Source organism: Aquarana catesbeiana, linkage group LG02 (assembly GCF_042186555.1).
Source record: "Aquarana catesbeiana isolate 2022-GZ linkage group LG02, ASM4218655v1, whole genome shotgun sequence".
Taxonomy (NCBI): Eukaryota; Metazoa; Chordata; class Amphibia; order Anura; family Ranidae; genus Aquarana; species Aquarana catesbeiana.
In genome coordinates this window covers 405,614,163-405,732,477 of record NC_133325.1, presented here as the reverse complement: position 1 = coordinate 405,732,477, position 118,315 = coordinate 405,614,163, and the positions used below count along the sequence as shown (strand labels likewise).

Below are 118,315 nucleotides of genomic sequence, written 5' to 3'. Positions count from 1 at the left end.
GCCCCTATCCTTACAGTAAACCATTGCGCCCAGGGCAGCTGTCCCTCTTGCCCTTCCCTTGTTCTGGCCCTGCCTGCATTATTGTAGGGGGGTATTTTTCCTACTGGTTTCCAATGTATGCATATTTTCCCCACTGATCCCCAATAAATTGGTTTTGCAGGGGTTTCCCGAAACCTCAAAATTATTTCTAGGGTTCCTCTGGGGTAAAAAGGTAGGAAAGGGCAGAAACACTGACCCTTTATGATCCCCGAATTGCAATTCTTTGGTGTGTCTATTATACAGTAAAGATATTTATTTGTCCTGATGAATTTCTCACAAGGTGAGAGATACAATTTATCAGGCCAGACAAACAAGGATGAACACTGTAGTGTATAGTGGGAGTATAGATGTTGTCAGGGTCCTGGACCCCTGAGTTTGGACAGAGTCCAATTTGTCATGTCATCCTTACTGCACTTTAACAGAAAATCAGGAGCTGATACATACAAACAAAATAAAGAATAAATCAGGATCTGTTGTTCATACTAAGCAAAACCTCATCTTTTATTCTATGGAAGTCAGAAATAACAAATAGCATTGGTTGCACTAGTTAGCAAATCTGTTTTCCTTTAGATTTTTCTTGTTTTAGTTTCTATCAAGTAGCCATGTGTTTGTCAAGGTCTCTGATGACTTTTATCACTGATGAGGAAATTGTGGGCATAACCCGATAAAGGCTGACCATCAAATCAATGTTTGATTTCCACCACAGTGATGAGAAAATTTGAAGAAACAGGATAGAAATTGTTTCTCCACTATCTAATCAGTGAATCAGTGAATGCGGTTTTTGTTCAGGAAAGACTATTCACTCCAAATTCTGACGTTAAAAACAAAAATACATTTTTTTTTAATGAATGTTCATATGAGCGTTCATTGAAAAACTTTTAGCCCGGGTTCACACCTATGCGAATTAGATGCGGCTTACACCGCATCTAATTCGCAGGACATTTTAAAATACATTCATATGAATGTATCTGGTTCACATATGTGCGTTGCATTCGCACTGCGCATTGCACAAAAAACGTGTGCGTTTTTTGGGCATTGCGGTGCGAACTACAAGCCTATTATCTCCTATGGGAACGCATCTGATTCGCAGATGCATTGCATTCTGAACAAGGATTTTCTCTTTCTCCTCACTACACCTCCCCCTCCCCCTCTCCCTGCACTCTAATCCTGAGCCAAAACGCAATGAATCCGTTGAACAGGAGATTGTTATCTCCCCAGTGAAACCTGAGCTTCAATTCGCACCGCACATGTGTGAAACCAGGCTTAGTGTATGGTCAGCTAGACTGGCTACAGTGGTAAGGGAGGGGGAGCAGTAGAAGACATTTGGCCTAGGGAGGCAGGATGTTTAAATCTGGTACTGATAGTACCCCATTTATACTAATAAAGTGTGTGTATTCATTTAACAGGTTCTGAGATTGGCTGGCTAAATACATGTGAAATAATTTTGTTAGACTTAAAGGAGAAGTACAGCCAAAGCTTGTTTGGCTGTACTTCTCCTGTGGATCACAGGAGTGCAGTTTGTTCTGCACTTCTGTCACCCGTTTTCAGCAGACAGCAGGCTGAAGCCCGCTGTCGCCTGACGTCACAGAGCCAGTCTAGGCTCAGGCAAGATCGTGACAATGAAGTCGGGAATCCACCCACATGCCTGGACCGGCACCAGGCACAGCCTCTCAGGGAGTCACTAAGGGGGCTGAGCTGGCAGCTCCCACCCCCTCCACAGCCCAGCATTCCAGTGAGCGGGGGGGGGGGGGAGACAGTCACCGCTCTCTGCTCAGGAATCCTAGAGAACCTAGCGATCGGTGTTATTTGATCACTCGGTTTTCAGTTTTAGAGCCGGCAGGGGACAGATGCAGCAATGGACCAATGCTGCATCCACCTAGGTAAGTTTGCATCTGAAAAAAAAAAATTCCCATACATCTCTTTTAAGTTGACCATGGATGGCTCGACATTTGATTGATTCTGGCTGATCAGCCAAAATTTAAGCTGTAGGTGGCCCTGCAAGCACCAGCAGGTTTGACAAAAGACAGTTTAAGATTCAACTGAGCTGGGTGGAAAATTAATCGGCCAAACAGTGACAGCATTCTATTATTTATGGGTACTATGGCTGCTGAATAGCCAGCAGTGGAGATTCTTCCATACACGCTGTTCAGAGTGCATAGGGTAATCAAGGGGAGAAAACGAGCCGCCCAAGGTTAGCATAACATTAAAATCAAAGTAACCAAACTTGCAGTAAGGTAAATAAGATAAAAACAAAGTCTGATAGTATCACTAGTCAGGATGGGAATCCACAAACCCTCTACTTGCAAGCTCACATCAAAGCAAAGGACTAGGAGCTCAACCATACAGCAGGGGGTGCTTTATAATGACTTCTAGTCTACATCCTTAGCACAGTGACAGATAGCAGATTTCACTGTTGCATTTACCTCATTGAGAACTCTGCAGTTTAAGCAGCTGTCTACTCAAATGTTAAAGCCCAAGATTAGACACAGCAATTTTTTAAGCTTGGATAAAGTGAGGAAGCGTTAGAATATCTGACATGTATGTGATATCTGCGCATGCTCTGCAATGCAACAGTTAATGAATGCCTACCCTTGCAGCTGCTTCTTGCCCTGCTCCTCTTCTGATCTGTTGGGCCACATGAGTGAGTAGAAGGCGCCCTGTGTAAGCTGCAAGTTGAATTTACTGACACCTATTGCCTAAGGGGCCAATATCCATGTACCAGCGTGGTCACCTGGGAGGAGATAGAGTAAAGCCGGCCATACATGGATCGAATCTCAACCTGTTCAGCAGGGACCAGCCAATATTTGATCCATGTATGGGCAGGCTGGTTGTAATGAAGTAAAACCATCCCATGGATGCAGGAAAGAAAATCAAATCATCTATGGCTTGCCTAAGGCTGACCATACACAGGGCAAAATTTATTTCCTGCATCCACAAGCTGCAGGAAAGGAATACGCTTGATTCCCCCATCAACACAGACAGTGTTGATGCAGGAATCCCTTCTTCTGGGCAATTGTCTTCTCCAATTGATCAATTGGGTACAACCAGCATGCCAGGTTTTACCTGCGATTATTGCTATCGCTGGCTTCTCCCAGCAGGGATGGCTCCACCCCCACCCCCCACCCGACAATTCAGCAAAATAACCTTCAACCATTTTTGGCCTGATGTTTAGACCTTATACACATGGGGCTTTTTAATACATGCCCCATGAAGTGCCCTATTTGCCAGCACAGGGATGCACAGGTTTTGTGTATACCCCTACGTTAGCAGTCCCATTGATGTCAATTGTTACACAGCGGCTGCTGTGGTCCACATGTAGCACTACCCCCGCAGATGACAGGGATCCCCACTCCCGAACATCCAGGCAACAAGCATTTTTCACACTTTCTCCAGACACAAGGAATAGTCTTTGGGCTTGGTTTTTCTTGTTTTATTAGGGGTAATAAGTTGGATGGGGAATAGGAATTATGGGATGCCCAGGTTGGTTGCAAAAAAACAGGGACAACATACTCCCTATGTACACGCTCCAGAACTGTTCTCCTCCCAAACACTGACAGTCTTTAATAAACTATGCAAAAGCCCCTTAAGGACTAGGAACGCTCAATAATTAGAAAGTAGCACAAAGTGTTGTAGCTGCCATTGCTGTATCTCTCTCATCCATGGATTTACATTATGCAGTAAAGGTGTTATTTCAGAGTGCGGCCATCCAGCAAATCTTTTCTTGATTGTCAGCACAAAGTGTTGTAGGCTGCATTCCGGAGTATTTCCAACTCCCCTGTAGACACTGATCCCAGCTCTACTGACTGTAGGAACTACCAGCCCACCTGGCTGCTTCTTCACCAGCCCATCCGGCTGCTCCGAAGATATCCCAGGGCAAGGGAAAGGATAGATTAAGCACAACGCTGTCTTCCAGAAAGGCTTGCTACATGTGGCAGTCTCTCCCCTTGTAAGTCCCTGAACAAGCTGATCTACTCACACTGTTCTCCCTGCTCCCGAAGCTTCTTAGGTAAGTTTTTTTCAAACCGCACTGCTGTCAGGATCCTCCCAAGCCAGCCTGAGGCAGAGCCCCCCTCCTCAGCACTCCATCTTCCACCTGACTCCCCTGCCAGCATGACTCATCCATATTTAAGGGCTGTCTCAGCCACCATGATGGGCCCATGGCCCGGGGATTGGCTAAGCTCCCCTAAGTATGCAGATCAACCCTCCTGGCCTCTGCCCTCCAGCTTCTAGAAGTTTCTAAAAACTTCCAGAACCAGGGGGAGGTCAAAAGCTGAAATACTTAGTTCCCCACCAAGTTCATTCTCCTCTTGTGATTGGCAGGAGGCAGTGGGTGGATTCTATAGCCAATAGAAGGCTATCAATTGGCTATGGATCTACCCACTGCCTGCAGTCAAGTACAAGGGGAGTAGACCTGATGGGGAAGTAGTGTCTCTGAATCCTCTTAAAGCTCCACCTACCAGCTACAAAGCTTCCTGGCTGCCACATAGCCTGCATGACAGCTGCAGCTGTGGGGAGGGAACTAAGCTGCATAGACAGCCATGTAGACTCTCCTGTCTCAGTGGTCTCCACAGGTGGTGCTTACCCCAAATTCATGCACCTGTTTTTCAACAGGTACATGGACCTGTCGCCCACAGCAACATGAATTCTCCTAATAGTTCTGTAAGTGTGCATGCATGCACTTTTTTAACTTGCAGTTTCAGAGTGTTTGCATTAAAAAAAAAAAACTATTTTATTTTTGCTTTTAGAAAAATGCCACAAACAACCTGTTTAGAACCGCCTTTGAATAGGAGGTACTGTGCCACATTTGCCCACGTTTCTGGATGCTTATGTGAGGTATATATAATGGTGTAGTCTGCACTGTCGGATATCCCCTTGACAAGTCGTGACGAAACATGTTGGGGGTGAAGCAAGACAGTGCAGGTGGATCTTTGCTAAACAGTGTGCAAGACCAGGAGCACTGCTTCACTGACTGGCTGGTACTTTTCTCTGTTCAGGAATGAGCGCCCAGCTAGCTGCAGGATTTAGCTGAGGCTGTTGCTCTCTTTGTTTAATATGTACCATAACATTGTATCATTGCGAGTACAGTACATAGATGTGTTTACAATAAATGTATTTTTAAACAATATTACACTATGTAAAGTTTATTTTTGTGGTATTGCTACATGCAGATAGTGGAGGATCACTTCCTTGGATTTAACACAAGCTGAGTTAGCCCATCTTAAGTAGAGATAGACAACATTTTTTCACTTGGACTTTTTCTTTATTATTCCTGGGCGTGTAACATGGACACTAATTATCACTAAGCTGTTTGTATGTGGATTTGTAACTATTTTTGTGTGTATTATACATGTTTTTTTCACATTAGTATATTATTTTGTACTCTATGATATGGCTTTAGAATGATGAAAGCACTGTATTATATGAGGAAATCATTTACTTCATATTTTGTTTTATGGTGGGTGACAGAGACACACACACTAAGGTATACTATATACTGTATATACACTATATTGTCAAAATTATTGTGACACCTGCCTTTATACACACATGAACTTTAATGGCATCCCAGTCTTAGTCCATAGGGTCCAATATTGAGTTGGCCCATCCCTTGCAGCTATAACAGCTTCTGGGAAGGCTCTCCACAAGATTTAGGAGTGTGTCTATGGGAATGTTTGACCTTCCAGAAGCGCATTTGTGAGGTCAGACACTGATGTTGGACGAGAAGGCCTGGCTCGCAGTCTCTTCTCTAACGCTGCAACTCAGTGAGTACAGTGAGTACTGTATACAAGTAACTGAAAGATGGCAAGCAGTTCAGATGTGAAGTTTGCAATTGAAAAGCTGAACAATGTCAATTACCAGCTATGGAAGTTTAAACTGGAAATGTTTCTCAGCAAGGATGACTTGTGGCAAGTGCTAAATACAGAGAGACCCACAGACAGAGAGATGGAGGAGTGGGATAGGAAGGATAGACAAGCAAAAGCAACCTTAAGCCTACTAGTTGAAGATGACCAGCTTATCCACATAGGAACAGAGAAAACGACCAAAGGTATGTGGACTACATTACAAAAGCTGCATGAGCGTTCAGTTCTCAATAGTAAACCGTTTTTGCTTAGAAAATTGTACACAATGAGCCTAGCAGAAGGCCAGCAAATGTGTGTCCACGTGAAATCTATGCTAGAGATAATAGAGCAACTAAGCAACATTGGAGAGGACATCAAAGATAACCATATTGTTGCCCTGCTCCTCTGCAGCCTTCCAGAGACATATACTGCTTTTATAAATGCTTTAGAAACCAGACCTGAGCAGGAACTGGCACTGGAATATGTCAAAGGCAAATTAATTGATGAATATGACAGAAGGGGTGTTGAAAGAACAACAGCATGTAATGTAAAGTTGTTAATAAACTAACAATACTGTATGCTTTACACCTATCTATGCAGCAGGTGGCGCTGTGGTATTATAGTGTATAGTTCTTATAATCTATTATATAACAGGATGTATTGCCTATCTATGCTCAATGCACTCGTTTATGTTCTCTTCCTGTTCCATGATGAAAAAGACATGTTTTGATATTTCTCCATGACGGTAGAGTATTCTCTGCATCCAAGAAGCTTCCAATATTCAACTAATAATTCATCCCAAAGGTGTTCTATCGGGTTGAGGTCAGGACTCTGTCTGGGGCTATCACGTTGCAGGTCAGTCAAGTTCCTCCACCCCAAACTCGCTCATCCACGTCTTTACGGACCTTGCTTTGTGCACTGGTCCAAATCATTTGGTGGAGGGGGGATTATGGTGTGGGGTTGTTTTTCAGGGGTTGGGCTTGTTAGTTCCAGTGAAGGGAGCTCTTACGGCGTCTGCATCCCAAGACGTTTTGGACAATGGATTTCATGCTCCCAACTTTGTGGGAACAGTTTGGGGATGGTCCCTTCCCATTCCAACATGACTGTGCACCAATGCTCAAAGCAAGGTTTATAAAAACATGGATGAGCCAATTTGGGGTGGAGGAACTTGTCTGGCCTGCACTTGCCTGACCTCAACCTGATAGAACTTCACTTTTATTCCTTTGGGATGAATTAGAGCGGAGACTGTGAGCCAGGCCTTCTCGTCCACATCAGTGCCTGACCTCACAAATGTGCTTCTGGAAGAATGGTCAAACATTCCTATAGACCAGAGGTCTCAAACTGGCAGCCCTCCAGCTGTTACAGAACTACAATTCCCATCAGGCATTGCAAGGTTGACAGTTACAAGCATGACTCCCACAGGCAGAGGAATGATGGGAATTGTAGTTCCGCAGCAGCTGGAGAGCCGCCAGTTTGAGACCCCTGCCATAGACACACTCCTAAACCTTGTGGACAGCCTTCCCAGAAGAGTTAAAGCTGTTATAGCTGCAAGGGGTGGGTTTTATACATATCCCATATGCATACTGTACGTACAAAAATGCATCGATATATGCGCAATGATGATTTCATGCACTTTTTTTTTATGCAATTTCCAGTAAAGAAATAAATAGTTTTGCTCTGGAGCAATTTTTGTGTTTCCCTTTTGCTAATTGATGTCATTTTTAACAATAGCAGTGTGCTAAAACTGTAGACAAAAAAAAAAAAAAAAAAAAAAATGGGAAGTGCTAGGTCCATCTCATACTTTTAAAATGCATAGAAATAGAAGAGTTCTAAGTCTTCTACTAAGCATACTATATTATATGGAAACAGAAACAAAACATAGAAAAAAAACCCCTAAAGATCAGTCATTATTTATTATTCAGCTGGACACATACAGGTTTTAACCTAAGTTCCAGAATGTCTATTTTTAAACTCAATTCCTTGGTGTGGAAAGCTTGTGACATTATGGTAAATGCTATGTTTCATTTTCTGTAACTAGTTACTTCTACATAAGTTAAAGCGGAACTTCACTCAAAAGGGGAAGTTCCGTTAGTTAGCATCCCCCCACTCCTCTTTAGGATTTGGCACTTTTTTTATGGAGGAGGGGGGAGCAGGTACCTGGTTTTGACATGCACCTGCTCCCACTTTTGGTTGGATTGTAAGTTGCCCCCCCCCCGCAGCCTTCTGAGACACATCCGGTCCCAGAAGACTGCTGGACCATTCACCAATCGAAATGCGCAGTGGGAATGTGGCTGTGAAGCCACAAGGCTTCACTGCCTGTTTCTTTTAGTTTACATGCTGGTGTTGTGTCGAGAAATGCCCTACATCGAAAAAAGCCCAGGCTGAAGGGAGCATGCGCCGTTCGTAACATCACAACAGCTGATTTTACCATTGTGCGCCTCTGCGAGACGGCGCAGGCGCACAATAGCCAACAGAATTTCCCCCGTGGCGAGTTCATGTTCATGATGGGCATAAATGGCTGCATATGATGGGCACAAGTGGCTGCATTTGATTGGCACAAGTGGCTGCATTTAATGGGCACAAATGGCGCCCACAAGAAATGTAGAAATCCGCCCATCACAAAGTTTTTTTTTATTTTGCAGCACTGGCCATCTAATTCCACCCCAAAGTGCCCATAAATCCGCCCACAAGAAATGTAAAAATTCGCCCATCACAAAGTTTTGTTTTGCAGCACTGGACATGTAATTCTGCCCCCAAGTGCCCATAAATCCGCCCACAACATGTAGAAATCCGCCCATCATGGACATGAACTCGCCACGGGAGCACGGGGGAGCGCGGGGCACAATCTGACAGAAAAAATAAATTCTGTCGGCTATTGTGTGCCTGCGCCGTCTCGCCGTCACAACAGCTGATGGTAAAATCAGCTGTTGTGATGTTATGTACGGCGCATGCGTTGAGCATGCGCCCTTCAGCCCGGGCACTTTTCAATGGGGGGCATTTCTCAACAGAACACCGTCACATGAACCTGAAGCCGACTGAAGAATGGCCTTGAGTGAGGACAGCACTGTTACCCTGGACAGGTAAGTGTCCTCATATTAAAATTCAGCAGCTACAGTATTTGTAGCTGCTGACTTTTAATTTTTTGGGGGGAGTCTGGAGTGTCTCTTTAAGTGTTGATGATGCTGTGGTCGTCTACTGGATAATGAACTGGCTTTAGAGAAACGGTTATGTTTTGTGGTCCATTTTAACCTAAAGTGATTTTAAAGGTTCGCATTTTTTTTTTGAAATAACAAACATATCATACTTACCTCCACTGTGCAGTTTGTTTTGCACAGAGTGGCCCCGAACACCGACTTCTGGGGTCCCTTGGCGGCTCCTCCTCTTATCAGATAACCCCTAGGAGAAGTGCGCTCCCTGGGGGTTACCTTGCGGGCTTGCTCCCGAGTCCAGTGTTTGCGTCCATAGACACGAATGCCGGACTTGGCCCGCCCCCCGACACCCGCGTCATTGGATTTTATTGACAGTAGCGGGAGCCAATAGCTGCGTTGCTATCAATCTATACAATCGAGCCGAGAACCCCGAGCAAAAGAAGAGTGCGTCTCTGCCAGGTGAAATTTCAGGGGTCAGGTAAGTAAAGCGGGGGGGGCTGGGGGGGGCTGGGGGGGCGATGACTGCCAGGTATTTTTTTACCTTAATGCTTACGATGCATTAAGGTGAAAAAACACTTACCTTTACAACCCCTTTAACAGTTTACTAGGTTATTCCTTTGTTATCTTTGTTTAGATATTTGTATACAATTTTCACTTTACACTGGTTTATGAATTTTGCCCAACTGTAAATTCACAGGGCTTTATATGTACAAACAACAATTTAAAGTGTAACTCCACTTTCATGGAAAAATATAATATATAAAACAAATATATAAAGTAATAAATCATATACAAACGGCAAGCCATGTCATCATTTAACATTACTGTATTTAAAATGACCTTTCCTTTTCAATCTGCAGTTGTTGTAATTTTCTGTAACCTGGAGGCATTCTGTACACTGTTGCTATACAGAACACCCCTCAGAAATGTAGTTTTCTACTTGAGTACTGATTTTTCCAGAAGTCTGCACCAAGATACAAGTCAAATTTTAGGCACCGCTTGCTACAGGAAATTCAGTTTTGGTGAGGTACCACCCTAGTGTTAAATACTTCTAAAGGGATGCAGACACCAACTTTTCTCATTAGAACACTGACAGCGATCCAGCTTACTATAATGAACCAGACCCTCCCAATCAGATGCAGCCACTGCTGTGAAAAACAAAGCTTCTGAACAGTAATTGTAACATTGCAGTATTGAGTGTACAATGTAACAGTATTGCCACATTGTATTTGCTTTACTCCATTCATCTTTGAAGAGGTGACCTTTAATCTGCATAGTCAACCCTACCAGTTAAAAACAACACTAAAACTGGTCAAAGTAAAAAAAACACTTTTTTATTTTTGTTATGTCCTTTTGTCTACAGATTCTGTAGAAGATAAAATTATTTTGCAAGATAATAAAACCAAAGGAAGCAATGTATTTATTACCTCGTTATCTTAAAGTGGAACTAAAGTTCACAATACTCACCACCCCCCTAGTAATGTGAATCCTCAAGCTTCCTCATCAGCGCTCACAACTTTGCTCGGTCTTCTTCCAGGTTCGGCATCTTCAGTCATCTTGACTGGCTAGCCATGAATGTTGTGATTCCTATACATACACACATGAGTTAATTCATCCCAGCACCAAGGAATGTCGAGAATGTACACTAAACTGCACAGTATATCTTTTCTACAATCCAAAGCCTTCTTGTCTGAATTTTTTAGGTGACGTTCCCAGTAATGACAAAGTTATTTCTGAATCAAGAGGCCAATAGCAGAAATGTAAAAAATGCTTTGGTTCATAAGGGTTATACAGGTATGAGAGCTGAACTGAAATACAGCAAAGAGGGACTTCAATTACTGTTAAAGCTGGGCCCAAGGATGGCAGAATGCCCATTTTTGGGAAACTTGCTGTCTAACGGTACATGCTATATGCATCATTCAGATGGGCACAGAGAATACAATCACAGTTACCAGGAATGGATAAAATATAAAGTTGTCTTTGACATATAAGCTCCAAAAGAGGAAATATAACAGTTGTTTTTGAGTTTTCCAAGGGAAACGTTTCCCAGTAGTATGAACTCCTGTAAATAGTTATATGATTATTCTCACTTTGAGTAAAGTTTTCTTTTTTTAGTTATTTATTTGGATATTTTGTTACATTGTTTGCATTATCTTTTTAATTGTATAGTTCCATACTGGTTGCCTGTATTTTATTAATGTATTAATTTAAAGTAAACTAGAAATTAGACCAATGTTTTTGAGGTATACTGTTCCTAAATCTAATTTTGGGACCTTTTCAACTGGAGTGAGTCTAAAATCCTTTACTGTTTCTAAGGAGGGCTAAAACATGCATTGAACAAACACAGGGGCGTCGCTAGGGGGTGGCTATTGGGGCTATAGCCCCGAATCTGGGGCCCATAGCCCAGAGTCTCTTGCCGCAGGGTCCCTGCCTAACCAGCGGGTCGCGGTTGTGGCTGCTGTGGCGGGCAGGCTGGCTGCATGAGACAGGCGGAGGAGAGGAGATAAGTGAGCGGGTGGGCAACCAGAGATGACATCTCTCTCCGCCCGCTCCACATCAGCGCTCTTCACAGCCGGGCCCCTTCAATGTGGGAGCAAGGTGAGGCGGGGAGCAGAGAGATGATATCATCTCTCACTGCCCGCCACATATCAGCGCTCTTCCTCCCTCACAGCGCGGTGGAGTGGAGGTCACTTGCTTCCTGTCATCGGTGGAGCTCCACTTTGCAGCCAGACCCCCTTGCTTCAATGTCGGAGGTGCGGCGGGAAGCAGCGAGATGACATCATCTCTCACTGCCTGCCCCGCATCACCACTCTCCTGCCCTCACTAATTGGACCAGTGCTACCAGCCTGCTACCAATGCAACGTCAATGCACATTTGGTGGCACTGGCTGGCATGGCAAATGACAATCCACATCAGTTGGCAAGTGACAACCCACACCCCGGCGTAAAGGTTGGTGACTGCTGCTATTGGCTCTAGCCCCAGATCTTTTGCAGACCTAGCAACACCCCTGCACAAACATATAGTTTACTCACCTCCGGTGTGGGTCACATTACTTTAGATGTTACCATGCATCTGTAAATCTTCAGCTTTGGAGATGTCTTTGTATTTACACTTTATAAGCAAGCTAGTTTGCCATAGGAACTGGTACTATAACAGCATTCCACATAGATGTTTGACTAATCCACATACACTAGTCTAAATAGTTATTGCTTCGTAGCAGAAAGTACTAGTCCACCCTTATCTCTATAGGGGAAGCAGATCTATGCACCTAATTACTTATGGAAGACCGGAAACAAATCTGCAAGACAACTTTGGAGAGATCTTTAAATGGTAATGCTATAGAATCCAGTTATAGTCAGAAAAGTTCTCTTTGCACATTCATCAAAGACATATCAGACATGTGAGAAAAGTGCCTCTGCAGGACGTGGAAGGATGACATGTGGTGATAGCCAGGTAACAGAACATTTACAAGTGGTGGTGGCAGAGCTGGTAGTAGCAACAAGTATGGAAAATCTAGCCTGTTCCTCAGGAGCTAATCGTGGTGTTGATGTTGCAAATGATGATGCCAGCGATTATGATGATGGTGATGCATGTATTCTATTGCACCAGGGATGGGGAGCAGAAAATCTTGGCTACCCAGGCCTTGTTTATCTTGATGGATGTCAACATTTTGATATTTGTGTCCTTTAGACCACCTTTCACTATTTTATAATCAGGCTGAGCAAATTTAAGATTCACCCGATAAACAATGATGTCCACATTAAAGTTAGAACCTTTAAATTGTCCAACAACTGCGGATTGCCAGGAAACTGGCCTACTGCAAGTAAAAGAAAATGTCAGGGATACATAAACCTTGGGGAATACCAAACTTGTAAGGCCAAATTCCTGGAGTCAGAGACTTTCTGTGTCAGACCCTGAGGGCCTAATGTGAAACACGCCTACACTTACATCTTCTCCGTCTGGACCATTTCTTACACCACTGCAAGCTTCCAGGCCATACAGTTGGTCAGTGCACCAAGGCTACCCCCTGCAGCACTCCAGGTGGGATTGTCTGGGGCTCAAATTCTTCTCTCTGCAGACATACACTGGTTTTCGCCCACAGGTCTCAGTGCTTATCTTGAGAGGTGTCATGTATCCTCTGAGAGTTCCATCCAATTTGACTTCTCACATGAAGCACCAGTTCTGAAAGGCATGCTTGGGGTAATTAACAAAGACTGACCCACGTAAAAAAGGTGCTACAGTTTCTACAATGAGGGTATTCTATGCATTCTTCAAAGGGTGCCACCATAATAAACCTAGTGTAAGTAAGTTTAATTTATTTTGGTGCATAAGGAAATACCAGCCCAGAATAGAGATTTAGAAGAAGAAATGTGGCATGAAAAAAGCTTTTGGATACAAAGTAGTGGGCCCAGATGTGATTTTGATAGATGAAAAGTGATGCAAAAATGGCATTTTGTTGTGAAAGATGACATCTATTATAGTTGGTACTAATTTATTATTATTATACATGATTTATATAGCGCCAACAGTTTACACAGCTCTTTACAATGTAGAGGGGGGACGGCACAATTACAGTACAGTTCAATACAGAAGGGACAGGAGGGCCCTGCTCGTAGAGCTTGCATTCTAAAGGGAGGGGGTGGTGGTACAAAAGATAATAGATGCGGGGAACTACATGTACATACTTGTCATGTTGCAAGTTTACAATATTGACCAAATGAAGGTTAGAAATATAAAGGCACTCAATAATATGGGCATTTGTGACCACCTTGGTCCTCTTCAGCTGGCTGCCTTATCTGGTGGCAAGCAGCCAGCTATTGATGGTGCACTGGGCCCCCCTGTTCTCCAAGGATAATTGTGTAGCTGGTGTTCTCCTTGAAGTGGAAGTAAACCCTCCTATCCTTTACAGTCAAGGAAGCTGCCATCTTGGCCTCTGTTTGATCTTCAGAGGCCATGGTGCTGTACATGTGATCAGTTATGACTTTAGCCATTTGATGACTTGACAAATTTGTTTAGAGCACAAGCAACTGTGACACCTACCTTTCACAGCATGCCTTAAATGTAACAGTGTAGCATATAACATGGTGCAAATGCCTCCCCTCCACCCTCACTAAATGACACCCCCCCCCATGACAGCGGGCAGGGGTCCTTCTCACCTGCTGTCACATTTAAGATTGGCGTGGCTGAACAGGGCACACCAGCATCATTCATTTACAGGGATCTGTGAATGAATAAACCATAAGTCACGTCTGCCAATGCAGCAGACGGACTTGTAGTTCTCAATAGGCTACAAGTGCAGTAATCAGCGCACTCATAGTCCATTGAGTAATACTCTAGCTTTCCAGCTGATAGCCTGTACGGGCAGAGAGCTAGAGGAAGAGTTTGCAGGAGCCTGACATTGCGCCCATGATTCAATTACCACAGATGCAATTCTTAGCAGGCTCCTGTTAAAAAAATATATATATAAATGCATGTTCTTCAGCAAAAACTTGCATTTATTATGTTTTTATACAGATGAACCTAGCCTTGAAGCCAGATGATCTGTTCTTAAGACTACACATGTGCCATCTAGTGGATTCATTTGGAATTACAACACAGGCAAATTCAAGCATGCCTGTGTTATCACCATAAGCAGATCTCAATTACGCTTAGTGCAGTGGAACAGTGTTTCCTGACTAACACTATAGCAGCATACAACTGAGTGTATTTAGCCTTGCTCCTACCTTATAGGATTCCACTCCCATAAATTAGAGACTGATACAGACTGTGTGGGGTTGATTTACTAAAGGCAAACCCACTCTGCACTACAAGTGCACTCAGGGCCGTCTTTAATATTGATTGGACCCTGGGCAAACTTTTTATTTTCTTCACACCTGTCTCCTCTCTCCCTGCAGACCATCACATCTGTCTCCTCTCTCCCTGCAGACCATCACATCTGTCTCCTCTCTCCCTGCAGACCATAACACATGTCTCCTCTCTCCCCACCCTGCAGAACATCATACACGTCTCCTCTCTCCCCGCCCAACATCACATACGTCTTCTCTCTCCACGCAGAACATCACACATGTCTCCTCTCTCCCCGCCCAACATCACATACGTCTTCTCTCTCCACGCAGAACATCACACATGTCTCCTCTCTCCCCACCCTGCAGAACATCACACACGTCTCCTCTCTCCCCGCCCAACATCACGTACGTCTTCTCTCTCCATGCAGAACATCACACACGTCTCCTCTCTCCCCACCCTGCAAAACATCACACATATCTCCTCTCTCTCCGCAGAACATCACACACGTCTCCTCTCTCCCAGCAGAACATCACACACATCTCCTCTCTCCACACCCTGCAAAACATCACACACATCTCCTCTCTCTCCGCAGAACATCACACACATCTCCTCTCTCTCCGCAGAACATCACACATGTCTCCTCTCTCCCAGCAGAACATCACACACATCTCCTCTCTCCACACTCTGCAGAACATCACAAAATAAGGAATTTCAACAAATACGAAAGAAATAGTAGCGGATATAACGAATGAATTCGACATGATTCGGTAATTCGTTAAAGATCTAAGGAAACAAAAGGTCAACTCAAAGTAAATTTTACAGTCCAATCAGCTGATTCTTTTTGCGCTGGAGGTTGGATTACTGGCAAAGTGCATTCCTGAGAACTAAGTGAGAAGGGTGTTGTATTGTATTTGAGCAGAGGAGAAGAGATATTGTCACTGTGTGCGTTAAAAGATTCAATAAACAAACGACTTTCCAAACTACGAATCATTATCACGAATATATATATACATACATAAATATCAAATTTCAACGAATACGAATGAAATTATAGCACATAACGAATGAATTTGACATGATTCGAGATTCAGTATAATGAATATCGACACTACGAATAATAATGAATTATCCGAAAATGTATTAACGGAACATAACGAATATAACAGAACGAAATTATGTATTTTACGAATGACAATGAACCGAAACTAAACTAAATTTTCTGTTGTGCACAAGTCTAGTGCTTAGGGTATTTTGATCTGTGTACTCTGTAAATAAGTTTAATCTTCTCCTTTACCCTATCTTTTTTTTTTTAGTTAGCTTTCTGCACTAGCTTCTTAAGCTTTGTCCCTCATCTGCTTGTGGCCAGCATTTATGTTATTTTGGGTATATAGGAGCTGACTAATGGGTTCTTTGTCATTTAGCCCCACCAAATCTGAATGTCAGCATTACTCCAGAGAAAAAAAGAGATTTTGTCAGGTCTTCATGAAGATCTAGACAGCATAATAGGAGACATTCTAAATCTTCTTCTAGAGATCACTATCTCCACCAACTTGCTTACTCTAGACCTGATGTTTTGGTAGGCCTGTGGTGCTTGTAAATTTGCAGGCAAACTTTTGTATGAATCATGCTTTGTCCAAGCAGCCATGAATCTGTATCTGAATTCATCCTGTTTGGTTGACTCAGCCCTCATGAGATTGGCCAGATACATAACATTACCACTGCAAAACGCTGTTTCCTTTCCTGGATTGCCGTATTGATCTTGACCTTAAGAAGGCCTATCTGTTTGCAGTTTTACTATGGCAGTGGATGTCTGGACAAAGAATACTGATTCTGTGCTAAGCAAAAATCCCAAGTCAGAGATGATGTCTGCATTACAAGAGCTGAAACAATGCTGTTTTTTTTCCCAAGGGAAGGTGCACTAAACATAATCTGTTCTTTTTCTTGTGATATGAATTGGTCAGTGACCGCCATGTGTTCTTTGTGGGTGTGACCATGGCTGGTGGATTCGGGCTCTAAATGAGTGGCAAGCTGGATAATGCCATAACCAAGGCCATGGATAGTAAGTCTGGCTTTCTGCCCTCGAACAAGCAACTGACAAGACAAAAGGAAGTCTGGAGGAATCTAGATCATTACAGAAAGTGGTTCTATGACAGTCCTAGAAGAGATTTCAGGAAGAACAAACAAGGGATCCAGTCTTCATCTCAGAAGTCAGCAAAGAGTTCTGTTTCAGGATTCTTTAATATGTTGTATATTTTGAGCAGTGTCTGCATGGATCATGCTAGCTATCCAATGGGCTTATATGGCAGGCTTGGCTCCTCCAGGAAGATAGATGACATATTCATCTAGGAATGTGTCAACTTTGTGGGCGACATCCTGTCACATAAAGCTGGAAGACATTTGTAAGGCAACAACGTGGTCCTCCTTAATTTCCTTCCGACTCCATACAGCATGGAGCAAGCATCTTGTTAACTTTGGCCCTAAAGTTCTATCAACAAGGAGCTTTAAATAAAACTACTTTTCTGTATCCTACCCTTGTTTGTGGCAAGTTCCCAGTTGTATGCTGCCATGGTATTAGTCAGGAAAAAGAAAATTGCCTGTCAGATATATACCATCATTTTACTTTCCTGATTAACTCCATGGCAGCATAAGATCCCTTCCAGTTTGTTGAGTGCATTAATTACATAATGCACGGTCTGGATCAGCCTCAAATTTATAAGAGCGGGGTCCTATGAGGTAGGAACAAGGGTAGAGACAGACAGTTATATACTGCCATGGAGGTATGCCAGAAATTAGGGTAAGTATTTGACAGGGAACTTTCCGTTTTCCTCCTGCCCCTGGGTTCTTTTTGGTGCTTTAGTATTATGGTCTATGATTCCTACATTCATGAACTGTCTGCTGGATTCTGCTTTTTCTTTAGCCTTGACCCTTGAATTTGTTAAGATGATGCCTGGGAACTATTAGAATTCAATGAGCTTGAGACTGGGGGTGGGGCCAATAGCGGCGCTCCCAGCAATCAAAGGGTTTAATATTGTTGCATGTCGTGCTCCACAGCAAAACATCGGTACAATACATAGTTTGATAGTGGCCGGCAGGAGAGTAAATTATAGCAATGTGGTCCTATAAGCACACAACACTGACTTGAGAATATGTAGGCAAAAATGCCAATCCTAACAATACATTAGCTACTAGGGTTGCACCGATACCACTTTTTTAAGACTGAGTACAAGTACCGATACTTTTTTTCAAGTACTCAACGATACCGATTACCAATACTTTTTTTTAATGTCATGTGACAGTGGCACTAATATGCAGCACTGATGGGCACTAATAGGTGGCACTGATGAGGCGTGGACTGTGTCAGTAGTTTTTATTTTAATTTTATTTTTTACAATTTTTTTTTACAATGCCTTTTTTTTTGGGGGGGGGGGGGTGTCAGTGTTTTTTTATTTTATTTTTTATTTTTAAAATTGAACCTTTTACTTTTTTTTATTACAATTGTTTTATTATTTTTTTTCTGGCCTGTTGGGGGCTTTGGGGATATATCAGGGGTCTAAACAGACCCCTGACATCTCCCCTTTGAGACAGGTAAAGGGACTGAGGACAGAGATTCCCCAGTCTCTTTCTCAGCAGCCTCATCTGCACTGAAGATGAATGGACAGAAGACAGCGGCTCCTCCCCATTCATAAACTGAAGGATCATAAACACAGATTACGATGCTCAGTTATGAATGGACAATCAGTGATCACTGACTCACTGACTGTGCATTCGGAAAAGGAAGGAACCGGTAAATGACATATATACCGTCTCCTTCCTCTGCTCTCCATCCTGACAGATCCGGGACAGGGGGGACCAAAAGAGCATGGAGGAGGATCAGAGCAGACTCCGGGAGCCGGCGGAGGACCTGGGGAGCCACAGAAGGACACAGTGGATAGTCGGGATGATCGGTGCGGGCAGTTACAATCACCAATCTCCCTGTATACCTTTTAATAAACCTGCGGGAGGGAGAGGAGGAGAAGTGGTTGTCAGATGCTTTATTAATAGGTATACAGGGTGATTGGTGCTTGTAACTGCCAGCACCGATCATCTGTGAGGCTGCCTGGCCCCCCTGCTATGCTGAGGACACAGGTATCAGGTCAAGTATCAGAGCATTTGCACAAATACAAGTATTCGTACGAATGCTCGGTATCGGCACCTACACCGATACTAGTATCAGTGCAACCCTATTAGCTACAAATAGGCAATCATCACAATATGCACGAGCACAGCCTGCACCTCCTCCCAACCCTCTCCTCAACCTCAGCACCAGCTTGCTATTCCAGCTGCAGACTGATAGCCATAGTGGCACTGTTATCACTACTCCTGTCAGCAAAACAAAGGCCGCACCAGAAGCAACTACCCATGGCCCAGAGACCCAGTAATCAAACTGAATATCAGGGTTTCCGAGTGAAAGCCGAAGAGTTCCAGGTTGGTTGATTCACTTAGCCTATGGACTGAACAGAGGTTGGCAGGCCTCAGAGGGCAGTCTGTGATATAAATAAACCATAGAAAAAGCATGGCCCTTCGTGAGGGCAGGAGTGAAAGAACAGCAATACCAGCCTACAGAGAAGAAAATTAACCACATAGCTGGCCTGCAGACAGGGGAGTTTTGGCTTCTTGCAGGGGTTAAGCAGAAGCCAGTGTCAGTTCCTACCTCTCACCTCTCTACTTTGCTTCATGGTAGTCTATAGGCAAGTCTGATCAGCAGAGATGAATGAAAAGTTGAGCAAAAGTTTCCAATTTGCTGGTTACCTTACAAAAACCACCACTATTCTATCAAGGTCTAAAAACATAATCAAATTATTAATACATCACATGAAGGAAGACTGTGGCATGTGCATTATTCTCCTTACAAGTGTGGTCACCTTTATAGTGCAAAGTTTTGTAACAAATGATGTTACAGAAAAAGACCTGCAGAGGGATAAATAATTAAACTCTGCATAACACTGTGCAGTATTGATAGTACTTCATAATTGAATGCTACACAAATGCACCTGGGAGGAAATGACCTAAGCATAGAAAGTTCATTGGTTATGAATCCACTAAAGTCCACTTTCATTACTATTATGTAATGACAGATTTATGATTTTAGTGTTTGGCAACACTGATAGGAAATTGTAGCTTGATCCAATATAGGCATACCTAGATTCTGTTTTTTGCAAAAAATGAACAGCTATGAAAAACTTTTTCCTGAATTTATTCTCCATCCCTTCTCTCACTTCCTGCCAAGCCTTTTGGACAGGAAGTAAAAAGGAATGAGACAGTCAATAAATTAAAATAATAGCAAGAGCTTTTTCCAATATCTTCAGCCTGGCCCAACTCTACCTTAATCTTCACTACTGGCCATTGAGGTTGCTCCATCAGTTCATTGATGGACCAAGAGTGAAGCTTAGGATGCACAAGGTTGCTGGGTCTGGTCCTTCTTACACTGGCCAAAAATGGTTTCTGTAAACAAATTATAGTAAAATGGCTCTGCTTAGAAGTAGATGTCCCATTTTTATGTTCACTTCTAATTTCAAGATTTAGCTACACCTAAACATACTATGGTAATGCTCCACTTTGTTATATAGTACTACTCCATTTTATTTTATTTTTTTTAGAGAAACCTTGATGTTGGGGTCCAGCAATAGTGTTAGAAATTCTATATACAGCTCTACAGAACAGACATACAGTGCACAGCCCACATGGGCTTTGCTGCTTAAGATGGTAAATTTTTATTATCCAAGAAGAGACTTAGAGTTTAATCATAGCAGCTAAAAATGTAAAAACACTGCCCTCTACTGGCTGATGTAGTTTTACAAAATACAAATGAACATTGTATTGCAACACGGTACTATAAATCCTGTTTCTTGTAAGCGTTTTTTTTTTAATGCTTTGATCCTCTTTTGTTTCTCATGAGTTGGAAATCTTTGCATCTCATCCCATGAATCTGGCTCTGGTTTTATTGCTACAAGATCAACATTTGCCATCTGTTTAAATGGACCATAGGGTGAGTACATGGATTGAAAACTGGCTACAAGGGTGAGTTCAGAGGGTGGTGATAAATGGGGAGTAGGGGTGGGAAGTGGGATCCCCCAGGGTTCTGTGCTGAGACCAATCCTGTTTAATTTGTTCATAAATGACCTGGAGGATGGGGTAAACAGTTCAATCTCTGTATTTGCGGACGACACTAAGCTAAGCAGGGCAATAACTTCTCTGCAGGATCTAAAACAATGAATGGGGTGGGCAACTACATGGCAAATGAGGTTTAATGTATAAAAATGTAAAATAATGCATTTGGGTGGCAAAAATATGAATGCAATCTACTCACTAGGGGGTGAGGCTCCTCGGGGGCCCCCTGAAGGGCTGTAGGCTCCAGATTTTGTGTCACATGGCTTTGCCCTCCCAGATCTAAGTTGCCCCCCCTAAAGCCCCCTGACCACCCCCTCCACCCTGCATCCTATGCCCGGCTGCTGAGCTCTTTTTCCATTACAGCACTCTATACTGTTCCTCCTACGCAGGGCTGAAATTACATTCCTTTACAACACAGCTAGTTAGCCATGATCTGCACAGGGTGTATCTGCCTACTGCAACTACACTGCCATTCTGACCAGAGAAATTCACGGGTCAGAAGGGCAACATAAAAGTCAGATACACCCTGTGAAGACTTACAGACTGTGTGTAAAGGAATGTGATTTCAGCCCTGTGAAATGTGTGTGTGGGGAGGGAGCTGTATACAGTGCTGGGATGGGAAAGGAGCTCTGCCAAGTGACCTGCCAGGGGTCCCTGTCCTCTGATTCTCAAGCGGTGATCCCTATTCTCTGATGTAAAGAGGAACTCTGGGAACTCAAAACTCTTAAGCCACTTTGAGTATCTTGGCGTATGGTGGATGTATCTGCACGCACGTTGGAAGTAGTGGGCGGGCCCCAGGTCAACTTTTGCATTGGGGCCCACAAGTTTCAAGCTACGCCTCTGTCCAGGGATAAAGCGATAATTCTCCCACTGTACAAGACTTTGGTCCGGCCTCACCTGGAGTATGCTGTCAAGTTCTGGGCACCAGTCCTCAGGAAGGATGTGCTGGAAATGGAGCGAGTACAGAGAAAGGCAACAAAGCTAATAAAGGGTCTGGAGGATATTAGTTATGAAGAAAGGTTGTGAGCACTGAACTTATTCTCTCTGGAGAAGAGACCCTTGAGAGGGGATATAATATCAATTTACAAATACCATACTGGTCACCCCACAATAGGGATAAAACTTTTTCGTGGAAGGGAGTTTAATAAGACATGTGGCCACTCATTAAAATTAGAAGAAAAGAGGTTTAACCGTAAACTACGTAGAGGGTTGTTTACTGTAAGAGTGGCAAGGATGTAGAATTCCCTTCCACAGGCGGTGGTCTCAGCTGGGAGCATCGATAATTTCCAAAAACGATTAGATAAGCACCTGAACGACCGCAATATACAGGGATATACAATGTAATACTGACATATAATCACACACATAGGTTGGACTTGATGGCCTTGTGTCTTTTTTTAACCTCACCTACTATGTAACTTTTACTGATGATTACCTTGTTAGTGTCTTGTGTACAATTCTGTGTCCCTTTTGAGATTTACTGTACCCCACAAGTACACCTTTCTTTGCGCAAGCAGGAAACCGGAAATTTAATTATACAGAGAAAAGACATAAAGTTTATCATAGAGCAGCTACAAACTTTTAAACACTGCCTTCTAGTGGCTGAAGAATATATCTGTAGTTGTACAAAATACATGAACAACGTATTCCAACAATCACACCTAGTGGGAGTGCCCCAGAATAAGAACATTTTAAAAGAAATGTTATCTGGGCTACAAATACAGCAACAACCTCAAATAGCCTTACTCAATTATGAACATTCCCCGAAGCTCACAAAGTTTGATATTTTTTTTTGGCAGCCAAGATAACCATTGCCAGAGCTTGGAAAAAGCCATCCTTATCCCTTGTTCAGGCTAAACATAAGATTTTGTGGATTATGATTCATGAGAATATTGCTGGGATAATCAATGACACCACAAAACAGTTTAAAAAAACCATGGGAAACATGGACCAAATACAATAAAAATTTGTACATGTCCAACTGTAATCTTGGGTGGATGTGGACTCTGCTCCAGGTGGAAATCTCCTTGGCACAAGCAAACACACCAGGTGGGCAGATGAGCTGCTTCCTCCATCACAGCCGTTTTTTTGGCCCTACTTGTGTACAACAAGGTTACAAGTTTTACAGAAGAGACTCCATGACCCACATGCCAGAGCCAGCTGCTGACCATGGTGTTATATAAAAAGCGCAATTTCTTATGTACCATGCGAGTTAATTTACATTACAATTTACATTTACACCTAATACTGCCTGTTAATTACTGCACTTAGTCTGGAGCCCCCTGGAGTGTTTTTTTGACTCTACGGGATATGCACCAGCCCACCTAGTGTGTTTGCTTGTACCAAGGTATCCTGCTCTGCTGAAGGTTACCACCAGAGGCCCTAACCTATTGATGAGTGAGTTCTGTTTTTTGTAGGTTGCCAATTGTCTTTCACTCCAGTTAATACATTTTAGAATACACTCAGACTGTGCCCTCCTCCTCTCTATCCTTTGAAAGCAGGTTGACTTGCATATAGGTAACCTCTGCTAGGTCTTTGCTTTCCTAGATGTGTCTTTATGTTTTTATTGTATTAATAGTTTGGAGCTATAAAATTTTGTTCAGATATCCATTTATTATACTCTCTCTTATCTATTGGCATACCATTTTGAATGAGTTATCTGGTTGAACCATTCTTCAAGATTTGTATCTTCAGGGTAACATTTCTACATCTTTCAGTAAGTATCTGTACTTTACTTTAAATTTTGATAATAAAAATAATGAACGAAAATAAAATGAAAAAAAAAAACAAACAAATGAAGCCACTACATCTAAAGACTGGAAAGCTGTAATATATTACATTTTTGTATTTGGATTTAGAAACAATTTAAGGGAAGGTTTGAAGGTTTGTCATGTGAACATTACCGGACTGGAAAACTATAGCAATCCTGTAACAGACCAATTGACCTGTCCTTGTGGAATTTCTCAAAAATTACAGAAAAATAAGGCCATAGCATAAAACAGGAAGCATGGCCAGATCTAGAGGGGTGCTGGGATGGGCTGCACTGCCTCTGCCCCAGTAGCGTCCCCCAAAGCCCACCACTCTCTCCTCCACCTCGGACCTTACCACAGGGAGGATGATCAGGTTGGGGCAATTACAGAGCCAATCCCCTGTATGGCTCTCCCTCTGCAACATCTGAAAGTTGGCAGGAGGGAGAGGAGAAGGCCGCTTTCAGCTACTGCAGAGAGAGAGAGACATACAAGGGATCGGTTCTGCAATTGCTCATCACCCCGATCATCCTCCCTGTCCACCATCCTCTTCTACCTGCCCCCCCCCCCCCCCCCCAGCACTGTCAGCTTACCTCCTCTCTTCTCCCACCAGCTGTAGCAGGGGATGTTTAAGGAGGGAGAGTGAGGGAAGCGCCTGTAAATATGTCATTTACTGTCCTCTTCCTTTTCTGAATGAACACAGTGAGTGATCAGTACTGATCACTCCTATGTCCATTCATAACTAAAGCATAGTAAACCATAGCTCCCAACTGTCCATGATTCCAAGGGACTGTCCCTTATTTGGAACAAAATATTTTTTTCAGGGATAATTGTCCTTTAAGGGGGTGTGACAGGGGCTGTGTCCTATGCCTACATACTTTTGCTAAAAGGTGTCGCTCATTCTTTTCGCAAAAGGTTGGGAGGTATGGTAAATGGTGTTTACTATGCTTTAGTTTGTGACTGAACAGGAAGCTTATCAGCACAGAGCACTTCCCATTCATTTACTGTCCAGTGCAGCTGAGGCTGAAGAGAAAGGGACTAGGGAATCTCTGGGGAAAATAAGAAAAAATGTAAAGAATAAGAAAAAATGAAGGGCTCATTCACACGGGTTCTCTGTCCCATACATGGTGAATGAGTGGTTTGTTTGTGCAGCTGCAGCCACCTGTTACTCTATGAGGACACAGCAGCTATACAAACACAGCCCCAGGTTCTATTTTGACAGGTGTACAGGTGTGGGTGAGTGGCCCTGAATGCACACTCTCTATGTTCGGGGCCATACACCTGCATGCACACATGTCAAATCAGGACCTGCTACTGTGTTCATACAGCTACTGCATCTCCATAGCGTAACATAGGCTGCCTGCACACAGCTCCAGCATTATAAAATAAAAAAATTGATTCACACTGTGCAGACCACAGCACCGTGTGAATGAACACAAATACCCCAGTCACACAAAGCTTTAGTTATTAACTCAGTAGCATTATCTTTTAGATTTAGCAGGACTTTTGTAAGTCATGTTGTGTTTGTGTCCTCTAATAATTATTTTAGTGTATTTTTTTAGCAAAAACATCTTTTTTTATATTTTGGGGGGGTCCCTGTCCCTTGCCCTACTGACCCCTATTATCAGCTCTGCTGACCCCCTGTACATTGCCCTGCTGACCTTCCATCCTCTGCCCCCCCTTACATTTTTTACTGCACCCCCATATCAGACAGGAAGTAACATTTTCAGTGTTTGGTGTCGACCAGTGTCAATCAGTGTTTTATTTCCACTATGGCATTCTAAAGCCTAGCCGGGTCCTTAGTCATAGCTTGATAAAGATTTCCTCCTTCGTGAAACTCAAACTCTTCTCTCTCTTCAGAATTCATTCAGAGGTTTCTGCCTCGAGAGCTACAGATGTGCATTGCTTGCATAACAAAAACTTTATAAAAGCGTACAAGATAATCGAGTCACTGCAAAACAAGGTTTATATGAAAATAGAGTTGGCAGAAGGGGTAGACATCTTTGACTGTAATAAGCTTAGTATACAGGATCAGAAAAATACCACTTTCTAAGCGAAAACCCCCCCTCCAAAAAAGCAGACGATCATTCGCCCGATATTCTGATTGTGTTTTCAAGGCTTTAGGCTGCATAGAACATTTCCTGAAGATCACACCCAAACACTCTTCTGTTAGCTGGCAGAAGCTGTGTCTTTTTGGGTGTATGAGACCCAAGTAGGGGTACCCACGGGACTCAATGTCGAATTCGACTTAAATTGTTTCATCTCTGATAAATAACTTGTATGGGGTATGTTTCGGATTGCTGTACCCAGCACATTGTGATGGAGAGCAATATTTGCATGGCGTATCATTATAGAATGTTAGTTGTGCATTTTTATTATAGTACTGATACTCATATTTATTATGTGGGTGTTGTGTATATATAGACTGCTAATAGATTTATACCAGATGTGCATAATTTGCTATGTGGGTGTTGTGTTTATTAAGACTGTTATATATTAGATGCACATAATTTTAATATGATTATCCATTGGGATTGTGAATTTAATGTTTAGGGTGGGCATGTTGGGGTGGCTGCAGTGATGTCGTTTGTATAGCATATGGGGATTTTTTCCATGTGCTGATTTTATGATCATTTTTACTAATATATTTTTTCTAAATCCCCTTCCCATTCTTTCCTCCAGCTGAGGGCATGGAATGTGAACAGGAATTCCGTTCCATTCATGGGCCCAGCATTGGATATTTCAGTGGTGACATTGAGGTGTCACATTCAATTGACAATAAACAGGCTGAATAAGGGCTGAAGCCCTATTGTGCTGATCGCCATAGCGGCAGCCTGGGGAGGAGGTCTGGCTACTGGGGGCGGTGCTCGATATGAGTTTGTGTTCCAGCTTCGATAGTAGGATCACATGACCGGCCGTCCCGGCGTCGGTGACGTCATGATGGCCGTTCTAATACCAATGGGAGCGCCCTGCCTCCAGAGCGCTTGTTTTTGTTTTCCAGCCTCCATTAACTAACACGTAAGTGGGATCACATGACCGGCCGTCCTGGCATCAATGACGTCACGGCAGCCGTCCTAATACATACTTATAGGGGCGTTCCGCTTACGGAGTGACGGCCTTAAAGGGAGGCTTGGAATACTGGGGGTGGAGCTCTGGTTTTGAGTGAGTTCCAGCTCCAGCTAGTAATAAAGAACATGGGGTCACATGACCGGCCATCCCGGCGTCAATGATGTCACGACGGCCTTAGGAATTCAATCCCCTTGTTAACAGGTGTCTCCTGCTTCTTAATGTCACATGACCGGGCATCACGACACATAAGCCTGGGTTACCATAGTGATTCAGTAGTTTTGGTAGGAAGCAATCCCTTTGACCCCAGGATAGCCGGAGCCGATTGGACGGTTCCCTAGGGGGGTGTTTCACCTTACAGGAAGTAGATCATTTGGGCTCTATATATATAGATGTGATGTCTTTTATCTCCATTACCGCTGACGAAGTCCCGAGGAGGACGATACACGTGCGGGAGTTTTTGGACATCACTGCAGCCACCATCTAACCCACGTTATCCTTTGATGACATTTTATCTGTATCCCAGCACTAGGGCATAGTGCTATGCTTGTGAGTACCTTAATTTTTAATAAATGAAATTTGTTTTAGCCACGCAGTGTGCACTATGTACTTTCATTTTTATTACATGTGATATGACCTGCAATTTTGAGTACCATCTCCATTACCGTGGGACCATCTTCCCAGACAAGTCTCCATCCCCCTCCACCTAGTGTGGTAAAAGCTGTTTCGACCCACCTGTTAGTTCAGGGGTCCATGTGCTGAGGTGAGCGGTTTGGTTGGCCGGTGGTGGTATCACGGATATGTAGCACTGCATGGAATATCTTGAGCACCTATATCACCACGGAGGAGAACCCCTTTTTTCCTTATTTACTATTGACTTTACTTTAAAGGGACTGTTTTTGGACTTTTGGGTTTAGCGCTGCACTGCTTTGCTTTATCACAGTGGTCTCAAACTGGCGGCCCTCCAGCTGTTGCGGAACTACAAGTCCCATCATGCCTCTGCCTATGGGAGCCATGCTTGTAACTGTCAGCCTTGCAATGCCTCATGGGAATTGTAGTTTTGCAACAGCTGGAGGGCCACCAGTTTGAGACCCCTGCTTTATCAGAAGCTGTGTCTTGTCTAAGGCATGGCACACAAAGACCTCAAATGTGAAAATGTATTGTGTTATGACACCCTAAAGCTGACTAATCTTGGTTTTGCCAAGATGTTATCTTCATTCAAAAATGAGCTAAACTATACCTTATGTGGAAGTGTACCATTTACGGAACCAGAGGTACTCTATGGAATACCCTATGATTGTTGTATTGACATCTGGAGCATGGGTGTGGTGTTCTATGTAATGCTCCGTGCACAACTCCCTTTCAATGACTATAACATCCGCAAAACGTTGAAGTACATGTAGAGAGGTATTATACTACCTTCACATATCCATGTATCTGAAGATTGCAAAGACCTGAGCAATGTGATTTTGGAGCCTGACACAGCCTTAACGACCAAAAAAAGTAACTCTCCTGCGCTCAGGCATTATGTTCAAGGGAAGAAAGTATATTTTAATCCTTATTTCCCACACCTAGTCTTGTTGCTCTCTCAGGACCATGGGTATCCAAAAGTACTAGTACTCTTGTTTTCGTTGTTTACAGCCTTACAACCACCTACTATAGAAGTAATTGTGTACCCATGGCTTAACATCTAGTGAATTACATTAAACAGTCTAATGCCCATTTGGGGTCTTGTCATTTATACCTTTATTATGGTGTATAGCAAGAATCAGTTAGAACAAGTGAAACCTGTTGCCCTATTAATATGATCATTAGTAACCAAGCATACGTAAACAGCAGCTGTGGATTAGTGGTTCTCTTAGAGCACTTTCACAATGAGGCGCTTTACAGGCGCTACAGCGCTAAAAATAGCACCTGCATAGCGCCTGTAAAGAGCCTCTCCTGTGTCTCCAGTGTGAAAGCCCGAGAGCTTTCACACTGGAGAGGCGCGCTTGCAGGACGGTAAAAAAAGTCCTGCAAGCCCCATCTTTGCAATGCCGTAGGAGCAGTGTATTCACCGCTCCTAAAGCGCCCCTTCCCATTGAAAACAATGGGGCAGCGGTGCCAAATCGCCGGCATAGCGGTTATTAGCGGGGTTAAAACCGCCCACTAGTGGCCGACTAGCGCCGCTAAAATGACAGTAAAGTGGCGCTAAAAATAGCGCCGCTTTACCGCTGACGCCCTACAATGCCCCAGTCTGAAAGTAGCCTTAAACCAGACATTCAGTATGACTAGCTCACCCTGGTACTGTTAATTTATAGCATAAAGTTGCTTGGTAAAGTAAACCTGTAGTGTGATTCCCAGAACACAAAATAATGCTAATTGGGTATATAATGATCTGTGGCAGGAAGATTAGATTGTAAGCTATTTTGAAGGATGGAGAATAATGTAAATGGACTCTGTAAAGCTATGCATAATATGTTAGTACTGTGAAAATATGAGGGAAAAAAAGATATGATTGAACGCAAAGCATAAGGAATTACATCATTCCTCCATTATGGCAGCTCCCTAGGGCTGTGGAGCCATCAAAAGATCTAAGCTTTCAGATATAGAAAGAATAGGGGCACTGCATGACCTATCACACAATGCAGTGCTCAGATCAAAACACAGCAAATCCACTTTGCACTACCAGTGCAATTTGAAATGCAGTCGCTGTAAATCTGAGGGGTAGATCTGAAATTAAGGGAAGCTCTGTTGGTTTTAACATCCAATCATGTGCAAGCCAAAATGCTGTTTTTTATTCTCCTTACATGTCCCCCCTCTGATCAACAGTGACTGCACTTGTAGTGCACTTGCAGTGCAAAGTGGATTTGCCTTTCGTAAATAACCCCCATTTTTCAACGTCAGCATTATTTTGTATCATATGAACAAACCAAAAGTGTTTTCTTTTTTTTAACAAGAAAAAACAAATCAAAAGTTTACTTTAAAAGGAACTTCTGCTTGGAGAAAGATAGGATTGGTAATTTCTGAAAATGCTAGCTGTTTGACTGTCATGTTAATTCATTAGATTCATTGCTACGGAGTCACTGACCTAAATTAAGTATCCAATTCTGGTCCAAGGTTGTTTTGCATCCGTGAGTCAGCTTGTATTTTAAGTAGATCAGAAATGGCAGTTATTATTAAAAGACGTGTCTAATTTTAATAAAAACGTCATGAGTCCACTACTTAGCCCACCTAACTTAAGCTGGCCATAAATGGATCAAAATGTAGCCAGTTCAGCAGGGATCAGCCAAATTTTGATCCATCTATGACCGTTCCCGTTCGTGAGATGTCGGTTTAATGATCGGCTTCTCACGAAAGGGCTTGTTTGAAAATTCTTGTCTGAGCAGCACTGCAGCGCTGATCAGTTTAGTGCAATACCACAGCAGGGAGGATTCCTCTATCCACCTGGCTTGTGTGCATGAGGAAATCCGTTCATTTTTTTTCGATCAGCCCTCTGGCTGATCAGAAAAGCTGATCCATGAATAGCCAGCAATAAACAAACCCAGAATCTCTCAGTGCCTACTGCCGCAGGGCACAGCTCTATTTAGGTGTATAATGGGTCAATGCACAGGCACAATTAGCATTAAAGAATCTTTTGACCTAGAGGAAGTAAGTACACAACAGGAGAAGCCACAGCTGTCATAATGAGCTAATAAGTATGCAGCTGAGAGGTGGTTACAACTTACCAGTGGCAAGTTACTCTTTTAGGTGCATTTCCTCAGCTGTTAGAAAGCCTCTGCTTCATGAATGATGGGCATTATTTAGCTGTATTGATAAACGGCACCATCATTCAGATACATTGGATGTAAGTACAGGCATGGAGTTATGCTTCTACTATGTTCGCGTCAAAACTTCTTTCTCAACGACAGCTTTTTTTCTCCATAAAGTTGAATGAAACATGTCAGTTATATAGCCATTACCTGTAGGGATTCAACTTACATGCCAAAAGGCTGCTGAACTTCCTTTATGATCATATAGGTTTCATAGCCTTCTGATAGCAAGAATAGAACCATTGGTTAAAAGCAACTAGTTACTTTATATCTATCCAGTCATTAAAAGAGAAGTATAGGGTTTGTGTATTTTTCAGAACTTACCCAGGTGAATGCAGCATCAGTCCAAATTGAATATGGTACTTTCGTAAAAAAAAGTCAAGAAATGTGATTAATAAAAAAAGCACAAGCTGTTTTTTTTAATTTTGTATAGAGTGAGGAAGGGCTATAACATCTGTCAATTTGTTCGCCATCTGTGTCCCATTGGGGAGATTTCCCTTCACTTACTGTACTTGTTCTATAGCCACAACAGGATGTAAGAGGAAATCTCTACTGCCAGGGGATATCAGAAATAGTATGCCCATCAAAAGAATTTCCCCTCTATTACTGTTTTTGGAGACAACCCAAAATTTGGGATTTTCTTTCACTTTCCCTCTTGGTAGTAATGATAAACAGGACAAATAGAGCGGACATGGATTAGAAAGCAGAATACCTGCCAGGCTCCTATGGTTGTCTGTCAATTCATTAGGGAGGTTTACACCTCTTTTTCCAAAAAAAAACCCAAAAATCTATAAACAAAAAAAAAAAACAACAATTTTGAAAAAAAACATGATATTTTGTACTTTTTGCTATAATAAATATCCCCATTTTTAAAAGCTAATTTTTTCTCAGCTTAGGCCGATATATATTCTTCTGCATATTTTTGGTAGAAAAAAAAAAAAAAAATCGCAATAAGCGTATATTGATTGGTTTGCGCAATAGTTATAGCATCTACAAAATAGGGGATAGATTTGTAGCATTTTTATATATATTTTTTTACTAGTAATGACGGCGATCTGCGTTTTTTATCGGGACTGCGACATTATTGCGGACACATCGGACACTTTTGACACATTTTTGGGACCATTAGCATTTATACAGCGATTGGTGCTATAAAAATGCACTGATAACTGTAAATATGTTACTGGCAGGGAAGGGGTTAACACTAAGGGGCGATCAAGGGATTAACTGTGTTCCCTGTGTGTGTTTCTAACTGTAGGGGGAGGGTACTGACCTAGAGGAAATGACAGATCGTGATTCCTAGCTATTAGGAACTCACGATCTATCTCTCCTCACAGAACAGGGATTTGTGTGTTTACACACACACGTCCCTGTTCTGTCTCTCGTGCCTGCGATCGCTCGTGGCCTGGCGGTGATCACGATGGTCGGCCACGAGCATCGGCACCCCCACAGTGCAGCAGGTGCCTGCGCGCACCTGCTATCCGGCTTAAAGGAGCCAAAGTATAGCTACGAAGGCTTGCGGGATAGTGCCGACCTGCCGCTGTGCGACGGCGGCTGGTCGGCAAGAGGTGAAAAAAAAATTAAAAAATTTATGGTGCACAAATACCCTTGCAACATAAAAAGTTGCAATGACCACCATTTTATACCCTAGGGTGTCTGCTAAAAAATCTATATAATATTTGGGGGTTCTGAGTAATTTTTTAGCAAAAAAATTATGATTTTTACATGGAGAGAAGTGTCAGAATTGGCCTGGGTGGCAAGGGGTTAATTACCATAAGTAAGTAATATACAAATAATTATTATATATTGGTTTTTTTTTTTTTTTTTTTTAATTAGTTTTTATTGAAAGGAAAACAAGGGAAAAGATTACAGTCTACAAAGTATTTACCAAGTATTGTATAAAGCAAGGTCGAAATCAGGCCAAAAAGCCCCAATAATATGTTATTAACTCAACAGAAGACCGGTTATCATACACTATAAATATTGCATTATATTTTGCTAATAACTGATGTCGGCCACCGTCAGGTGGTGTATATAGCAAAGACCATTCCATGGGGGGCCACCAGAGGATATCCTATTACAATATACTCCTCGGTATGAGGAAAGAAAAGAAAAAAGAAAAAAAAAAAAAGGGGTAAGAAATATGAGAGAGAAGAGGGAGAAAAGAAAAAGGATAGAGTAGTTACAGAGAGCCAGAGATGTGAGGAGGGAAAAGAGTAGGGTTAGGGGGAGGAAGGGGGGGGGGTCTGCCTCGGTCCACACTCCCTAGCATGTCAAGGCTAACAGAAGACACGTTATACCTTCATTTATTTACCTTTTGACATGATTTCTGCATAAGCAGTGGTGTATTTAAAGGCGAACCAGCAGGACCATATTTTCTTTACCCGATCTGATTTATCCCTAAGGGAGTATGTGAGGTCTTCAATGTAGTATGTGTGATCTACTTCCAATAGCCATTGGCGAAGTGATGGGATGGTTGGTTGTTTCCAAAAACGTGGAATTAATGCTTTTGCAGCATTAAGTAAATGTGGCGTTATTGATTTTTTATATGCTCCTGCTGGTGAGCCTGTACAGTGAAGCAGTACAACCAATGGGTCATTGGGTATTTCAAAACCCTGGATCTCTTTTATCCAATATAAGATAGTTAACCAGTATGGGCGAATGTATGGGCAGAACCACCATACGTGGGCGTGTGTGGCCTTCTCGCCACATCCCCGCCAGCATAAAGGAGAAGACAGTGGAAAAGTCTTATGGAGCACTGCTGGGGTATAATGCCATCTAGTAAGCAATTTGTAGTTCACCTCCGCTGTTTTGGATGCAGTTGCGGATGTATGGGCCATTAGTAGGATAGTAGATCTCTGTGCCTCTGATATTTCCTTATGGAGATCTTTTTCCCAATTGGCAAGAAAAGAAGGGTGTCCTGTGGGTGATAAAGACTGTAATGCCTGATAGAAGTGAGAGATAGGTTTCACGACAGGTTGGTCATCCAAAAAGGCTCCCTCTATAGGCGTGAGCTCTGATGTAGTCCGAAACAGTTTTGGGAGAGAGTCAACAAAAGCTTTCAATTGGCGGTATTTCCAGTGTTCCAAAGGCGTGGCCAAGGTGTTGGGTGATAATGTGGACAAAGGCACAATGCCCATCGGAGTGGTAACCTGGTGTAGAAGAGGTGTGTTACCCATGTTCCAGCTGAAGGATCTAGGTTCCATGTTACCAGGTGGAAAATAATCATGGCCAGTAAGTGGCATAAGAGGTGAGTTGTATTGCCATTTATGTAATTTACTTAGGTAGTCCCATACCATGAGGGTTGAGTATGTGAGCGGAGATGTAGTTGCAGCAAGAGACCTGTATTTCTTAGGAATCCAAACTTGGGTTGAGAGATTTGATTGGCTTAATGACATTTCAAGGTGAACCCATATCTTGGAGTCCTTGTGGTACTTCCAATCAGAAATTCTATTCAAAATTATAGCTAGGAAATATTGCTTAACATTAGGCAGTGCTAAGCCCCCTTGGCATTTGGATCTTACCAAGAGAACCCTGGCCAATCTGGGACGCCTTCTGTTCCATACATATTTGCTTATGAGTGTGCTGATCAGTGTGAAGAATCCTGCAGGGATTCCAAGGGGTATCATCTGGAGCATAAATAACAACCTGGGTAGGACATTCATTTTTATAACACTAATCCTCCCCAGCCACGAGTGCGCCAGTTGGGTCCATTTTTGTAAATCTGATCTGATTGTATTAAGAAGGGGTATGAAGTTAGTGCGAAATAGAGATGTTAATTTGGGGGTAAGATATATACCGAGGTATTTCATTTTAACCTTTTGCCAGCTAAAGGGGAAGGATTGTTTAAGTCAAGATACAATATGGGGAGGTACGGAAATATTTAGTATTTCGGATTTGGTCATATTAATTTTAAAATTGGAAATTACACTAAAGTGCGAGAAGGCTGACATGAGATTAGGAAGAGAAATGAGGGGCTGTTGTATATAAAACAAAATATCGTCAGCGTAAGCTGCATACTTGTGTTCAATGTTATCTATGGTGATTCCGTGAATGCTCGGGTTATGTCTAACCGTCGAGAGAAAGGGTTCTAAGGATAGTGCAAATAAAATCGGCGAAAGAGGGCAGCCTTGACGGGTACCATTAAAAAGTGTGAACGGTTCACTCAGAGTGCCATTTACCCCTATTTGGGCCGTAGGGAAATTGTATAAGGCAGCTATGTGGGAAAGGAGGGAGGGGCCAATACCCAGATGAGATAGTGTTGCCATGAGATACTCCCAGTCCACCCTGTCAAACGCCTTTTCCGCATCTGTTGAAAGTAGAAGGGTGGACTGGGTGGATCTTCCCGCATAGTCTATTAAAGACAGGGTGCGAAGTGCATTATCACACCTCTCTGCCGGGGATAAATCCGGTTTGGTCCGTAGAAACCCAACGTGGAATTAGAGGCATGAGTCTGTTTGCAATGACCTTGGCATATAGCTTAGCATCTAAGTTCAGCAGGGATATGGGGCGGTAGCTCCCACAGTTGCTGGGATCCTTGCCTGACTTAGGTATCACGGTGATGTGCACATGCAAAGTTTCAGGTCTTAGGGTCTCTCCAGCAGAGTTCGCATTTGCATATGAGGTCAGGCGGGGCAGTAGGATATCTGCGAACGTTCTATAGTAGGAGACTGTGAAGCCGTCTGGCCCAGGTGCTTTGCCCTTGGCCATGGCCTTCAATGCAATGCGAAACTCCGAGGCAGTAAACTCCCCCTCCAAAGCATCTAAAGTGTCTGATGGTAGTTTGGGTAAGTTGGCCTGTGAGAGATAATCGTGTATTAGGGTCTTCCGTGTTTCACGGTCTGTCACCATGTTTTGAACGTGGTATAAGTGTTGATAGAATGTTTGAAATTCTTTGGCTATAGCTGAGGTTTCGTGTACTAAATGGTCAGATGAAATTTTTTTGATTTCATCTATGAAGGAGGCGTTTTTTTTCTGTTGTAATGATCGTGCCAATAGCCGTCCAGGTTTATTACCCCACTCATGAAAACGCTGTGCCACTACGCGTGCGTGTCGTTTATGCTCCATATGGAGTAGGGCCTTGAGTTCCTCCCTCTTCAAAGTTAAAGTGTGAAGTACTGCTTGTGCTTGATTGGCTTTATGTTGCTGTTCGAGGACACTGATATCTTGTATCAGTTCCATTTGTTGATGTGTGTGTTCTCTCTTTTTCCTGGAACCAAGTTCAATAAGTTTACCGCGTATATGGGCCTTGTGGGCTTCCCAAAGTACCCCAGGGGATGTGTCCGGGTGCGTGTTTTCCTTAAAATATAAATTCAACTCTTCACCAATCATTTTTTTGTCAATATCTTCATTATTAAGAGTATCATTAAGTTTCCAATTTGTAATTCTACGGGGCATTGATGGAATTGTAAGTTTGAGTGTAATCGGGGCTTGGTCCGCTATGGGGGATGTTTCAATCTCGGCTTTAATAACAAGCGATAGGTGGTGATGATCTATGAAGAAGAGGTCTATTCTAGAATAGCTGTGATGAATTTGTGAATAATGAGTGTAATCTCTCTCCTTTGGATGTGTAATCCGCCAAACATCCATCAACTGTGAGTCAAATAGAAGTCTACGTAAGAATAACAGGCGTTATTGTGAGATGCAGGATTTACCTTGGGAAGTGTCTATGCTGGGCTCTAAAGGAGTGTTAAAGTCTCCGGCTAGGATGACACAGCCGCGTGCAAAGTTGCGTAATTTTTTGAGAGTGGAGGCAATAAAAATGGCTTGGTCACGGTTAGGTGCATATAAAATTGCTAGTGTACATAACATGCCGCCCGGGTTGCCCCTGAGGAACAGAAAGCGTCCAGTAGGGTCACTAAGCATGGATTCCATTTTAAAGGATACCCCTCCGCGGAACCCAATAGCCACTCCCTTGGCTTTGTGAATCTCTGATAAGCTATAATACCAGACAGGATATTGTGGCGAAAAAAGTTTTACAGAAGTGGTATGTGTGAGGTGGGTCTCCTGCAGAAAGACTATGTCACCACGCAGACGATCCAGCTCCCTATAAAGATTGTGTCTCTTACCTGGGGCGTGGAGACCCCTCACATTCAGGGAAAGTTCACTGTGCCACGGGGATCCGCAGAGGAGCACCGCACACAATCTAATTCCAAGGAGTGGGACCTGAGGCAGTGGGGGGCGACAGCAAGAGGGGGGCAGGAGAGGGGAGGAAGAGTGGGTAGAGAAAGAAGGAGAGCAAATGAAAAGAGAAAACATACAGTTAGCATTTTGTAGTAAGTTTTGCGCAAGCCATGTTAAATCATGGTCAACATGTGCATGCATTTGACTGCAGTGCAGAGGAGGAGTAGCCGTGCAGACCAGCATCCCCGCGCCCTCCGCCCGTAAAGGGCTCGAGGCACAAGAACGCCGAGCCGCCCGGCGCCCCTCGTGGGGGGAGCGGACCGTCGCAGCCATCGGACAACCTCTACCAAACGTGGAGAGTCAGTCATCCCATGACCCCGGCGCCGATCTGTTAAACAACAAAAGAGACAAAAAAAAAAATTTGAAAAACCTCACAGGGACTTAGTCCCATTTAAACATTTAGTATATGGTATCATAGTAAATGCGAAGGAGAAAGTGCATAAATCTGAGAACTTTTTAACGTAAAAACATAAAAAATGAAAAGTAAAAAAGAGAAAAAGGAGAAAAAGGAGAAAAATTGCAGTTCCTGATGCTTGGGGTAAGGTACCCAGATTATGTCCGAGCATCCTTGTGTGATTAATGACCCACATGTAGACAATAGCTCTAGCTATACCGCAACATGGTATACAATAGGTGTTGTTATAAAGGAGTGTTATACTTGCGGTTCGAGATGAACAGGAGCATCAGGCCAAAGAAGTTGTGGCAAAGAGAAAACATAAACTGCCAGGGGTTCCGATTAACATGGTTGGGATGGGAAGCCATTCGCCGAGGAGCGGCGTTTACGCTCAACTTTCTGCCATCTTGCTTCTGTGTTGCCAGGTAGGGGTGGGATGGTGTCCTACCATCCTGGAAGTTCTGGAGGTGAGATGTTGATATCCATGCAGAATTTATCCAGGTCTTCCGGGAACCTTATAACTGCTGTCTTCCCATCGCTGTGAGCGATTAGAGCCGCTGGAAAACCCCATCGGTAGTTGATTGAAGCTGTGCGTAGCTTTTCGGTTAAAGGCCGCAGGGCTCTGCGACGTTCCAGCGTCTCCCTGGCCAGATCGGGGAAAAAAAGAGAGTAATGCGCCATCAAAGTCCAGGGATTTAGCATCTCTAGCCTTTTGCATGATCAGTTCCTTCTCCTCAAAATAGTGAACTCTGCATATCACATCGCGCGGAGTATCTGTCGCGAGGTTGCGGGCCCGAAGTGCCCTGTGTACCCGGTCTATTTTTAAGGGGTGATCCGCAGCTAGGCCTAGCAGGCCGTTAAAAATACCTCGTACGGATGGAAGGAGGTCTTCATCCCCTGTGGCTACGGGAAGGCCCCTGATGCGGATGTTGTTCCGCCGATTACGGTTCTCCTGGTCCTCGATCTTATACAAGGCCATCCTGTGGGCTATGGCGAGTGAGCGAGTGGATGTCTACAGGTGCCTAATGGCAGATGCGTGCCTATCCAGGCGTTGCTCCGATTCCTCTACTCTGTCCAATACCTGGGAGAGGTCTGCCTGGACTGCGGATACCTCCTTCTTGATTGCTCGTTCCAGCCCCAGTAGCATAGCCGCTAACTCCGTCTTAGTAGGGAGTCCGCCCACCAAGGCCGCTACCTCGGAGCGTCGTGACAGGCTCTCCTCTCCCTCCGAGCCCGCGGAAGAAGCCGGAGAGCGGCGTCTGTGTTCGGGCCTGTGGTGGGAGGCGGAGCCAACCCCAAGGCTCGCCCCGCGTGGTGAGCGGCCTAGGTCATCTGTGTCTTGTTGGTCCTCCGGCTCGGCCAGGAAGCGTTTTATGGAGCCCACCGATGCGCCTTTTTTTCGGCAGGGATTTGCCCGATCTCTTACGCATCTCTCCCGGTGAGTTAATTTTGCTTGAAGTGCAGATTAAAGCAGTAATAGCGGGATCGACGCCGGAGCTCAAGGGAGAAGCGTCCTCAACGCTGCAAGCCAAGACCACGTCCCCTATTGTATATTGTTTTTAAGATAATTTACTATATTTTCAAAAACTGAACTCAAGCAGGTGGTTTAAGGGACAAATCATTGAAGTTATAACTTTAAACCAGTAATTTCACAGTAAATAGATACAGTATCTGACAAAAATGAGTACACCCCTCACATTTTTGTAAATATTTTATTATATCTTTTCATGAGACAACACTGAAGAAATGACACTTTTCTACAATGTACAGTAGTGAGTGTACAGCTTGTATAACAGTGTAAATTTGCTGTCCCCTCAAAATAACCCAACACACAGCCATTAATGTCTAAACCGCTGGCAACAAAAGTGAGTACACCCCTAAGTGAAAATGTCCAAATTGGGCCCAATTAGCCACTCTCCCTCCCCAGTGTCATTCGACTCGTTAGTGTTACAAGGTCTCAGGTGTGAATGGGGAGCAGGTGTGTTAAATTTGGTGTTATCGCTCTCACTCTCTCACACTGGTCACTGGTAGTTCAGCATGGCACCTCATGGCAAAGAACTCTCTAAGGATCTGAAAAAAAGAATTGTTGCTCTACATAAAGATGGCCTAGGCTATAAGAAGATTGCCAAGACCCTGAAACTGAGCTGCAGCATGGTGGACAAGACCATACAGCGGTTTAACAGGACAGGTTCCACTCAGAACAGGCCTCATCATGATCGACCAAAGAAGTTGAGTGCACGTGCTCAGCGTCATGTCCAGAGGTTGCCTTTGGGAAATAGACATATGAGTGCAGCCAGCATTGCGCAGAGGTTGAATGGGTGGGGGGACAGCCTGTCAGTGCTCAGACCATACGCCGCATACTGCATCAAATTGGTCTGCATGGCTGTCTTCCCAGAAGAAAGCCTCTTCTAAAGATGATGCAGGAGAAAGCTCACAAACAGTTTGCTGAAACAAGCATACTAAGGACATGGATTACTGGAACCATGTCTTGTGGTCTGAGACCAACATAAACTTATTTGGTTCAGATGGTGTCAAGTGTGTGTGGCGGCAACCATGTGAGGAGTACAAAGACAAGTGTGTCTTGCCTACAGTCAAGCATGGTGGTGGGAGTGTCATGGTCTGGGGCTGCATGAGTGCTGCCGTCACTGGGGGGGCTACAGTTCATTGAGGGAAACAAGAATGCCAACATGTACTTGACATACTGAAGCAGAGCATGATCCCCTCCCTTCGGAGACTGGGTGTAGTATGGGGGTCTATATTCCTATATAACTTTAGTTATTGAATTACAAGAGACTTAGTAATAGTTTTAAGGTGATTACTTATATATATATTTCTATATATGTAAAATGTATGTTTCTGAGCTCACAGATGTCACTCACAGAGGGTCATTGTCTTGAGAACATTATGGTTAGTCTATTGTTAGGACCAGATTAAACCAGCTTTTCGCGCCTTCCATCTAGCCTTTAAAAGGTCAGACAATAGACCAGGGCAGTGAACCTCGTGGAGGGACGTTAGTGGTCCCAGATCTTGAACAGACTGTCGGCTTCCAGAACTATCTGAAAACTCAGAAGTTGAGGGGTTCCCTGGATTGAATGCTGAATTTATCCTGTATTGTAACATCTGTAATACATCTTTAATTGAAGCTAAGTAAATCTTTTTATTACATTCTTTGTTTTGTGTGTTTTAATCATTGCATTTACTGACCACATATCTAAAAGGGTAAATATATAAATGAATCTATGAATAAATGTAACACAGAATTTAACCCCTTGTTACACTGGGCCAAAGGGCAGTATTCCAACATGATAACGACCCCAAACACGCCTCCAAAACGACCACTGCCTTGCTAAAGAAGCTGAGGGTAAAGGTGGGGGACTGGCCAAGCATGTTTCCAGACCTAAACCCTATTGAGCATCTGTGGGACATCCTCAAATAGAAGGAGGAGGAGCGCAAGGTCTCTAACATCCACCAGCTCCGTGATGTCATCATGGAGGGGTGGAAGAGGACTCCAGTGGCAACCTGTGAAGCTGTGGTGAACTTCATGCCCAAGAGGGTTAAGGTAGTGCTGGAAAATAATGGCGGCCACACAAAATATTGACACTTTGGGCCCAATTTTGACATTTTCACTTAGGGGTGTACTTTTGCTGCCAACAGTTTAGACATTAATGGCTGTGTGTTGAGTTATTCTGAGGGGACAGCAAATTTACACTGTTATACAAGCTGTACACTCACTACTTTACATTGTAGCAAAGTGTCATTTCTTCAGTGTTGTCACATGAAAAGTTATAATAAAATATTTACAAAAATGTGAGGGGTGTATTCACTTTTGTGAGATACTGTATATAATATATGAGTTTCACTTTTTGAATTGAATTACTGAAATAAATGAACTTTTTTATGATATCCAATTTTTTTGAGATGCGCCTGTATAAATACATATCACCAAAAAAACAATGTGCAATATATCAAAATAAAATATCACAAGTACATGTGAATAAATTCATAGAAAACAATACATAATACTACATTAAAGTGCAAGTGCCTTGGGCTGAAAAAGAAACACAAATTACAGGAAAAAAAAAAAAAGTGTCCACTATCAAAGTCCATATATTTCATGCAACAATAATAAATATCAAGTCCCACAAAGCTACTGATAGATGTGCTCTTCAATCGTGATTAAACCAAGCCTCGAGACCGATCTACACAGTGCGCAGTGATGACAAACGTTCTGGCCCCGTCCTACGCGTTTCGTCATCAACATCTTCAAGGAGCGGAAGAGGCTCTCGTGTAGGGTGGGCAAGGATGTTTGTCATCCCCACGCACCGTGAAGATCAGCCTCGTGGCTTGGTTCCTGCCCAGATCTACACATTAAGCTTTACAAACTCGTGTCGGTGGAGACACCGTGATATGTGAATGGTTCTAACTTGTGATTTTAATAAATTGGTTTTAAAGGATTTTACGCAATGGTGATTTCTTCTTTCTACCTCCTGCATATCATTATGGTCATAAGGACACCGATGGTCTAAGTACCTGTGGGAACATTAAAACAACAGATGGGTAGTGTGTATTGGTTTTGGAGGCAAAAAGCGCTTTAGCTGGTTTTGAATCTGACCAGCAACTAGTTCTGGTGAGTTCATCTAGTGAGGCTGGTGGTGGAGCACACAGGGTGTTGTGGCAGCACTTTATTGAAGTGTAATAAAAAGTTTAATTACGATTGAAGAGCACATCTATCAGTGGCTATGTTGGACTCGATATTTAATTTTGTGGCATGAAATATATGGACTTTGATACTGGACACCCTTTTTTATGCATTTTGTGTTTCTTTTTTCAGCACAAGGCACTTGCACTTTAATGTAGTGATATTGTATTTTGATATAGTGCAAATTGTTTTTTGGTGTGAAAATATATAAATAAATATATATATATATATATATATATATATATATATATATATATATATATATATAAGATTTGTACATTGTGAGGGTCGAGGGTATAGCACTGTTCCATTTTTATCACAAAATAGGATTTTTTAAAACAGCTTACCTGTAAAATCCTTTTCTTTCGAAGGACATCACGGGACACAGAGCCACAGTAATTACTGATGGGTTATATAGGTATCACTGGTGATTGGACACTGGCACACCCTATCAGGAAGTTCAACCCCCTATATAATCCCTCCCCCTTGCAGGGATACCTCAGTTTTGTAGCCAAGCAATATAGTGTATTAGAAGAGGGGCGGGACCTCTGTGTCCCGTGATGTCCTTCGAAAGAAAAGGATTTTACAGGTAAGCTGTTTTAAAAAATCCTATTTTCTTTCTCGAACATCACGGGACACAGAGCCACAGTAATTACTGATGGGATGTCCCAGAGCAATGCTACCTGAAGGGGGGGAACCACGACCAAGTAGGGTGCAAACAGACCTGAGGACCCTGTACCGCTGCCTGCAGCACACTACGCCCAAAGGCGATATCCTCATGCCTTCTCACATCCACCTGATAGAATCTGGTGAATGTATGAACTGAAGACCAGGTTGCGGCCTTGCAGATTTGAGCCATAGAGGCCCGGTGATGCACTGCCCAAGAAGCACCAATAGCCCTTGTGGAATGTGCCTTGATCTGAGTTTCAAACCGTAAGCTTGAATGATCAACTATCGAATCAATTTAGAAATGGTAGCTTTTGACGCTGCCTGTCCTCTATTGGGACCCTCTGGCAGCACAAACAAAACATCCGTCTTGCGGACCTGAGCAGTTGTCCCTAGATAGGCCTTAACTGCTCTTACTACATCCAACGAATGTAGAGATCTCTCTTCCGGAGAACAGGGATCTGGAAAAAAGGAAGGCAGAACAATGTCTTGGTTTAAATGAAAATCAGAAACCACCTTCGGTAAAAAACTAGGATGAGGGCGCAGTACCACTCTATCCTTGTGTATAATCAAATAAGGCTCCTTTCAGAAAAGAGCTGCTAATTCTGATACTCTTCTAGCAGAAGAGATGGCCACCAGAAAAATTAACTTCCTTGTCAACAAGACCAAAGGAATCTGACTTATTGGTTCAAAAGGCTGTCTTTGTAACACAGCCAGGACCAAGTTCAAGTCCCAGGGGTTTAGGGGCGCTTTAACCGGAGGATTAAGACGCATCACCCCCTGCATAAAATTTCGGACCAAAGAATGCGAAGCAAGTGGCCGCTGAAATAATACTGATAAAGCAGAGACCTGGCCCTTGATGGTACTCAAGGCCGGCTTCATCTCTAATCCTAATTGTAGAAAATCAAGAATTCTACCTATGACATATTTCCTGGGATGCCAACCTCTGGATTCACACCAGGTTATATAAGCTTTCCAGACTCTATGATAAATCATCCTGGAAGCTGGCTTCCTTGCATTAATCAAGGTAGATATGACAGGACCTGAGAGCCCACGACTCTTCAGAACGTGGGTCTCAATAGCCAAACCGTCAAATTTAGCGTTTGTAAGGCAGGATGGAACACCGGACCCTGAGATAACAGGTCTGGGCGTACCGGTAGGGTCCACGGGGAACCCACCGTCATCCTTACTATTTCTGCATACCAAGTCCTTCTGGGCCAAGCGGGGGCCACCAGAAGTACCGACTTCCTTTCCTGCCTGATCCTGCGAAGGAGTCGTGGTAATAGCAGAATGGGCGGTAATGCGTAAATCAGTGAGAACCGATGCCACGGAATCACCAACGCATCCGTCCCGCATGCAAGAGGATCTTTTGTCCTTGCCACAAATCTGTCTATCTTTGTGTAGAATCGGGATGCAAAGAGATCTACATCTGGAACCCCCCATCTTTGGCATATGGCCCAAAAGACGTTGGGATGCAGAGACCATTCCCCTGGAAGTAACTGCTGGCGGCTTAGATAGTTCGCCTGCCCATTCTCTATTCCCGGGATGAAAACTGCCGATATGCATGGACATGCATCTCTGCCCAGACTAAGATCTAGTTCACCTCCTTTTGAGCAGCTCGGCTCTGGGTGCCTCCCTGATGATTGACATAAGCCACTGCTGTGGCATTGTCGGACTGGATCCTGACCGGACAACCCTGTAGCCTGATAGTCCAGGCTTTTAGAGCTAAATGTATCGCCCGGATCTCCAGAATGTTGATGGGTAAGGTCCTCTCTGTCTTGGACCATATCCCTTGGACCGCAGCCTGTTCCAGAACTGCTCCCCAACCTGACAGACTGGCATCTGTTGTTACTACCGTCCAGGTAACCGGTAGAAAGGATTTCCCCTTCTGCAGGTTCTCCGGTATGAGTCACCAATTGAGGCTCTGACGCACCGCATGCGACAGGTGCATCGGAAAGTCTAATGCCTGAACCTTCTTGTTCCAGGTCAACAGAATACTGTGTTGCAGCATTCTTGAGTGAAACTAAGCATAGGGAACTGCTTCGAATGAAGACACCATCTTCCCTAGTAGCCTCATACAAAGGCGGACTGAGGGACCCTTCTTGGTCCTTACTGTCAGAATCAGCTCTCTCAAAGCAGTGATCTTTGCCTGGGGTAGAAATATTTTCTCCTGGCTTGTATCTATAATCAGACCTAAATACTCCAGTCTTCTTACTGGTTTTAGGAAAGACTTTTCTAAGTTGAGGATCCAACCCAGGTGTTCTAGATACCTGACTGTGGTCCTCAAGTTTCCATTCAAAGAGGCTACCGACCAGTCTATCAAGAGCAGGTCGTCTAGGTATGCTATGACAGCTATACCCTGAGCCCTTAATCTGGCCAGAGGAGGAGCCAAGATTTTTGTGAACACTCGAGATGCAGTGGCTATCCCGAAAGGCAGAGCCACAAACTGAAAATGGCGCCCTCCTACCTCGAAGCGCAGAAACTTCTGATGAGCAGGAAAAATGGGCACATGCAGATATGCATCTCTGATGTCTATTGATGCCAGAAATTCTCCTCCCTGCAGGGTGGGAACTACTGTTCAAATTGATTCCATGCGGAAGGATTGAATCCTTAGGAATCGGTTCAGATCCCTTAAGTCCAGAATGGGCCTGACATCCCCATTTGGCTTTTGGACCATAAAAGGGTTGGAATAGAAGCCCAATCCCTGGTAATTTGCGGGAACTATCATAATGACCTCCTGCGACAAAAGTCGCCCTAACGCTAGAAGGAGCGACTGGTACTTCTCTGGGTCTCTGGGAACACCTGATCTGAGGAACCGAGGAGAGGGGAATTCCTGAAACTCCAGCTTGTACCCTAAGGTTACCGTGGAGATTACCCATCTGTCCTGGAAGTCCTCCTGCCAGAGCTCTGAGAACTGTCGCAGTCTTCCCCCACTCGAGTGAGCGGGGGCGCCCCCTCATGCAGAGGTCTTAGTGTTTTGCCTAGTAGGCTTCTTTCCCCAGGACCTCTTTTGTCCCTGGGGTTGACTCTTGTCTCTGGACCCCGATGGAGGCGGCCGTCGAGACTGCCTGGAGGCTGAAGCCCCCGGCGCTGGGGAAAGAGTCCGTTTGAAAGAGGGACGCTTACTCTTCTTCTTGACAGGTAAGAGAGTGCTTTTCCCACAAGAGATTCTCTTGATATAGTTATCCAAGTCCTCTCCAAACAACCTTGCACCACGAAATGGAAACCCAGCCAGTAGATTCTTACATGGTGCTTCGGCTGACCAATTTTTCAACCATAGGATTCTACGTATATGCACCAACCCCAGTGAAAGACGGGAGGTTTGCACAATAGAATCTCTAATGGCGTCAACCACAAAGCATAAGGCCGCTGGAAGGTTAGCAAACCCCTGGGCCTGCTGTTCAGGTAATACTTTGATGACCTGCTTAACATGGTCTCTTAAGTATTGACAGACTCCAATCGCTGCTACTGCAGGTTGGGCCACTGATCCTGCTAAGGAGAAAACATCCTTCAATAGGGATTCCATCCTTTTATCTACAGGATCCCTGAGCATCTGAGCATTGTCTACAGGAAAAGTCAGGCTATTATTTACGGAGGAAATGGCGGCATCAATAACCGGTATTCCCCACATTTTAATAAACTTTTCTTCCATCGGATAAAGTGTTGAAAACTTTCTCGGCGGAAAAAAGCGTTTGTCTGGGTGATCCCACTCAGAATAAATGAGCTTTTCAAGTAAAGTATGAACAGGAAAAGCATGTGCTGCTTGGAAAGGTTTCAGTGACCCCAAAGCAGAAGAGGATTCTTTAGCAGTTTCAGGTACGGGCAACTTAAATGTGGAGCGGACCAATCCAGTGAGGATCTGCACTAAGACTTTCTCCTCTTGGGAAGTCGCAGAGGGTCCCTCTCCACCTGAATCCTCCGAAGAGGAATCATCCATCCCATCCCGATCCTCTGAAAGGGATTCATCTCCTTTATCCCAGAGCTCCTCTGTCTGAGGGTCTTGGGGAACAGAGGAAAGCCTAGTGCGTTTTCTTCCACTGAGTGAAGACGTAATCACGGCCATTAATCTTTCCTCTAGACCATTAATGGTTGAGGAAAAAACCTCTTGTGTAATATATACAGGGGCTGAAGTGCCAGAAGCAGGTGTAGCCCCTGACCCCGATGGCTCTCCCTGGCTAGCCATCCCTGGCCCATCTTTTAGGGGGGAGGATGCTGCCGACAGGGGGCCCTCAGAACCTGAACGAGATCCCCTAGTGTCTCTGGTTCCTGGGGTGCTTGAACCTCTTCTACCCATAGTGCAAAGCAACAAGGTGTGAGGTATACAAATGAACACTGCCTGCTGAGCGATGTAGTCTGGCTAAAAGCCTTGCTACCCAATGCTCAGTCTGGTGTTACTTCAGTAAATGCTGCCTAGGAGAATGCCTGTGTCCCACCTTACATGCGACCGTCAGCTCTGTGTCTCTCAGAAGGCTGTGTGCACCTGTACAGAGTGCCTCTAATAGCCTGCAGCTGGCCTGAGTGGGGAGTCTAAGCACTCAGTGCTGACGTCCCGCCCCTCCCCCTCTACCGCCCCCCCTTCGAGTTTTGAAAAAAAAAAAACAAGCGCTTCCCACGCTGGCCGACTCTCCTGTCATGCTTCTGGAGGAAGGCTGGGAGCGGGGGGGGGGGGGAGGCTGGTACAAGATCTGCCTGAACGGCTATCTTCAGAGATGGTGGCCATTAGGCCGCAGAGTCCGGGTGGTATAACCACTTTCTAGACCCCTGTGGTCCCTCTAGCCTGGGGGGAACATTCAAACATGAGAAATCCCTCCTACATCTTACCTTCTTTGCAGCCAGCTTGAGACGCTGTGAGGAAAAAAACACCAACGATGAACACTGAGACAGACAGTCAGCATGTGCAGGTTGTGCTCTTGGCAGCCCCCGGTGGTCACAATAGGCATAGCATGCATTTACCTTAAAGGAGAAAAGCCACTAGAACTCAAAAATTCTGTGGAATCTCCTCTTACCTTATCCAGCCGCAGGGTGCAGTTTACACAGACCCAATCTTCACCTCTCACGGTGGGCTCCGTTTGAAAAAACCGTCAGAGACTGGGGCCCCCATCAGTAGGTGGATCCAACAGTTCTGGGACCGTAAAGCACCTCGCCAGAAATTAGGAAGTTTAAAGCCATTTTCTGATCTGCGGGGTCCAGCTCTCTAAAAAGAGAAGCGTTACGGGTAAAACCTCGTTTCTTCGGACATGAGGCCCGGGTACCATTCAATTCGGCCATGAAAAGACACTTTGAATGGATCCGGTTCGCCTGGCTTGCCCCAGTATAGGATATCAGGATATTCCCTTTGGAGCTCAGCACAGGACATCTTTACACGTCCATCACCTAAGACACTGGCTTAAAAACTGAGGTATCCCTGCAAGGGGGAGGGATTATATAGGGGGTTGAACTTCCTGATAGGGTGTGCCAGTGTCCAATCACCAGTGATACCTATATAACCCATCAGTAATTACTGTGGCTCTGTGTCCCGTGATGTTCGAGAAAGAAAGTTTATTTTTGCTTGCACCTTAACGCACAGATGATAATCTGTGCTGTGAAGCGCATTGTGGGTCACTCAAAACGAACAGGCTGGCAAATTCAATTTTCCACTCAACACAACACACTATCTTCCAGAACACATGCTTTTCCCTTTATGATGTCCAGTTTTAGTCAACCCACCCTTCTCCTATGTAGCAGAGGACGGTCAATGCTGCTGAGAACAAACAGGGACCCAGGCTCAACAAGTGACTGCTTTCGGCTTTAGGAAAGCCTCCACGCTTCCTTAATTTAAGCTTTCTTTTAATATTTTTAGGGATTTTTTTAATGGAAACTCCAGTTACCCCATATCACTCATATCTGCTGACAGAAACCACCCAAATACTAATAAAAATGGTGGTGTTTACATTAAAATGTGCCCCATTCTACAATTTATATTCATAGATATGTAAATCAACTAGATTAGAATCAATAAAAGCATCAAATATAGTTAATAGGGTTGCAGAACGTAATTTATTCACTATAAAATAAAGAGCATTTTTGTTGGGTGTCTATGCATTATACATAAGGAGAATTAAGAGATCATGCCACCATTTCTTTCATAGCAGCGAAGTGCAAAATTTGTAAGGTCCAGGAGAATATCATAGATAAGAAAAGAAAGCATTTATGATTTAATGTGGTTTCTCTTTCCCTCAAACTGCTGCCTCTCTCATCCTCCTTGCTGCCACACAACTTAAATAGATAATATATATTGCACGCACAAATGACAGGAATGAAGGATGTGTTAGTAAATAAGAGAGGGAGAAGAACCTTATAAGAGCCAGCATACATTACTAGAAAATGGAACTCACAGCATAATGCATCACAGATCTGACCTGCAATAAAAAGAAACGGGTTTTCCAATTTAAACTAAAATATAAACTCATAGTTCAGATCCTCCTTATAAAGTAACATGAAAGACTTCCAGCCTATGGCAACCCTCACAAGCAGCAGCAGAATATAAGTCTCCTTGTGTTTATATTTCTTTTGAGAAATTAGTTTGTCCTTGCAAATTAAATCCCCATTGATCATACCCCAGAACAGTAAGGTGTAAGGAAGAACTCCTCCATGATGATTTACCGAAGGGTGCTTAAAGCGGATCTCCAGCCCTCCACCAAAAATTAAATTTAAAAAAAATTAAATGTCAAAAATTAAAAGTCAGCAGCTACAAATACTGTAGCTGCTGACTTTTAGTATTAGGACACTCACCTGTCCTGGGATCCAGTGATTCCGGCACCCCAGACGATTTTTCAACCAGCTCTTTGGTGCTGCCGCCGCCATTCCTCTTGATAACAAAACTTGTCATCACATAACTCCAAGGGCCGTCATTTCCCAGTCTGAAAATGCTAGTTGCTTGGCTGTCATACTGACCCTCTAGCGTCAAAGCTTACTGAAATATGTATGCAATTCTGGGTCAGTGGCACAACTTATTAAAATCAGAGCTTGCTCGACAACTAGTATTTTCAGGAGATCTGCAATTGCAGCGCATGTGTTTCTCTGATGAGAGGTGTCCTTTACCGGGGGTCCACGTACAATTTAAAGGAAAAGTGCACATTTCCTGCACTTCACACTTCAAATCTCTATCTCTCTGTGGTGACATTTGTTAAACAGGATATACTTCACCTAAATCCCAGTCTCATGTAATCTGTATTGTGCAACTTCCCGGGAACGGTCCGTCTCCAAACACTGACAGACTTCCACCTAAATTAATGAAAAAATGCACCTCAACAATCACCCAAGGTTTAGGTAAATATATATTATATAACAAATGGTCACCATGGGGAGATGGAGCTCTAAAGCAGCACTTATACTAAAGGCCTCTTGCACACGATACTCCTGTTTGAGCAACTATTTTTTCAGCCGTTTTTTTTTTTTTGGTATGTATTTGCGCATATTTTCGCACATAATGCGTTCGCACAAACCTTTTCTCACGTTCACAATATGTTAATGGACATTTGCGCACAAATGTGCATGATTGCAGTATATGACTGGTATGTTCATCTAATTGAGTCAACAGTTACCTCAGACCAGACAATCCTCATAATAGAACATGCTGAAAGCAGAGTGCCAATAAGAAAAGCTAGGTGTTCTGCTCTACATTGGGGTATGTATACATATGAACCTTCTGAATGACTGCTGTTTATGTTCAGCTCTCTTTGCAGCAGAATGGACACTACTGCAGGGTTCACAGATTTCCTTATGAAGACTACGACAGATTGGGGTTGAATTACTTAAATTAGAGAGTGCAAAATCTGTTGCAGCTCTCCACAGAAACCAATCAGCTTCCAGGTTTTCTTTTGTCAAAGCTTAATGGCACAAGCTGAAGTTAGAAGCCGATTGGCTACCATGCACAGCTGCACCAGATTTTGCACTCTTCAGTTTTAGTAAATCAACCCAATTGTGTATTTTAGCATTTGGAATCAGCATCAAACTGAAGGCATGATACTGCTGCTTTAGACTTGGCGCTGATTCCGAGCTACCCAGTATGTTCCCTATAGAGTTCAGCACACATTAGAAAAGGGCTGAACAGCTTCCACTTACACTGCTATGGGAGAACACATGCACTGACACTTGTTCTGCCTACTGTTGCATAAGTTGCCTTAAGCTAACCCAGCACTGTGACAAAAGTCTTAATGCAAATTGCGCCTGCACCAGAATCAACCATTTAGGGCAGCAGGACAGACTATATATAGCCACATTAGTGACTAGAACTTTATCTAGTTATTGAATCGATGTGTGCATGGTGCATCTAAATCTGTACAAAAAAACAAAAAAAAAGCATTTACATTGCAGCCCTGTCAAAAGACACAGTGGCTGCAAGCAATCACACCCAGACAGCAAGGAACAGGTCATACACTAATTTGTTTCCTTAAATTAAATGGAACTGCGGTCTCTGGCAGCAAAAAGATAAGGAGAACAGAAAAAAGAAATCAGCCACGTCCTAGAAAACCCCTGCCATGCCAGTGCAATCCAGATGATACATTTGGTCTTTCCTGTTCATGAGCTGAGTGTGGATCAAAAGGAACATGTTACATCTGGGAGACTGACAGGTAGATGAGGGTCAGAGGTGAAAGGTTTAGACTCATCCCTTATAATCATGATGAATTAGCAGTGATCTCTCTACACTAGTTATTCCCAATTTTCCCAATCTTCGTCTTCCAACTGAAAAAAAAAAAAAAGAAAAATTATAGTCATTTACAAAACACAAGCAACCATATATACACATGCAGAGTTATTTTTCCTTTTTGGGTAACCTAGTTTGATTATACTTTTCTGTTTTGGGAAGTGGTTTAGGACCAATATATTTGAAACATGTTTATTAATAAGAAATTAGACCCATCACTATTAATGGCATCTCTTTTTTTTATATTTTAAATGGTAAATTTATTGATTTTTCACAAAATACAAAAAACAACGTTAAAGTGGATGTAAACCCCAAAAAATATATATATTTTTGATGTCATAATGTAGAGTATAAGATTTCCTATTATTTGAGCCCAGTCTCGCCACAAAGAGTTAATTCGGCTCCTAGCAATCCTCTTTTATTGTTCAGTGAGATAAATCTTGACAAACAGAAAAACTTTGTCAAATCCTCCCCCTTGCTGTGAGTGACAGGTGATTTACATATCTCGTGCACTAGCCTAAGACATGCATTATTTTTTAATTCCCACCCTCACTCCTTTCTTCAGCAGCTCTGCAAGGATTGGCTGTTCCACACCTCAGCATGATTTGGCATGCTGAAGTCATGTGGTTACTTTCCTGTCTTTTCACTGGATGTTAGAGATCATAGTAGAAGTTCAGTGTAAGAAATACACAGGAGAAATGCATATTGACAAGGGGAGTGTAGAGGTGGGCGAGGAGTCTACTGACATCACAACTCCACCCACCGAGCTCCAGACAACAGACCCACCCACAGAATCTGCAGTTTTTGGGTTCTCATAACAGACAGAGGGGAGACATTTGACAGGTAAGGATACTTGCAGGAGGCATGTATATCCTTATAGATAACCCCTATGGCAGTAGTTTAGAAAGGATGACATTGGGTTTACATCCACTTTAACTATTCAACAGAAAGTATATGGTCATATATTCAAACATAAGCATTTGTGCAGTCACATGTATTACTTTTCAATATACAGCAATTCAAATATTTTCTACTGCTACAAAAAAATAAAAGTAAAAACCTAATACAGGTACTTATAGAGGTGCAATTATCCTACTCAGTCAGTACTGCGGTACCGAGTATCTACTGTTCCCATTTTCATATCAAAGTTCTCCATGCTTACACAAAAATGCTTTGTAAAACCTTCAATACCAGCAGATTTATGCTCCACAGACCGTAACATGGCCTCCATGGGTATTTTACGTCTCAATGTCACCAGAAGCCGAGGTAATCCAGCTGGACTCAAAAATTGAAGTACATCACGGGACACAGAGCCATAGTAGTTACTATGTGGGTTATAGGCCACCTTCAGGTGATGGACACTGGCACGCCCTAAGATAAAAAGTGCACTCCTTATATAACTCCTCCCATTACTGGGAGTACCTCAGTTTTGCAGCCAAGCAATACACGTGTATACCAAAGAAGGGAGGGACCTTGGTGTCCCGTGATGTACGTCAAAGAAAAGGATTTTACGGGTAAGCTGTTATAAAAATCCTATTTTCTTATCGTACATCACTGGACACAGAGCCATAGTACCGTATTTTCCGCACTATAAGGCGCACCTAAGAGCCTTATATTTTCCTCCACATCGGCCGTGCGCCTAATAATCCTGTGCGCCTTATGTGTACACTGAGTTCCAAAATCATTTCCGCTCTGACACAGGGACAAACATTGGCAGCGATAAACCAACCACTCCACTTTGAAGGAGATCTACAATCTAAACAGATCCATCAAACCCCTTTTACATCTGGGCACTAGCACACTGCTGATGCGCTCTGAGTCTCCGCCTGGAGCCACATCACATGGGTTCCTACTCCAGTGCTACACGGCTGGTGTGTGTATCGCTGTGTAAGCGGAGCGCCTCGATCTCAAGGAGACTACTGACTATCCCCGTACGGACCGGGAAGTCATTCGTCCCTTCACATGAACTGTATCTCCAGCGCAGTGTGGCCGGTGTTTCTCCTACCTGTGAGCTGGGCAATCTACTTTTGGTGATACCGCTGATCAGTAGGAAGTAGTAAATAGTAGAATAAAGTACAAGTAAACTCACCGTTTTGTCTCCATTACCTTTTTTTGGTAGATCGTATGTTTTAGCATGCGCCTTATAATCCGGTGCGCCTTATGGTGCGGAAAATACGGTAGTTACTATGTGGGATGTCCCATAGCAATGGCAACTGAAGGGAGGGAGACATAACAAAAAGTAGAGCATTAAGAGACTAGAGGACTCATACTGCAGTCTGCAGTACACTGCACCCAAAGGCGATATCCTCATGACCTTTTACATCAATTTTATGGAATCTAGTAAATGTATGGACTGAAGACCAAGTTGCGGCCCTGTAGATCTGAGCCATGGAGGCCTGGTGATGCACCGCCCAAGAAGCGCTAACAGCCCTGGTGGAGTGCGCTTTAACATGAAAAGAAGGAATTTTCCTCTTTAGACCATAAGCTTGAACAATCACTTGACGAATCCATTTGGAAATAGTACATTCTGACGCTGCCTGTCCTCTTAGGACCGTCTGGCAATACAAACAAAACATCTGTTTTGCGGATCTGAGTAGTAACCTTTAAATAGACTTTGACCGCTCTCACTACATCAAGAGAATGTAGTGACCTCTCTTCCATAGACCGAGGTTCTGGGAAAAAGGAAGGAAGGACAATATCCCGGTTTAAATGAAAAACTGTCACTACCTTTGGTAGGAATCTATTATGACTAATCAAATATGGTTCTTTACAAGAAAGAGCCGCCAACTCCGAAACTCTTCTGGCAGAGGATATGGCAACCAAAAAGATTATTTTCCTCATTAAGAGGACCAAGGCAATATCCCGCATGGGCTCAAAAGGCTGTTTTTGTAAAGCCAAAAGGACTAAATTCAAATCCCAAGGGTTGAGAGGTGTCCTGACTGGAGGATTAATCTGCGTTACCCCCTGAATAAAGTTACGAACCAGAGATTGAGAAGCAAGAGGCCGTTGAAAAAATACAGATAAGGCCGACACCTGGCCCTTGATAGTACTTAAGGCCAGCTTCATTTCTAATCCCATCTGTAGGAATTCAAGGGATCCTACCTATGACAAATTTTCTGGGGTGCCAACCCCTGGATTCACACCAGGAGACATATGCCTTCCAGACTCTATAATATAGGACTCTGGAGGCCGGCTTCCTAGCATTAACCAAAGTAGAAACTACTGAAGGTGACAGCCCACGGTCCTTTAGCATGTGGGTCTCAATAGCCAAACCGTTAAATTTAGCGTTTGTAAGGTAGGATGGAATACCGGACCTTGCGCGAGAAGGTTTGGCTACAGTGGCAGGGTCCCCTACAGCCATCTTTATGATCTCGGCAAACCAAGATCTCCTGGGCCACGCTGGGGCCACCAGAATCACCTCCTTCCCTTCCTGCTTGATCCTGCAAAGAAGGCGCGGAAGCAGCAGAACCGGAGGGAACACATAGATTAGTGAAAATTGATCCCATGGAAAGACCAAGGCGCCTGTTCCGCATGCCAGCGGATCCCTCGTCCTTGACACAAAGTTGTCGACCTTGTTGTTGAATCTGGACGCGAACAGATCCACATCCGGAAAACCCCATCTTTGACATATCGACAGAAAAATGTTGGGGTGAAGGGACCATTCTCCCGGAAACAATTGTTGGCAACTCAAGTAGTCCGCCTGCCAATTTTCTATCCCTGGAATAAAAATCGCCGACAGGCAAGGGACGTTGCTTTCTGCCCAAGATAGAACATGAGTCACCTCTCTTTGGGCTGCTTGACTTTTCGTGCCCCCTTGGTGATTGATGTAGGCCACCGCCGTGGCATTGTCGGATTGGATCCTGACAGGACAATTCTGTAGTCTGAGCGTCCAGGCTTCTAGGGCCAGGCGTACTGCCCGAATTTCCAGAATATTGATGGGCAAGGTCCTCTCTGACTTGGACCACTTCCCTTGGACAGATGCTTCTTCCAGGACTGCTCCCCAGCCTAGAAGGCTGGCATCCGTTGTTACCACTCTCCAGGATACTGGTAGAAAGGATCTCCCCTGTTGAAGATTGGTGGATATCAACCACCAATTGACTCACCTCAGGGGATAAGCGCATTGGAAAGTCCAAAGCCTGGCCCTTTTTGTTCCAATTTGACAGAATACTGTTTTGCAGCAGTCTTGAAGGATTTTTCTTTGCTTTGACAAGCCGAATCAGTTCCCTTATGGAACTAATCCTTTCCTGGGGTAAGGATACCCTCTTCTGACCTGTATCTATGATCAGCCCCAAGTACTGCAATCTATTTGATGGTTTTAAGGAGGATTTCTCTAGGTTGAGAATCCAGCCTAGGAATTCGAGGTAACTCATGACTGACGGTAAACTTTGGTTTCGGCGTGTAACTGACTGATCTACTAATGACTCGTTTCCACTGAGCGGATCGGTTCGGTACGCTATTTTGAGTGTTTCCATTATGAAAGCGGCCCATACAACCGAACCGCACCATTAAGGGTCCTGCTTCAGATGTGGGGCCATAGAAAATGGTACAGTTCGGTTAGGGCGGAGCTACGATACATTCCACTGATTGGTGGACGTGTGACGCCATGCTAGGCATTTTTTCTAAACTCACGTATGGCCCCTGTTGGTCCGACTTGCAGTGGAAACGCTCCCCTGAAGAAGCCAGACCATTCTAGGCCTTCCAAACTGTACCGACCCGAAACGAGGCATAAGAGCAGATCGTCTAAGTAGGCTAGAATTGTTATACCCTGAGCCCTTAACCTGGCTAATGAAGGGCCAGGATCTTTGTGAATACTCGATGTGCACTAGCTAGACCGAAAGGCAGAGCTACAAACTGAAAATGACGATTTTCTACCTCGAAGCGCAGAAATTTCTGATCAGCGGGGAAAAATTGGCACAAGGAGATAGGCATGTCGGTCAATGCAAAAATTCTCCTCCTTGTAGAATGGAGACAACTGATCGGATTGACTCCATGCGAAAGGAACAGATATTCAAGTGCCGGTTTAGATCCTTGAGATCTAAAACGGGTCTGACCTCCCCGTTTTGTTTTGGCACCGTGAAGAGGTTTGAATAAAACCCTGATCCCTGCTCTTCAGTGGGAAGAACTTCTGATATCACTTTTTGAGACAAGAGATGATCCAGAGCCAGAAAGAGAGACTACCTTTTCCCTGGGTCTCTGGGAACGTTTGATCTTAGAAAACGAGGAGACGTGAATTCTCGGAGTTCTAGCTTGTAACCCAGAGAAATTGAGGAAGCCACCCATCTGTCCTGACATTGTTCCTGCCAGATCTTTGAAAAGTGTAGAAGCCTTCCCCCACTCAAGCGTGCAGGGGTGCCCCTTCATAAGGAGGCTTTAGTATTTTGCTTCGTGGGTTTCCTGCCCCAGGTCCTCTTTTGGCCCTGGGACTGCCCTTGAGGTCTTCCTCTTGAACCTGACGGTGGAGGCCGTCAGACTGCCTGGAGGCTGATGCCCCCAGAACTGGAGAAGATGCACGTTTAAAAGAAACAAAGTTTAAACTTCTTCTTCACTGGTAAAAGAGAACTTTTCCCATTAGAAATTCTTTGGATGTACTCATCCAGATCATCTCCAAACAACCATTCACCATGAAATGGGAAACTAGCTAAGAGCTTTTTACATGGCGCTCCGGCTGACCAATTTTTCAACCATAGGATTCTACGCACATGTACCAGCCCTAGCATAATCCGTGAGGCATGGAGAATAGAATCTTTCATAGCATCTACTGTGAAGCACAGTGCTGATATACCAGCCAACTGCTGGGCCTGCTGATCAGGAATAAATTTGAGTACCTCTACAAACTGGTCCTTTATGGACTGAGATACTCCAATCGCCGCCAATGCCGCCTGAACCTGCAAGAGAAATGTTGTTTTTAAAAAGAAATTCCAACTTCTTATCTGTTAGATCCTTCAACATTTGTAACTTTCAGGCCCCAAGAAGGGCAAGAGAATCAGTGGGCATATGCATTTGAAGAAATGGAGTGATCTGTTAGGCATCAGGTTCTCCCCAGCGACACCAGCCAACGATTGGCCTCCCTGGGTGAGGTAAAGAATCAGGTCTTGCATTTGTGCACTACTCTGAGCTTCGCAGGGTATAGCATACTGTATGGTAGACTGCGTTCTCGGAGGTCGCAATTTCACACTTTGGAACGCTGCCTGCTGTTTCTGTGTCGCAGCGGAGAAGTACAGAAAGATGGTGATGTGGTTTTTGTTATAAAGCAAATCAGGCATGTTCCAGGCACTCTGCAGGATGGTTTCTTTATCCCTGAAGTTCAGGAACCTTGCTAGTAGGGGTCTAGGAAATCTCCCCAGTGGAGGTGCCCTGAGCGGGACCCAGTGAGCGCTTTCAATGGCAAATAGATGGGAGAAACTTTCCTCTCCAAAGGTTCACTTTAACCAGGTGAGTAGAAATTCTTTAGGGCATTTACCCTCTGAGCCCTCGGGGAAACCCAGGAACTGCAAGTTGTTCCTGCGGAGCCTGTCCTCAATATCCCCCAGTTTGGCTTCCTGGGACTTGTGGTCCGCCGCCATCTCTCTGGGTTGAGGTCATCCTCCACTGCACTAATCCGTTGCTCAGCGTTAGATATTCTATGCTTTACTTTGTGCACATCATCTTTAAGGATTGAAAAATCCCCTCTAAGGGTCTCTATTTAAGTGGATAGAGATGCATGGCAGGATTTTATGGTTTCCAAGATCTGTGACAGGGACAGCTCTCCTACCTTATCGCCCGCTGTTCTTGGAGTGGAATCTGCAGATGGAGAGGCTATTGGAATAGCCAGAGGATCCGTGGTGTCCATCCACTCTGTCTCACCTTCAGCCCAGGGCTGTCATCCACAGCAGGAAACCGCAGTGGGTCCCGAGTGTCCTGGGCGCCATTTTGTCCCTCCTCGTGTGCGAAGTCGGAGAGCCGTTCAGCGGGTGTCTGCTGCGGGTTCGGTCCATATTTAACTACGGTCTAGTGCCTGGGATGTTCAGACAGTTGTCAGGCCAGTGTGGAGCTGAAAATCAGGGTTTTTCGGCTACAAAGGATGATGTAGGATCTTGGCGTGGTCCGGAGATCCAGAAAAAAGCTGCTTACATACCGGAAGTCAGGCACGCCCCCCCCCATGGCATCTCTTTAGTATGAATTTCATATCATGATCTTGAGAGTCTGTAATAGTTATTTGATCAATGGACATGTGTAATTTGTGTGGGATTTTTTAACACAATATATAAAAAAGAAATATATAGCACCTAACACAATTTTTTTTTATAGCCCATATCAGTATAGCTTTTAAAAAGAAAATCCAATCTTAATTATATTATCCAATCCTGAATCTATTAAATGTGAAAATGACACTTGAAACAAGTATGTGTTTTTTTTTTTTTTTTTGTAACAGAATCAGTATGATATACAGCATAATAATCTGTAGGAACATCTCTCATGTCAAACTACATTCTATATATATAAAAGCACTGTCAAACACCAATGTCCTAACAATATCTGTAAGTATACACCCACCTCTCCAGACACCTCTACACGAGACAAGGCCATCTGTACTTCCTCCTCTGTCATATCAAAGTCCTTCTCCCAGTCCTCACTGACGTCCGTACTGGACCCTGAGAGTAGAGATGAAAACTATTTAACTGAAACCCACAAGTACATAACACCAAAAAAGTGAATTGAATAGGTAACTGATGAATGATTACTTAAAACAGAAGTCTGCTACATGGCTATAGACATAATAGAACTCCAAATAAATGGTTTACTACGTTCACCTTTCTGTCCATTGTTAGAAGGTGTTGATTTGCCACTGTCACTGTTAAGTTCAAACACACGAAGGTCTGAGGGTTGATCTTCTTTTCGAATAGAGCTCTGTGTATTGACTTTGGCCACTGAATGTTCCTCGGAGTCTAGGACTAAGTTCACATCTGGTTTGTCTTCTTGTACCTCATCAGCTACTACAGCTGGAATAGCAGAGGATTCAGCTGGAGCTTTGGGTCCATGGTAAGCAGGGTTGTCAATCTGAGTGATTGGGGAGATGCTTTCACTGCTCTCAGAGGGGCTTGTCAGACAAACAGTTTCTTTGCACTGTATGTTTGGCTCCTCAGAACTGCTTTGCACATTAAGGGCTGGAATGGCAGCTGAAGATATCCTAAACTTCTCAATATTTGAAACACGAGGTGATCCAGATCCAATAAAGTCCTCTGGGGAATAAAAGACAGGAAAAATATGTTTTTAGGCCATAATTACAGCAATGTGCTGTGGCTGCTTGAATACAATAGTGTACATTTCATCATCCACTCTGAACAGGATAAAGGAATCTACTGATTTTCTTTTGCAGTATGGCTAGCTTAAAGTGTTTGTAAACTTCAGACATGAAATATGAACAAAGCATATCCCTCTAGTGTGTGTACTTGTCTCAAATAATAGCACTAGGTGTCATTTCAGTCTGCTGCCTCATTTCCTTGCCATCTGCATGAAGCACTTCGGACAAGTTTTCCTGACACCAAGAGAAAAAAAGTGACAGGGGAGGGAGCTCCAGCTGATTGACAGCCTCTGCTCTGTTTCTGTGTGCTCTGTAAAGGGTGTGTGTGTCCCTTCCATCCAATCAGCTCAGACAACCTTTATAAATTCTGGACTTTGAATGGAGGTAGAGAAAAAGAAGACTGCAGATAAACAGGTACAACTTATGTAGGAGGATTTGTTTAATCTCTGTGAATCACCTGAGCACAGTCACTTCACTGGGTATTACAACAACTTTAGGTCTGTCACTGCACTAATTACACTGTTAGGCAGTCAGAATGATTCAGGTACAATATTGCTCATAAAGCCCCTCCCCCAAACGATAGCAATATGATTTCTGTTTCCACGAAGGCTGGCCATACATTATAAAATTTTCTTTCCTTCAACTAGGGTTTTAAGGAAAGAAAATTGCTCGATTTGCCTATCATCACAGTCAGTGTTGATAGGGGAATCCCTCCCGCTGCGCTATTGTATTCTGACAGCGGGAGGATTCCCAGCCATCAGAATACAATGATCGCTGCTGGTGGCTATAGACGCAGGTAGTGATCATAAAAACAAAAAAAAGCCATCAGACTGCTTGTATTGAAGTTGATCGATAGATCAAAATATGTCCAGTTCCTGGTGAACAGACCCAATTTCGATCTGCCTATAGCAGGCTTAACAAATGGCAGTGCTGCAATTGTAGCTCTTGACCACAGTACAACCAGAAAAGTAACATCATTCAACAGACAATCCAGGTTGACTAGAGTGTCCCTAGTCAGCCTTAGTGTAAACACACAAATCCCGGTTCTCTCAGGGGAGAGGAGACAGATCGCCTGCTCCTACTAAGTAGGAACGCCGAACAGTCTCCTCCCCTAGTCAGTCCCATCCACCCACAGTTAGAACACACCTAGGGAACAGTTAACACCTTGATCACCCCCTAGTGTCAACCCCTTCCCTGCCAATTACATCTATACAGTAATCAGTGGCTATTTTTAGCTCTGATCACTGTATAAATGTCACTGGTCCCAAAAAAGTGTCAAAAGTGTCCGATCTGTCCCCCGTAATGTCGTAGTCACGATAAAAATTGCTGATCACCGTCATTACTAGTAAAAAAAAAAATAATAATAAAAATGCCATAAATCTATCCCCTATTTTGTAGAAGCTATAACTTTGGCGCAAACCAATCAATATACGCTTATTGCGATTTTTTTTAATATGTAGAAGAATACATATCGGCCTAAACTGAGGAAAAAATTTGTTTTTTTTTAAAAAACTTTTGGGATATTTATTATAGCAAAAAGTACAAAATAGTGTTTTGTTTTTTTTTTGTTTTTTTTAATTGTCGCTCTTTTTTTGTTTATAGCGCAAAAAAATAAAAACCGCAGGGGTGATCAAATACCACCAAAAGAAAGCTCTATTTGTGGTGAAAAAAGGACATCAATTTTGTTTGGGTACAACATCGCATGACCACGCAATTGTCAGTTAAATCGATGCAGTGTCGTACTGCAAAAAATGGCCTGGCCAGGAAGGGGGCAAATCCTTCTGGGGCTGAAGTGGTTAATGCATTCACTGCATTAAGGTAAAAAAAACCTTCTGTGCACAGCTTCCCCCACCAGTCCCCTCCTCGATCCAGCACTGTGCCCGAGAACAGCGGCTCTCTCCCCCCCTCACAGGGCAGACTTTGGCTCCTGCTGCTGTCAATTAAATCCTGATGAGAAACTGGGGTGGGGCTGAGCCACGTTGTCTCTGTCCATGAACACAGGCAGCACATATCAGGATCGAGCCCACAGGTGTGCCACCATAGGAAGCAGTTTCCTATGGAGGCACACTGAGAAAAGGAGGAAACAGGTGCACCTAGGGGGACCTAAGAAGAGGAGGATCGGGGCTGCTCTGTGCAAAACCATTACACACAGAAAGTAAGTTTAATATGTTTATCATTTAAAGAAGAAAAAAAAAAATACCCTTTTTACAGTCACTTTAAGCCTGCTACAAAAATGAATGTTTCAAACCACTCTGAAAATATTTGGAAACATATTGGATAAACAGTTAATGTGGTGCAAACACCTATGATATTTGGTAATCCTCAGCAATCTATCAATAAACAACTTTCAAATATTTAGAGAGAGTTAGCAGAGCACTGAAAGCTAATTTATGTGTAATTCTCGCTGGTCATTGTGCATCCCTGCTCCTCACACTACATATTTAACTAACCCCATGAAGACAGATACACAAACATGTATTTTATAAGACTGCTAGGCATTAGATCGCTATATGCTCACCTTCTTCCTCCTCCCACCTCGACTCCTCGGAATGTACACTCTGCTCTGCTCTCTGCTTCAGAGCATCTCTCCTTGCTTCTTCCTGGGGAAGTGATATAAAATGAAAGTTAGTTTCAAATAAACAGCAACTACACAGGACATTTAAACACCTCAAAACAGGGCAATTCTCAAATCTCTTGGAAATTGGGAAATGTACTACTCTGCACCTATTTCAGTGCAAACCTGATTGCAATTTGTTTAATCAGCAGATTTGTCAATGGAGCTCAAGGCCTCTTGCACACGATACTTCTGTTTGAGCATCTACTTTTTCAGGCGTTTTTTAATATTTGCGCGCATAAGCGTTCGCGCAATTCCACGCACATTCGCGCACACTTATTCTCGCGTTTTTGTTCTGCACAGTATGTAAATGGGCATTTGCGCACAATCATGCATCTTTGCGCACATGAGGCGTAATTTACTGACCAAAAATGCAGATTTTTCTATTTTTTTTTTTTTTTACTGAAGAATGCACAGCACTTGTTTACGCGCCTGTGTGCATAGGCACATTACGATTAATGGGCTGTATTTTAGCTCAGTAAAAAAAAAAAGCTGTACTGAGCTTTTTCAAGCTGCATTGTGCAAGAGGCCCAAAAGTGAAGATCTGATATCTTACAGGGAAAAAGTTAGAAATGGAAATATCTGAAAAACAGAACTGTATTTTCATGGTATGTGAGGGTGCCTAGGCAATCCTGTGTATCCTGTATATCTGAAGTAAATAAAAGACACAGTGCAGAACAAGGCATGGTAAATTGGTAACAAGAAATGATAAATGGCAATACTAATGAACAGTCATTTATCCTTTGCCTGTCTTTTTTGGGCACAGCTTCCAGAGGCAGTTCTTCTTTAACCACTTGCTTACTGGGCACTTGAACCCCCCTCCTGTCCAGACCAATTTTCAGCTTTCAGCGCTGTCGCACTTTGAATGACAATTGCGCGGCCATACAACACTGTACACAAATGAAATTTTTATCATTTTTTTCCCCACAAATAGAGCTTTCTTTTGGTGGTATTTAATCACAGCTGGGATTTTTATTTTTTGCTAAACAAACAAAAAAAAGATGGAAAATTTTGAAAAAAAAAAATTATGTTTCATAGTTTGTTATAAAATTTTGCAAACAGGTAATTTTTCTCCTTCATTGATATGCGCTGATGAGGTGGCACTGGTGGGCACTGATAGGCTGCACTGATGGGCACGGATAGGCACAGTTAAGGCGGCACTGATAGGCACAGTTAAGGCAGCACTGATGGGGACAGATAAGGCGGTACTGATGGGCACAGATAAGGCGGCACTGATGGCCACTGATGGGTGGCACGGATGGGTGGCACTGATGGGCACTGATAGGTACCACTGATGGGGGGCACTGGTGGGTGGCACTAATGGGCACTGGTAGGTGACACTGATGGGCACTGATAGGTGGCACTGATGTGGGCGCTGATGGGTGGCACTGTGGGTGCTGATGAGTGGCACTGATGGATGGCACTGTGGGCACTGATGGGTGACGCTGGTGGGCACTGGTAGGCGGCACTGCTGCCTATTGCTGTTGGGGCAGATAATCGCCGTGATCGGGACTGATGTCCCTCTCACGGCCGCCGGTGATCGGGTTTTTTTTTCCTCCTCACGCTGTCAGCGCGAGGAGGAAAAATAGCCGATTACCGGCTCTGTTTACATCACATGATCAGCTGTCATTGGCTGACAGCTGATCATGTGGTAAGGGGTCGGGACCGACCCCTTACTCTGATCTGTGATCAGGCGAGTCTCATAGACTCATAGAGCGCAGGCCGCTTGTGCACGGGACGACGTCAATAGACGTCGTCCCGGTAATGTAGATCCGCGCTGTTGCCGTCATTTGGCAACGGCCCGGATCTGAAGTGGTTAAAATAAACCTAAAATCAAAAGGTGAAGTTTTGCTGGAACATCTAGAAATGTTAACTGTGTCTTAGCGGTACCCTCAAATGAATTACAATTTGTCTTAATTCCTGCTGATAAATAGAAAAGCAGTGACACATTTCAGCCTCATTGCCTCATTGAAGTAGAAATAAAAAAATTACAAATAAAAAGAACGCAAAACATATTTTGTTTTATTTACAGGGATTTGGCAAAATAACAGAAACCCAATAATATATAAAAATATCATGGAATGGGATCCACCCTTTGCCTTCACAATTTCCAATTACTTGGAAGGATATGCAGATCCTGAACTGTGTAGGCGCTGTGGGATTTTGCAAAAAAAAAATGGAAAAAAAAAGAAACCTACAGTTAATTCAAGGGCAAACAAGGTAAAAATACTTTGTCCTCTGCACTCCAGAATTTCCCATAAAAGATCAGTGATGTGTAGATGTTTATGAGGAGCTCAGTGTCTCTTTTATGAATTGTTCATGAAAACACTGTTTGGCAGTGTGGGAGATGGGTATTATCATAGCATTTTAGCATTTGCCTCTCTTCAAACATAAACCTGTCTAAAGGCTCGTACACATGGTACGATTGTTGGCAGCGGATTGTCTGTTGACAGACTGTTGTCCTAAAATCTTACCGTTTTTACGCTCTTTTTGACAATTGTTGTCCAACTTTCGGCCAACAAATGTTGGATGGCAGGCTAGTACATTTTCATCGGACAACGTTTTGACGTCAGATTTTCTTATGGTCAGTACACAAATCCGTCACACAAAAGTCCAAAGTACAAACACGCATGCTCGGAATCAATACTCACCAAACACGAAATTAGCAGAAGGGGCCCAAAGCGTGGAGCTCAAGAGCTGAAATTCCTCGTAGTACGTCACTACGTTTGTGTTTGTGGCATGACAATTGTGTACCATTAGTATGCAAGATAAGATCCTGGCACATGCCCTTTTAACAAAAATCAGACGCTCGGTTGGCCAACAATCGTACCGTGTGTATGAGGCTTTAGTGTAGGGTTGCACATGTCCTGTTTCTGCACTGTTTATACCAGGCCTTGTGTCTCTGTGCACATGCCTAGAATATAAGCCATTTAAAAATAGCAGTCCTGTTGGAAACCTATGCTTTACGAAATCTGTAATACACATTTTGTTTGAATGAGTTGCTGGTGCCGATTCAATTCTGCATTAGTTTCAGCAGATATCGTTTTTTGTCTACCCACTATTTGCAAGGCAAAGAAAACGATGCAGTCCATTACAGTACCTAGATAATTGATCTCCAACCTCAGATTAGGTAGCACAGGACTGGGTCCCAGAATCTGCTCACTAGCATGATCTTCTATTCAGAGCCTATTACTGGGCACGAAACATAGCTTTCAGCATCCAAATGACCTGCTCAGTGGCTGCTTCCCTGGCTATGGTTTCAAAGAGGATGGAAGACCTGCATCTGGGCTATGGTTTCAAAGAGGATGGAAGACCTGCATCTGTCTGCTGCAACCTGGTCTCCAAACCTCAAGCAACAATTCTAGTACCACCTGCCCTGACACTGGCCTTCAGCAGGCTGGACAATCTGCCATATCAGTGATCCAGGTATCTCTCAGCACAGGCTTCTGGAAAACTGCTAACTCACAGGGAAGAAAATAAATTATCCTAAACAGAAGCAATATTAGTCATCGTCTCTTTTAAAACGGCACTTATACTAGGACTTCTGACTTGATCTTCTGTGCCTCCATGTATGTGGGCCTTTTTCAGTGGTGCTACTGAGAAGGTTGTGCTGATAAAAAGGGAATGTGTCCTGGATGGCAGGTATGTATGCCTTCACTTTTTTGTAGCAAGTTCTGGGCCCTTTAAGAGAAGCAGTCGGGTTAACACATCAGAGAGCTGATAAAAAGGAAGTGGAGAGGAGTTGAGAAAGCTTGGGCGTGTGCACCTGTGTGGAGCTATGGAAAACGCCTCCTGCTGGCTGGGCTCTGTTGTGCTTCCGGGGCTAGGACTTTTGTTACATGGAAAAACTTCACGCTGAAGTAAGCATAGTTCTGTTTATCGTGAATTTATGTTAACTTCAAGAAGAGCCTTTGAGTTTGTTTGCGGTTTGGGAATGTTATTTTGCGGCCGACAAACTATTTCAGTTGAATAAAACCTGTTTTGTATAAGAAGCCTGTGTGGTGCGATTCCTTGAATATCACAGGGTGCAAAAAGTAAAATGCAGCAATATTAGCTGAAAAATCTTCTTGGCCTGATCACCTAGAAATCAGAGCTCTCTGTGCACCTTCAGCCACCATCACTGCACTGCAGTATTAATGTCAGTCACTGGACTATTAAACAATTATTAGACTGCATACCTAGAATAAATTCCTTGCACAAAAAAATGTATCAATTAGGAAAAAAAACAAACATTATGCAGTATAAGCTGCTTGAGTTACTCTATTGTAAGATATGCATACGTACCTGCTCGAGCTGGTGTACTTTATAGAAATACCTTTGCCAGAATTCAGAGTGAGAAACAGCAGCAGGAACCTGTGAGACATTAAGGATTGCATCAAGTAACAAATATATAACAAGTGACATATGAGCAATCTAACTTATCAATAAGGCATGTAAGGGGCAATGGTATTTAAAATACAGTAATCCAAAACAAGTAGATATCATTCACATGTTGTCAATTTAGTGAAAGAGGAATGCGTACTGCTTGCCATGACATACTACGCAAAATTACTGCTCATTACTCTTATACAATTTACAAACCGTATATTCATAAACAGCACAAAATTTATAAGACGTTAAAAAGGCAGGAGAGGATCGTCTACTTTGATGAATGTTTAATTTCTGCTATTTAATCAGGACAAAATGACAGTATCTGCAGTAGATTCCCCTCCCCAGCCTTTCATACTTGCTGAGACACACTCACACCGCATCTCTACTGCAACATTGCAGCCCGTCTATGTTCCCTTGGACAGGGAAATGACATCAGACCCCTCCACAGAATAGCCACTTGGGCAGAAGCACAATCCCTCATACCGGGAAACTCCATTCGGTTGTGGGGAGACAGCACTGGAGCGTGGCCTGGTAAGTATAACCACCTTGTAAAGCAATTCTTTTATAGCAGTAAATTGGGAAGCATAACTGCAAGAGAAAAATAACGAAATACGTAATTTTTAACCATAGCTTAAAGGATAAGTTCACGTTTAAAATAAAATAATACATGCACATTTTCTTTACAGGTAAAAAAATGTGCATTTACTATTTTTTTTGTAGGAGCCTAGAAATCATTTCACCCATGATCAGCAGCTCGTGGGTGCCATGCAGGACTCCTGCAGACTGTCTGTGTATCTGTCTGCTCGTACATCGTAAGGGCAGGCAGTTTGACACTTGACAGGAAGAATCAATGAACTACTACAGCGCTCAACAGTGCTATGGTAGTTCATTGAGAACAACAATCCGACACCCGCAAAGGTTGTCAGCACTTGTAGTTTTCCCAACCACATGGAGCCCCACACGGCCACCTCACCTTTTTTTAAATTGTGACAGCGAAAAAAAGGGGGGGGGGATCAGGGAACGATGCATTTGTAACATATTACTTGTTACACCCTGAATATATGTAACATGTTACAAAAGGTGAACTTATCCTTTAAAGAGAGTCACTTTGCCCATTTGGCAAAATAACACTTAAAAAAATGTAGAATTATTTCTCTATTTGTTTAATTGTACAAAACCGAATCATCAAAATAACATCAGCAAAAGAAAGCTCCTCAAAGCAATAAACGTGTCAATGTGGTATAACTGTTGATAACGTTACTGCACATCAATATGCAAACATCTGAAATGTCAAAATTGATCCGGTACATATAGGGTAAACAACTGCTCGGCCCTAGGAAATATTTTTAATACTACTATTTTCACAAAATGAATTCCATTTACAGCTGTGTGAAGTTGGCACCCCATGTTTGTAAAACCTGAATAAAAATATACCATTCGTTTGTGCCGCGTTTGTGCTGATTTGTGCCGCAAAAATGAGCGTTTGTGCCGGTTCGGTTTCTGAGATATTAAACATTCAATTTAATGCAAGCCCCGCCCACTTTGCACCCCATGTCTTTGAATTTTAAAAACAAACGCGCCATTCGTTTGTGCCACGTTTGTGCTGGTTTGTGCCGCAAAAATAAATGTTTGTGCCGATTTGGTTGCGGAGATATTGTGCGTTATAGTTGCTGTAACCCCGCCCATTTTGCACCCCATGTTCCTGAATTTTAAAAACAAACGTGCCATTCGTTTGTGCCGCGTTTGTGCTGGTTCGTGCCGCAAAAATAAACGTTTGTGCCGCTTTGATTGCGGAGATATTGTGCGTTATAGTTGCTGTAACCCCGCCCATTTTGCACCCCATGTTCCTGAATTTTAAAAACAAACGTGCCATTCATTTGTGCCGCGTTTGTGCTGGTTTGTGCCGCAAAAATAAACGTTTGTGCCGCTTTGGTTACGGAGATATTGTGCGTTATAGTTGCTGTAACCCCGCCCATTTTGCACCCCATGTTCCTGAATTTAAAAAAAAAACGCGCCATTCGTTTGTGCCGCTTTTGTGCTGGTTTGTGCCGCAAAAATAAACGTTTGTGCCGCTTTGGTTGCGGAGATATTGTGCGTTATAGTTGCTGTAACCCCGCCCATTTTGCACCCCATGTTCCTGAATTTTAAAAACAAACACGCCATTCGTTTGTGCTGCGTTTGTGCTGGTTTGTGCCGCAAAAATAAATGTTTGTGCCTCTTTGGTTGCGGAGATATTGTGCGTTATAGTTGCTGTAATCCCGCCCACATTGCACCCCATGTTCCTGAATTTTAAAAACAAACGCGCCATTCGTTTGTGCCGCGTTTGTGCTGGTTTGTGCTGCAAAAATAAACATTTGTGCCGCTTTGGTTGCGGAGATATTGTGCGTTATAGTTGCTGTAACCCCACCCACTTTGCACCCCATGTCCCTGAATTTTAAAAACAAACGTGCCATTCGTTTGTGCCGCGTTTGTGCTGGTTTGTGCCGCAAAAATAAACGTTTGTGCCGCTTTGGTTGCGAAGATATAGTGCGTTATAGTTGCTGCAACCCCGCCCACATTGCACCCTATCTTCCTGAATTTTAAAAACAAACGCGCCATTTGTTTGTGCCGCGTTTGTGCTGGTTTGTGCCGCAAAAATAAACGTTTGTGCCGCTTTGGTTGCGGAGATATTGTGCGTTATATGTTGTCAAACCACATTGACTTTACACCTTGTTATTAAAGCTTACATACAGAACCTAAACTCAGCTTGGGTTTCCTTAATGTAAAGCTCCTCCCACTGTACTGGCACTGCACTTCATATTGTACCCTGAAAAAGGCACCTCTGCCGGGTTAGCCCCTCATATCAAAATTTTAGAAAAAATCTTATGCAGTTTGTTAGATCTTTGTTAGATCAGGTTAGATCAACCGTTGTTTGCATTAGATCTCACACAGAAGAAGCGATATTAACAGTTATTTGCTGGGGGGGCTAACCCGTCATCAGCCCCCCTTATCAAAAAATTGACCAAACAGTTAGCTATTTTGGAAGCAATTTGTTAGATCCGGTATGATCAAGTGTTTTTAACGTTAGATCTCACATAATTAGAGACTTATTAAGTGATTAATGTGGGGGGGCTGGCCCTCCCTTATCAAATTTTCGCCCCAAAAATCATTCAAGCTAATAGATATTGGTTAGATCCGGTAAGATCAAGTGGTTTTAACGTTAGATCTCACATCATTTCAGAGATATTCCACATCAAAATAGAGATATTAGGTGGTACATATGGACGGGCTGGCCCCCCCTTATATTCAGCGCAATGAAAATCACACCCAACTTTTGCTGCGGCACAAAAACTTTTCCTCAGCTGCAGGGGCCCAACTTATGATCCTGCACACAAGCCCTCTGCTTTCAGAAAATGCCCCTGACCTGAGCTCATCATTGCACATCCATTCCAGATGCTCGTATGTGACATCACATACATCCCATACATCCCATACATCCCACACATCCCATACATCACATACAAGCACGTGGTCTGGATGTGAGCGGTGGATCAGCTGGATGAGTGTGCCAGGACAAGTAGATGTGTCTCATCTCTGCTTCCTTTTACCACTCTGCATATCACACATATCATAGATGAGAAGAGGGTACAGTGGTGGGAAAAATGAGCAGGAGGGGTTTAGATGTGGGACAGAAGAACAGGAGGGTACAGCCGTGGGGCAAATGTGCAGGGGGGTTCAGTTTTGGTGCAGATGAGAAGGAGGTTCAGTGGTGGGACAGAAAAGCAGGTTGGGTAGAACAGTGGGGCAAATGTGAAAGGAGGTGTATTGGTGGGACAGATGAGCAGGAGGTTACAGTGGTGGGGCAGGAGAACAGGGGGAACATAGGTGGGGCAGAAGAGCAGGGGGTACAGAGGTGAAACAGATGTGCAGGAGGTACATTAGTAAGGCAGATGAAAAAGCGGGTTACAGTGGTAGGGCAGATGAGAAGGTGATTCAGTAGTAGACAGAAGAACATGGGAATATGGCGGTGGAGCAAATGTGCAGAGAGGTACAGTGGTGGGGCTGATGAGAAAAATGGTACATTGATGGGGTAGATGAGCAGAGGGGTTACAGTGGTGGGGCAGAAGAGCAAGGGGGTACAGTGGTGGTGCAGATGTGCAGAAGGTGCAGTGGTGGGAGGGATGCGAAGGGGGTTCAGCAGTGGGACAGAAAAGCAGGGGGGTACAGTGATGAGGCAGATGAGCGGGGGAGGGGTTTAGTGTTGGGCCAGATGACAAGGGGGTTACAGTGGTGGGAAAATGAGCAGGAGGGGTTCAGTGTTGGGGCAGATGAGAAGGGGGTTTAGCGGTGGGACAGAAGAGCAGGGGGGTACAGCGGTGGGGCAGATGTGAAAGGAGGTGCATTGGTGGACAGATGAGCAGGGGGTTACAGTGGTTGGGCAGAAGAGCAGGGAGAACAGAGGTGAGACAGATGTGCAGGAGGTACAGTGATGGGGCAGAAGAGAAAGGGGGTTACAGTGGTGGGGCAGATGAGAAAGGGGGTTACAGAGGTGGGGCAGATGAGAAAGGGGGTTACAGAGGTGGGGCAGATGAGAAAGGGGGTTACAGAGGTGGGGCAGATGAGAAAGGGGGTTACAGAGGTGGGGCAGATGAGAAAGGGGGTACATTAGTGGTACAGATGAGCAGGGGGTTACAGCGGTGGGGCAGAAGAGCAGGGGGAACAGAGGTGAGACAGATGTGCAGGAGGTACAGTGATGGGGCAGAAGAGAAAGGGGGTTACAGAGGTGGGGCAGATGAGAAAGGGGGTTACAGAGGTGAGGCAGATGAGAAAGGGGGTTACAGTGGTGGGGCAGATGAGAAAGAGGGTTACAGAGGTGGGGCAGATGAGAAAGGGGGTTACAGTGGTGGGGCAGATGAGAAAGGGGGTTACAGAGGTGGGGAAGATGAGCAGGGGGAACAGAGGTGGGACAGATGTGCGGGAGGTACAGTGGTGGGGCAGATGAGAAAGGGGGTTAGAGAGGTGGGACAGATGAGAAAGGGGGTTACAGTGGTGGGGCAGATGAGCAGATAAGTTCAGTGTTAGGACAGATGAGAAGATGGTTCAGCAGTGAGACAGAAGAGCATGGGGGTACGGTGGTGGGGCAGATGTGCAGGGGGTTACAGTGGTGGGGCAGATGTGCAGGGGGGTACAGTGGTGGGGCAGATTTTCAGGTGATACAGTGATCTGAGGTGTGAAGGTGTATGAATTGGGGTTGATCTGAGGCGTGAGAGTGCAGGATGTTAATTTCTCACTGCTAAAGTAGTTTACAGCATTTACTTTATAAAAAATCCTTTTCGTGATTGAGATTGTGAAGTTGACTTTTTTTGTTATAAAATCGGTACGCTCAATTTCTTTGAAAACATTTTTCGGCACACTGCTCAAAAGGCTGCTTACCTCCTGGCCTATCAGTTTTTATTAAAGATGGAAAATGGGCTGTGGAGCAAGACCCGCTGTCGCCCAAAACTATTTTCTCATTTTCAATAATCAAAGAAGGTAAGGAAAAAAGGATGGAAAAGGTAAAAGGATAGAAGGGGGGGGGGAGGTAAGGCTGGGGGGGGGGGTGAAATGGCGTTGGTTCAGGATAACTATGATGAATGGGCTCCGGAACTTTTCTGTGACATTAAGTCCCAAGAAGGGCAGTACCCTCTGCGGAGTCGACAATCTGGTTCCATAGTCCCCAAGTGTTAGAGTATTTTTCCTGTTGGTGTTGTGCAGTGAGTACTCGATCTTCCATCTCATTTGGAATGGAGTTTTTATAGAGTTTGGCTCAGATGGAGGAGACATGTAGCAGGAAAAAGCTGGATCACCAGGAACCTTGTATTCCGTAAATTTTTGCGTGGTTTATCTGTCTCCCAGAAGTGGATCAATTTAGGGCACGACCAAAATATGTGAAGTCGTGTTCCTCCATCCCCCTGGCATCTCCAACATTGGTCAGTAGTTGCAGGGTGAGGTACCACCTTGTTAACAGTTTATAGTTGGTCTCTTTAATTTTTGTACAAACCGATGATTTCAACGAAAATCTGAGGACATGTTGTATCTGAGCAGATGTTAATGTACGCCCCAGCTTACTTTCCCATTTGTTCAAGAACGGTAAGTGTGGTTGTTCAGCCGGACAGTTCAAGAGGGCGTATGTTTTGGATAGAGCCTGTGGAAGGGAACCCTCTTTGGAACAGTATGCTTCAAAGGACGTCAGGGGACGATTAAATCCCTGTGAATTAGGCAAAGTATTGAGAAAGTGTTGTAATTGTAGCGCTGTCCACAAGGAAAGTTTGAAGGGCTCATTAGCACTACTGTGGAAGGCCATTGGCCTCCCGTTAGGAAGTGGGATGCCTGGACCCTACCTGTTTGGCTTAGGGTCCGAAACATTTGCGGTTCCAGACCAGGGAGGAACCACGGTTTTTCTATGATAGGGAGCAATGGGGAATCAGGGAAGAAAGCCGGTTCTGTGTGCTGACCTGGGAGCATATGCGGAGTGTCGTACCCAATATGGGGTGTAACTTCAGCACAGGTGGTAGTTGGTCATAGCACCACAGAGCCCCTGGCAGCAGAATGTCAGTCTGGGCCTGTTCCAGTTGTGCCCACAATTTAGAGCAGCGATGCCAAAATTTATTAATTTTAAGCTACTGCCACGGGGGCCTAACTTCTCATATAAAATAACGAACTGTTATGTATTTATCATAGATTAAATAAAACATCTCACTGATCAAACTGCAACAAGCTTTTATCCCTACTTACATTGCGATTATTACTGATTTCTGCCATGTGCATGCTAGGTTTAATGCAATAATAACTTCATCTAACAATTAACTACTAACTTGGATGTTGTTATTGGCAAAGAATATGAAATCTCTGAAATGATGTGAGATCTTACGTTAAAACCTCTTGATCTTACCGGATCTAACGAATATCTATTAGCCCGAATGATTTTTGGCCCGAAAATTTGATAAGGGGGGGCCAGCCCCCCTCATTAATCACTTAATAAGTCTCTAATAATGTGAGATCTAACGTTAAAAACACTTGATCATACCGGATCTAACAAATTGCTTCCAAAATAGCTAACTGTTTGGTCAATTTTTTGATAAGGGGGGGCTGATGACGGGTTAGCCCCCCCAGCAAATAACTGTTAATATCGCTTCTTCTGTGTGAGATCTAACGCAGACAACGGTTGATCTAACCTGATCTAACAAAGATCTAACAAACTGCATAAGATTTTTTCAAAAATTTTGATATGAGGGGCTAACCCGGCAGAGGTGCCTTTTTCAGGGTACAATATGAAGTGCAGTGCCAGTACAGTGGGAGGAGCTTTACATTAAGGAAACCCAATCTGAGTTTAGGTTCTGTATGTAAGCTTTAATAACAAGGTGTAAAGTCAATGTGGTTTGACAACATATAACGCACAATATCTCCGCAACCAAAGCTGCACAAATGTTTATTTTTGCGGCACAAACCAGCACAAACCCGGCACAAACAAATGGCGCGTTTGTTTTTAAAATTCAGGAACATGGGGTGCAATGTGGGCGGGGTTGCTGCAACTATAACGCACAATATCTCAGCAACCAAAGCGGCACAAACGTTTATTTTTGCGGCACAAACCAGCACAAACGTGGCACAAACGAATGGCGCGTTTGTTTTTAAAATTCAGGAACATGGGGTGCAAAATGGGCGGAGTTAAAGCAACTATAACGCACAATATCTCTGCAACCAAAGCGGCACAAATGTTTATTTTTGCGGCACAAACCAGCACAAACGCGGCACAAACGAATGGCGCGTTTGTTTTTAAAATTCAGGAACATGGGGTGCAAAATGGGCGGGGTTACAGCAACTATAACGCACAATATCTCCGCAACCAAAGCGGCACAAACGTTTATTTTTGCGGCACAAACCAGCACAAACGCGGCACAAACGAATGGCACGTTTGTTTTTAAAATTCAAGAACATGGGGTGCAAAATGGGCGGGGTTACAGCAACTATAAACGCACAATATCTCCGCAACCAAAGCGGAACAAACATTTATTTTTGCGGCACAAACCAGCACAAACACAGCACAAACAAATGGCGCGTTTGTTTTTAAAATTCAGGAACATGGGGTGCAAAATGGGCGGGGTTACAGCAACTATAACGCACAATATCTCCGCAACCAAAGCGGCACAAACGTTTATTTTTGCGGCACAAACCAGCACAAACGCGGCACAAATGAATGGCACGTTTGTTTTTAAAATTCAGAAACATGGGGTGCAAAATGGGCGGGGTTACAGCAACTATAACGCACAATATCTCCGCAACCAAAGCGGCACAAACGTTTATTTTTGCGGCACAAACCAGCACAAACGCGGCACAAACGAATGGTGCATTTGTTTTTAAAATTCAGGAACATGGGGTGCAAAATGGGCGGAGTTAAAGCAACTATAACGCACAATATCTCCGCAACCAAAGTGGCACAAACGTTTATTTTTGCGGCACAAACCAGCACAAACGCGGCACAAACGAATGGCGCGTTTGTTTTTAAAATTCAGGAACATGGGGTGCAAAATGGGCGGGGTTACAGCAACTATAACGCACAATATCTCCGCAACCAAAGCGGCACAAACGTTTATTTTTGCGGCACAAACCAGCACAAACGCGGCACAAACGAATGGCACGTTTGTTTTTAAAATTCAAGAACATGGGGTGCAAAATGGGCGGGGTTACAGCAACTATAACGCACAATATCTCCGCAACCAAAGCGGAACAAACATTTATTTTTGCGGCACAAACCAGCACAAACACAGCACAAACAAATGGCGCGTTTGTTTTTAAAATTCAGGAACATGGGGTGCAAAATGGGCGGGGTTACAGCAACTATAACGCACAATATCTCCGCAACCAAAGCGGCACAAACGTTTATTTTTGCGGCACAAACCAGCACAAACGCGGCACAAATGAATGGCACGTTTGTTTTTAAAATTCAGAAACATGGGGTGCAAAATGGGCGGGGTTACAGCAACTATAACGCACAATATCTCCGCAACCAAAGCGGCACAAACGTTTATTTTTGCGGCACAAACCAGCACAAACGCGGCACAAACAAATGGCACGTTTGTTTTTAAAATTCAGGAACATGGGGTGCAAAATGGGCGGGGTTACAGCAACTATAACGTACAATATCTCCGCAACCAAAGCGGCACAAACATTTATTTTTGCGGCACAAACCAGCACAAACGCGGCACAAACGAATGGCGCGTTTGTTTTTAAAATTCAGGAACATGGGGTGCAAAATGGGCGGGGTTACAGCAACTATAACGCACAATATCTCCGCAACCAAAGCGGCACAAACGTTTATTTTTGCGGCACAAACCAGCACAAACGTGGCACAAACGAATGGCGCGTTTGTTTTTAAAATTCAGGGACATGGGGTGCAAAGTGGGCGGGGCTTGCATTAAATTGAATGTTTAATATCTCAGAAACCGAACAGGCACAAACGCTCATTTTTGCGGCACAAATCAGCACAAACGCGGCACAAACGAATGGTATATTTTTATTCACGTTTTACAAACATGGGGTGCCAACTTCACACAGCTTCCATTTACTCTATTAAAAGGGCAAACCCAATACTTTATCAAGGTTTTATTCTGGGTTATTTTATTGAACGATATATGTTTTTTTTGTTCATTTTTCTTTAGTAAACAGTGTTAAATTAAAGTGAAAATAAAGGGTGCGAAACTTGCCTTTTTTCCCAACTGTCCCTGTCCCACACTGGCATCTTTGTCTATGTGCATGCGCAGCTATGTTCACAAGCCAGAGAATGCCATGAACAAACAGGCAGGCACTGCATTTCTTTTCTGCAATAAAAAGCCTGCCTGCTCAAAGTCAGTGACAGCTGAACTTTAGTTTCCGCTTTCATAAAAATAAGCTATATGTTACTTCTTCTACGATAGAATAAACTACAACCTCCCAGTAGCTTTCAGTACAAGTATACATAGCCTAAAATTTTCTTTAAGACTTATAATTAACAGTAGGATCTTATGTGACATTAGTTATTTTTTTCCCCAGACTTTTAATTCTTCCCTAGCTGCGTCCTTCTCATAATTCTCTCTCTTGCTTAATTTCTATCTCCCCCACTTATAGTTACTAGCCAAGTTTATACAACTCCAAACAGTATACATATTTTCTTATTGATGTTTTTTTCTACACTACTGAATAGATGATTCATTTATATTTTTCCTATAGCTGACAACTGTATCAGCTACAGTAAATATCTACTGAGATGTTAGATAAAAGTTTGTATTAATGTAGTATTGGCTTTAAAACCTAAATTAAGGTATAACTAAGGGCAAATGTTTTATTTTTATTTTTTTTTTGGATTGAGTTAAGAGGGATTAGAATTCTTGTCAGTTTTTATTGCAGTCTGTGTCCCCATTAACTTCCTGTCCCATAGCCAAACAGGAAGTGATAAGAAATCCTTGCTAATTAAGGGTAGTTCTTTGGGCCCCCCAGGTCACCAGAACTAGTGTCCCCATTGGAAGATTTACCCGCTATTACTTTTCTGGGGGTAACCCAAAATTTTGGATTTTCTTTTATTTTCACTTTCAATGATAATGGATGGGACAAATAGGGTGACTCTCCTTAAGGGAAATCTCCACAAAAGGGCCACAGATGGCAAAAAAAAAAATCTGACAGGGGTCATTACCCTCCCTTGCTCTATCCAAAATGAAAGTTTTGCCTAAAGTTCTACTTTAACATACTGAAACAGAAAAAAAAAAAAAAAAGCAAGTTCTATAACTTGGGGGTAGTGTAACAAAACACTTGCATGGATGACTTACCCGTATTTGCTATACAGTGTGTAGATGTGAGGTGTCTCCATCAGGCATATTAGCTCTGCACTTTACAACTGAACCTGTTAGCGGTCTGGATGATGACAAAATACCAAAAGGTGTTCCCAGGAAGAACTTGTTTCTACACTGTCCTCATTAAAGGAGAAGTACAGCCAAAGCTTGTTTGGCTGTACTTCTCCTGTGGCTAAAGCCCACTGTCCGCTGACATTACAGAGTCGGTCTGGGGTCAGGCAAGATCACTACAACGAAGTCGAATCTGCCCACATGCCTGGACCGGCATCTGGCTCAGCCTGCCGCTGAGAGCCTGAGCCACCTGCTCCTGCCCCCTCCACTGCTCAGCGCTTCAGTGAGAGCAGAGAGCGGTGACTGACAGTTACCAGCTCTCTGCTCAGGGAGCACTGAGAACCGAGCGATTGGCGGGGGGACCGATGCTGCATCCACCTAGGTAAGTATGGTTCTGAAAAAAAATGAACCCCATACTTCTCTTTTAAAAGTCCTAGCCACAATCTCCAATCTGTTTTATCTTTTCAATCAACTTAGATATTTGCTGCAGGAGGAGAAACATTACAGGTCTCGGAATTACCCTGCTGAGCAGGTGGTTTGCATGTACAATGGTATAAACAGAACTACAAAAACACACATACCATTTTTGTGTAGAGTGCGCGGATTGATGGGCTTGAAACTAGAAGTTCGGATATTTCTGCTTTCCGTTGCTCCGGGTTCCAGTGGGTTAACCATTCATCAAACAGCTCAGGAGGGCCTGTCATATGTAAATTATGTGTTGTAAGAGTTGTAATCATGGAAGTCTGGACAAATTTCTCAAAATGTCAGTAACCAGGGCCAAGTCATGAGGCAGCAATTTTAACTTGTCAGCCTTAGAAAGGTGTATATTTTTGTAAATCCAGAAGTATACCAAATAGAATGCACAAAATATTGTATATTCTAGCCAGTCCCCAAGTAACACAAGCTGTTAAGCTACCCACCAATATAAAATCCAACCCTTAAATGACTGCACATTCCATCTGAACAATATCCTTTTTCTGCAGGGTGGATAAAAATCGATGATTTTTTTTTATTATTATTTAAATCTGATTTTTTTTATTTTTAATCAAATTTATTTTAATAAACTGCTTTTGGAGTAAAAATCTAACTAAAGATATTATTGTACCTTAAATAGAAAACTAATTTACTTTACAGCATAAAATGGAGCTTAGTTATGTAGCATTAGGCTGCATATTCTGCAATATTTAAATTTTTGGTAAACTCATTCAATGAATCCATGCTCTGCAAGCTGAGATAAGATATGATTGAATCGGTTCTGATATCGCTGTTTTACTAACCTGACAGCTTATTATTCTAAATAGGAAACCTTCATTTTGTTTACAAATATTAAAGATTCTAACTACCAGCAAGAATGAGTCCTTACATTTAAAAAGAGTACCTGTCATTTCAGATCCACCATGGCAGCGCCTGTTAGCGGGCATCAACTCACCTGCTGTGTCACTGTCACATCACCAGCCTTCCCATTAAAGTGAATGGGACTGTCGGTGAGTCAACAGCGGGTCAGAGGAGGATATGACAGCTGCTCTTTAAAAATGATTTAAATCAAGCCTGTTTACTAGTGAATTAAATCATTAAATTGAGAATTAAATCAACTTGAGTTAAATCAAATCCACCCAATTTTTCTGTAAAAAATATTTCTGCTTTTTAACCAGCCAAGAGAATAGCTTGTGACCAAGAAACAGGCAGTGAGACATTTCCCGATCCATGGCTGCACAGATCGGGAAATATCTCAATGACTGTGATTAGCGCTGTGCAGTGTGAGCTTCCTGGTGGGCTCAGGCATGTGGAGCTGCGAACACGCCCAAGCCCATCCTTACTTGTGACTTACAGCTACCCCTCCTCTTCAAACTCAGTCACAACTCACCTGCTTCACAGCTTCCTTTCCTGTGCAGGCGCTCAGACAAGGCAGTCGATTCCCTCATAAAAGTTTACTTGTAGATGGTTAAAGTGGAACTTCACTCTCCTAACCAACATTGATTATTTGTATTCCTCACACTGCTAGCATTCGTAAATATATAGGAAAGTATATCATATTTATTTGTTTTAAATTTCTTCAGTTACTCCCTGGCTTTTCTTGCCTAGGCAAATTATGTCATACATCTCAGGAGAGGAGGAGAAGAGGTTTTCTCAGCTAAGCACACTCTCTTGCTTGCATGCTTAAGTTAAGGGTAGATGGATTCCAGGAAGTAAATGCTACATGAATCATCTGTCCATGGCAAGAAATGCTAGGGGGTGTTTTCCAAAGTGATTTATCAACAAAATAAAGCATGGAGACATGGATGGATGGATGGATGGGATAGTTTACTTTGAATATTAAAAATGAATGAAATCGTGTTTTTGGTTTGTTGTGCTCAGATACAGTGAAGATCCGCTTTATGTAATCTGCATAAGGTTATGCCTTTATGTGCTGCTAAATGCTGGAATATCTACAAGTCCTCATCTTAACTACAGTATGTACCAGTACCTTTATCAAGGGAGAAATACTCTGTTATGAGGTCATTGAAGCAAAATGTAATCTGTAGCATGACTCCTAGAGCAGCTGCTATAACCTGCAAGTATTTAAAGCATACTACACTCTTAGACTTGTTCTCTAGATAGAGATATACAAAGAGATATACAAAGTCTGCCATAAAACTCTACCCGCTAAAATTTATTTTACACAAATAATGTAATAGCACCAAAAAACAAAATGTAATGGTAATGGATGAATAAAATAAAAAAATAATGATGATTGTGCAAGATTAAATTAAAACAAAACAGTCCCAACTATACTGGTGCTGCTGGCAATAACCAAGGAGCATCAGGAGAGGTAAAAAGGAACTCAAATGGGCAAGCACCTAGTCTAGAGGAAGTGTTTCATACTGGATCCTTTGTATATGCTGACACATCCTATAATGCTAGTAAAGATGGAGCAAATATTGGATGGGGGGCTATTGGAAACACTATATTGATTCCAAAAGGACGACACCACCAAGCTGTTAAAAAGTGAGGCCAAAGAGTTCCAATGCTGTGTCTTCTTTATTGCAAACTATAGAAGCATGTACAAAAATGTTCACTTACAATGGAAGGTGCCCCCTCATGGATAGGCTAGTGTGCTGCCATGATGGATTGAGCAATCCCAGTGTCCCAGCCTGTGGCCAATCAAATAGGAGAGGGGAGGAACACCACAAGCAAAACATGAGCACGTGAGGGCGGAAGAGTCACTGCAAGCAAGAAGGGACATGCGCCAGACTGCAAGAATACTGGGAACCGAAAGCCAGAACTGACGTCACTGTCACAGTGCAGGAAACTCCTGGAGGCTGAAAAGCTTCGCCTGATATTCATAACCACATGTTTTGGGGCCACTGCACCTTTGTCAAGTCATGACAGGGTCAGTTAGGCTGGGACACTGGCATTCATCACTCCAACGCGACAGCACAATAGTATATCTATGAGGGGGGCACCTTCCATCATAAGTGAACCTTTTGTACATGCTTTTATGGTTTGCAATAAAGAAAACACAGCATTGGCAGTCCTTCAGCTCACTGTTTATCAGCCTGGTCCTTTTGGAAGCAAAGTCTGAATGCTGGATTCCATGCAGATAAATACAATTTAACAGCTTAAATAGTAAGAACTGAAACTACTTTGCAGGTCCAAGCTCTTTTGTTGATGTTTAAAACTGAACACTAGGCAAACAACTAAATAAATAGCTAAAATACATATGAGAAATGTGTTACCTGCCAAACTTTTTTCTTTTCTGTCCATCCAGTCCTGAGACTTACACAGCCCTGCCACGAAGCACAGCCAGCCTGGTGACCTGATTTTTATCTGCTGCAGTTAAGCATTACAGCTAGCTCGCCTCTCTGTCCCCAGCCTGTGACTGTACAGTGAAGGAGCAGAATCCGCTCACACCACTGCTCACTCTGATCTGCCCCTTTGTCAACATATTTGTTGTCAGCACATATGTATGCAACACCTGGCTGGCTCCTATTGCTCCCCCTTCCACCTATTAGGTATAACACATGCATTATATTTTGACACAAATAATGCAGTAACAGGAATTCAGCTTTAACCATCCCTTAGTGAAGTTAGGGATTGTAATGAGCTACAAATGTGTATTCAGTTAGTATTTTGGCCATTATTTTAAAATTTTCATTGAAAGAATTACCATCAGGTTCATTGCAATATGTTGCTGGATCAGACTGCAAACTGTATAAACGTGCCTGAAAAGGGAAAAAAAGAAAATATGTTAAAAAAATGATAATACTGCTCATGCTTACTACAAAAAAATACAATTATGTATACCTTAGTACTGTCATATAGCTCTGTCGTTCCAGAAGGTGTGGCCATCAGTGTAATAACATCACAGTCAATCGTCTTATCGGGTGATGGAGCAAAAGTGTCAGAAATGACTCCTAGAAAATCTGAAAGACCTTTCTTCACCTTTTCTGTAGTGCCTGAAGATCCTTCAACCTGCAAAACACAAAATGTGCTATTTGCCATTTCTAAGCAATAGAAAACAGAAGAAAACAAATTACACATTTGCACAATTATAATTCGAAGATCTGTCACCCAATCATAAAAGGTTACCGCATGATCATTGCATCATTCAGAACATACCTTCATTGAATAAATTCACAGGTACAGCTTATCTGAGGCAAAGCGATCAATCAGTAAATACATGCAAACTAAGCAACAGCTTAACATAATTTTTTATTCTTGTTATAAATTGTTTCATACTCACCGCCAGTTTATCTTTGACGACAGAGGCTGTGGCAGCAATAGTGCAAGCTGTGTCATGCTGCACGACCCGGGAAAACTCTGACAGATCTCTTTTCATAAACTCCAAAGCCTCTGAAGACTAAGCACACAGTAAAGTCAGTATGTGTTGACCATAAAAAGAAAAGGCACATTTTACATTAGTTGAATCCAAATGGAAACAAGTTTATGTACTCCAAAAAAATGTGCTGAAGGGGACATCTTGTGGCAAATGTTTTACATTACAGATAAGACTCCATCCAATAGAGGAAGCTGCCGCTGTCACCCCTGTTAATTGATGGCAGTTTTCAGGCAAACCATAGCTTTGTATACATCACACACAGTAAAGTGACATCCCTGGAACTAGCACTGTATTCTCTAGCTAATGGCAGACAGTATCCAAATCCAGCATGTTAGGCACCATAAGCCAAAATATCTTGGCACTGTGGGTACTGACACAGAATCATATGATTGCTGCAAACTAATGTATGAGTAATGAGCAAAAATATGTTGTATTCAATGTTTATCTGTCTTACATAGTGACCACTGCTGTTCTCTTCATGAGTTCTGTAAAAGCAGAAAACATGAAACACATCAAACCCATGAGGAATCACCTTATTTTAATGAATGAGGCAATCAGTTATGTATTTGTACTAATTGCAAATTCATATGATGTGCAGGTGGTCTCAAGATCTGTGCAAATAGCTCTATCTTGTAGTTTTTATAAACTCGTGTAGTGGTTCAATGTTTTAATATAACAAGTCTTGCAATAAAAACCTACGTTAGACTTACCAGTAACGGTATTTCTACGAACCTTCCAGGATGACACATCTGAGAGATGAGGGCTCCTCCCTACAGGAAACACAATCACTTGACAGCTTGTTATAAGTCCCCACCCTTCCCCTTGATCCTCAGTATGTAAAAGTAATCCTGAACTGGTTCACAAGCAGCATTGCTCTACATAGGTACTTACCACCTAGCGTTTACCTTCTTTCCCTCCACGTAGGGTGGGAAGTAGGCCTGCCGTCCTGGAAGGTTCGTAGAACTACCATTACCGGTAAGTCTAACGTAGGTTTTCTCCTATCACCTTCCAGGACGGCACACGTGAGAGGATAATCAAGAAAACACAGGCCTACCTTCAGGGTGGGACCACAGCTTGTAGGACCTTCCGACCAAAAGTCAAGTCTTGCTATGATAAAACTTCCACACAGTAGTGCTTTAGGAACGTATCCTGACTGGACCAGGTGGCCGCACTTCGAATTTGTTCCTAAGAGCCCCCTGCTTTCTCAGCCCAGGATGTTGCTAGTGACCTGGTTGAATGAGCCTTAACTTTTGCTGGCGCTGGAATTCCAGAACTCTCATATGCTACTGAGATAGCTTCTCTGATCCATCTAGAAACTGAGGCTTTTGAAGCCTGAAGCCCCTTCCTAGATCCAGCGTACAGAACTAGCAGGTGACTGGACCTCTTAGATAGGTAAGGAGACACCTTCTTACATCTAGACAATGAAATTTCTCTTCTGTCTTATTTTTTGGTTTATCACAAAAGGATGGCAATATTATGCCTTGCGTCCTATGAAATAAAGATGCTACCTTTGGTAGATATAAGGGATCTGCCCTAAGGGTGACCCTATCTGGCTTTACCGATAGGAAGGGTTCCTTCATGGACAGCCCTTGCAGGTCCCCGACCCTCCTGGCCGTAGTAACTGCTAACAAAAATGATAACTTTAAAATTAGAAACTTAAAGGGAACCTCTTCTATAGGTTCAAAAGGGTGTTAAGATAACACCTTTAATACCCTCGTAAATCCCATGGCTACAGGGGAAATCCTTTCCCTGGCCAACAGAAAACGTTTGATAAGGTTTTCTTTTGCTAACCTTACATCGAGGTAGACAGAGAGGGCCGCTATCTGAACCCGAAGGGTGCTGACCGCTAGGCCCAGGTCTACTCCGTCCTGGAGAAAGTCCAAGATAACTGGAACAGTGCTGGAGGTTGTCTGCCTTTCTTTACCCCAGGAACAGGTCTTCCACACTTTAGAATAAATCTTTTTAGTCACTGTTTTTCTACTCAGGAGGAGGGTATTTATTACTCTCTCTGAGCAGCCCTTGTTTTCTAGGATCTGGCGCTCACTAACCAGGCCGTCAGCTGAAAAAATTCCAGCCTTGGATGAAGTACTGGACCTTGCCTGAGAAGGTCCGGTCTGTTCGGGAGCTTCAGTGGTACTGTCACTGCCATCGACCTTAGGTTTGCGAACCAAGCTCTCCTCGGCCACCAGGGTGCTATCAGAAGGAGCTGGCCGGGGGGACTGACTGAGTTTCTGAAGAACTCGTGGAATCAGTGCTAGTGGTAGAAAGGCATATAACAGTTTGTAATGCCAAGTCTGAGTCAGTGCGTCTAGTTCCCCTGACTCCCTTTCTTTGGAAATCGAGAAATAACTCTTTACCTTCCTGTTTTGCCGATTGGCAAACAGGTCTATCTCTGGATTTCCCAAGCGTTGCACCAGGGTTTGAAATACCTCGGGGTTTAGTTCCCATTCCCCTTGTCTTATCGGCTGACGGCTTAGGAAGTCTGCCTCCATATTGCTTGTCCCTTTTATGTGGACAGTCGAGATGGAGAGAATCCTTCCTTCAGCCCACCCCAGGATCTGCTTGGACAGTTCTAGCAGGAGTTTGGATCTGGTGCCTCCCTGGTGACTCAAGTATGCTACTACAGTGGCATTGTCGGAGCTCACTTGCCCCTGATGCTCTTTTGAAAGGCTTTTAGGGCTTCCCCCACTGCTTGGAGCTCCCTGTAGTTGGATGACATCCGACCTAGCGAGCTGTTCCATTGGCCTTGGGCTTTCTCTTTTCCTAGGTGGGCTCCCCATTCCCCAGGAACTGGCATCGGTGGTAACTTTTACCGGATTCCACTGAGCCCACGGCCTGCCCCCTTCTAGGTTTTTGGGGACTGTCCACCACTCCAGGGAAGACAGGACCTGAGGAGTTAGTAATATCTCCTGATCCAAGGACTCCTTCTTGTCCCATGAAGACAGAAGGAAGAAGTGAAGGTCTCTTGAGTGGAGTTGTGCCCAGACTATGGCTGGTATACTTGCTGACATCAGACCTAAGGTTCTCAACACCTCCCTTCTGGAGCGTGACGGGGTATTTATCAGATCCTTCACCGAAGAAGCTAGTTTTGCCACCTTGTCCTCTGGCAAGAAGAGCTTCTGCAGTTTGGTGTCCACCCTGTAACCAAGAAAGGTCTTGACCTGTTCTGGTTCGAGGGAGGATTTTTCCATGTTGATTATCCAGCCGAGGTTTTTTAGAACCGACATAGCTTTGTTGGTATCTGATCTGACCTGTGTGACTGATGGTCCGGAGATCCATAGATCGCCCAGGTATGGAATCAGAGATATACCTTGGAGATGTAGGAAGGCTACTGCCTCGGCTAGGATTTTTGTAAAAATCCTTGGGCTGGCTGTTAGCTCAAAAGGAAGGGCCATGAACTGCCAGTGAAAAATCTCTCCTCTGACTGCTACTACGAACCTCAGGAATGCCTGATGATCCATATGAATTGGAACATGCAGGTAGGCATCCCTGAGGTCCAGAGTCATCATGAAAGCCTCCTTCATGTGGTTTTTTCGTACAGAGTAGATACTCTCCATAGTAAATTTTTTGTATTCCAGATACCTGTTCAGGTTCTTTAAGTTTTACTATCAGCCGATACTTTCCTGACGGCTTGCGAACAACGAATACATGGGAGTAGAATATTGTTGTTTCTTTGGTACTTGCACCACCACTCGCTATTTCACCAATTCCTGGATACCCTCCAGGAGGGCAGCTCTTTTCAGGACATTCCTGGGGAGATGAGTTAGGGTAATCATATAGAGGGGGTTTTCCAAAAACTCCAGACGATATCCATCTCGCAGGGTCTGGCAGATCTAACTGCTGTCCAAGATCTTTTCCCACTGAGGGACAAAATGGGACAGCCGTCCCCCTACCCTGATCTTGGCGTCACTTTGTTTCTTTGGTGCCAACCTTGGGAGAGGAAAACAGCACACTGTTCCTTTGTTTTCCTCTACTATAGCCCCACCTTTTAATGGGTTCCTTTTTTGCTTTATGCTGCGGTTGTCCCGGGGGAGGCCTCGAAAAATTCTTTCAAATTTTTCTTTTTCTTTCTTTGCCTTTATTGGGAATTTTTTACCCTTTTCTGAGGACCTAGACAAGACATTGTCTAGGCCCTGACCAAACAGTAAAGAGCCCTGAAAGGGAAGGCCACACAGTCTATCCTTTTGACGTGACATCACCTTCCCAAGCCTTAACCCAAACAGCTCTCCTGGCTGAATGCGGCCGTTTTAACCGAGGCTCTAGCCGACTCGACTGCAGCGTCTGCAAGGTAAGCTACAGCTTTACCTATCACTGACAATGAATCAAGAATGTTACCCGTTTCGGGTTCCTGCGCTAGGTGTTTTGTCAATTTCTCCACCCAGAAATCTGCATTCCTGGCTATGCAGGCTGCTTCTAAGGCTGGACCCATGGCTAATGTATTAGCTTCCCAAGCCTTTCTCAGAAGGGATTCTGCTCTATGGTCCATCAGATCCTTGATACTGCCAGTGTCCTCAAAGGAGAGGTCAGACAGCTTGGTGACTTGAGACAGGGCGGCATCCAATCTTGGGAGCTTAAAAAATGTCTCTTCATCAGTGTGATTAAAAGGAAACCTCCTTTTCCAAGTTTTCTGTCTGACAATCCTCCTTTCAGGCTCCCTCCATTCCTGTAGGACTAGCTCCTTCAGGGATTGATGGAGTGGGAACACCCTGGATTGAGCCTTGCCCAGCCCTCTGTATCCCTTGTCTTGTGCTGAGGTCACTCGAGGGGCTTCTGGAATCTCCTCAGTAGCATATATTGCCTGTAGGAGTCCATCCAGATCCCCTACGGTGATGAGGTGTCTCCTTAACCTGGACTCTTCCTGAGTCTGGCTTAATATATCTGGATCCAGCTCACCATCTGAGCTGCGTTCAGATCTAGCCTGGCTTTCCATGTCCCCGCTATCCTCCTCTTCCTCGTCTATCTGGGCAAGAGGGGTTGACTGCGAGGGTAGGAGAAGGGCACTGGGACCCCCTCCAGAGAGGCTTTCCTGAAAGGATGTGCCTTTTCTAGGGGTGAGCTCCTCTGCCTCATGGCCCTGAGTTGTTGGCTGCCTGGCGGCATCACGGAAGGCTTTGACTGTTGCCAGCATTTCTGTTTGCATAGATGAGAGAAACTTTTTCATCAATGCCAAGGCTTCTTTTCCTGCTAGTTTGTTTATACACTTATAGCAGAAGGGCTTTGAGTGGGACTTGGGAAGTTTGTCCTTAGAGTATCCACATTTTTTTGAGGAGCTATGCCCTGTATTGGCAGGAGGGTGTTTATCTGGGGCCTCCTGGGCTCCACTGGGGGATTCTGTAAGACAAGAGACATAGTATATAACATTATCTGTCTTCCCCCTAGCTGCGGGCTTGTACTGGGGAGGGAGGAAGGGTAAGGTAATGTCCAGCCTGTCCTGACAACTTTCATGATTCTTTACATCTAGAATCTGGGATCTTTTACCCCCTTCCCCACCTCCCTTTCCAAGAGGGGTTGTACTCACCAGGCCCCGACCTGGATCTGCCCGCAGCTGTAGTTGCCTTCCATTCCTCCTGTTCCATGAGGAGGTTGGCAGGTCCTGGGCTGCTGGTACCACTAGCGGGGAAAGTACAGCCAGCTGAACGCTTCTCACCGCCTTGCCTGCTCTCTTTTCTAGTACTTCCGGGTTGCGCTGTGACTTCAGTGCCGCCCACTTCCTGTGAAGCGGCCGTGCCTCAGAGTGAAGCTTGGAAGGCAGCACTTCCTGAAACTTTTTAGGCAATGAAGGAGAGCGGATGGCGGTGGTGAGTCAAACAGTCCCAGTGATGGCGCGCACTCCCTGTGGCCAGAGCGCTGATGCAAACTTGGGGGCGACCCGTGGGAAAGGACAAGCCTGCAGGTTAGTTCAGCCCTCCCTGGCTTCCCTAAAACCTGTCTCAACAGGGGACCATCAGACCCTCCCCGGTCATTCGGTCTTTAACAAAACAAACATGCTGCTGTGTTCGGGAGAAACACAATCAATACTGAGGATCAAGGGGAAGTGTGGGGACTTATAACAAGCTGTCAAGTGATTGTGTTTCCTGTAGGGAGGAGCCCTCATCTCTCAGGTGTGCCGTCCTGGAAGGTGATAGGAGAAAGCAATTTTTTACGTACATATTGTATGCTTCTTGTCATGTCAGTAAAGTCCAAAATAATGTTTTTTGATGCGTTCCAGTTTCTCTAATGCATGAGTGAGTAAAGTGGACCTAACCTAAAGCCCCGTACACATGGGCAGAATGTCAGGAGACATTTGCTGGTACAAAAAACACCGGCTGACATTCTGTTCGTGTGGATGACTGTCTGTTCTGCCGGCTTCTGACAGACGTGCATGCTGGAAAACCAGTAGCCGACTGACTCCCGATCAGCGCTCTTAGCCAATGGCAGAGAGCGCTGATCAGAACACAACAGCTCAGCGGGGGAGATCGCTGAACTAACCTTGCATGGCTAGTACAGTGGCTCCAACAGGAACTGTCAGGTTTTTTCATGCAATCTAAAGAGTTGCACAAAAAAAATAAACTGTACTGTGTACCTGGCTTTAGACTTGCTCTAAGGTAGACCATTGATAAGTCAGTTTTTTGTTCCACCAGTGACCACTGACCCTATTACCCCACCCATTTACTCAATGTGGATGGAGGAATCCTCACCCTGAGCTATTGTATTCTGAGAGCAGGGAGATTTCTCTATTGTCAGAATACACTGATCAGCGCTGCCAGCCACAGCCTGCAACACTAATTGAGTGGGGAAAATCCAACAGGGCGGTTGTACAGAAGTCGATTGGTAGTGCCCATACATGGATTGAAATTCAGCCAGTCCCTGCTGAACCGGACAAAGTTTGATCAATGTATAGCCGGCTTAAGCAAAGTTGTGGAAATAATAAAAACACTAATCTAACAGCTGTAGGAGATAGCTATCAGCAAATCAATAACTGTCCCATACTATCCCACCATTCCCCCTTTAAGATAAGCCTGACAAGCAGGCATCTGGAGGGGAGGTGCAACCATAAAAGATAAGGTGAGCCAGTAGAATCACTTTAATAGTGTATTGACAGTTTTTTAGTGTATAGTCAGTTTTTTTCTGCTGCAAGACCTCGCAATACCTGACAAACTATTTTAAAAACAACTGCTATTCACAACTTTAACTGAGTTCAGAAATATGAGATTCAGCATTTACCTTGTCTCGTACGCTGTTGTAGCTCTGCTGTAGCCAGCTTCTCCACCAGCCTCCATCCTCCCTGGCAAGAAAGACATATACAAATTTATGTGCATATGGGTTTGTGTTAGTACAGATCATGATGAAAATATATGTAGTTACAGTAGGCTGCCTTCTTCCCTAACATAATGAAGAATCATTTTAAGTAGAACTATTATACAGTCAAAATATTCTTATAGTCGCTTGCTTTCCAGGTGTTCAATACCAGCAATAAAGGGATGCTAACCCCTCCGTACTCTATTCAAAATAAATGTTTTTTTTTTGTTAACCACTTGCCTACAAGGGCACATTCCCCCCTTCCTGCCCAGGCCAATTTTCAGCTTTCAGTGCTGTCGCAGTTTGAATGACAATTGTGCGGTCATGCAGCACTGTACTCATATGAATGTTGTATAATTTATATTCACACAAATAGAGCTTTCTTTTGGTGGTATTTAATGATGACCACTGGGTTTTTTTTATTTTTTGCTAAACCATGTTTTTCTTTTTTTCTGTTAAAAAATTTTGCAAACAGGTAATTCTTCTCCTTCAATGATGTGCACTGATGAGGCTGCACTGATGGGCAATGATAGGCAGCACTGATAGGAGACACTGATGGGCACTGTTGGGGCTGCACTGATAAGGACACTGGTGAATGTGATCAGTGCCCTGATTATCAGTGTAGATATCCCCTTTCACACTTGCCGGTTACCGGCTCTGCTCTCCTTAACGCTGTGACAGCGCAAGGAAAGGAATGCCAATAATCGGCAAGTGGGTTTACATTGTGATCAGCTGTGATTGGACACAGCTGATCACGTAGTAAAGGTCAGCTGTGATTGGCCCTTTACCCCGATCTGTGATCAGCTGTGTCTGAAGGACATACATAGAATTTAAAAGGGATACATTTTTCTTAAACTTTTCTTGTGCTAAAGGTGCCAATAATGGGTGACAATAACGTCATATTCATTTAAATTCATTATATTAACTCATTGGCGCTGGCTGCACACAAACATGCGGCTTCTAGGCGGCCGGGCCTTGGTGCATTAGTGCAAACAGCGATGCGAGGACAGCCTGCGCACTCCCGGTACAGTTGCCAGTGCCTGACAGAAAACTCCTGATCACTCCATGCCAACGGGAGATTTCCGCTCATGTGAGCGCCGTAAAAAATAATGGAGGTCACATGACCTTAAGCCCCGCCCCGTAAAACCCCTTAAGGGGCCAGCACCCACCGGCTCCAAGGAGTTAATTAACCACTTCAGCCCCGGAAGGATTTACCCCCTTCCTGACCAAGCCCTTTTTTGCGATGCGGCACTGCGTCACTATAACTGACAATTGCGCGGTCGTGCGACGTTGTACCCAAACAAAATTGACGTCCTTTTTTTCCCACAAATAGAGCTTTCTTTTGGTGTTATTTGATCACCTCTGTGGTTTTTATTTGCACTATAAACAATAAAAGAGCGACAATTTTGAAAAAAAAGCAATATTTTTTACTTTTTGCTATAATAAATATCCCCCCCCCCCCCCCAAAAAAAAATTTCTTCCACAGTTTAGGCCAATATGTATTCTTCTACATATTTAGACATAAAAGTTATTGCGTTTTTTATTAGTAATGGCAGCGATCTGTGATTTTTATCATGACTGCGACATTGCGGCGGACAGATCGGACACTTTGGCAACTATTTTGGGACCATTGGCATTTATACAGCGATCAGTACTATAAAAATGCACTGATTACTGTGTAAATGTCACTGGCAGGGAAGGGGTTAAACACTCAGGGACGATCAAGGGGTTAACTGTGTTCCCTCAGCATGTGCTAACTGTAGGGGGGATGGGCTGACTAGAACATTGGGAGCAGTAGATCCCTGTCATGTTGCTAGGCAGAACAGGGAAATGCCTTGTTTACATCTCCCCGTTCCGTCCTACGTGCCCCGATCACGGGCCACTGGCGGACATCGAGTCCGCGGGATCCGCAGGCACGCTCCCGCAGCAGGCGTTCGAATGCCCGCTAGCTGCGGATGACAGATCGACGTACAGGTACGTTGTTTTGCGCACCCGTGCCACTTTGCCGACGTATATCGGTGCGAGACAGTCAGCAAGTGGTTAAAAAGTCGAATGCAATACAATTATATATTTTTGTTTTAAAACTGTAATTTTCGGGTTTTGGCCAAGTGCATCCTCGGCACCAAAATTTCCATTCGGTGCACCTCTAAAGCTTTACCATCACTTTAACCACTTCCATACCACAGGCCGTCTTATGACGCCCTAGTCTTTGAGTGGAGATATCTGAATGCCTGCAGCTGCAGGCATCATTCAGATATCTTTTTTTTTTGCTGGCGATTACCTGCAAAGTAAAAAACAATCTGTTCAGCCGCTTGATTGTTTTTACAGGTGGCGGGAAGAGACTCCCCCCCCCCCCCCCGTTGCTTCTACTGGCGCGCCTGTGTTGCGACCATTTACCATAGAGCTGACCGAGGACTAGATGGCCCCCAGCCATCTTTATGGCCTTCGGAGGCCGGGCACGACGTTATGATGTCACTTCCGGCCCCGGCAGATGTAAACTTACTGGGAAGCAGAGAACTTTTTTTTTTATTTTGATCTCAGGTTTTTCCAGCATAGAGGAGAGATGTGGGGACTTGTAGATCCCAGATCTCTCCGTAAAGAAGACCCGTCATGCCCTATACCTATTTGTTTAAATTCCTTGTAATAGGAATAAAAGTGATCAAAAAAAAAAAAAATGTAAAAACAGGAAAGTGTACAAATAAATTAAAATACAAATAAAAAAAAAAGAAAGTTAAAGCGCCCTGTCCCCTCCTTGCTCGCACACAGAAGCGAACGCATACGTAGGTCACATCCGCATATGTAAACAGCGTTCAAACCACACTTGAGGTATCGCCGAGAATGTTGGTGGGAGAGCAATAATTCTAGCACTAAACCTCCTCTGTAACTCTAAACTGGTAAACTGTAAACATTTTTAAAGTGTAGCCTATGGAGATTTTTAAGTACTGAAGTTTGGCGCCATTCCACGATTGTGCGCAATTTTAAAGCATGACACGTTAGGTATTTATTTACTCAGCGTAACATAATTTCTTTCACCTTATGTGAAAAAAATTGGGATAACTTTAGTGTTTGGGGTTTTTTTAATTCATGAAAGTGTTTTTTCCAAAAGAAACTGTGTTTGAAAAATTGCTGCGCAAATACTGTGTGACATAAAAAATTGCAAAGACCGCCATTTTATTCCCCAGGGTTTCTGCTAAAAGGTATATATAATGTTTGGGGGTTCTGAGTAATTTTCTAGCAAAAAAAAAGATAATTTTTACATGTAGGGGAGGAATGCCAGAATTGGCCCGGTACGGAAGCGGTTAAACTACCAAAGCCTGATGTCAAATAGCCCAAGGAGCACCCAAACTCCTAGCTGAATGAGCTGTCACTGAAAATGATGGATGGAACTTTGCCCTTTAGATCATAAGTCTGAGAAATAAACTGATAGATCCGTCGAGAAATGGTAGCCTTGGAAGCTGCGTGATCCTTCATTGGGCCTTCAGGAAGCACAAAAAAGGAATCTGACTGACAAATAGCAGCAGTTGACTTCAGCTAACACCTGATGGCACGAACCACAGCCAAAGTGTGAAGAGCCTTGTTCCCTCGTATCTGTAGCTTGTGACAGAGAAATGGGAACAGAATATCCTGACTGAGATGGAATGTAGAAACCACCTTATCACAGTGGAGCACCAGGAACAGTTCCTTACGGGTAAGGGTAGCCAATTCTAAAACTCTGCAAGCTAAAGTAATGGAAACCAGAAAGATAACCTTCCCAGTTGGAAGTACCAAGTTAAGGTTCCGCAGAGTCCTTACCAGTGGAACAACACACATAATGCCTTGCACAAAGGCACACACAAAGTAATGATAAGCAACCTGTCTCTGAAGAAAGACTGCCCAGGGCAAATATAACCATTGATTGTACTCAAGTTCAGTCCCAGATCAACTTCAGAGATTGGAGGAAAAAACAGGGTGACATCAGCATCTCCGGACGCAACCGGAGATGCTGATGGGAGATTAAATACATTCACACCCTTAAATACAACAGTGATTTATCTTATTGGATCACTCTACAGTATCTCCTCATCTCCTGATTTTCTGATTTTTCTGTCCTTCCAAGCCTGGCTGCCAGTGTTTAATGTGACCTCACATTTTGGGATTCCCATTTTGTAGGCCCCAGTACACGTGGCCTCTCCACAATTAGGGGTAAAACCCCTCTCTATTGATTTGGGGCATAGTCCAGATTATATATATATATATATATATATATATATATATATATATATATATATTTTTTTTTTTTTTTCAGTCTTTCTTTTAAAATGAATATGGATGATCTCATGTATGTGCAATTGAACAAGATATTATATATATTTCCTGTTAACCCCTGATGAAGGAGACAACACTCATCTCCGAAGCGCATTGGGTATAGGATTTTTGTATCGTCAATTTGCATATTTTGATTCTTCAATGTACATGACCTTGTTCAATATTTCATGTATTTTTCTATAAAATAATTAAAATTATTATTTTTAATTTGTATTGTCTTTTGGTCGTGCCTATAAAATCCCACCCCCAGGGGTTCTTTTTCTCTCTATTCTTCATGGGATGTGGCACACTTTTGAAATCTTACATATCAGAATTCCTTTCTAAAAAAATGCGATGACCGAGTTAACACCTTTCCCTTCAAAGGACATACGGCTACATCCTATGGACAGGAAGTGGTTAATGTGGATGTACAAAGAAGGATTGAGGTTACTGTGTGATCCTATTCTAATTTCTGCAAGAAAACTTAAAGGCCTTTTGGGTCTGAGATAAACCATGTCCCAGGGCAGGAGTCTCAAAGTCCCATCATGCCTCTGCCTGTGGGAGTCATGATGGTAACTGTCAGCCTTGCAATGCCTCATGGGATTTGTAGTTTCGCAACAGCTGGAGGGCCGCCAGTTTGTGACCCCTGACTTCTTCAGAAGTAGGGGTTTTTCAGGAGTAGACTCCTCAGATGAGGATTCTTCTGCATCCCCTTCTACCAGTTCCTACTGGTTCCTCCACCGATTAATAAGGAAGGAAGGAGAGGGGGAATGCTTCCAATTTCGACCAAGGTGGTCCACACGGACAAATATTCTGGAAAGATTTTGCTGTACACTACCGATAGCATATGTGAATTCCTCCCTTTTTACAAAGGAACTAGAGGAAGGTGCCCCAGAAGTAGTGGAAATACCAGATAGGGGGAAAGAGTCAGAGCAGAATGGGGAAAAAAAAAATTGACCCTGAGGGAACACTGCATAGGGACCTGTATCCACTTTCCTCTCTACCTTTGGAAGATATTTTCTGCATACCTTTCTCTCTGCCATCAATGAGACAAGGCCTGCTGACGTGTATATAGGGAGCCTTGCTGGGAACAGTGGTCCAAGTCAGCCAAGAGGGCACTGAGTTAATAAGCAGCTGTCTGCCAATTACCCCAGGATTTCCCCATAAATATGCCAGTGACCCCCGCTCCCACAAGGAAAAGTGGTGTGAAGTGCCTCACCCCCATCCCCCCCAAAATTTGCTGCAATCTGTAGTCACACAAGGAATGATCACGAGGAAAAGTGGCATGGTGTGACCTTCTAATACTTGCTGCGACCTTTGGTTCCACCAGGAGGACTGTGCTAAGAGAACTAAGCTATTCCAGAGACCATGTCAGTAAACTTTCTTCCAGAGCACCCCAGATGCCTCAAAATCCATGACACAGATATGCAAACAACTCGTCTCAAGTGTGAGACCTGGGGCATGCCATCTATTGTTTCACTACTAGTCCATCTCTTTGAATGAAAACATCACAAATCAGGCAGTGCCCAGCTCTTGGCCACAGTATCTGGACTGCAATTTGCATACTAGAGCTTCCTATGTTTTGGACCCCCCAGGGCACTGTAGGCATGTGGATGAGAGCTTACTTCACTTAGCAGGATCAAAGGAACAGTGTGTTGAGCAAAATGTGGGGACAGCCATTGCCACCCTCATTCTGAACACTTCTGGTTGTCTGTGATGCAGGTCATCTAATTTCAACTTTTTCTGAGTCTCTTACCCTAGAGCAAACAAAAGAAGTAAGAAAAAGTCCAAAATGCCGATGGACATGCTAATTCCAAGTTAGTGAATCAAAACACCAGAGTTATTAGATCAGTGTTAGGGCCAAGTAAGTGCAACAAAAAAGAAGCTGCGCTATCCTCTGTGTATCAACCTGTGAATGATATCTCAAATAAAAATGGTGACGCTAATAAGTAACTAGTAACAGATAACTAGTATTTTTAGAGGTTTAGCATTAGTCATCTCCATACTTCCTCAACAAAATGTTCCTTTAATAAAGTCCAAGTTATTACAATAGAGAAGGCAGATAACTGAGGCTGGAAAAATGGCTTACTACTACTGTTACAACAAAAAATAACACAAAAAAGAGTGGCCATTTCTATGACCAGTGTTTAAGGTTTTATACCAAAATGACTAAATCAAGGCATATTATAACTGAAAGCCAGTACACTGGAAACACGACTCACTACTATCAGTAGAAACAAGCATCATTTACTATTTTAGGTTACTGTATTTGGGCAAATAAAGTCAGCTTTGGCAGGTGTAGACTTATGCTTAAAATGTTACTAAACCCAGGATCCTGCATTCACTATATCTAGACTCCCAAAGTACACAGATCATGGAATTGAAATTGTTTTAGTAAAAATAAACTGCCAAATACCTTTTCTCATCAGCAGTATCTAGCAGTCTATCATTGTCTGGTTAAAGCTTGGAGGAGGAGTTTTCATTCTGCACTGATTGTTCTATAAGGCTGCATGACCCCTGACCCTCTGTCTGGACAGTGCTGATTGGCCCTGTGCTGATCACATGCACCCTCCCAAGAAAAAAAAAAACCTCTTACAATACACACCAAACTGACCATTTGCAGAGTTACCCCAAAAGGCTCTGTTCTATCAGCAGATGGAATAGGGACAGTAAGAGAAGGGGAGGGTCACAGAAGTTAGGATCAAACAGCCATTTTACACAATGCAGAGGATTAACCCCTTAGGTTCCACAGTGAGAATAACAAGCATGCTTTACTGCATATACAGATTGGTTCTCCTGTTGTGGGTTTAGCAACACTTTAACAGATAATCTCAGCCCTGCACCTATCAGTTTGGCAAGTGCAGTGTAGAGGTCCTTGATAAGACATGTTTGGATGCTTTGCACTGCACTCAGCAAAAGAGCCAAGTGCACACCACCACATCAGTACCTGTAGGGATCAATGAGCCCAATATACAGTATATCAGATGGATGGGGGCACTCACCACTACAGCCTGATGTAGCCAGGGTGCAGAGAACAATAACTGCCTTTTGCGTTTACAATGATACACGAGATCCAACTAAAACTACAAACACTGCTTTTCACATGTGTCAAAAACACATCCCAAACTAATGTCAGAAACAAAATATCATCAATCCACCTAAAATAGCCTTAAAATGTATGGTATATGTAAACCCTAAGCAATTATTTTCTCTGCTTAATACACCACTGGCAGCATTTTGTTAGATTTGTTTACAAGTGCAAAAAAAAACCTGTTGATCTTGTCAGAAAGACAGAGCTCTCCATTATCCTCTGCACACTTTTTTTGTGTTCATTTCAAAGTGTGCTAATCCCTACTGGTTGTTACCTTGGACCACAGAATGATTAGTGTTTATCTTGAAGAGATCTGAAAGTGAGAGTGGTTCAGTAGTTCAGCAGGAAATTGGGCAGGGGCTGACACCACTTCACAAAAATGCTGTGTGTTGTCAAAAGGCTTAGAAGCGCATGCCTGGCAGATCAACAAGTAATTCTCTGCACTTACAGGGTTTTTAAAGGGATAAAACACAGGAATTGTAGATGTATTGCATTTTTTTGCCTTGACATACACTTTAAATGAAATGTAACTGAATGACATTTAGGGGCCCATTTAGAAACAGCAGTATGACATCACTGAGGCCTTAACACACTGCTTAAGGCCCCACTCTGGAAAGCAGCAAAAAAAAAAAAAAAGACTCTTGCAGCAGGGCCTCCCCACACTGCATAGGTTATACGTTTGTTAAAGTGTTACTAAACCCAGGACTCTGCATTCACTATATCTGGCCCCCCACAGTACACAGAACATGGGAATGCAATTATTTTAGTAAAAAAAAAACTGCTAAATACCTTTTCTCAACAGCAGTATATAGCAGTCTTGTGACATCTATCAGTGTTTGGTTAAAGCTTGTAGAAGTTTTCATTCTCCTCTGATTGTCCTATGAGGCAGTAGGGCCCCTAACCTTCTATCTGGACAGTGTTGATTGGCCCTGTGCTGATCACATGCACCCTCCCAAGGAAAAAAAAAACTCTTGCAATACACACCAAACTGAGCATGTGCAGAGTGCCCCAAGGCTCTGTTGTATCAGGATATGGTTTTGAGACTGCGGAAGAAGGGGAGGATCAGAGAAGATCACACAGCCTTTTTACACAACTCAGAGGATTAACCCCTTAGGTTCTACAGTGAGTATAACAAACATGCTTTACTGTATATACAGACCGATTTTACTGTTGTGGGTTTAGTATCACTTTAAGTCTAGAGGTAGAGAATAGGCTATAATACTTTTATTGCTCTAGCAAACTTCCACCACGACCTGCAACTGGTCCTTCGAAGCCGCTTAACCTTTGTTGTTCTGCCAAAGGCTTTCTGATATCACCATTTACAATGCAGGACAAGTAGTCCTGCATTCTACATGAGAACAATCCGCTCCTATTTTAGAATGTTGGAGAGGAGAAAGACAAACATGTGACTGGCCTCGACCCCACAGTGTTGAAGGATAATTGCCCTTTAAGACAAAATGCACTCATCAATTTTGCCCATCTGCCCTGACCTAAACAAACCCACCCTTCCCCCTCCACAGATGCATACTTACCTCAATCTAACAGACATGGCCTGCAGTGACTGTTAACATCCAGTGCTTCAAATATCACTTTCCTGGCCACAATGCCAGAGATTAAAGGAGATGGCAGGAGACAGCCCCACAGAAGTCTATGTTGCTGTAATGTGCAGGCGCAGCCAGGAGAATGAAACTTGCATCACTGGATGTAAACAATCATCGGAGGCTGCAGCCGTTGGATCTAGGCAAGCACAAATCTGTAGAGGGGGAGGTTAGATAAGTAAACTCATCCTTCAGGCAAAGTAAAATCCTTGGGACACGGCTACCTGCATTTTAGAAATGACACGTAAAATATAGACCACGCTGTATAACAACACAATGGTGTCCAGTGGAAATCAGTGCATCCACTGTCCACTATAAACTTGGCACTGCACAGCGCTAATCACAGGCAGTAAGACATTTTCCCAATGCGCGGCTGCAGAGATCGAGGAATGTCTCACTGGTGGGCTCTGCACGTGCTAGTTGCGAACACACCTGAGCTCATCCTTAACCTCTTCCCTACCGCGCATAGTCCTATGAAGGTGGCAGGAACCCTTTGTCCCTCTGGGCCGCTGTCATATGACGTCTTTTACTTCTGAGCCTCTAGGGGGTGCACGTCCTGTCAGAGGAGAGGAGACCGATGGTGTTTTCCCAGTACAGAGGAACACCGATCGGTCTCCTCCCCTTGTGAGTCCTCTCCCCCTACAGTTAGAATCACTCCCTAGAAAGCATAATTAACCCCTCGATCACCCCGTAGTGTTAACCCCTTCCCTGCCAGTCGCATTTACACAGTAATCAATGCATTTTTTATAGCACTGATCGGTGTATAAATGTAAATGGTCCCAAAATAGTGTCAAAAGTGTCCGAAGTGTCTGCCGCAATATCGCAGTCATGATAAAAATTGCAGATTGCCGCTGCTAGTAAAAAAAACCAAAAAAAAACCACAACAATAAAAATGCCATAAATGTATCCCCTATGTTGTAGACGCTATAACTTTTGTGCAAACCAATCAATATACGCTTATTGAAATTTTTTTTTACCAAAAATATGTAGAAGAATACATATCGGCCTAAACGGAGGAAAAAATTTGTTTTTGATTTTTTTAATGGGATATTTATTATAGCATAAAGTAAAAAAATATTGTGTTTTTTTCAAAACTGTTGCTCTTTTTTTGTTTATAGCGCAAAAAATAAAAACCGCAGAGGTGATCAAATACTACCAAAAGAAAGCTCTATTTGTGTGGAAAAAAAATTATCAAAATTTCATATGGGTACAGTGTTGTATGACCACGCAATTGTCATTCAAAATGTAACAGCGCTGAAAATTGGTCTGGGCAGGAAGGGGGTGAAAATGCTCTGTATTGAAGTGGTTAATCATGAATAAGGATGAGCTCAGGCGTGTTCGCACAGCCCAGGTGCAGAGCCCGCCAGAAAGTCGGCACTGTGCTGTGCTAATCACAGGCAGTGAGACGTTTCCCGATCTCTGCAGCCGCGCATCAGGACAATGTCTCACTGCCTGTGATTAGCGCAACGCAGTGCCGACTTCCTGACGGGCTCTGCACCTGGGCTGTGCGAACACGCCTGAGCTCATCCTTAATCATGAACAATTGCCCCCTTTTTTTTTTTCACTTTGGCTGCATTTCAGTACTGTTGATCTCTTGCAACCTCTTTGCAGCACTTCCTGTCTGCTGTATATCATGATGGCTGCATTTTTCGGGGCAGGTTTACCAATGATGACCAGGAATGGGCTCAGGTGTGCTTGGGATCCCACCAGGAAGCTGACACTGCACACGGCTAATCACAGTGATACATTTCCCGGCCCGCAGCTACACAGATCGGGAAATGTCTCAGTGCCTGTGATTAGCGGTGTACAGTGACGGCTTCCTGTTGGGATCGGGCAGGTGGGATCCCGAACACACCCAAGCCCATCTCTAATGGTGACCACAGTATACCATGCCTGTATAATGTGGGTTGAAATGGCCACTAATATTCTCAATCAGGAGCCCAGGTGACAATGTAACAATACAGAAGCCCCTTTGGGACAGAGCGTTGTCCCCTATAACAGGAAGTGCCCAAACAAGTATCTTCATGGCTGGATCACCAGGTATTATTTAAGCTGCACATTTACAAATATTAAAAATGACTTTTAAAAACCATGAAGGTGTTAAAGCTAAAGTGAGATCTATGTGGGTTAAATCTTGTAGAAATGTTGGCTTCTGCTTATTTTACCCCCTGGCTATAAGAACATCCTCTGAGCTCTCCAGCAATCATATTGACGTGTTAGGAGCTCAGGCTGCTGGGGACCTGTCTAGGCGTGTGTATTTCATACAGGGAGGAGGGAATAAACAAGTGTCTCAGAGCGACATATCTAACACCCGGACAGGGCAAACATCGGGCGCAGGGGTGACAGTGCTGCATTGTGGGTGAAGAGGCTCTCTACACCTTCACTGCTGGAGAGCACAGGCGCCCCGGGTGCCACAAACCACCCTCTCCAGCTTCTCTCATCCTTCTACATCACTCTTACCCTTCCGCCATGTTGGCTCCGTGACATCACCAATATTTACCGACCTCTGACCCCGTACATCCGGCTGTGGCCATCACAACGGAAATGTGTGGGCGGAACCTAGCGCTTTTGTATGTGTAGGAGGAACCCAGAACGCGTGTGGGAGGAGCCTATAGCTAGTTGGGCTCGTTCTACAATGTGTGTAGGAGGTGCCTAGAGCGTTTTGGGAGGAGTCTACAGGGTGCTGAGCGGAACCCAGAAATGTGTGTGGGAAGATTCTAGTGTTGGAAGGATCGTAGAACGCGTGTGGGAGGAGCCTAGAGAGTGTTGGGCGGATCCCAGGCCGTGTGCAGGAGGAGCCTATAACTTGTTGGGAGGATCCCAGAAAGCGTGTAATAGAGGGAAGCTGAAAGTTGCTTCGCGTGTTATAAGGCGCATGCTCTGTTATTTTGGCATCCATTAGTATACGAGTTAGAAGCAGTCTATGGACTGGAACAGATATTACAAGCAATTCCCTCTGGACTGGACTTGGTTGTAATTATCATAGCTGTAGCTGTGACCATTCCTAGCCCTAGGACACAATGGGGATTATTTATGAAAGGCAAATACACTTTGCACTACAAGTGTACATGGAAGTGCAGTCGCTGTAGATCTGAGGGGAAGATCTGAAATGAGTGGAAGCTCTGCTGATTTCTATCATCCAATCATGTGCAAGCTAAAATGCTGGTTTTTATTTTCCTTGCATGTCCCCCTCAGATCTACAGCCACTGAACTTCCAAGTGCACTTGTAGTACAAAGTGGATTTGCCGTTCCTAAATAACCCCCAATATTTGTGAGAAGTGCATAAAGTTGGATATATCATTATATTTCTATAAAATGTCCTACTACAGTCACAATCAGCAAAGATTGTTCCATGGAAAAAAATGCAGAAACTTGTATATAGACATTTATTTTTTAGCATTTTCTGCACCAAATTAAAGTGATGCATGACAATTTGTTCTTTTATTAGGTGATTGTTGCACTCTTTTATTCACATCCACCTCTCCTCTCCTTCGTACACTGCTGCTCCTTGAAGTCCACTCCTCCTCACTACAGTGATAATGGTGTGCATCTTACAACAATGTTTAACCGCTTCAGCTCCGGAAGGTTTAACCCCCCCCCCTCTCCCCTTCATGACCAGGCCATTTTTTGCAATCTAACACTGCGTTACTTTAACTGACAATTGCGTGGCCGTGCGACGCTGTATCTAAATAAAATGGATGCCCCTTTTTTTCCCCCACAAATAGAGCTTTCTTTCGGTGATATTTGATCACCTCTGCCGTTTTTTTTTTTTTTGCGCTATAAAACACTGACAATTTTGAAAATAAAAAACAAGATTTTTTACTTTCGGCTTTAAAACATATCTAATAAAAAAATTTAAAAAATCAAATTTCTTCATCAATTTAGGCCAAAGTGTATTCTGCTACATATTTTTGGTAAAAAAATATCCCAATAAGCGTATATTGATTGGTTTGCGCAAAAGATTATAGCATCCAAAAACCATGGGCTATATTTATAGGATTTTTATTTATTTAATTTTTTTACTAGTAATGGCAGTGATTAGCAACTTATAGCGGGACTGTGATAAATCAGACACCTAACTGACACTTTTGACACTTTTTTGGGAAGCAGTGACACTAACAGTGGCCAGTGGTATATTTTTTTTGGGGGGGGGACGTGCACAGACACCACCCCCACCCCACCCCCCCGGTTGGTCGGTCACCCACGACACTTACACGGGGCAGCGCTTCCCTCTGGGCGACAAGCGGCTGTCTCCTGCTCAGCATCACGGCGGTGTCTTCGCCATGCGTCTCCTCCCTTCTCCTCCCTTGGCCAATAGGGTAGCTTTTCTTTTTGGCCAATTGGGACACAGGTCTCAGGACCCACCTCCTGATTGGCTGGGAGGCAGAATCAGTTTGATAATAGCGAATATTCAATCACTATTGTCACAGAACTGGGTGGGCTTTGGGCGCAGTGCTCTGCTCCCTGAGCCCACCCTTTTTGGAGGCCTATTTGAGCCTCAGGCTCTATTCATGTGCTTAAAAAAAAAACCCCCATTGGAATCCATGCGTCCGGTGCCCTGCATGTAGATCAGGGGGCTGGACCCATGGATGTGGGGGGGGGGCGCCCATGCACCCCCTATGGACGGACCACCACTGGACACTAATAAAGTGATCATATAATATGCACTGTCACTGTACTAATGACACTGGCAGGGAAGGTGTTAACATCAGGGGCGATCAAGGGGTTAAATGTGTAGCCAACATGATTTACTGCGTAGTCTGTGAGGTCTTTTTAGGAAGAAAAAAACAGGACATTGCTGTGGTCAGAAGAGAGCTTTGTGTTTGTTTATCTACATAGGGCTCTCTTCAGTAATCTCCGGAGTCGATTGTCGGGTGCCGGCGACCAATCAGCGGGCCCAGCACCCACTGATTGATTCATGCTGCAGCCATTCACAGCACAGCCAGGACGGTGGAGGCGCTCCCTAGACTGGCACGCGGATCTCCTTCTAGGTACGTGATCCTGCGCAGGAGAGCCGCCTTGCCACAGTATATGTACTGTATAAGGTCGGCAAGCAGTAAACCACTTTCTCACCAGGGCAATTCTGACATTTCTTACATAAATAAAAAACCTGCATTTTTTTGCTAGAAAATTACTTAGAACCCCTAACATTACCTATTATCTGAAAGCAAAAGACCTGAAGAATAAAATGGTGGTTGTTGCAATTTTTTTGTCACACAATATTTGCACAGTGGTTTATCAAACACAAATTTTAAGGAAACAATACACTCTAATGAATTTTACTGCAAACAAACACAATAAAATACAATTTTTTGGTAAGGTATAAAAGATGTAAATATATACTTAAAGGGTAACTCTACTTTCATGGGAAAAAGATAATAATATAGCACATATTTTGTGACACAAGTCATATAGTAATTGAATGTTATTAAAAAATTACCTTTCCATTTCAATCTGCAGCTCTGTCATTTAATTTAATTTAATCTGCATCTCTGTAATTTCTGTAAAATGCGATGCAATATGGCTATCTGGAGGCGTTCTGTACACAGGTACCTGCTCCCCCCCCCAAAAAAAAGTGCCAAATGTGGCAGTGGATGGGGGGGGTGCAAACAAGTGTCCCATTTTGGGTGGAGCTCCGCTTTAAAAAAGAAGTCTATCAAACAATTAGTGCTCTCCTTCCCATATTCGTGGCGATACCTCACATGTGTTTCTATTAGACCCAGATCTGTCCGTTGTCCTCAAAAGCATCTGATCAAACCAAGATCAGTTTGGTCAAATGTTTGTGTGGCCAGTAGCGGCTTGTGAACAGCAAACCGGAAGTGACAAAATCCTTGTCACTTTCAGCTTCATTCGTCACACAGGAGGGGAAAGTGGCACGACAGAGATCAGTGGTCCCGGGCCCCCTGATTGTACCAATGGGGGTTAATAGAACTAAGGGGCTGTAACAGGCTCTCATTACGAGTGCGCAACTATGCCCATCCTTTCCAGCCAGCTCTTCCATTCCTAGAAACTGTACTATAGCTCCTGTGGATGAAACAGGATCTAAAAATGGAGGATGGGTGGATGATTGAAAGGTCCTTCTCCTTCATTCATAGATCCTGTTTCATCCACAGAAGCTGTACTCAACCGCGTGAGTACCACCCACCGCCAGTTCTGTTTGCCGACCCTTGGGGGCGGGGTGGTCGGATGATATGATGCCACTGCTACTGTTACAAAGTAATATAAGGGTTTGCAAAGGTATTTGTTACACACAACATGGATTTGAATCCTTTGTGGCTACTAAGGAATATGTTTAAATTAATATTTTTGTGCCAGGAGTTGCTCTTTAAAAGTAGTTGTAGAAATCTGTCTGAAAATATCTCAACAGCAAAATAGCAGTGATTGTCTCATTCCCTGAAGTGATATTAAATCATCAGTTTTTTAAGCACTTTTAGCAGCTGATTTAAAGTGGTTGTGAAGGCAGAAAGTTTTTTATCTTGATGCATTCTATGCATCAGGGTAAAAAAAACCTTCTGTGTGCAGCAGCCCCCCTCAGCCCCCCATAATACTTACCTGAGCCCCATCTCGATCCAGTGATGTTGCAGGAGTGTCTCAGCTGCTCGGGGCTCCCCTCCTCATTGGCCTCCTCATTGGCTGAGACAGCAACACAACACCATTGGCTCGCGCTGCTGTCAAAGGCAATCGGCCAACGAGGAGAGAAAGTGGGCGGGGCCAGACCATGGCTCCATGTCAGAATGGACACACGGAGCTGTGACTCGGCTCAGGGTGCCCCCATAGCAAGCTGCTTGCTGTGGGGGCAGTCCAGGAGGAAGGGGCCAGGATCACAGAAGAGGGACCCGAAAAGACGAGGATCTGGGCTGCTCTGTGCAAAACCGTTACACAGAGCAGGTAAGTATAACATGTTTGTTATTTATAACTGAAAAAAAAACAAGACTTTACTATCGCTTTAAAGGAGATGGGGTTTATAAAAAAAATAAAAATGCATTCTCACCTCTACGCTGCAGCTGTCACACGTCAGACCAAGAACTGAGTGATCTGAGTGATCACATGACCGCTGATTGCTCAGCACTTTGCTCTGCTCCTTCAGCGCTCACTGAAGGGCTGGAGAAGAGGTGGGCGCAGCTGGCATTGTCTCTCAGCTGTGCACTGAGAGCCTGAGCCAGCTGTCAGTAAAACAAAGGTAAGTGCACTCCTGTGACCTTGGCTTCTCTTTTAAAGCCTAAGTGTAGAAAAACAGGAGAATCAGCACAAGGGACATAACTTACAGTTGGTAGGATGTGTCCCTTGTGCCAATTCCTTTTCTGTTACTAGATATCCTCCTCAGTCCATAACCCCCTCACCCCTGCCACTATAATCTTTGGGTGCGGTAGGGGTTATTAGAACTAAGGGGCTGTAACAGGCTCTCATTAAGAGAGCGCAACTATGCCCATCCTTTCCAGCCAGCTCTTCCATTCATAGAAACTGTACTACAGCTCCTATGGATGAAACAGAATCTAAGAATGGAGGATGGGTGAATGACTGAAAGGTCCACAACCTTCATTCATAGATCCTGTTTCATCCACAGAAGCTGTAATATGGTTTCTATGAATTAAGCTGTTGGGTGAAAAGGGTAGAAATAGTCGGGCTTTCTTCATTGTAGTAACCCCATAAACTGAAGAACATTTCTACTAACAGAAGAGGAATTGGCACAGAGAACGCACCCTACCAACTATATGTTATGTCCCTTGTGCTGAGTTTTCTATTTTGTATTTTAGCAACACAGGCTTCAATCAGCCTAAGCTTCTTCATCTTTTAATCCTTGCCTATATGCCTGTTTATGCTGGTGCCATGATAACTGCCCTAGGTTTCCTTTTTCAGAGTGGTTGCTTTCTCTTGCAGCTTCCTAGGGAGCCACCCTTGCATGTAGGGGACTAGATTTGTGTCTCCCTACACTGTGTGCATCAATAGCAACACTCAGCCCCCTGCCTGGCATAGTACTCCTCTGTTCCCCCCCCCCCCCCCCCGCATCTTCCCCAAGCTAACAAAATCGATGGAGGCTGCACTGTCCACTGTTCAGGGAAGCAGCACTGAGAGAGAAAGATGTTAAACTACAAGTGATGGGTTAAGAATTAAAAAAAAATAGTTTACTGGAAAATGTTAATTTTTGTGTTCAATGAGCTAGGTTAAAAAAAAAAGCGTTACAGTTTGATACAACCTAAACCATTTGCAGCTGACTGTACACATACAGTATAAGTGGGTGTTCTTCTGTGAGGCTGTATATATATGTGTACATGTGTTTGTGATGGAAGTGCACTGTACAGAGAGCAAGCTCTCACACTAATAATCCGAACCAGGAGGCCTGGTTCCTGATCACTTGATTACTGTGCCTCTGATTGGCTCTTACAGTGACCAGTCACTGTTCAGCCCGCCCCTTTGTTTTTCTCTTCTCTGAATGGAGAAAAAAAATACATTGTATCTTTTTCTCTTGCTACAGGAGAAAAATGTAAAACAAACAACAGTGTATGTAAAAAAAATAAAATAATAATAGCTAGATCGGGGTTCGATCCAGGTCAGTGGCAGGTTTATGCCACGTACACACGATCGGACATTCCGACAACAAAATCCTGGATTTATTTCCGACGGATGTTGGCTCAGACTTGTCTTGCATACACACGGTAGTACAAATGTTGTTGGAAATTCCTATCCCCAAGAACGCGGTGACGTACAACACGTACGACGAGCCGAGAAACATGAAGTTCAATAGCCAGTGCAGCTCTTCTGCTTGATTCTGAGCATGCGTGGAATTTTGTGCGTCAGAATTGTGTACACACGATCAAAATTTACGACAACGGATTTTGTTGTCGGAAAATTTGAGATCCAGCCCTCAAATTTTTGTTGTCGGAAATTCCGACAACAAATGGCTGATGTAGCCTACACACGGTCGGAATTTCCGACAACAAGCTCACATTTGTTGTCGGAAATTCCGACCGTGTGTACGTGGCATTAGAGTTAGGGTCATGGTCAGGGTAAATTGTTGTTCTTTGGTGGAAGGTCATGGTAATAGCAAGAAATATGCAACGAACACCGGAGTGATCCAAATCGTGGGCGGAACACTTGTGTGATGCCATTACTTCTTAACCACTTCAATACAAGGCATTTTCACCCCCTTCCTGCCCAAGCCAATTTTCAGTTTTTAGCGCTGTCACAATTTGAATTGCAATTGCGCTGTCATGCAACACTGTACCCAAATTAAATTTTTATCATTTTTTCCCCACAAATAGAGCTTTCTTTTGGTGGTATTTGATCACCTCTGCATTTTTTGTGCTATAAACAAAAGAAAAGAGACAAGTTTGAAAAAAAAAACACATTTTTTTACTTTTTGCTATAATAATTTTTATCGTGACTGCAACATTGCGGCGGACATATAGGACACTTTTGACACCATTTTGGGACCATTCACATTTATACAGCGACCAGTGCTATACACATGCATTGATTACTGTATAAATGTCACTGGCAGGGAAGGGGTTAACACTAGGGGGTGATCAAGGGGTTAATTATGTTTCCTAGGGAGTGATTCTAACTGTAGGGGGAGGGGACTCACAAGGGGAGGAGACCGATCGGTGTTCCTCTGTACTGGGAACACATGATCAGTGTCCTCTCACCTGACAGGACGTGGATCTGTGTGTTTACACACAGATCCATGGTCCTGCTCTGTTAACGGCCAATCGCGGGTGCACGGCGGACATCGCGGCCGCCAGTCACGTGCATCGGCTCCCGAGTGACGCGGTGGGGGCGCGTGTGCCCCCCAGATGGCTGGGAGGCCCAGGACGTCATACGACGCCCGCCCAGGATGGGAGATCCCTCCTGCGGACGTCATATGATAATGGGTGGGATGGGAAGTGATTAATGGCTCCCCAATTGCGGGGCAATTTTGGTGTGACTGTCACGCTGCAGTCACAATGCAATCATAAGTCACACGCAAATCACAACACGCGCCGCTTGTCGCTCAAAAAGGAGCAGGAGCTTCTTTTGAGCGATAGTGGCACGCTTTGCAATTTGCCACAATTGCAGCACAATTTATCGCACGACAATCGCAACAAAATTGCGCTGCGATTAGGGTGCTATTAAGAAGTAATGCCATCGCACAAACGTCCTGCAATTCCTTTCTTTACCCACCCTCTCTTGCTTAATAAAACACATCCCCTAAATAAATAAAAATCAGAAGCTGGGAGCAGGAAAAAAAAATGACAGGGGTTATAACCCTATCTCACGCTATCCAAAATGGAAATAAAAAAAAAAAAAGTTTTGCCTATAGTTCTACTGTGAGCAAGCAATATGAACTAAACACAGTTGCATATGATGGGAGAGAGGGAATAAGACATCCAGTGTCTGCAGACTATAGTTGATTTACTAAAACTGGAGAGTGCAAAATCTGGTGCAGTTGTAAATGGTAGCCAATCAGCTTCTAACTTCAGGCTGGGTTCACACTATTGCAAATTGGATGAGGGTTTCTCCACATCCAATTCGCATGACAGGAGAGTGTGACCGGTTCTCAATGGAGGCGGTTCACACAGCTCCGGGACGACTGCGGTCCGCACTGGAAAAGGGTCCCGTGTGTCTTCTGGTTTGTTTCAGGTGCGAATTCAGGCAAAAATTCAGACCTGATTCCCACCTGAATCAGTGTACCGTAGCGGGCAGCAACTGCAGCATTGGGAACATGTTACATGTTCCACCCTAAAAACGGGTGGAACATGTAACATGTTCCCAAATTGAACTTTCAGCTTGTTCAATTAAGCTTTGACAAAAAAAAAAAAAAGACGCTGATTGGTTTTTGTGCAGCACTGCACCAGATTTCGCACACTCCAGTTTTAGTAAATCAACTGTTTCTGGAACAAATGGGGTCTTTTAAATGATCTCTCCATGAAAAAGTATATTTCAGTTATGTGTGGACAGAGCTAAATCGCCAACTGGCTTATTCAGTTTCTTGGGGACTCTGCCAGGATGAGGATCCCACAAGGCTTCCTACCTCCCCCCCCCAACACACATAATGTAGTCTAATCTTCTGCAGTATAAAGAATTTTTTTTTTTTTTTTTTTGTGGACTAAGCCTGTATATTGGGAAATGGATCCTACAGCGGAATGTGATAAAGTTCTAAGACTAAAGAACTTAAATTTGCTTGTTACAACAGAAAATACAATACTTTTAAATTTCCTATACAGTAAATCGAGCAAGATTTGTGTTGTAAATTATTCAGACTATTAGGAATTAGCTTTTCCCATAATAATTTATTCTTCTAATTATAATATAAAATGCCCATACATTGACCTCCTTATCTTAGTTTGTTGATCCAAGCATAGACTTCCATAAACTTTTGAGGCTAGTGCCTACATTTATCTTTCATACACCTTCCAAAATCCCCTAACATTATAAGGGTCAATACGGTATTACTTACTGAATTTCAATAATAAATGTTATAATAAATGAATATCAAGAAAACCATGTTATATCGTATATATACACACTATATATTCTTAAAACACAATACTACTCTGATTATGTTGTTTTAATTTTATTAAAAACAAAAATATTTATACAATAAAATCTTCCAAACAGTTATATATAGTCAGAATAGACATATACACAGAACAAAGCTTCTAGTTTACAGCAAATAATGACATTGATATAGAATGAAAAATATAATCTGTCTATAGGTTAATAACATAGGGTCAAATAATAATTATTTAGACTGTCTTTAACATATTTACACAAGATGTTCTATGTTCATGTGGCATAATCCTAATGAAATATGAAGCTGAAATGTCCCTCAAATAAAACAAGATGTCTATTTGCTGGTTCTTAAAAATGGTAAAGTAGGAGCAGTCCTTGCTAGTTGATGTGAGAAGGGCTGGCATGTGACACAAGGGCAGAGAGGTCCTGAAAAATGCTGAGGAGCAGCTTTAGGGGTGTGATGGATTTCTGGTGTTGTTAGTCCTATGTAACCACTGACATTTGAAAGTGGCTGCGTGCTCATACCTTGGGGTAGCAGTGCAATATGTGGCCGATGCAAAGAGCTTGTACAGCCAGGCAGACGATGAACTCCATAGGCTTCACTAAGCAACTTTCTCATTTCCTCAACAGAGTTGGATAGCATAAGAATATGGTTACGTGCCAGCAGCAGCGTTGAAATCTTTGAGAGCTTACGAACAGAGGGTCCATGAGAGTATGGCATGACTTCTCGTAGACCATCCATGGCTTGGTTCAGGTCATGCATTCTTTGTCGTTCACGACTGTTCACCTTCATACGCAGCTCATGCAGGTTCTCCTGATTCTCTCTCCTACTGGATTTCACCTTTTCTCGGGTGGGCATGCGCTGACCCACACACAGTTTTTGGAACATTGGCCCAGATTTGAAATGAAGGCTTTGGCTTCTCTCCAGTTCCGGTGACGACGACCTGCTAGACTGACAGTCTGAATCCATTATCAGCAGTGGTTTCTAAATGAATGCTGAGGCTACTGAGTTCAAATGTCAGCAGCAATAAGAATTGCAAATGTTCTGTAAGGCTGGTTTGTATTTCAGAAAAGATCTTGGCCACCATTAGTCTGGTTGTACTGAGGTCCTGCAGTGCTTGTGTTATTTATACACAATGCCTGACAATAGACACAAAGAAAGCTCGCCAAATTTGGCAGAGAGGTGACCCAATCACAAGAAAGCTGTAACTTCAGCAGTTAACATTTAGCTGAAAATGTATACATTAACCTGTCCTGTAACTATTCTATTCATCTTTATGTGTAAATCAACTTACATCTAAGATATTATTATTAATAATATACGGATATATACTTTCTTACCCAGTAGCCTTTCATTCTGCCAGAGCTAAAATATATGTATATTTAACTTTCATTTTCTAAGCAATGAGGTCAATAGGGGTATTGGGAATAATGTGGATTACTACTAAACTGTGTGATGAGGACAGAATTGCTGAGATTACATAAACAATATGCCCATAAAAAGAAAAATGTGATGAGACCATATATAAGATGCCACTGCTGATCTGCCATTCAGTATGTTCATTCACTGGTTGTCATGCTGATCCTGAAGCTTCAGTACTTTTTTCAAGGCATTGGGGTTGATTCATTTTGCAAGGGTTTATGCCTCAGAGCTTTATAAATGCAGTGAAATTTCATTTTGCAAAGAATACCCAATCACATGCAAGGAAAATAATTAGTAACAGCATTTTTGCTTGCACATGATATGATTGGATGATGGAATTCAGCAGAGCCTCACCTCTTTCACTAAACTCTGGGGTAAATTAACTGCAAAGCCATTAGCAAATCAACCTCTTTGACCTGCAGCAAGAATTCAGCTCATGAGTTCTGACTTCACCCTAATTCTCTTATCTGCATGATCGTTGAAGGTCAATGTCTAAAAGTATTAAACCCGAGACAGCCAGTCAAGTAGTATTTCTAAAATGTAGACAGCAATTTCAGCCTCCTTCTACATAAATCAGGAAAAACCCAGGCCCCCTACACACTGTAATAACAATATATTACTTTCAGAAACACAATAACATGATATACCTGACTACAGTTGACATCCATGGATGCAAATATATGTACAGTGTGTGTGTATATATATATATATATATATATATATATATATAAAATATAGAAGAGAAATCCCAATCAAATCAATATTAGGTGTGACCACCCTTTGCCTTGAAAACAGCATCAATTCCTCTAGGTACAGTCGCACACAGCTTTTGAAGGAACTCGGCAGGTTGTTCCAAATATTTTGGAGAACTAAGCACACATCTGTGGATGTAGGCTGCCTCAAATCCTTCTATCTCTTCATGTAATCCCAGACAGTCCTGATGATATTGAGATCAGGGCTCTGTGAGGGCCAAACCATCAGTTCCAGGACTCCTTGTTCTTCAAATCGGCTTTGGTTCCAGGTGCTGGTATCTTAAGTAAGGAAAACCGGCAGTAAAACCGTGCCAATTCATAGTCGGTTTCCCACTGCGCATGGGCAAGCCGCACTTTCTGAATGGTCCCGCAGTCTTCTGGGACCTGTCATGTGTCCCAGAAGGATGCAGGTGAAGGGGGGGGGGGGGGGGGGGGATTCCACTCAGATCACTGTGGCAATCTGATTGGAAGTGGGAGCGGGTACCTGTAAAAACTAGGTTCCGCTTTATTGACTTTGGCTTTATGTTTGGGATTGTTGTCCTGCTGCAGTGTAAATTTGGGGCCAATCACACGCCTCCCTGATGGTATAGCATGATGGATAAGTATAAGCCTGTATTTCTCAGCATTGAGGACACCATTGATCCTGACCAAATGTCCAACTCCATTAGCCGAAATGCTGCCTAAAACTTGCAAGGAACCTCCACCATGCTTCACTGCTGCCTGCAGACAATTATTATTGTACCGTTCTCCAGCCCTTTGGTGAACAAACTGCCTCCTGCTACAGCCAAATATTTAAAATTTTGACTCAGTCCAGTACACCTGCTGCCATTCTTCTGCACCCCAGTTCTTATGTTGATGTGCTTAGTTGAGTCACTTAGCCTTGTTTTCACGTCGGATGTATGGATTTTTGGCCACGATTCTTCCATGAAGACCACTTCTGGACAGACTTCTCCAGAGAGTAGATGGGTGTACCTGGGTCCCACTGGTTTCCACCAGGTCTGTGCTGACTGATGGCTCTTCTTTCATCTGCTGCATTGTTTTCCTGGCCGTCCACTGCGTCTACGGTCTCCAATGTTGCTTGATTCTTTGTGCTTTTTCAAAAGAGCTTGAACAGCATATCCCAAATCCCAATCTGCTTTGAAATCTTCAACTGGGAGAAACCTTCCGAATGCAGTATAACTACCTTGTGTCTTTTTGCTGTGTTCAGTCTTGCCATGGTGTATGACCTGTGACATTATTATACAGGATTTATATTGAGCCAACAGTTTACACAGCACTTTACAATATAAAGGGGGACAGTACAATTGTAATACAGTTCAATACAGAAGGAATAGGAGGGCCCTGCTTGTGGAGATTACAATCTAAAGGGAGGGGAAGACATGAAACTGTCTTCCAGAACCTCACCTTTGTAGCAGAGTTTGGCTGTTCCTCGCCCAGTTTTAAGCCTCCTACACAGCTGTTTCTGTTTCAGTTCATGACTGTTTCAACCATCTTATGAAATTGATGATCAAAAGCGCCTGCTTGGTATGATTGGTTAATCATACACTTGACTCTAATCCTATAAAATCCCTGACTTTGTGCACCTGTACAAAGTGTGCAAGTGTAAAGTCTCTTACACACAATCGGATTTTCCTCAGACAAAACCTCAGACTTTTGTCCGAAGGGCGTTGGCCCCAAACTTGTCTTGCATACAAAACGGCACACAATTGTCAGCCAACAAACACGAACGTAGTGACATACTATGTGGTTTTTCAGCTTTTTAGCGCCACTCTTTGGGCTCCTTCTGCTAAATTCATGTTAGTAGAAGTTTGGTGAGTGTTGATTCACGCTTTTCATTTTGTGCTTTTCATTTTGCACTTTTCAGTTAGTTTCTGAACGGCCGTTCGTCAACCAGCCATGTTACTGAATTGGAGGAAATAACGTGTTATTTATTATTGGTCTTGGAGTTATTGCTTTGACCCAAGTCAAGTCCAGGAACTGGAGGAGGATTTCTTGGACCAAAAATTGGTTGCTTTATTAATTGTGACCAATTATGTCGTATGCCTTTACTGCGAGAGCTCCAGGAGAATAATCCAGATGATTTTTGGTATTATCTCCGGATGACGGACTCCTGCTTTCACCAACTCTTGGCATTGTTGACCCCCTATATTAAGAGGCAGGACACATGCATGAGGCTTTTATTTTATTTTTTTGGTTGAATAATGATTTGATTTGGTATATTTTTGGATGCATAGAATGCACTTTTTGGTTAAGTTCTATTGGCAGATAGCATGTCTAATTTTATTTGTTTTCTTTTTTTGTACAATAAAAAACACTGTGGAGAATAATACTTGGCTATGTGTTTTACTTCAAATGACAGTTTGGAAGTAGGCAGTTAAATTTTAAAAAAATACAATGTAAAATTAACAAGGGACACCAACATAGTTGTATCTTTGATCTTAAAAACTACGGGATAATGGTGTTGTGGTAACTTGCACCAAAAACAAAATAACAAGCATAATAATATTATTCTTGATATCGCTAGAAAAAAAAAGCCTTTGAAAATTTGTTTGCAATAACTCCATCAGTATCACCAGCAAAGCAGCTTCATTATTATCCCATTAAAGAATAAGAGAATGTGCGCTGCATTTGGAGATTTCATAATTTGCCACGTCACGAATGTTAATTCTTCATTACGAACGCTAGTTTACAAGACCGACCGCTTCTGGCTCGTCTTTGCTTCCGAGCATGCGTGTTTGCACTTTGGACTTTTGTCCAACGGACTTGTGTACATACGCTTGGAAAATCCGACAACAGACATTCGTCTGTGTAAAATTTTAAAGCCTGCCATCCAACATTTGTCCGCAAAAAATCCGACAACAATTGTCCGATGGAGCGTACAAACGGTCGGATTTTCCGCCAACAGCCTGTCATCACACAATTCCCGTCAGAAAATCCGATCATGTGTACAAAGCTTAAGAACTGTTGCTGGTTGGAAGCCAAAGGGTAGTCACACCAAAAATTGATTTGATCGCTCACTTTGTAATTTGTAAATTGATAAAAATAAACAGTTTAAATATATATTTTTGAAAGCATTAATATTTTACAGCATTTTTTCACACCTGCCTAAAACGTTTGCACAGTGCTGTATATTTAATATTATAATTTATATGTATATATTACAGTATGGTGATACAGTTATCACTGTAATTGGCTTTATTGTCATACTGATATAACATAGTGGGAGTCAATCAGATATACAGTGCCTTGAAAAAGTATTCATACCCCTGGACATTTTCCACATTCTGTCATGTTACAATCAAAAACGTAATTGTATTTTATGTGATAGACCAACACCAAGCGGCACATAATTGTGAAGTGGAAGGAAAATGATAAATGGTTTTCAAAATTTTTTCTTATAAATAAATATGTGAAAAGTGTGGCATGCATTTGTATTTAACCCCCCTGAGTCAATACTTTGTAGAACCACCTTTTAAGCCCACACGCTGCCCAAAAATCGGCGCTGAAAATCCCCACACAGTCTGTCACAAGCAGCCGCAGCATCAGCGCGCACAGTGCAGCAGTGCCAGTGCTGCATTTTCTCGATCAAGGAACAGGCAGCGGGTGGGTGGGGCTTTGAGCTCCACTGACGTTCTGGCCCCACCCCTTGCTATGCATGCACAGTCACTGCTGCCTGTACAAGTGCACAAAGATCGGAGGAGCAAAGGCCTCAGTAGGAGGAGTCAGACCACGGAGTGGAGTGCTTTCAGAGTGCTGGATGGTCAAGGGAAACTACTGTGGAGAATTGATCAGATCTGAGCTGGCCAGGAGGACAAGATAGGTCTTCCTCCTCCTCTCCTGGCTCCCCATGTGAAGAAAGTTTAAAAACGCTGACCTGCAGTCCAGGCTGAATGAGTCTGTGGCTGTATTTTTTATTACAGAGCACACAGCATTACAGCACATAGCATTATTGTGTTTAACTGCTTGAAGGGCTTATTTTGGGCCTGGCTGGTTTACATGCATGTGTTTTGGTGGCCCACATTTGCGCAGGCACAGTAGCCCATTCATTTGAATGGGCTGCCATGCCTGCATTTCCTGCAGAAAAAAATGTGCAAGCATCATGTAGTAGGCTGCGCACACCTTTGCCCATCAAGCAGTGAAATACAGCACTGTCTGTCCATTCTGCTTTTGCACCATGTGACTTACCTGCAGTTCCTGTACCAACAAACTTGCTGCGTTTTTAGATGTTTAGGCCACACTTTTAAAAACACAGTGCGTTTGTGTGTGCAGGAACTGCAGGTAAGTCGCATGGTGCAAAATCAGAATGGATTTCAAGACCACTGCATTTTTAAAATGCTGCATGCACCTATTTTTCCTGCAGGAAATGTAGGCATGGCAGCCCATTCAAATGAATGGGCTGCTGTGCCTGCGCAAATGTGGGCCGCCAAAACACATATATGTGAAAATGTCAAGGGGTATGAATACTTTTTCAAGGCACTGTAAGCTTTCACCAGTTTAGCATAGTCAGTGGGATTGGTTACTGGGAGTTTACTGCACTTTGCGCTCTGTGGTTTATGTAGTAAAGATGGAGGTAGCTGTCCCCTTCAAATAATATTCACTTTCATTTATTTCTAAACAAAAATTTAAGTTCAACTGGTAAAATAAATAACACAAATAGATGGAGACATTCAAATAAAATCAGCACAGTTCTGTTTTCTAACAGAGGCCTCCTTACAGTGGCCCTAAATGGGTACATTTTATCATTATAAAATTATATATATATATTTTTTAAAAGCAGTACACATAAGATAATTAGAATTTCAATACACCTTACAATGAAAAATAAATATTTTAAAGAGGTCGTAAAGGGGAACTGTTCGTGCACTAATAATTTGATTATATATGCACAATGATCCCAATAGCAGACAAGACACAGTTCTATCCAGTAAGATCTCATCTTTGTGTTGTTTCACTCTCTGTACTGCTTGTAGACATTTGACTTGTATACAATGTTACACAAACTTCCTTTTCTCTTTCACGCAATGTTGGATGAGTAATGAAAATAGATTGTCTACACATTGGTATTGAAGGCTGCTAGATTTTTATATCCAAAATTGTTTCAAAACTGGCAAGGATAAATCCAAGCAGTTGTCAGACTCATCCTACATGTTTAGTGCAAGATCTAATACTGTTGTACTTTAGATGGGGAAAAAAGAAAGAAAATCAAAGTGAGCTACTGTATATGGCAATTTTACAAATGTCAGTACTTTTTAAAATCTGCAACATATACAGTTCATAGTGTATGTTTTACCTTTTATATTCCTCTCTTTGGTTTTGAAACCTTTAAGGTTAAAGTACAACTTCAGCCAAAACTTTTTTTCGTTTTAGTTTTGGATAGACTTATGTCCTGTACACACGGTCGAATTTTCTGATGGAAAAAGTGCGATCGGATTGTGTTGTCGGAAATTCCGATCGTATATGGGCTTCATCTGACTTTTTCCGTTGGAATTTCTGACACACAAAGTTTGAGAGCAGGATTTTCCAACAACAAAATCCGATCGTTTAAATTCCGATCATGTGTACACAAATCCGACACACAAAGTGCCACACATGCTCAGATTAAATTAAGAGACGAAAGCTATTAGCTACTGCCCTGTTTATAGTCCCGACGTACGTGTTTTACGTCATCGCGTTCAGAACGATCGGATTTTCCGACAACCTTGTGCGACCGTGTGTATGCAAGACAAGTTTGGCCCAAAATCCGTCGGAAAAAATCAGATGGATTTTGTTGTCGGAATGTCCGATCAATGTCCGATCGTGTGTGCAGGGCATTAGGCCGTTTTCACACTGCTGAGCTGCAGTTTGGCTGCAGTCCCATAGACTTTCTATTAGGTTATGTGTTTTTTGTGTGTTTTCTGAAAATGCACCAAATGTCCTATATGCTGCATCGTTGGTGCGCTTTCAGAAAAAGTGCAAAAAAAAAAAAAAGCATAGAAAGTTTGTGGGACTACAGTTAAAACCACAGGTAAAAAAGTCAGAAAACCAGGGATACAACTGTGTTGTGTGAATAAAAATAAGTAATGCGGCGCCAGCTAATATAATTAAATGTCCCAGTGCTGCACCTAAAATTGGTCTATACTAATATATCATCAAAGTGTGTATAAAAGTCGCTATCTGGACAAAGGAAAAAACTTTGATATTAAAGTGAATTAATAAAAACATACATAAGGAATCAATTAAATAAATACA

General features: G+C 43.3%; 2 protein-coding genes across 3 annotated transcripts; both read right to left on the bottom strand.

Annotated features, from left to right (window-relative positions):
* Positions 1-48,525: 48,525 nt before the first annotated feature.
* On the bottom strand, positions 48,526-100,977 carry BSDC1 (BSD domain containing 1). 2 transcript variants are annotated; one of them, XM_073615364.1, is made up of 12 exons: positions 100,883-100,965; positions 89,375-89,435; positions 82,882-82,941; positions 82,076-82,192; positions 81,637-81,804; positions 81,500-81,554; positions 77,934-78,049; positions 66,374-66,442; positions 61,994-62,075; positions 58,985-59,413; positions 58,728-58,825; positions 48,526-51,232 (listed from the first exon to the last, which is right to left on the bottom strand). In XM_073615364.1, exons 1-12 carry the CDS (start codon positions 100,891-100,893, stop codon positions 51,200-51,202), a joined length of 1,299 nt encoding a protein of 432 aa, XP_073471465.1. In that variant the 5' UTR covers positions 100,894-100,965; the 3' UTR covers positions 48,526-51,199. The 2 variants fall into 2 exon arrangements, with proteins under 2 accessions (XP_073471465.1, XP_073471466.1); XM_073615365.1 differs by lacking the exon at positions 82,882-82,941 and having other exon boundaries at positions 100,883-100,977.
* A 9,216-nt stretch (positions 100,978-110,193) lies between these two features.
* Positions 110,194-110,882, bottom strand: LOC141129939 (oligodendrocyte transcription factor 3-like). The gene has a single exon (XM_073617964.1). The coding sequence runs from the start codon at positions 110,880-110,882 to the stop codon at positions 110,247-110,249; it is 636 nt and encodes a 211-aa protein (XP_073474065.1). The 3' UTR covers positions 110,194-110,246.
* Between the last annotated feature and the right edge of the window lie 7,433 nt (positions 110,883-118,315).

Excerpts from the sequence above, each read along its gene's own strand:
- BSDC1 (XM_073615364.1), bottom strand. Across the intron at positions 81,805-82,075 it reads TCGTCAAAGATAAACTGGCG|GTTGAAGGATCTTCAGGCAC; the intron begins GTGAGTATGAAA and ends TGTGTTTTGCAG. Across the intron at positions 59,414-61,993 it reads GAGGTGGGAGGAGGAAGAAG|AGGACTTTATTGGATCTGGA; the intron begins GTGAGCATATAG and ends TTTATTCCCCAG.
- LOC141129939 (XM_073617964.1), bottom strand. The coding sequence starts at position 110,882 with ATGGATTCAGACTGTCAGTCTAGCAGGTCGTCGTCACCGGAACTGGAG.